The sequence below is a fragment of the Xenopus tropicalis genome, chromosome 2 (assembly GCF_000004195.4).
Source record: "Xenopus tropicalis strain Nigerian chromosome 2, UCB_Xtro_10.0, whole genome shotgun sequence".
NCBI lineage: Eukaryota > Metazoa > Chordata > Amphibia > Anura > Pipidae > Xenopus > Xenopus tropicalis.
This window is the reverse complement of record NC_030678.2, coordinates 142,440,701-142,552,634: the sequence shown is the minus strand read 5'-3', so window position 1 is coordinate 142,552,634 and position 111,934 is coordinate 142,440,701. Positions and strand designations below refer to the sequence as shown.

Below are 111,934 nucleotides of genomic sequence, written 5' to 3'. Positions count from 1 at the left end.
AAATGGATTGTTCACCTTCAATGTCCAAATCCAATGTCCAATCCTATTAAACCACCGGCAATTCTCTCAGCATGTCAGAAAATCCATTTTCCATAAAAAAAACTTTTATATACCTGCTAAATCAGCCCTTCTCCTGTGTCTCTGATCAGTTTTCTAAAGGCATGGGAGTGGCCTATTTTGAACCTGACACACTGAGAACTTCCTATATGCTTACATCATCCAGGCTTGGCCCTCACTTTTTCCCTATTAGACCAGTTCATTGGTTGCTTGTGCACACTAATCAGTTGCATAAATTGAAAGCCCATTGGTTAATTTCTCCCTTGCAATGGCACAGGCAAACAGACTGAGCATATCACATACTGTTATGTTAGATTTGCAGCGCTCTGTCACAGGCACAGGAAGCAGCGTCAGACTGACAGGAGACACAGCCAATAGGAGTTAAAGGAAAACGACACCCCTAAGCAATGTAGATTTCTATAAAAATATATTGAATAAACAAGCTCAAATGTAAAGCCCTGCTTCACCTAAATCAGTGGCTCTCAACCTTCCTAATGCCGCCACCCTTTAATACAGTTCCTCATGTTGTGGTGACCCCCAACCATAAAATTATTCATAAGACCATCGGAAATATGTGTTTTCCCTATGGTCTTAGGCGACCCCTGTGAAAGGGTCGTTCGACCCCCAGTTTGAGAACCGCTGCTCTAAATAAACATTTTCATAAAAATATACTTTTTATTAGTATGTGCTATTGGGTAATCCTAAATAGAAAATTTCCATTTTAAGAACATACATGCTAGGCCCCATCAGCCAATTAATGGACAGAGTTCTGCCTTTTGCTCCCACACTACTTCCTGTTACAGTTAGAGCTACATCACTTCCTGTCAGCTGATCTCTGAGGGAGCACACAGCCCATCACTAAATGGTGGCTCAAGGGAAAGGATGTAAAAGGGCAATATTTACTGATATATATATTACAGTTTGGTAAGATTCTTTAATGAATATCTCTTCAGCTGCACATTTTATTAACTATATATAAGGCAAAGATTGTCCTATTAATGTGAACTGTTAGATTAGTGAATGTTGTACAAAGGCAAACAACCCCTATAATTGCCTAATTCTAAAACTAAAAAAGGGATGTCCACATATGTTTGGCCATATAGTGTACATTGCGTAATGTTTATACCCAGTGATAACCAAATGCATTTTATATGAATTAATTCTGCATAAATATTGTTTCCCCTTGTTTGGCCTCCCTTACAGATTGGCAGAAGCAGCCTTATCTCCCCAATGTATTTATTCCTCCTATGCAGATGTGCTGCTTCACCTCTCAGACAACAGCATACACTGTAAGATCCGCTCGTTTGGCGAGGTCACCAAGCAAATGGATCTTCTCCCATATGGCCAACTACGAGTGGGCAATATCAGGCTAATTTGATCAAATTAAAGTAGACAAAGGTGCTGTCAATGAGCCAATGCGGTCCCTGATCCAACAGAAAAATCATATCCGCCTGATCGAGATCTGCCCAATTTCAGGCCAGATGTTGTTCGGGGAGGCCTGTCGGTTGGGCCCATACACAGGCAGGTAAGCTGCCGAATTGGTCTAAAGCTGCTAAAATCTGCCTGTGAATGGCTACAGGCTCTGTCCTATAAAATTATTTGGATGAACTGGATATTTTGTGACACATCTCAATTGCTAAAAACATGGATATATACTATAAAGACTCTAAATTTATACTGTTTTGTAAGAAACCCTGTCTCTCATGGCACATATAGAACCACAAAATACTGCCAAAATAGCTAAGATCAAGCGCACTGTAAACAATAAGGCAAGGGCTCAAGTGCTTCCAGATCAATGCCTGAGACTTCCAAGAACAGCGTGTGTTATATTCTAACAACCAATACTTCATTTCTCAGCTCTCTGCCGCAGAATATTCTATAAAAGAACAGTGCCTTTATAGCACCATGGATCATATATCCTATGTGGCCCTTCCTGTCCCTATGTTTAAATGCAATAAACTTAGTGTCTTCTGGGCCCTATGTCTTAAGGTGACCGTATACATGCTATAAATATAATCTAACCATATTTACAAGCTTTCAGTCCTTTCATAAAAATGAATGTTGTCTACACTGTTTCATCGCATAATCAAATTTCTTTGGGCCAACATATAGACCAGACAGTTGTTGAGCAGCACAGGCATGTTGGTCCTAACAATGTATTTTACAAACCAACAACCAATCATTGGCTTGTGGTGGTGTTACAGTTTTATCTGGCCCAGTATTAGCCACAAACTAGTTGACTAAAAGTATTTACCATGTATACCTTGAAAACTGTTCCATGCTTAGACATATTTTTTAGCTAAATAGCATAAGCTATTTCCCAGGTAAGCGCAGAATTACAGTTAATCATGCGACCACCACACATCCCAAAAGAGCTACTTACGCTCTTATCTATGGTCTTCAGGTACAATTTACAATTAAAGAAATGGGTTCATAGACATAGTCTGTAGGTAAGTTCATAGGATGTACAGTATGCTCTTTAAATAACGATGAGATCAGTTTATTTACATAAAATCTGGCTCTGTCTCTCCAACCATGGTACAATATACAGAAGGTTATAGTTCATATTAGGCAGATAGCTAATATATCCTTCTATGAGACAGGTATAACAGCTCTATAAAAAATTATTTATTATCTGTTGCACAATCCATGATGCCAAAGACCAAAGGTATCCAATTATAGTGCCAGAAAAACTACAACCCATAGCCTAATTGATTTTTAGATTCTGTTACAATTTATGGGCTTTTAGGGAATTATATTTTTATTGTGTCTTTGTGTTTTATTTGTTCAATCATTTTTTTTTTTTTTTTTTTTTAAATTATTACATTTTGTGTGAATGTTAGAACTGGTGTGATGTGCAGAAGTAGCAATGTTACTGCATTTATGAATAGTTCACCAGAAAGCAGTCGGGGATCTCTAACCTGCAGCCTTAAATATGGAAACTTGGAAACTACAGGGTACAGCTTTGCCCGCTGACCTTGTTCAAGAATAGCTGGTGAGCCCTGGGTGAAATCAAATATAAAAGCTCTGTGCAACGCTAAAGAGGTGTACATGGCGAGGGCAGGAAAAAGTTATTGAATCAATGGGGATATTTATTATTTTTTTTATTTAACATAAGAACTTGTTTCTTAGATCATCCAATTAATTGATGCTGTGACATGTCACATTATGTCACATGTCTGTTCACCTGATAATTTTTTGGGGGGAGGGGTCCAACCAGCCACCAGCCAATTGCAAAGCTGCACTCAGACTGGAATTTATAATATTGTACAAAATATATTTAAATGTTGGTGGGCTACTATAAACAGAGTGCCTTTGGCTTGTTCTCTTCCCAACACATAGAGGAATGCACAAAGCTGCCACATTCTTGCCACATTCCCTGAGTAGATGTTCATTTGAAGATGTATTACTGTTTGTTACCTTTTAGTGGATAAATGTTGTCATTTCATCTCTCCCACTTATGCGTCATTGATCAAGTTGTTCATCTCTGACTGACAGCTATGCAGTTTAATGCCATCTGGAAAAATTGTGACATCTTTCTTTCTACACAATGTCATTTAATAAACAGAATGAAAAAACTGTGATCCTTGTGCTGTTCTGCTTCCGACTTCGGTGCAATAAAAAAATATTTCATGTAGAAATACTGGTAGCTCTTTCCCTTTACCCTCATCCACCTCCTTTATTTTACCAGGCAGTCTGTTTTGTGGATGAGTGTGTTAACCCTTAATTAAACCCAAATATATCAACTGACTTGTCATTATCTAATCTACTAATTTACTCTTAAACCCAGTGATGCTTTGTCTAAATTAATTTTCAATAAGGTATTTCTGAATATCATCTCTCAATAGTACTGGTACCATTACCAAAAACTGCATTTTTTGCAACAATTTTCTATTAAAATGTAGATTTTTCTACAATGCAAGAGATACGTAATAAACTATGGTGGACAATAGAGATGGAAAAACTTACAGCATTTCTTAACAACAACCTCCACAAATTTGAAAAAGTATGGAAGCTATGGTTATTTAGACAAGGAATAGTACATATTCTTTAATGAATATATATATATATATATATATATATATACAACATAGGGTCACCTGTACCTCAAAATATATTGTTTACTTTATCAAATGCCCCTGCGGCCTTTTTTATGTTGGTAAAACCATCACAACATTCCGGGATCGTATGGCGAATAATCGTTCCGCAATCCGGACTGCACTCTCCAATGATAAGGCTGACACCCCAGTTGCAGCGCATTTCCTTGCTCATAAACATTCTCTGGCTAGCATGAGATGCATGATCATTGATCATATTCCTCCTCCTGTCCGCGGTGGTAACCATGAGAAATTGTTACTACAAAGAGAACTAAAATGGATGCACAAATTGAATACTGTGAGTCCCTACGGCCTCAATGAACTTGTTTCATATTCTGCCTTTTACTTGAAATGACCGTTTGATATTGCTACATACTATATATGTTATGCTACTATGATCTCTCTGTTATATCCTGTGACCTCATTGCAACATTTGTTGATACATAGTTGACATTTGCCTTTTGGCCACTTTTCTCTTCTGAGATTGTTTTCTGTTTTTATCTGTATTTTCTGATTTTTGCAGTTTTCCCCTCATGTGTCACCCGCATCCCGGTATCTAGGACTATAGGCTACTCCTATGTGTAAGAATGATCTATGTAAGACTGGTCTATATAAGAAGGCCCTTATTTGTTTAACTCCTCGTTGACATTACACCATGTTTGCTCCCCTGGTCATTTAATGCCTTTCACCCATAACTAGATTATTTTCCCCTTTGTCTCTCCCTCCTTCTTGTCCCCTTGCTTTTCCTCCTTTTTCCCTTCTCTCCTGTATTTCTTTTTTTTCTCTCGCCTATTTTTCTCCACTCACGGTGCCTATCAACTGTCCCACCACTAAGAACCATCTTTCCTACAGCGATATGACAGATCTACATGCCTTATTTATTTCTACACACGGTGTAATAGTGTGCTAAGTACTGCTTACAGGACCCATAACATATGGGGTCTCTTTGTGCGTATGGGTGCACCATCTGTGACAACCTGTGTATGAATTACATATGACACTGTTTTTTCATGAACACTTTATTTTTGATGCCCTATACAACACACACGGTGCAATAGTGTGTGTAATACTGTCCAATGGACCTTAACAATAGAGGTTCCTCGTGACGTATGATCGCACCATCCGTGCGTTACAACCTGGGCTTGATTCTGCCATAATATTTCTTTGAGAAATTTTCCCTCCTTTAGTACTTGCATCCAAGATACATTGAGAATGACATGATACCTTTTAATCTCCCTACTCTGGCACACGAGTAACCCCGCTGCCTTTTACATCATTGGTCTGTCTCCTATAGTATCGAGCCCTTCGCCACCTGACAGCACCTGCAAATGAGAGTCGCGTCTTTAAGGTTCTTGGCGATGGCCGAGTACTACTGATCGGCTTTCCACGCTAACATATGCACTAATCGGTGCCGTTGCTGTTGCTCTGTATGTAGCGCAGAGTCCCCTCCCACAGCCATACCATCGCACCGCCGTCCTTCCTTTCTCATTACCTCACTCTGTCCTTTCTACTTTGTTTCTCCTCGGTTACTATTTTCCATCTTTCTCTTTGACTACTTTTCTTCCCATTGCCTCTTCTATTCCCCTTGTCCTAGCTTTACTACAAATAAGCAGACCGATTCCTCATAAGGCACACCATATAATGCATTATTTGACAGCCACGTCAGTCATGTCAGACAACACATGCAACACATGACAGTCACGTCAGTTACTTACTCATTTTCAGCAACTCCTCAATGCATTTTTGCCCTACTGTCCCTTATTATTTCAGCCACATCTGTCATGTCAGGCAATACATGCTGCACAGGACAGTCACGTTAGTTACTCATTTTCAGCAACTCCTTGATGTATATTTGCCCTACTGTCCCCTCATTATTTCTTATTCCTGGGGCCAGTTCGATTTTGTACATTTACAAACTTATAACTTGGTGATGTCTTTGCGACATGTGTGAGTTGCAGTTCAGCACTAGATACATATGCGGGCTTTTTAATACACACCCACTTTTCCTTTCCCCTGACAGTCCTTTTGTTTGTGTTCTATGCCTAATCCATATTATCTTATCATTTTTTTGTTGATTCAGTGTGTTTTGAGAGCGTTTTGTTCACACTGTATGCTAATGTTTTCACACCTATGACATCATTGTTTGGCGCCAAATTCGTTTTTTTCAGTGCACCAGTGTTTGTTTCACATTGTCTTTGAGAAAGGCTGCGGATGCAGCCGAAACGTTAGATGTTGATTTGAATAAAACCTCTACATTTTCTGTAAGACCTGTGAGTGCGGACTCTCTCTACAGCTACTCCATCTATTATATTGGGACTGCACCCAGGCTCCCTTGGACCTGCTTACACGTGAGTGCCTATCTTCTTGCAATATATATATATATATATATATATATATATATATATATATATATATATATATATATATATACACTTTCTCAAGGTCCTAATAAGGACCGAAACGTTGGTTTTAACAATATATTTAAAATAATTTTTTTTGATGAAACATTGAAGGGTGTGCTGGCCACAGATGATTATTTTCTATACAGACATAATTTTGGCTAGCACCCCGCAGAATATTGAGCCTTGGAGTGCGGACACCATTTGGATTGATATATATATATATATATATATATATATATATATATATAAAAGATATGCTGAACCGAGTCTATTCTTTTTTTCCCCCCCTCCCTCCTTTCCTACTCTTTCTTAACACACCTTTTTACCAAGTTATTAAGTTGGCCACTAGGCCATGTAAACATATAATGATAAATCAGCAATAATGAGACAAAAGCTGTTAATTACAATTGATCTTTATTCCTTATGACAACTGAACAAGTACACGTAACATGCGTATTTATGTATATAAAATGGTTAAAAAACAATTAATGCAAAGATAAAAAAATAGATTTTAATAGATTTAGACTTCATTATGTGACATCATTTTAATTGAATCCGGCCCTCCAACATGCTGTATGAGATATAATTGGCCAGCGATATGGAATAAAAGTAAACAGGAAATAAACATAAAAATGCAAAGGAACCAAAACTAAAGAGAACTAAAGTGGACAAGTTTATTAAATGTACTCAATGCATCTCGATAATGGTGGGTCCAGGGGGAAGTTGGTAGGTCATATAATGTTCCAAATAGTATATCAACAGAGTCAGGGTTATTGAAAAAACCTAGAAAGCAATGAGAGATATTTTGGGATTTCAGCACAATTTAGAATGTTAATTAATTTGTCCCCTGTTGTACCAGGCAGATGGCTTAACCTATAGAACAACCCCTTCTATAAAATGTCACTGAACTGCACAATTTAATTTCATTACTTTCATATCCGTTAGACTAGGGTGTTAGCCTGCTACATTATGGGGGTGATTTATCAATGTTTGAGTTTTTTCATGATTTGAGATGATTTGCAGTAAAGCTTGCAAAATTGGAATTATGGTTCAAAAACTCAAATGTCTGATATTTATTAAGTGCAAATAACCTAAAAACTCAAATGTAAAACTTAAGCATCTAAAAGTTTCTGAGTTTATATAGAAGTCAAAGGGGGTTGTCCTGGGAAAATTCCAGATATTCAAGTTTTTTTTATTTGTATGAGTTTTCCATATTAATAAGCAAGTATTCAATTTCTTTTTTATTCGAATTAGAATAATACTAGAATTCTCAAACTCGAAAATTGATAAATAAGACAATATGGGGCTGATTCACTAAAGGTCGTTAACGCTTAACGCATAGTTTTTTTTGCGTTAAAAAGTGCGCGATAAGTACCGATTAATCAAAGTAATTTTGCATGCGTTAATACTCATAGCGCATGCGCAAAAAAACGCATTATCGCAAAGCGTTATTTCTATCACATTGCAGTAATTATCGAATAGAAATAATACTAACGCATGATTCACAAACACATATGAAGTGTTAAACGCGTGAAGTATCGCGGTAATTTGTGCTAATATTAACACCTACTTGGGGTAGGCAGTACTTAAAGAACATTGCGGTTCGTGAGCGTTTGGCAACACAAGATGGAGTTTGCAGTGGGATTGGGAAGAAGAGGATCAAGTATGTGAACGTCCTAGAGTGATGCATCATAGAGTTTTCAGGGAAAGATCAACTCTAGAGGGATTAACAGAGGAGGAAATAGTCAGGCGCTACAGGCTGAATAGAGCAGCAATCTATAGCCTGTATGAGGTACTGGAGCCTTACCTGCAGCCACTGACACGCAGAAGCCATGCTGTTCCTGGCATACTCAAACTTCTGTGCTTCCATCATTTTTTTGCCATGGGAAGTTTTCAGAAGGGATCTATGGGGTAGTGTCACAGCCAACATTTTCATGGTGCCTTGGCCAGGTCCTGGATGCAATATGTATGTATGTATGTATGTATGTATGTATGTATGTATATCTTTATTTTTTTGCCCATTATATCTATTTTCCCACCAATAGAAATGAGTGGAACACTGTCAAAAGTTCTGTGGTGTGAGTGGCATCCCCAATGTGTTAGGTGCCATAGATTGCATCCACGTGGCATTAAATTCCTCCCTAGACAAGGAGCATATTTTTCGGAACAGAAAAAGTTCCCATTCCCTAAACATCCAAGTGGTCTGTGATGCTAGCATGAACATCAGGAGCATTGTGTCCGGATTTCCAGGCTCCTCACACGATGCTTACATCCTCAAGCAGTCCGGACTTTATGCTGATTTTCAAAGTGGACAAATTCCTTGTGGGTGGCTTTTAGGAAAGTATTTGTGTCATGTCTAGCACAAGTTTCCCACATTTGCATTCTGTCTCCCACTGTCAAACCAGGGCCTGCCTGCCATAAGCATGGTTTGCAATTGCAAAAGGGCCCTCTTTTGACAGTGGGAGAGTCAAAGCAGCTACTTGTAGCGTCAGCTATCATTCTCACACTGTCCATCTGTTGCAAGCGGGCCCTCTTTTCACAGTGGGAGATTGGAAGCAGCTTATTTGATTTCAGCAACTTATTCCATCCTATTTTATTTCAGGAGATGCTGGCTACCCTTGTTCTAGGCGGCTAATGACCCCCATACCCAGGCCGCGGTCTGTTATTGAGAGAATGTTTGGGGTTCTAAAAAGCCGCTTCCGCTTCTGGACAAGTCGGGAGGAAATTTGATGTACAGCCCCACTAAAGTCGCACAAATAGTAGTAGCCTGCACTGTACTGCACAATCTAGCTAACTGGCATGCATTACCTGTGTTTGTGGCTTAGGACCTGGATGACCCAATCCATCACATACATAGTTACATAGGGTTGAAAAAAAGACCAGAGTCCATCAAGTTCAACCCATCCAAGTAAACCCAGCACCCACAACCTATACTTACCAATCTACACTCACATACATAAACTATATATAAAACCACTCTATACTAACTGTAGATATCAGTATCACAATAGCCTTGGATATTCTGCTTGTACAAAAACTTATCCAGGACCCTCTTAAAGGCATTAACAGAATCTGCCATTACAACATCACTAGGAAGGGCATTCCCCAACCTCACTGCCCTCACCGTGATAAACCACCTACGCTGCTTCAAATGGAAGCTCCGTTCCTCTAATATAAAGGGGGGTCCTCTGGTGCACTGGTCATTTTTATGGGAAAAAGAACATCCCCCATCTGCCTATAATCCCCTCTAATGTACTTGTACAGAGTAATCATGTCCCCTCGCAAGCGCCTCTTTTCCAGAGAAAACAACCCCAACCTCGACAGTCTCACCTCATAGTTTAAATCTTCCATCCCCTTGACACTGCCTGGAATTAGACAAAAACCCCTAGATCCTTCTCCATTAAGGATACCCCCAACACACTACCATTCAGTAGATAGTTTGCCTTTATATTATTTCTACCAAAGTGCATAACTTTGCACTTGTCCACTTTGAACCTCATTTTCCAGTTTGCTGCCCAGTTTTCCAATTTTGTCAAATCGCTCTGCAAAGTGGCAGCATCCTGCATGGAACTTATAGTTTTGCACCATTTTGTGTCATCAGCAAAAATAGAAACAGTACTGTCTATGCCCACCTCCAGGTCATTAATAAACAAGTTAAAAAGCAAAGGCCCAAGGACTGACCCCTGCGGTACTCCACTAACCACACTGGCCCAATTAGAAAATGTTCCATTTACCACCACTCTTTGTACTCTATCCTTCAGCCAGTTCTCTATCCAATTACAAATATTATGTTCTAGGCCAATATTCCTTAATTTGATCATTAACCTTCTGTGAGGTACTGTATCAAACGCTTTAGCAAAGTCCAAGTAGATGACATCAACTGCCATTCCAGCATCGAGGTTCCTACTCACCTCCTCATAAAAGGCGACTAAATTAGTCTGGCAAGATCTGTTACGCATAAAACCATGCTGGCACAAACTAATAGTAACATGAACTGCAATGTATTCAAGTACCCTATCCCTTATTACCCCTTCCAAAAGTTTTCCTACTACTGATGTCAGACTAACAGGCCTATAGTTTTCGGGCTGAGAATGGGATCTCTTTTTAAATAACGGCACCACATTAGCAATTCGCCAGTCTCTCGGCACCATGCCAAACCTCAACGAATCCTGAAAAATTCTGTGAAGAGGTTTGGCAATCACAGCGCTCAGCTCATTTAATATCCTGGGATGAATCCCATCCGGCCCTGGACCTTTGTTTACCTTTACATGTTCAAGTCTCTTTTGAATTTCCTCCCGAGTGACCCATGCGTCAGTAGCTAAATTACTAGACAGATGAAAAATAAGAGTTCAAAAGTTCAGCTTTTTCCCCGTTCCCATCAACCAACTTACCCCCCCCCCCCCCGTGATAATAAAGTTCCCACCCCTTCTTGCTTCATTTTTTTACTATTCACATAATTAAAAAATAATTTTGGATTCTTTTTACTCCTAGCTGCAATATCCCTTTCCATTTGTATTTTAAAAAGTGTATAACCATTTAAATTCACGGCCCAGTCGCATTTTTCATCCCACCAGGTCTCAGTGATACCAATTAAATCATAATTTTCAATACATGCAATAGCCTGCAGCTCCCCTAATTTACCTGACAAGCTATGCGCATTAGCCAGCATGCAGCGGAGATTACTACTTCTCCCTCTGATGCTTACATTAGCTAACGGAGTGTTAGAGCTAAGGTGAAAATAAGTCTGTTTCCCTTGTAACAACGGAAGCTCCTTATCTGATAAACTATATGCCCCCTCACTCCTCCCCCACAACCCTTTGCTAGTCCCACTGCCCTGTCTACACTAGCTTTCCCATAAAACCACTAACCCTTCTCTCCGCTAGCACAGCGGACCCCCTTCCATTGAGGTGCAATCCATCACAGCTGTATAGATTGTACCCCAAAGAAAAGTCAGCCCAGTGTTCTAGGAACCCAAACCCTTTCTTCCTACACCAAGACTTTAGCTCCCTAAGCTCCCGCTGTCTCCCTAAACTTGCACGTGGCACCGGCAAAATTTCCGAAAAAATAACATTGGAGGACCTTTGCTTAATCTTAGAGCCTAGATCCCTGAATTCACTCTTTAAGGTTCATGCCCAGCCCCTCCCAATAATTTGTCAACCCGATCAACCACATGCCGAACCCTGGCACCAGGAAACAGCAAACTGCTCAGTTGAAGCGATCCGCTTGACAGATCACCCTGTCCACTTTCCTAATGATCGAATCCCCAATAACCACCATCTGTTTAGGCCTAGCTCATACAAAAATTACGTTGTATAAAAGGTATGTGGATGACCTTTTATTTATATGGCAGGGCACTAGATATGATTTTGATATATTTGTGGAATTTTTAAACACTAATGATGATAATTTATGTTTCACTTATAATTTTGGAGAATCTTGTATAGATTATTTAGATTTAAAACTATTTAGTAAAAATAACAAAATATTGAGCAATGATTTCAGAAAGGAGTCTGCAGGAAATTCACTTCTTCGACTCATGTCATCCCAATCACGTTGTTAGGGCAATAGCCTTTGGTCAGTTTCAACGCCTTCATTGAAATTGTAGTACTAATGATGAATTTGTATCTAAATCCATTGGTTTGAGAGATCATTTTGCCTTCCAGAGAGCTTTTAAGCAAAATAGGATTGATTTATAGAGAGATGTTTCTAAAAATAAAAAGGAAGGCACTGAGATAAAGAAAAGTAGGAATCAGGTTGCTAAGCCTGTTTTTGTCACTTCGTATAGTAGGCAGTACCATGAGGTTAAGCGGATAATAAATCACTACCTTCCAGTTTTATATGGTGATAGTGATTTATGGTATTGCAATATGGGTGCAAATAAGTTGCCTGTAGGGCTAAAACTTTGGGCAACATGTTATCACCAAGTGTGATTTCTGAAGTTAAAAAGGGAATATGGTTGGACACATTGGGCACCTACAGTTGTGGTGCAGCATGATGTGTAACTTGTGAATGTATACAGGTATCTCAGATTGTGATGAGTAGTAGTACAGGAAGGACTTCCAGGGTTAGGCAATTTATAAACTGTAATTCACGTTTTGTGGTTTATGTATTAACATGTCTTAAGTGTGAAGTGCAGTATGTGGGCTGTACCACAAGGAAATTAAAATGTAGAATGCGAGAGCATATCAATCAGATTATCTCCGAGAGTACAGCTACAGTGGTATGAAGGCATTTTAAGGAATGCAATGGTGGAGATATGGCATGTTTAAAAATACAGGGCGTTGAGAGATTATTTCCCTCTAACAGGGGAGGTGACACAACGTTTGGCTCCTTCATAGGGAAACATATTGGATATTTCATTTAGACGCTCGGCAGCCAAAGGGTTTGAATTGAAAATTTGATGTAATGTGCTGTGTTTGACCAATAGGTGGTGCTGTTGGGCTCAGTTTCGCTACATTCCCTGAAGTTTTTATGGATAATGTCAATTGTATATATTTTGCAACGTTGTATTTATTATATGTGTATACATTTTGTTTACAAAGTAGCAATAGATGCGTTCCAGTTTGAAATTGTTGTATCTCACTTTATATTTGTAAAACCAATGTTTTTAGGAGATCATGAAAACATCTATAAGGGGTTAATCATTTGCATATGCATTAATTAGAATTTTGATGTCATTTCCCCTTTTGTATTTTAAATAGCTGTTTGTATTCGTTTGAAGTTTGTGCCTATGACTACATATCTTTTGTACGAAACGCGTCAGGACCTTCTTTGTTTTAAGATCTCTACAATAAACACAAGTTTTAGTGGAGTGCGTGCCATTTCTCTTCAAACTAGCTCTGCTCTCCTCCCCACCACTACTAGAGAAACTGGTCTCCCGGCTGTTAGAGAGATCAGCCTCATCTAGAACCGCCAGTCCAGAGTTCACACTCCCATCTTCTTCACACAATCTGGCAAATCTGTTGGGATGCGCAAACCCTGGCGCAGCCTCCCTTTTCCTTTTCCCCACACAATTGCCTAACTGTCACCCAGCTTACTGCCTTATCATCCTTTTGCTGCTCCCCTCCCCCCAAAATATCTGACCCTGCTAGCTCCTGCTCAGTAAGCAAGAGACTTCTCTCAAGATTGTCAATCGAATGCAGTATTGCAACTTGTTCCTCTAGGGCCCTAACACAACAGAACACGACAGAAGTATGCACTTGGGAACTGTTGTTCCACAACCGCATACATGTGGCAGCCTGGCACTGTCAGACCTTCAATGTTGCTGCCACTCATTCTCCCAGTTACAGAAACAGTTAAACAAAAATAGGTGAAAAGACTTGAAATAAATACAAACTTTGTACCTTGTTTTTAACTCCCTTAGTTTATAACTCCTGTGTTTATAACTCCACTTACAGAGCCCCCACTAACTCCTGTGTTTATAACTCCACTTACAGAGCCCCCACTAACTCCTGTGTTTATAACTCCACTTACAGAGCCCCCACTAACTCCTGTGTTTATAACTCCACTTACAGAGCACCCACTAACTCCTGTGTTTATAACTCCACATACAGAGCACCCACTAACTCCTGTGTTTATAACTCCACTTACAGAGCACCCACTAACTCCTGTGTTTATAACTCCACTTACAGAGCCCCCACTAACTCCTGTGTTTATAACTCCACTTACAGAGCCCCCACTAACTCCTGTGTTTATAACTCCACTTACAGAGCCCCCACTAACTCCTGTGTTTATAACTCCACTTACAGAGCCCCCACTAACTCCTGTGTTTATAACTCCACTTACAGAGCCCCCACTAACTCCTGTGTTTATAACTCCACTTACAAAGCCCCCACTAACTCCTGTGTTTATAACTCCACTTACAGAGCCCCCACTAACTCCTGTGTTTATAACTCCACTTACAGAGCCCCCACTAACTCCTGTGTTTATAACTCCACATACAGAGCCCCCACTAACTCATGTGTTTATAACTCCACTTACAGAGCCCCCACTAACTCCTGTGTTTATAACTCCACTTACAGAGCCCCCACTAACTCCTGTGTTTATAACTCCACTTACAGAGCCCCCACTAACTCCTGTGTTTATAACTCCACTTACAGAGCCCCCACTAACTCCTGTGTTTATAACTCCACTTACAGAGCCCCCACTAACTCCTGTGTTTATAACTCCACTTACAGAGCCCCCACTAACTCCTGTGTTTATAACTCCACTTACAGAGCCCCCACTAACTCCTGTGTTTATAACTCCACTTACAGAGCCCCACTAACTCCTGTGTTTATAACTCCACTTACAGAGCCCCCACTAACTCCTGTGTTTATAACTCCACTTACAGGCACCCCACTAACTCCTGTGTTTATAACTCCACTTACAGAGCCCCCACTAACTCCTGTGTTTATAACTCCACTTACAGAGCACCCACTAACTCCTGTGTTTATAACTCCACTTACAGAGCCCCCACTAACTCCTGTGTTTATAACTCCACTTACAGAGCCCCCACTAACTCCTGTGTTTATAACTCCACTTACAGAGCACCCACTAACTCCTGTGTTTATAACTCCACTTACAGAGCCCCCACTAACTCCTGTGTTTATAACTCCACTTACAGAGCCCCCACTAACTCCTGTGTTTATAACTCCACATACAGAGCACCCACTAACTCCTGTGTTTATAACTCCACATACAGAGCACCCACTAACTCCTGTGTTTATAACTCCACATACAGAGCACCCACTAACTCCTGTGTTTATAACTCCACTTACAAAGCCCCCACTAACTCCTGTGTTTATAACTCCACTTACAGAGCCCCCACTAACTCCTGTGTTTATAACTCCACTTACAGAGCCCCCACTAACTCCTGTGTTTATAACTCCACTTACAGGGCCCCCTCTAACTCCTGTGTTTATAACTCCACATACAGAGCACCCACTAACTCCTGTGTTTATAACTCCACTTACAGAGCACCCACTAACTCCTGTGTTTATAACTCCACTTACAGAGCCCCCACTAACTCCTGTGTTTATAACTCCACTTACAGAGCACCCACTAACTCCTGTGTTTATAACTCCACTTACAGAGCACCCACTTACAGAGCACCAACCACCAGAGCAAGCTCCACTGGAGTGCCAGTAGGTCTATTTATACAGTCTGTTTAGGTGAACTAATCAAACCCCACCCACCTCAAACCGAGGGTAATTACAAAGGAATGTAACTTCTGGCAAACCTGCTGTAAGCCTTATAGTTCACCAAACTTTGTAAATTATCACCAAACAGCAAATACTTTTGAAAAAATCAAACCCAACAGTTAAAAAACACAACTATTTTGAATAAAGTTAATAAAAAATACTTATCCCTTTTTTGTTGAAGTGAAAAGCAAGTTGATTCAACCAGCCACCAGCCTGTTAGTAAGCATTATGTCACAGGTCATTTGTTAATTTAATACAAGTAGCAATTATTGATATAATTTAGCAATAAAAATGTAGATTAAACTTTTTATGTTTTGTGAATATGCCTTTGCTCCTTATTGAAACTGGTATATGACCCTGGTTGCAGGCTGCTGGGTGCCCTACTCATATTTTCATGTGACAAGGTCCAATCTAAAAGGTCATTGAAAACAACCCCAACCCTGACAGTCTAACCTCATAGTTTAAATCTCCCATCCCCTTTACCAGTTAAGTTGCAGTCTCTGCACTCTCTCAGCTCATTAATATCCTTCTTAAGGACTGGAGCCCTGCATACTCAAGGTGAGGCCTTACCAGGGACCTATAAAGGGGCAAAATTATGTTTCTTCTTCGTCCCTTCCATGTCAGTACGCATGGGCAGTATTGCCCCCACAGCTAGGAGGTAGGACCTATATACCAAAGCCAATCAAAATTAGCCCTTACCTATAAGACCATGTGACTTCCTCCTCACCACTGTTATTTTTTGTCCTACTGAACAGGAGGTAGGATCTCCCTCCTCACCATTTTGTGATTTCACAGTTTGATTTTTCTTTTGTTTTTGTCATTTTATTTATTTTATTTTTTACCTCTGTGTATACATAGAGGGATGATTCCCAGGTAATGGAGAAGATTTTACCTGATGCCCCAATAAGTAAAGTAATCAAACTTTCACCTATTGGGAAGAAATGCAGGTGTGGGCATACCCATGGTCCTAGCCTTGTGCTAAAATAGCCCCCTGCTCTATTCCCATGTATGCACAGTATGCAAACAGCTGCTTAGTGGGAAAGTATACAGGCGTGGGTATTTCCACATTCCTGCCTGTGATCAATTGAGTCTCCTTTTTCCTATGGTGTTTTGAGCCTTTGAAGACATTTCGGACTAAAGGGCCATGGGTATGGATATGGGCTAGTGATAACTAAGCCTGAATCTGGTGAGTATGAATCTTCAGTCTCCACTGTGTGTTTGAAATGCTCAGTGCACTGAGAAGCCTGCATACTAATGAGCTAATTATGTCCCTCAGCTGAAGGCTGTCTGGGTTCCTGTGGGAGTTGCCATGCTGCTGACTACTCACTGCTATCTGGTAAGGTGTAAGTGCTCCTTTAGGGCACTTTGCTATTGATATCTTTAGTGTTTTTACTGTAAGCCTGAGTCCTCTGTGCAGACACAGCAGGTATGGGTGCAGGTATGGGTGCTCGTATGTGTGCTCATTTACACCAGGTGCTTCCAAGACTGTTCTAGGAGTTGCACTGCTGTAGCAGTATGGTATCTCCTTTTCTTACGGGGAGTCTGCACCTTATAACCAGCCTTTCTCCAGGGTTCTGACTGGAGTTTGCATTTTGCCTACAAGCCAATTTTATCCTGTAAGGTGTTTGTGTGCTTCTAGGCCTCCTTGCTATTGCTGTTTCATATGGTTAGCCTTTCTTGGTGAGTCGAGTCTGCCATGCAAACTCTGCAGGTATTGGGGCTCACTATTACACTGGGTACATCCAGACTGGCTAGGAGTTTTACTGCTGTAGCAGTATGGTATCTCCTTTTCTCGCAGGGAGTCTGAACCTTATAACCAACCTTTCTCCACGGTTCTGACTGGAGTTTGCATTTTGCCTACAAGCCAATTTTATCCTGTAAGGTGTTTGTATGCTTCTAGGCCTCCTTGCTATTGCTGTTTCATATTGTTAGCTTTTCTTTGTGAGTCTACCATGCGGACTCTGCAGGTATGGGAGCTCATTATTACACCAGGTGTGCCCAGACTGGCTGGGAGTTGCACTGTTGTAGCAGTATGGTATCTCCTTTTCTCACAGGGAGTCTGCACCTTGTAACCAGTCTTTCTCCAGGGTTCTGACTGGAGTTTGCCTTTACCTACAAGCCAGTGTTATCTTGTTAGGTGCTTGTATGCTTCTTGGGCTCCTTGTTATTGCTATTTCATATATGTAGAATCTACTGTGCAGACACAGCAGGTATAGCAGCTCTTATTTCATCAGGGGCTTCCTGGTTTAACTGGGGTTTCTGCTGTGGCAGTGGTGTACCTTTTCCTGCTTATTTTATTTCTGCAGGCCCTGGTTGGGTCTTTGGCTTAAAAGGCAGTTTTTTCCTACCAGGTATGAACAGAGTTGTAGTTCAACAACTCCTTTTTCTTTCTGGTGTGTTTACAGGTATATTTCTGTCTGCTAGCATGATAGGAGCCAACATTAGTAAATGTTTGATTGCTCTGTGACTGTCATTTTGCATGACTGCCGGCTTGTGCTATGACCTTTGCTTACGTGCCTGTTGGTCGTTGTCCTGGTTATGGCCTTTGGTCAGCGTGACCGCTGTTCTTGGTCCCTGTTAGCCAGTTTTTTGCTATGTCTCTGGCTTGCATGACTGATGTTCCTTGTTTTGAGCTTTGCCTTGTGTGCCTGTTGACCCTGGCCGTGATTATTGTTTTTGGTTTGCTTGGCCGTTGGTTCTGTCTATGGCCTTTGCCTCACTTGGCTGCAGTTCCTGCTTATGGCCTCCGGCTCATCTGTCTACTGCCTCTGACCCCTGGCATCAGACTTTCTGCTATAGCCTTGACTTGCTTGGCTGCTGGTCCTTTTCATGGACTTTGCCTTGTGTGTCTGTTGGCCCTGATTATGGTCTTTGGCTTGCTTGGCTGTTGGTTCTGTCTATGGCCTTTGCCTAACTTGGCTGCAGTTTCTGCTTATGGCCTCGAGCTCATCTGTCTACTGCCTCTGACCCCTGGCATCAGACTTTCTGCTATAGCCTTGGCTTGCTTGGCTGCTGGTCCTTGTCAAGGACTTTGCCTTGTGTGCCTGTTGGCCCAGATTACGGTCTTTGGCTTGCTTGGCTGTTGGGTCTGTTTATGGCTTTTGTTGCCCTTGGCTGTGGTTCCGGGTTATGGCCTTTGGCTTGCTTTGCTACTGCCTCTCACCCCTGGCAGCAGAATTTTTGCTATAGGCTTGCCTGCTGGTCCTTGTTTTGGACTCTGGCTTGCTTGCCTGCTGGTCCTTGTTGGCTTGAGTGGCCACTGGTCCTTGGTTTGGCCGTTTTCTTTGCTTGGTTGCTGGCCCTGGTTCTGGCCTTGACTCACTTGGCTGCTTCTTCCATTCTGGCTTTTAGCTCACTTGGCCGCTGGTTCTGGTTTGCTTGGCCGTTTTTTCCCAGTTCTGTCCTTTGGCTTGCTCGGCAGTGGGATCTGATTTTGGCCTTTGGCTTGCTTGCCCATTGGTTCCAGTTTTGACCTTTGGCTCGCTTGGACATTAGTTTAGTCTTTGACTTGCTTGTCCATTGGTTCAGACCTTTGGCTCTGGTTTCAGCCTTTTGGCTCTGTTTTGGGCCTTAGTTTGCTTGGCCATTGACTCTGGTTTTGGCCATTGGCTCCAGTTTTGACCTTTTGGCTCACTTACCCATTGGTTTTGGCCTTTGGTGTGACCGTTGGCCCGGTTCTGGTCTTTGGCTTGCTTGGCCATTGGCTCTGATTCTGGCCTTTGGCTTGCTTGGCTCTGGTTCTGGCCTTTGGCTTGCTTGGCCACTTGGCTCTGGTTCTGGCCTTTGGCTTGCTTGGCTCTGGCCTTTGGCTTGCTTGGCTCTGGCCTTTGGCTTGCTTGGCCTTTTGGCTCAGGTTTTGACCTTTGGCTTGATTGGCCTTTTGGCTCTGTTTTTGGCCTTCAGCTTGCTTGGCCATTGGCTCCAGTTTTGGCTTGCTTGCCCATTGGTTTTGGCCTTTGGCTTGCTTGGATGGTGGCTCTGTTTCTGGCCTTTGACTTGCTTGGCCGTTGGCTCTAGTTCTGGCCTTTGGCTTGCTTGGCGTTTGACCAGTTTTGGCCTTTGGTCCTGGTTTGTGGCTCATTTGACCCCGGTTTTAGCCTTGGTTTGCTTGCCAACTTGCCCTGTTTTCTGTCCTTTGGCTCCCAGGGAGACTGGCCCTGGTTAGGAGCTTAGGCTCATAGGATGCTGGCAATTGTTTATGAGGCTGCCAGTTTTGGTGTGCTCCTTGGTGCAGGTGGCTGCTGGCCTTGGCTTAGTCCTTGGCGTATATGGTTGCCAGTCATGCTGTGGTCCTTGGTGCAGGCATGTGGTTGGCTGCCTTTGATATGGTCTTTGGTTCATGTCATGGTGTGCCTTGGCGCTTGTGGCTGTCTACCTTAGCTGCTTTCTTGGGTGGGTGCTTGTTTTTCACCTTGTATTCCACTCCTTACTAGCAGTGGCTAGTTTAGGGAGCGGTTTCTTTGCAGTTACAGTATCTGAACAGTCCATCAGTGGTTGCAGAGTCATGTATTGCAAGCACAGCGCTAGTTTTTGCTATTGCTTGTGTGTTAGCTGTCTTTCACTCTGGGCTCTTGCATGCAGGGATGGCAGCTGGCGTGTTCTCCAGTGCTTTGCTTGACATGTCCACCACTGCTTCTGGCAGGGTGTTGGTTTGTCCGCTGGTTGTTTAGCATGCATAGTATATGGCGCTTCTGACTTTCATGCAGGGTGGCTAGATGGTACATTGAGTATGGGCTGGCTGTGCACCAGTCGTTCCATGCATGTTTTCCAGTTGATTCCAGTCATGTTATACTGGTTAGCTGATCTTCCATCTGCAGGTTGTGTACAGTTCCTAAACCTGGCCCTAACATTGCTGGTTAGGTAGCCTCTCAAGGTTGGTAGCTACAGTGAGTGGTAGGAAGTTGGGTTTCAGCCTGTCATGCTCTGTTACAGGCTGGAGTCCCTAGCTTGTTTGTGCCATAGGGGGGCTTGATGGCTAGTGTGCCCTTTCACTGTTCCTTGCTTCAGATCTGTGCTTGGATTATCTTTGGCTGATCTCTGGGGGTTGTTGAGTTTGACGGCTGTCAACACCAATTTAAGCTGATACCGGTGTGCTTTGGAGCTAGATGCTTGTGTGCCACAATTATTTTTCTAGGGCCCCAGGTTAGTGCTAAGGATTGGGGGCATAGAGACAGCTCTAGTGGATAATGCATCAGAGTTGTGGTTAACTGGTTGGTTGCTGCTGGGCTGGTAACACCAGTGAACTGCCCAGTGTCAGAGTTATGATTGTGACCATTTTCTTCTTGTTGGCAGAGGATCCTCCCGAGCCGGGCTTGGATGTTTATGGCAACCGTAGTGTGGAAATCCCTCTGGTCCCTGAGAGGATTCTTGTAATGGTCCGTTTTTTCTTGTGATGCTTGATTTGTTTTTAGCATCTGTTGATATTATTGTTCCCACCCCTTATATTTTAGGGGCATGGCTTGGTAGATCCCATGCGTACGGACATGGAAGGGACGAAGAAGAAAATGAGAATTTCACTTACCTCTTATCGTAAATTCCATTTCTTCTAGTCCCGACATGTCAGTACGGGGTTTCCCATCCCAATTATTTGCTTCTTGTATTGCTTGGCAAATGTATAACAGTGGTGAGGAGGAAGTCACATGGTCTTATAGGTAAGGGCTAATTTTGATTGGCTTTGGTATATAGGTCCTACCTCCTAGCTGTGGGGGCAATACTGCCCATGCGTACTGACATGTCGGGACTAGAAGAAATGGAATTTACGATAAGAGGTAAGTGAAATTCTCATTTTTCATCCCTTGAGTCAATGCCCTTTGTATGCAAGACAGAACTTTGCCTTAGCAGCCACAGAATAACAACTTGTTATCTACAAAGATATCCAGATCCTTCTCAATTTATGATACCCCCAAAACACTACCATTTAGAATGTAATTTGCAGTACAAGGTACTGTTTTATTATTACAGAGAAAAAAGGCTTATTACAGAGAATTATTTTAATTAATTTGCTCTGCAATAGGAACAAACACCTTTTACTGAATTGCAGGCAATCGGATAAAGCTTCAGTTTACACATTTGTTTTTGTGTGTGTGAGATTGAATTACCTTATGTAATTCTTCCTTACATATATAGAGGGATGTAAGGAATGTTAAGGAAAAATATTCGCAATGTGAAAATGTATGCCTCTGCACAAACAAATTTGCAATACAGCTTTTGCGAATGCAGAAACTGCTTACTGACCACTTCCGACAGTGAAAGGACAGTGTGCAGTTTATGTAATAAAACTTTCAAGCAATGTGCAATAAAATGTGTAATGCAATAACAGTCTAATGGAGAGTATTACATTGTGATATGTGAATTTTAATTCTTATTTGTGCACATTTCTTTCTGTTCAGGACTTTTATAACTGTTTTATTCATCAATGTGACAATGAAAGGGATTGAAATGGTTTCCGTTTCTGTCTGCAAACAATATCTTGTGTAATGACATTGTTCATAGACAATACATACAATTTCACAGAGCATATTATAGTGTGAAAGAACCAAAGGAGACAGTTTCCCAGGTCCATTTAATATCCCATGAATACACATAACCTGAGCTATGTGACTTGTATAAGATTACCAGATCACTTCATAAATTCGAATAGATGGGAGTTTCTGCTCTGTTAATGCAATGAGCACAGCCCTGCTAGCCCTTCTTTGATTTGTAACATGATTTATTAACCTGAGAATAGTACAGTCCCACTCAGCACTTTGATGGTTAAGGTGCACCCATGTTCCACTAGGGAGCGCTAGCCTCCTTTCTCTACTGCAAAAGATTGCAGGTCTCATTTAATACAATTTGCAGTACAAAAATGCATTTGTATCCAAAGGTTATTCAAATTTGTCTGAGCCCCTGGTTAATCCACCTGACTTTCTGTGGGAATATTCGGCATATACTATGCACAGTTGGGTGGAATTTTAAATAGATTTTAAGATAACCTGGATAACATGTATTTTTAGATACCTTTTAGATAACCTGGCTTAATACTCTTAATATCTTGCTAATCACAAGTGTATTACACCCACCCATTATGGAATCTATTTGCCTTCTATTGTTCTAAAAGTCACCACAAACCAGTTATCCTTAATATAATTTATTTACTTAATATGGTTCAGCCACCGGATGGCACTGTGCCACTTAGTCTATGGCAGCACCCATTTATTGGTACAGAAATATTGTTATAACTAAATCCCTGTGCTGAATAACCTTGTGTCATGTTTAACTAAAGAGCTATTGGAAATAAACCTGTTATTATAAATAACTAATTTATAGTTTATCTGTTAAAAACTCTATGCAATTAATATTACAATAGAGTCTGACTTGATTTGAAAAGAAAAAAGGAGGTATGTGCAGTTTCATCTCAGGCCTCTGATCATGATCTGTTTGCTCACCTTTGTCACAGTAGCACCAAATAAAAGTTATTTGCTGAGGCGCCTCACCTTTATTTGGGCAGGTGGAGACTGTATTTCTTTTATGTAAAATGAGGTTCAACTAAAGACAAACATTAATAAGTATAGTTCAGTGATAGGAAACAGTAATTAATGTTTATATTCAGATGTGTGATTGGTTAACTTTAAAGAAATACTGTCATGATTTTTATGATGTACTTTTTATTTCTAAATTACACTGTTTATATAGCAAATGAAGAGTATGGCTAGCCCCATGTGAAAATCCAAAATTATATATTAAAAAATCTGTTTGCTCTTTTAAAAAACGGATTTCTGCTGGAGAAGCTCTATTAACTGATGTGTTTTCCCATGACACTATTCATTTAAAAAATGGTATATAGAGTAATACCACAAGGAAACAGAGAAACACTTACTTGATTTAAAGAGTTAGTTCCCATTGGCAAAACAATTGATGAAAATGAAAAAGTCACTGGGGTATATTTATCAAAGAATAAAGTTACAGTTCGCTACAGTCCGCTAAAGTGAAATTCCTCCACTCTCCATTCATTTCTATGGGATTTAAAAAAGTATTTATCAATAAGTGTTCTGTCCTCACTACGTATTACCCTGGGCAGTTTGTAGTTTGACATACAGCTAAACTCCTCCCTCCATCAATTCACTGAGACAGGTTGGTAGGCTTCAGTTTATTAACAAAGGGGAAGGTGTGAAACTGTGGAAACAGAAAATATGGCAGCATTTAATGTACAGTAAACAAACAGGCACATTTTTGACCACGCCCACTTTTGTGGCCACGCCCCAATTACCACACCCCATTAAAAAAAATACTCCTTTTATATAGATGAAATGGCGGGATCAGACGCAAATGTGCTATACCCTCATACTAAAAGACCTAAGGAAAACAATATAGCAACTCCTGCATTAAAATACAAATATAGAGAGAAGACAGTCGGTTATAAGTGAGTTATAACTATGTACCAGTTTTACCCCCCATACACAGTGCCCCCATAGACAGTAGCCCCCCCCATAGACAGTAGCCCCCCCCATAGACAGTAGCCCCCCCCATAGACAGTAGCCCCCCACACAGTAGCCCCCACACAGTAGCCCCCACACACAGTAGCCCCCCCATACACAGTAGCCCCCCACATTCAGTAGCCCCCCATACAGGCCTTACCCCCACTCGAATGCCTCTCACCCATACCCCCCAACAGTCCCACTTTTCGCGGGACAGTCCTGATTTTTATGGCACATCCCGCTGTCCCGGATAGTTCCATGAATGTCCCGCGGGACATTCATTGAACTATCCAGCACAGCAGGATGCACTGGCTGGAGCCTGACGTTCAGACTTCCCTGGCGGCTTCTCTCCTTATGCGGCTCCTTGTGCGGCGGCCCTTTTATAAGGTTGTGCCCGTGCATAATGACGTCACATGTGCCCAGGGGCGCAACCTTATAAAAGGGCCAGTCGCGCTGTATATGGAGCCGCATAAGGAGAGAAGCCGCCAGGGAAGTCTGAACGTCAGGCTCCAGCCAGTGCATCCCGCTGTGCTGGATAGTTCAATGAATGTCCCGCAATGCGGGACATTCATGGAACTATCCGGGACAGCGGGATGCGCCATAAAAATCAGGACTGTCCCGCGAAAAGTGGGACAGTTGGGGGGTATGGGTGAGAGGCATTCGAGTGGGGGTAAGGCCTAGATGCCTGCGTAAGAACAGATGTGCCATGAGGGGACTGCACATAAACAGTTATAAACCTGAACTAAGGTTTATACAAGGAAAATATCCGCTTGTATTTATAATCTAGGGGCTAGAGATGGATGATACCTACCAACGATGCTTCCACAGGGCTGGATGGGGTAGGATTCATGCAGGATGACAATGGAGCTATTAACACCATACCCCCCAACTGTCCCGCAGTCCCGCTTTTTATGGCGCATCCCGCTGTCTCGGAGAGTTCCATGAATGTCCCCGCTCCTATGGGGGCTACTGTGTATGGGGACACTGTGGGGGGGGGCTACTGTGTATGGGGGGGCTACTGTGTATGGGGGGGCTACTGTGTATGGGGGGGCTACTGTGTATGGGGGGGCTACTGTGTATGGGGGGGCTACTGTGTATGGGGGCACTGTGTATAGGGGCTATTGTGTATGGGGGGGCTACTGTGTATGGGGGCACTGTGTATAGGGGCTATTATGTATGGGGGGGCTGCTTTGTATGGGTGGCTACTGTGTATGGGGTGGCTACTGTGTATGGGGGGGGCTACTGTGTATGGGGGGGGCTACTGTGTATGGGGGGGCAAAACTGGTACATAGTTTTAACTCACTTATAACTGACTGCCTTCTCTCTATATTTGTATTTTAATGTAGGAGTTGCTATATTGTTTTCCTTAGGTCGTTCAGTATGAGGGTATAGCACATTTGCGTCTGATCCCGCCATTTCATCTATATAAAAGGAGTAATTTTTTTTAAAATGGGTGTGGTAATTGGGGCGTGGCCACAAAAGTGGGCGTGGTCAAAATATTGTCCCTCTTTTCATTTTTCAAATGATGGGAGGTATGTAACACTGCTAAGATGGCAGCTATAACAAACCTTTTCCTGTATTACCCATGGTCACATGGTAAAGTAAGGTATGCTGAAAAGGACATTTTTTTAAGCAATTACAACCTATACCTTAAGAAACCACTAGGTGGTGCAATGAAACAGTAAAACAATGCTGGAGGCATAACAATGAGTGAAAGTAAAAGTTCACCCTTAATAAATACCCCTTTAAAAATGCCATAGATATGAACGGAGAGTGGCGGAATTTCACTCTAGTGGACTGTGGCGAGCTCTAACTTCACTCTTTGATAAATATACTCCACTGAGCCCAGATGCCACTTTCGTCATGAAACCCTCACATGGTTGCAGCCACCTCAGGAAGCAAGTCAATCCTCAGTCATCTAAAACATATATAAACAGGATCATAGTGTGTACCATTCAATAATTTATTTAAAAGTATTAAAAATTATTTTCAAATTAAAAGTATTTAAAATTGCACAAAGTGTCTGAAGTACAAAAGCTCATCAAGCAGGTCCAGAGGTATACAGGCAATATGACCCCCAGTGTGTATGAGTGCATCATTCACAAATGAGTTAGACCAGTGGAATATCTCCTCCAAATGCCCAAGCCTAATGGCTACCTATGCGCTTCGTTAGAACTGTGGGCAACTTCATCAGGGTTAAGAGCTTGTTAAAAAATTGGGTATATTAACAACTGGTTAATCTTGAACAATGGCCTGTCATTTATATAGTAGTTATGCTATCTGCACCCTGACTACATAAACAGCAGCATATGACTGCTGACGCCAACACAGACACAACCCCACTTATGGGAAATATATTTGTCTGGGGAAGTCAACTGTGCAGATTTATACATTGCTCTTCAGTGTTACATAGAGCACCTACGTATACCTGACCATGTGTGACGTGCATTTAGAGCACTTATTTAACATTGCAATAAGGTGTGACTCACATAAAGTTCAGGGATCAATTAAAGCAGAATGTGCCAAAATGCCAATCCCTACATGCGCTGTGCATCCAGTTTATTTCCAATGGGTTGCAAATTTTGGCCCATTTTGATGTGCAGTTTGCATTTTGCACCCAACATCCCAGGATCCCAAAATTCCACTTTGCAGCTTTCCCCCTTTCTATACAGGGTCGGACGGGGCTGACAGGGCACTGGCAAAAAAACCTGGTGGGCGGTACCAGCTGGCTTAAGCCTATTCCCTCCACTAACTAGAGGGGCCAGCTCATCATTACCTATCAGAATGCACAGTACTTAGTGGGGGTGGGGAAAGGTGCTATTGTTGCCCTAGACCTGGTAGGGTCTTCAGGGTTCCCACAGTTGGTTGCATCAATAGGTACATCAGACTCATGTCCAGCCAATCAGATTCAACAGTTGCTTTAAACAAGCACTTCAAAAGTGCAGCAAGCCCCATTCTAATAATGCTAGATGCAATATGCTCGTTATATGTGTTAAAATTCAAGAGAAAATAACCACAACCTTTTTCTCATAGCTTAATGATTCCATCCCTTTACCCTTTAGTTTATGTATACCTAAGGTGAGGCCTTACCAGGGGTCTGTTATGTTTTCATTTCTTAAGTTAATGCCCTTTTTTATGCAAGGAATTAGTTTCTTTGCTTTAGTAGCCACTGAATTCCACCGCGTGGATACCCCAACACAGAGCTGTCAACCACCATTATTTGTTCTGGAGTTATCCGATTTTGGTGGTTCTCGCTCAGTCCCTGTCCCCCAGCAGTATTCCTGCAGTGAGCGCATGTGCAGTCACTTCCGGAAGCATGTGTGACATTTGTGACATCACTTCCTTGTGTCTGTAATGTTACATAGTTACATAGGGTTGAAAAATGACCAGAATCCATCACGATCAACCCTTCAAATAGAAAAAATACACCTCCTATCTGCCTATAATCCCCAGAAAACAACCCCAACCTCGACAGTCTAACCTTATAGTTTAACTCTTCCATCCCCATTACCAGTTTAGTTGCAGTCTCTCCAGCTCATTAATATCCTTCTTAAGGACTGGAGCCCAAAACTGCACTGCATACTCAAGGTGAGGCCTTACCAGGGACCTATAAAGAGGCAAAATTTTGTTTTCTTTCCCTGAGTCAATTATATTTTGCATTTTACCAGTGACAAAAATGTTCATGAAACCGTCTCAAAATTTTGTCATGTGAAAAAATACATACATCATAGTCACCATCAATGTCAACCAGTGGGATTTCAGTCCTTCCACTGTTTATATAATGAGGTTCATTGCTCAGTATGTAGTTAGTGGATAGAGCAAGCGCTAGCATGGGCATCCACAAACAGAGGAAAAGGGGGGCACTGTGGAACACATGGCCATATGTATGGCATTTCTATTATGCAGGAGCTTCAGCTACGCAGGAGGTAGAGCAGGGCAAGTAGCATGGGAGCACTAAGAAACAAGAAAAGTTTGTGGTATTCTGCCAGGTAATGCTTTTAATCTATTTTCTGCAGTGATCTTACCGGTATGTCTGGGGTTAATGTGTTTATTGTCCATTTTTTTACAGTGATCTTACATGAATGCTTGACACTGTGCTCATAATCCATTTATGGTGTGATCTTACTGGTATGTATGCAGTTAAAATGTTTATTATCAATTTCAGCAGTGATCTTGCTGGCATGTCCAGGTTAATATGGTCATATCTTTTTGCTGCAGTGATCTTAATGGTATGTCTGAAGTTAATATACTTGTTATCTGTTTTCTACAGTAATCTTACTGGCATGCCTGGTGTTAATGTGTTAATTCTCAGTTTTCTGCAATAATCGTACTGGCATTTTTGGGGTTAAGGTGTTTGTTGTCCATTATCTGCAGTGATCTTACGGGTGTGTCTGGAAATAATGTGTTTATAATCTGTTTATGCAGTGATTTTATTTGCATGTCTGGGTAATTATGGCTATTGTAAATATAATGACAGAGAAGGCCAAAGGTAGTAAATAAAATTTAGCGATGGCCACAGCACTGCAAGGAGGGGCTGCATACAGAGCACAGACCCAGGAGTTTATATGGGGATAAACAAAATATTTAATGGATTTTGAACACAGGCATTTTTTTGCGCATTGGAGAGGCAGGTTTCAGCGCACCTAAACACATCAGCTAATTGTTTCCTGTATATTCTGCCTGGTTGTACTCATGAGCATTTGTGTTCTGTTGCATTTTTTTAGCCACAACCTGAAGAGCTGTCAAGCAACCCCTTGTCATGTAGGAGATAATAATCCAGGTTTTTTAATTCAGCTTTTTTAATTTTTTAATTCTTCTTCATACTAAATGATAACATGAAATAAGGTCTCAAAAAGGCCTGGATCATTATCTCCCTCGTGACATGGGGTTGTTCAACAGCTCTAGACATGCTGCATTTTCTTGCACTTGATGAACGTTCAAAAGAAAATAAAATAAAAGATTGCATTTGGAACTTACAAAAACTCACTTGTTAGTGTTTATAAAAAAAAATAAAAACACAGTATCTGCGTTCCCGGACTCTCTGCTTGCATTTGTAAATGCATAAACAATTGCTTGTGTATAAGAGCCCTAACTATAGTATTGCATTTTTAAAATGAATAACTTAATTGCTAAAGTAAAATGAAAAAATCCCAGACAATATTTGACAAGGCAGAGTGTAAAAAGTCAGGGACACCATGTACTTTGTAATTAAAACGCCTGGTAAATATATATTATATAACACTTGGCACATATTATATTTGCTGTTTCTTCAGGAAACGCCAGTGATATTAAGCTGCATGTTTCAGGTTACACTTGTCTCTCTGCTCTTAGCACAGTAATTTGAACATTACTCTCTGAGTGCAGCATTTGGCAGTATTAGTAATGTGCAGGTCAGAAAAAACTCAACCCCTTCATACCATGTTTTTCTCTCTTACACACTAAAGAAAAATGTCAATTAATCGACTGTCAAGATATTTTGATATGCAATGTTTCACATGTATTGTGTGATACCGTATATACTCGAGTATAAGCCGAGTTTTTCAGCACTAAAAATGTGGACGGAGGTGAGTGCGTGCGCACAGGTACGCATGGACACACGTCCGTCCACGGGGGGAGGGGGGTTGGGTGCGCACAACGAGCCTGTTACATGTTTAGATCAAGAGTCAGCAGGTATGCACGGTCACAAGTGGAGGGTAAAATTAGGTACCTCGGCTTATATTCGGATCGGCTTATACTTGAGTATATATGGTAACCTTTCAAACTTGGCAAATAAAAAATGCGTTACAAAAAAAAAATAAAATTAACCCCTACCTGACCATAACATGCTAAACCTTAACCTGCAACTAACCCATAAAATGTCACCATTGTAGGACCCGCACCAAACCCGTACCTGTGTCTTCCCACTCTTTACTCTGCGCTCATCAAAGGGTTCCCACCTGTCCGGGCTGTCCAGGTCAAAACCTTCTGGCCGGTTTTCCAAATTAGGAAAACCGGACAGGACTTACTGAGATTGACGCGGCGATCTGCCAATCACCACCCAGTGATGTAACTGCCCCACACCATGACATCACAGCCCTGCCCATTCCCGCCCCTATGATGTCACAGCTTGCCCAGCAAAAAAAGCCGGCAGAAGTGGCAACCCTAATTAAAAGACAGGGAAAGTTCAGATGCAAAGGAAGGGTGCACTACCCCAATCTGACCCACACCCAACCAGAACCCACAACGGTCACTTAAATTTCAGTTCCAATCCACCTGACCTGGGGTAAACCCGCCACACATCACTAGTCAGTATACTGATGTGGTAAATAAAATCAGTACAAATATGTGACAGCAGGATGCCCTATACTTTTGTTTTGTATACGTTACTGATCCAAGTGTTAAAAATGTGTCTTTGTCTGTGTAGGCAGCCAATTTGTTCGCTGCAAATCTCAATGCCCAGACCCTAAGCTTTTTAGTGTGCCCAGATTTGGATGAATTTACTGTAAAAAAGAATTTGCATTCTGTTTTCACTTGGTAGCATAAGCAGGTTCAGTATCCCATCTATTGTTGGTATGGTTGTGTCCTGTGTTGCTGGGCTCACTGACATATGTTGCTAGGTTCACTACCTCATATGTTGCCGGAACTACTAAGTTACCATACTCTGGGGCCACTGTGTCATATATTTATTAGACCACCGTGTCATATGTTGTTAGCGCTACTGAGTCTATTATTCCTGGGGCCACTGTGTTATGAAATCCTGGAAACATTGTGTCACAGATATCTAGGGACACCTTGTCATGAACTTCCAGGGCCACTATGTTATGAAATATTGGGGTCACTGTGTTATATACCGAGGGGCCCTTTATGTCATAAAGTGCTGAGGCCACTGTGTTGTGAAACTGCGTGTGTTACTTTATATTTGTGTGTGGCAACAATGTGGCTGCATTCTGTCACTCCACCCTTTTGAGCCCCTTCATTCACTGAGAAGCCAGCATAATTCTCGGATATTAAGGGGAACATGAGAAGTGAACATTTGGGTACAAGCTGAACCTGCCATTTAACTTTATACCCTGTACAGGCATGCTATTTATTTGATAAATAATAAATAGATTCCCTTTCTGAAACCTATCAGTAATATCCCACTGATAAGTCCTGAATCAAATATAAGAATAAATTGCAAAAGTTTTCAGTGGAATAAAAACAACAACATTTATTGGCTCAAATAAATATGAACATAAACAGAACTCATAACAAAAGCATACTATACCAAAACATGACCAGGTGCATCCTAATCTCCTAACGCGTTTCGCACCATGTGGCGCTTCATCAGAGGAGGTGTGGTTTACTTGTGTCACTTCCCTTATATACCCTTAGTGTTTTGATATACAGTGTACAGGGTTACTTAACTAACCCTCTATCAAGCTTTTAGTATATCAGAAAATCTTATTAAACATACATAGCTATGGGTTTTCAGATAACCCTGCATATAGCACATATCATATAATTGTATTAGAATCACACCAAATAATCCAAAATTTACAAAAAACCACAAAACAAAAAACAAAACCAATTAAGTGATAACATCATTACAAAAATAAATCTACATCTAAACATATATAGATGCAGACCTCTTCATAGATAACTACATATTAAAGTGCATAATTGTGCATAGAATTGTGCATAATTGCACATAAAATTAATTTGATAAATATTATTATAAAACACTAATGTTGTCATTGCATCCTGGAGATTTCCTACCATAACTATAGTAGCCATTATAACCCCATTTTAACCTCATACTTCATTTGTTGTAACTAATAAAGTTTAATTTATATGTTATACATACAGGCCTAGAAACCTCCAAGACGCATAAACATCACAAGTGCAAACCAAATACCTAGCAAAATTAATAATACTACCAATAAACATTATAAATGTAATAAATATACAACTGCCCATTGCATTACACTTATGAGTGACAATTATAAATTTTGAACAATTTAACCTATTTTTTACAATATATTCATATTTTCATATTTTTGTTCGGTTCAACATAATAACATTTCCTTTTTACTTTATTTCCAGGGTGATACAAGGAAAGGTTTCAATTCAAATTTTGTATTCATTCCTTTTGGTATCACAGTGTCCAGCATAAATATCCATTTAGATTCCAATCGTAGAAGTTTGGTTACCAAGTTCCCTTCACTTTTTTCATCTATTTTATCTATACCAAACATATTAAATCTCATTTGTTTACCGTTGTGCACATAGTCAAAATGTTTACATAAAGGGTTATCACTATCTTTATTTTTTAAACCTCTCAGATGTTCTCCTAATCTTGTTCTCAGCTGTCTTATAGTTCGTCCTATATAGAGGGAACCACATTCACATTGTAAACAATAAATAACATATTTGGCATGAAATATAGGTATTGATTTTATACTCTTTATCATTACTTTTACTGAAAAAAGTTTTTTTATTACTACTATTTTTACATGATTTGCAATGCTTACAAGGAAAAAAGCCTTTTAGATCGCCTAACCATGATGTCCCTTTAGTCACTTTTTCTTTCGACTTTAATTTATTAGGGGCTACAATTCCTGCTAGTGATGTAGCTTTTCTACTCACTACCCCTGGTTTAATATTTGTCTTTTTCAATATTGGATCAGCTTGCAAGATATTCCAATTACTTTTAATTGCTTTTCCAATCTTTTTGTATTGAACACCAAAGTCTAAAATACATCTGATTTCTTCTCTCTTTTCAGCCTTAGCAGTATTTATTCTTTTACCTTTATAGCTCTTACTATTATCATTATTTCTCAGTTCTTCTACTCTTTGTAATGCCATTTGCAAATCGCATTTTTTATATCCTCTTTCACCAAGCCTCTCACATTCATGCCTTGCCTGTACTTTAAACACATCATAGTTGAACAAGTTCCTGTAAAGTCTCACCAATTGTGCATATGGTATCGACTTTACTGTGTGCTCTGGGTGAAACGAATCTCTTCTTAGGATGGTATTACCTGCTACTGGTTTCCTAAAAAATTTCGTATTAATAAGTCCCTTTTCTAAATAGAAGGTCAAATCCAAAAAATTAATTGTTTGCATATCATATTCCAAAGTGAAATTGATATCATATATATTACTGTTCACATAATGTAGAAAGCCTAACAATTCTTCCACCTTCCCATCCCATACCATGATGACATCATCTATGTAGCGAAACCACCCGACAATGTCATCATGGTATGGATTATCGGCCCCGTAAATGTACTCCTCCTCCCACATTGCCATGAACAATCCAGCATATGAGGGCGCAAATTTGGCCCCCATTGCGGTTCCTACCAATTGCCTATAATACCTGCCATCAAAGGTCATGACGTTGTGGGAGAGAATAAACTCGACCGCATTCAACAAAAATGCTATCTGTTCACCTGATCTCAAATACCTATTCAAATACATGTTGACTGCCTTAAGCCCATCGACATGATTTATGCGAGAATATAGCGCTTGTACATCCAAAGTGACCCAGATATAGCTATCTTTCCATTGTATAGCAGAAATTTTAAGTTAAGCATCCTGACTATCTCGTATGTATGCAGGTGTACATTTTACAATATCATTAAGATAATAATCCACATAAGCACTGAGACCTTCTGTGAGACTACCTATACTGGAGACTATTGGCCTCCCTGGGGGAAAAGTAACACTTTTATGTAATTTAGGCAAGGCATAGATGTGAGCCATAATTGGGTTTTCCCTCCATATATATTCAAATTCTGATTTATTTAGAATTTCCTGACTTTTAGCGTCTAACAACAGCTGCTGCAATTCCCTTTTATATTTATTAAGTGGATTATCCTTCATATATTCATATGTCTTTTGATCGCATAAAATATCCATTACCATTTTTTTATATTGACTTATAAAATAGCATTCCCTGGAGGGATATCTGGTGAAAAGACTGATTCACCTTTTAAGTTACTGTGAGTAATAGTTTCAATTGGATCAGACTCTTCTGCACACTGTGCCAAAAAATTAATAATTTCTACTTCTTCTGTACTAAAAACATCCTGTATTTTATTTACACTATTGTCATCCATAATTATTTCATCAGTCTGTACCATCAATGTATTAGGTTGAACCGAACTTTGCAATTCTTTAATTTTAAAATATCGTTTCAGGGCAATTTTCCTAACAAATTTTTGAAAATCCACATATGTAGGTTGGGCAAAAATTTAAACCTTTTTGCAGTACTTCAATTTCTTCCTTACTTAATTGGTGAGTAGATAAATTTAAAATTTGTTCATTTTGCCATACATTTTTACTCATTTGCTTATCCTGTATTGCTTCGTCAGAGAAAAAATTATTCATAACATTTTTCTTTTTTCTTATTTTTTTAGAACTATTTCCAATGTTACCACCTTTATCATGCTCTAAATCCTCGCATTGTAAAGTATCTTGCTTTATAATACCCAATTCTGTAATAGTATTCTGTATAGTAGGCATAGACTCCTTATATTTAAGCTTTATATTATATACAATATTCTCCTGATCCAATCTCAGTACATTGTCATCAGATAATGTGGAAAAACCACCCATATGCAAGTTCTCATCACTTATTAAAGGGGCAATATCTGAATTTTTCTCCATTATTAACGGGGCACATACAATTTGCACATTACCGCAGATACTCTCCATTAGTGTCAAACCAAAATCAGTTTATAAATTCCCATGTGTTATAATGGCTACTATAGTTATGGTAGGAAATCTCCAGGATGCAATGACAACATTAGTGTTTTATAATAATATTTATCAAATTAATTTTATGTGCAATTATGCACAATTATGCACTTTAATATGTAGTTATCTATGAAGATGTCTGCATCTATATATGTTTAGATGTAGATTTATTTTTGTAATGATGTTATCACTTAATTGGTTTTGTTTTTTGTTTTGTGGTTTTTTGTAAATTTTGGATTATTTGGTGTGATTCTAATACAATTATATGATATGTGCTATATGCAGGGTTATCTGAAAACCCATAGCTATGTATGTTTAATAAGATTTTCTGATATACTAAAAGCTTGATAGAGGGTTAGTTAAGTAACCCTGTACACTGTATATCAAAACACTAAGGGTATATAAGGGAAGTGACACAAGTAAACCACACCTCCTCTGATGAAGCGCCACATGGTGCGAAACGCGTTAGGAGATTAGGATGCACCTGGTCATGTTTTGGTATAGTATGCTTTTGTTATGAGTTCTGTTTATGTTCATATTTATTTGAGCCAATAAATGTTGTTGTTTTTATTCCACTGAAAACTTTTGCAATTTATGCTATTTATTTGGCATAAGATGTAGCACTTATGGGTGCAAGGTGCAGCGTGAGCTCTATACCAATTTCCTGCTCACACCTCTTGTACCTGATGTACTAATTTTAGCCTAACAGGAACAAGGGTGCAGCACACTACTTGCTGGAAGCACAGGGAGGAACAAGAGGTGTAAGTAGAAATTTAACAATCACAGCAGTAACAATAACACACACTTGTGACTCCCATGAGTAAATAAAAGCTTACATGTCTAAGGGTGGCCATACGCTAAGATTTTTCTCTAACAACCAATTTCAGTGCAACAGTCAAATTATCACACATCTAGTGATTTTTTTATCTGACATCAGAAAATCGATCGAGCAGGTTTGAAAATTGTCTTAGTTAACAATGAAATGTGCCCATTGTCCAACTGTTTACAGGACCAAGCAGGTACTTTTCCTGGCTTTAACGAGACGATATCACTTGAAATGGTTATTTTTGTTTATGGGCAAATCATACTTTTAAACGATCATTTCAGGATAAGCTTGGTCCTACGATAACTAAAAGATTTCTTAAAAGACAAGGAAACCCTTTAGTGCAATAATCTAGTTTATGTATGTATGTATGTATGTATGTATGTATATCTTTATTTATAAAGCGCTACTTATGTACGCAGCGCTGTACAGTAGAATACATTAATACAAACAGGGGGTTATTAAGATAATAGATAAATACAAAGTATTACAATAAACACAAATAAATAAAAGATATAGGGGCCGATTCACTAAAGGACAATAACGGTTATCACATGATTTTTTGCGTTAAATATCATGCGATAAATAACTATCGATTCATCAGAGTCAATTTGCATGCGTTAAATAACGCATTGAGGTAATTAACCCATTGAGGTCATTATCGAATAGAAATAATACTAACGCATGATTCCCCAAAGCATAAGAAGCATTAAACGCATAAAATGTGGTGATAATTACCGTGAAATTTAATGCCTCCCAGGAGTAGGAGTTACTATACAAAATTGCAGCTGGTGATTGTCTTTGGTGACAAGATGGACTTTGCAGTCGAATTTTTTCAAGTATGTGATCATCCTAGAGTGATGCATCCTCCAGTTTTCAGAGAAATGGTAATTTTCAGAACAGTAGTTTTCCGAAAGTAATGGTTACGTGCGTAATATCGTGCGCTAATATCGCATGTGTGGAAAATACCGCTTGAAAATCAGTCATCACAAGATAACAAAAGCAAACAATATCGCTTCCTAATTATCGCAAGTATCCTTTTAGTGAATCGAGCGTTAAGTCGCAAAAAATAAGAAGTGATAACATTTTTAACGCATGCTATAAATAGGGCTCGTTTTATCGACCTTTAGTAAATTGGTCCCATAGTTGCAATAAGATAAGAGTCAAAGACACAAGAGGAAGGAGGTCCCTGCCCCGTAGAGGCCATTGGCTTTATGCACAAAATTGTAAAAATTGTAGATTTTTCTATACTGCTTGGTTCTGACAGCCACAAGGGACTACTAGGACCTTTCAGAGAGTCGTATAACTATCCTTCAACATTTCCCCCGCAAAATAATATTTGGGCCCCCTCCCTGCCGTGTCCACTGACTTCCTTTCACTCACATTTGTGCAGATGTGCACTTGGCAGCTGGGTTAAAGGAAAATTTGTGCCAAAGAGCAGACCATGCATCTGGTCTGGGCCCCTCTTTTCCCTGGTCCACCCTGCGAGGTCTGCTGTATGGTAGTTAGACCAATGCATTCAGAACAGGGTTGGGCAGTGCTGGCATAACTATAGCCTAGGCCAGTATGGTATTCAATAAAGAGGAGTGAGTACCAGCCTAGAGTTTCAAAATTCTCTCCCTGTCTTGGTACACTGGCTGCCAGATATAATTTACAAACTTGTGGGCACAAGAGCACTAAGGCTCGTAAGAACACCCGAGTTGCACCTCTTTACACTCCCTAACTTGTGTTTGCAAATTACACACAGGTTTGGGGCGGATAGGAGACGACCTGCCTACCCCTGCCTGTTTCTATTAAAGCTAGCACAGTCTTATTGCAGGCTGCACTAGATTCTATCTAGCAATCCACAAGTTCTTTGCACTCCGAAACAAATCTCTGAGACCTGCGTCTATTCGTACAATGCCCCATGCAGTGGTCAACGTGCAAAAAAGGCTGATTGTGGGTTTTTTGTGTTCTTTGCACAGTGTGTGTGGCATTGTAAATGAGCCCTATAGTGTGCATGTATTTACTATGAGTATAGTGCTTGTCCCAAAATAATAACTCAGTGGTTTCCTTGTCACCTACAGCATGCACATGACAAACCTGGCCTTACTGCCACCAAAATTTTACAGTTATTATTTACGCTACATGATCAGATGTATATCACTGAGAAAGTTTAATTTGCTGTTGTTTTTTTGCTCCAAAAAGAACCCCAAGACTGCACAATCAAATGACTGGAACAACAAATACACTTGTGCAGAATGTGGAGAGCTTCTTCTATAGCAGTCTTGAAAGAATGACCCTTGCTGGAATCAGCACAAGCTGCCCTTGTTCTCTCCTGCAAGGCCAAATACTGATAGAGGACTTCACTGTAGAGTTCCACATGTATGCAGAAACTGGAATGAGGCATCTCTTAACCACCAGTTTGTGTTTTTGTAGGGGCTTAAACTATCCACTCGCTGAAATGAAGACTTTCCCTGTTATAACTTGGAGTAACAGGCAGGGGGAGTTAGCAAGAGCAGTCCTGTGCTTCACTGAGGGTAAGCAGTATGGTGGTTGTACCTTAAAGGAACAGTAACACCAAAAAATGAAAGTGTATAAAAGTAACTAAAATATAATGTGCTGCTGCCCTGCACTGGTAAAAGTTGTGTGTTTACTTCAGAAAGTCTACTATCATTTATATAAATAAGCTGCTATGTAGCCATGGAGGCAGCCATTCAAAGGAGAAAAGGCACAGGCACATAGCAGATAACAGATAAAACACTATTGTATTCTACAGAACTTATCTGTTATCTGCTATGTAACCTGTGCCTTTTCTCCTTTTTTCCCAGCTTAAATGGCTGCCCCCGGGGCTACACAGCAGCTTATTATATCAATTATAGTAGTGTTACTGTAGCAAACACACCAGTTTTACCAGTGCAGGGCAACACTGCATTATATTTTTATTACTTTAAAGCTCTTTCATTTTTTGGTGTTACTGTTGCTTTAAGTGATAACCTGCCAGGGACTTTAGGGAGATTCAAGAGGCTGCACACCTGGTGAGAGCAATACCTCTGGTCTGACAATGGCCGCAACTGAGTCTTTATCTACAGTTCTGCTACAAAGTGGACATATCCTTTCCTTTTAGTTCTCCAGCAATGAAAACATGTTTGTAATGATAAGAAGCAATTGTGCAGAAGTGTGAGCAATATAAGAATCAGAATGGAAAACCTCACTGCTATCTGAAAGGGTCAAATGTAACACGTGTTCCACTAAGAAATAGCAGGGACAAAGCCAAAATAATGCTATATGTATGCATCTCTCAAGATAGAGCACTATTTCATACAATTCTCACCAGGACCCTCACTGTAGTATTGTTGGTAATGGGGGTCAAAACTGATTCATACACACACATACCATTTCTTGAGAATTAATTGGATGCAAGTGCTTATTAAACAACAGCTGTAGCTTTACTGCTGAATAGAATATTCTGGAAAGATTGCATTTCATAGGCTACTGAATCACAGGCTCACATACCCAGCAAGTGCATCACATAAGAACATATTATGAGTTAGGTTAATGTTGCCCACAGGTACCCAGCCCTCAGTATACCAGAAGCCTCATTGACAAATGCAAGTGCAAATACTAAAATAGATGCCATTTGAGATCACATTGGTTTCTTACAGCACAAAATGTTTTTCTCCAGGGATGGTTTCACAGTTACATAGTTAAGTTGGGTTAAAAAAAAGACCAAAGTCCATCAAGTTCAGCGTTTCTAAGCAAACCCCAACGCACACACATAGACCCATAACGACCTGTCTGTACACTCAAATACATAAATATATATACCAACATCAATACTAACTGTAGATTTCAGTATCACAATAGCCTTGGATACTATGCTTGTTCAAGAACTCATCCAAGCCCCTCTTAAAGGAGAAGGAAAGGTAAAAATCACTGTGGGGGGCAACAAAATATTATGTTCCTCCCCCCAGTGACTTTAATTGCTTACCTTTTACCTTGGGCTGGTGCTTCTGTTAGAAGAAAACAGTACCAGCCTGCAGCGAGTGTCTCCTCTTCCTTCTTTCTTCTGTCTTCTGAATCCCGGGCCCAGTGCATGCGCAGTGAAAAAGCCGACTTATTTGTTAAACACCGGTTAAGGTCGCTGGGGTTGCTTGACATTTTGGAACCCACCAGTGACTTAGTCTTGCCTTCTCCTTTAAAGGCACTAATAGAATCTGCCATCACAACATCACTAGGAAGGGCATTCCCCAACCTCACTGCCCTCACCGTGAAAAACCAGCTACACTGTTGCAAATAAAAGTTCCGTTTTTCTAATCTAAAGGGGGGCCTCTGGTGCGCTGCTCGTTTTTATGGTAAAAAAGAACATCCCCTATCTGCCTATAATCCCCTCTAATGTACTTGTACAGAGTAATCATGTCCCCTCGCAAGCGCCTTTTTTCCAGAGAAAACAACCCCAACCCTGACAGTCTAACCTCATAGCTTAACTCTCCCATCCCCATTACCAGTTTAGTTGCAGTCTCTGCAGTCTCTCCAGCTCATTAATATCCTTCTTAAGGAGCCCAAAACTGCACTGCATACTCAAGGTGAAGCCTTACCAGGGACCTATAAAGGGGCAAAATTTTGTTTTCTTTCCTTGAGTCAATGATATTTTGCATTTTACCAGTGACAAAAATGTTCATGAAACCGCGTCAAAATTTTATCATGTGAAAAAATACATACATCATAGTCACCGTCAATGTCAACCAATGGGATTTCAGTCCTTCCACTGTTTATATAAGGAGGTTCATTGCTCAGTATGTAGTTAGTGGATAGAGCAAGCGCTAACATGGGCATCCACAAACAGAGGAAAAGGGGGGCACTGTGGAACACATGGCCATATGTATGGCATTTCTATTATGCAGGAGCTTCAGCTATGCAGGAGGTAGAGCAGGGCAAGTAGCATGGGAGCACTAAGAAAAGTTTGTGGTATTCTGCCAGGTAATGCTTTTAATCTATCTATTTTCTGCAGTGATCTTATCAGCATATCTGGGGTTAATGTGTTTATTGTCCATTTTTTTTACAGTGATCTTACATGAATGTTTGACACTGTGCTCATAATCCATTTCCGGTGTGATCTTACTGGTATGTATGCAGTTAAAATATTTATTATCAATTTCGGCAGTGATCTTGCTGGCATGTCCAGGTTAATATGGTCATATCTTTTTGCTGCAGTGATCTTAATGGTATGTCTGAGGTTAATATACTTGTTATCTGTTTTCTACAGTAATCTTACTGGCATGCCTGGTATGTTAATTCTCAGTTTTCTGCAATAATCGTACTGGCATTTTTGGGGGTTAAGGTGTTTGTTGTCCATTATCTGCAGTGATCTTATGGGTGTGTCTGGAAATAATGTGCTTATAATCTGTTTATGCAGTGATTTTATTTGCATGTCTGGGTAATTATGGCTATTGTATATATAATGACAGAGAAGGCCAAAGGTAGTAAATAAAATTTAGCGATGGCCACAGCACTGCAAGGAGGGGCTGCATACAGAGCACAGACCCAGGACTAAAGTTTATATGGAGATAAAAAACACATTTAATGGATCTTAAACACAGGCATTTTTTTTTTGCGCATTAGAGAGGCAGGATTCAGCGCACCTAAACACATCAGCTAATTGTTTCCTGTATATTCTGCCTGGTTGTACTCATGAGCATTTGTGTTCTGTTGCATTTTTTTAGCCACAACATGAAGAGCTGTCAAGCAACCCCTTGTCATGTAGGAGATAATAATCCAGTTTTTTTCAAGCCAGAATTCTTCTTCATACTAAATGATAACATGAAATAAGGTCTCAAAAAGGCCTGGAGTGGATCATTATCTCCCTCGTGACATGGGGTTGCTTGACAGCTCTAAACATTCTGCATTTTCTTGCACTTGATGAACGTTCAAAAGAAAATAGAATAAAAGATTGCATTTGGAACTCACTTGTTAGTGTTTCAAAAAAATAAAAACACAGTATCTGCTTGCATTTGTAAATGCATAAACAATTGCTTGTGTATAAGAGCCCTAACTATAGTATTGCATTTTCAAAATAAATAACTTAATTGGTAAAGTAAAATGTAAAAATCCCAGACAATATTTGACAAGGCACAGTGTAAAAAGTCAGGGACAACATGTACTTAGTAATTAAAAAGCCTGGTAAATATATATTATATAACACTTGGCACATATTATATTTGCTGTTTCTTCTGGAAATTTCAATTCCAATCCACCTGACCTGGGGTAAACCCGCCACACATCACTAGTCAGTATACTAGTCACTACCTCATATGTTGCTGGAACTACTACGTTACCATACTCTGGGGCCACTGTGTCATATATTTATTAGACCACCGTGTCATATGTTGTTAGCACTACTGAGTCTATTATTCCTGGGACCACTGTTATGAAATCCTGGAACCATTGTGTCACAGATATCTAGGGATATCTAACGCATTGAGGTAATGAACGCAATGAGGTAATAATCGCATAGAAATAATACTAATGCATGATTCACAAACACATAAAAAGCGTTAAACGCATAAAATGTGGGGATAATTACCGTGAAACTTAACGCCTCCCAGGCGTAGGCGTTACTATAAAAAATTGCGTATATGATCATCCTAGAGTGATGCATCCTCCAGTTTTCAGGGAAATGGTAATTTTCAGAACAGCAGTTTTCCGAAAGTAACGGTTACATGCGTAATATCGTGTGCTAATATCGCATGTGCGAAAAATACCACACGCGGTGGAAAATACCGCTTGAAAATTGGTCATCGCAAGATAAATAACGTAAACAATATTGTTTCTTATCGCAAGTATTCTTTTAGTGAATTGAGCGTTAAGTCGCAAAAAATAAGAAGTGATAAAATTTTTAACGCATGCTATAAATAGGGCTCATTTTATCGACCTTTAGTGAATCGGTCCCATAGTTGCAATAAGATAAGAGTCAAAGACACAAGAGGATGAAGGTCCCTGCACCGAAGAGCTTACAATCTATATGGGAGGGGTAACTAACAGACACAAATAGGCAAATATAAGTGCTGTAGGTCACAGTGGGTGACACTACAATATAAGTGCCAGTTCCCAGATCAGGTGCGGTGCGAGTGCTCCTAAAGGTAGTCTATAAGTTTAGTTTATAATTAGTTACCCCTTGCTGAAGTAGATCGCTAGGTTTTCCCCCCAAAAGATCGTTTATATGTCTTGCTGTTTCTGTGATAACTTTTCTCCGTGTAAGCCCTGTCACGGACGCCACCTTTGCCTGCATACGTCATCAATATGGTTGATTTTGCTTTAATGCAAATGCACAAAAATCTCTGCCCGCTGACCATATGCAGCTCTGGAATGTGCAATAAGGCTGCAGGCAAGGCAAGGAAGTAAGTATAGATTTAATAAGCACAAACACTGATCAGCGCACAATAGGAACAATTAGTTTGCGTCTGCCAATCAGTGTCTACTGTCACCATTGCAACCGCAGACATAGCGGGGCCAATGTTTGCGAGCGCTTCTGCTTGCAATAGACAAAGCGCGCTCACAAATGTTATTTTCTGTGCATGTGCCTATTAGTAATGCTATGTAATGCGCATGCTCCTGGTCTTGGATACGGAGTGCTGCATTATGGGATTTTCTTTATGCTTTTTTTTGGAAACAGCGGATTTTAAACTGGTAAATGGATGGAAAGGTGTGTGAATTGGGACCACTACAATGGAGGATGAAGGTGTGCCTTTCCATGGACTTATATTTACTTTTACATTATCTTTGTCCTTTGAAAATCTTAACACGTATGGCCAGCTTAAGGCTCCCTTCTTGTACCTGATTGTGCTTGGTTTGGTACAAAGAATGGAAATGATTATTTCTTAAATCACTAAAGGGCAAAGTAAGTGTAAATCACTGGGGGTCCTAATAAGTTAGACATCTCCATGTTGATGGCTACAGTCCCTGTTCCCTTGGCTTTATGCACAAAATTGTAAAAATTGTAGATTTTCCTTTACTGCTTGGTTCTGACAGCCATAAGGGACTACTAGGACCTTTCCCTGCCGTGTCCACCGACTTCCCTCCACTCACATTTGTGCACTTGGCAGCTGGGTTAAAGGAAAATTTGTGTCAAAGAGCAGACCCTGCGTCTGGGCCCCCTTTTTTCCCTGGCCTATATCCTAGGCCAGTATGGTATTCAATAAAGAGGAGTACCAGCCTAGAGTTTCAAAATTCTCTCCCTGTCTTGGTACAATGGCTGCCAGATATAATTTACAAACTTGTGAGCACAAGAGCACTAAGGCTCGTAAAAACACCGAGTTGCACCTCTTTACACTCCCTAACTTGTGTTTGCAAATTACACACAGGTTTGGAGCTGATAGGAGACTACCTGCCTACCCCTGCCTGTTTCTATTAAAGCTAGCACAGTCTTATTGCAGGTTGCACTAGATTCAAACAGCAATCCACAAGTTCTTTGCACTCCGAAACAAAGCTCAGAGACCTGTGTCTATTTGTACAATGCCCCATGCAGTGGTCAACGTGCAAATGTGTGTGGCATTGTAAATGAGCCCTATAGTGTGCATGTATTCACCATGTGTATAGTGCTTGTCCCAAAATAATAACTCAGTGGTTTCCTCGTCACCTACACTCGGCAGTAGCGCAGTGCCATACCATATAATGATCTCTGAATCCCCCATAGCCACAGTTACTTGCATGTCTGGTAACTTCACCATAATGATAGCAATTCTAGCAATAAAGGCACACCTATATGTTTCTAGAAAAAGCCTTCCCTGACTTTAACTAGGCCTGTGCCCAGGCTCCCAGCAACATTCACCCTATTCCTGAGGTTGAAACCAAAAAGGAAGTGCCACTCCTTTCCCAGCACTATATCAAACTGAGGCAGGAAGTGATCACCCTACCTGCGAGTACGAAACCTGTTATCCAGAAAGTTCTGAATTATGGGAAGGTTATCTCCCATAGATTCCATTTTAATTACACAATTCACATTTGTTAAAAATGATTTCCTTTTTCTATCTAATAATAAAACAGTACCTTGTACTTTATCCTAAATAATAAATCCTTTATGGAGGGAAAACAATCCTGTTGGGTTTATTTAATGTTTAAAGGGCACCAGTCACCCCTATATTGTTTCCCCCACCAGAGGTGTAGGCTAATAGAGACTGCACTCCGGTAGGGGAAACAATAGTTTTTTGTTTTTTTAAAAAAACTCTCTGCGCCAGTGCTGGGCTACCCACACCATTTAAAAAACAAAACATTAGGGCTGATTCACTAAGGTGCATTAAAATGAGTGCTATTTGCGCTAATTTAGACACAATGCTGTTTGCCTTATTTAATTCGAGAAGACTATTTTCGTGCGGTATTTGATGAAACTCGCACTATGTTACAGATTTTTTCAAGCTAATTAAAATCAATGATCTGACATTGCTGGAAAATGCTGCTGTAGGGACCTATAGGGTTAACATTCCCTAAAGCTTTAAACCCTACCTTCCTTATATCATTGTTAATAGGCAGATGCCCATGTATCTATTTTGCTATTTGCACATATTATGTGTTATTGGCCCATAAGGTTTATGACCACTTCCTGCACACTGTAATATAGTGTTCAGCAGGGGGTCGATCTTTCTCTTTGGCCTACATCTGTTGAACAGAGGATGTTCACTGAGCCTGGTTTCAACAAGGCCCCAGTAAAGCTGTTCAACCCCAGAGGCATATTAATGCAGAAGTCGGGGATCAGGGACCCCATGAATGAGGATTATTTAGAGTAGGTCAGTTCTTGTTATAGCACTTTTTAGGAAAGTGAGTCAGATCAGAATTAGCTAGCAAGATTATTTGCGCCAACCAGGAGAGATAGCAGGGAGTATTCACTTTTACACGCTCTGCTGCCTTAGTGAGGGGGACACAGTAGTGACAAGGGTATCAGGCTTAACCTTGTTCTCTCTGATCCAGATCTGCTGTATGGGATCCAGACCAGTACAGGTAGAAACCCTAAGGACTTTACTTCCCAAGCTACTCTCCGCAGTGCTGCATCTTTTACTTTACTTGCTTTGCACTGAACCTGCCAATCCATTTGCTCTATCTGTGCATTGTGAGTATTTTGTGCTTATCCCTGTGGATCAATTATCTTGGACAATAAAATCAGTTCTGTTTGAGTTTGCTGCAAGAACCTTTTGGCATCCTTTATTTCTTATTTTCTTTGCATGTAGCATAAGTGAGTTGTAGTTTCACTACCTCCTCCTTGATCCTTCCACACAATGCAGGCCCATCCTGTGTGTTAGAATCCAGTGTACCCCATGCTATATAGCCATTCTAGCTAGTCACTGTCTTACAGTCAAAAAGGGTTACACTTCATTCAAAAAAGAATGATGGGTGTCTGCCCCTTCTGCCCATCTGCTAAATGACTATTCATTTGTATGAATGAGATTTTTCAAATAATATTCACTTTCTACTCACAGCTGTTTGAGGAAATTTCAGTAAACAGTAAATTACACATAGCAACACGAATGGATGACCAAGAGGTTGCAGCAACTTCATTTCATGCAAGAGAAGACAACAGACAATTCAGAGTGGGCTGATCTTTCTTCAGATAAGAGTGTATTATTTGCTTAAATACCATTTGAATTTATCATCAATAGCATGCACCAGCCCGGGGTAAAAGGTAGGCGATTTAAGTCACTTGGGGGTGCCTAACATTTTGGAACTCCCAAGTGACTTAGACTTTCCTTGTCCTTTAAGCATTTGGAGTGAGAAAAAAAGTTGCATGCTTAAAAAAAGCATGCAGCAGCTGTGAAAAAATGCCTATTGAGTTCAATGCATTTCACAAATTTTAGCAAACTTTTCAGCAGTTTTTATCAAATTTTTCAGTGAAGCGAAACTCATTCACCCATCACTATATGTGGCTATTAAACCAGCTATGGGCCATTGTGTGCACTTCATTCTGACTTATTTAAGGACACCAACCTAGTCATTACATCATATGTGTTCTTAGCATTGATTACTTTAGCTCTCCTTCTTTTTCCCTGTGTTCCTGAACCTTTTGAAACACACTTGTCTGATTCCTTTACTTTGACCTCTCTCTCTGCCTGGATAAACTACCTCACTGCAAATAATTGAGCAGGCATGACTATATTTAGTAACAATAATTATGTGAATGTTAGACAGACTATTTGGAGGATTTTAATGAAGAGGGTAAGCCTTTTGTACTGGTTATCTAAACCCATATATTTGTATATATAATTTGCATGGTAGCAGATTTAAAGGAGAAGGAAAGGCTAATAAAGAGTTAATCTCAAGCTGCAGGCATACTTTCAGTTGGCTCAATAGTGCCCTTAAACCTTCCCATACTTCACCTGTTCAGAAGATCAGAAGCCAAACAGGGAAAAAAAAACGCTGAGCAGGGTAGAGAAGATTCCCATAATGCATCGCTCCTTCCCACACTTGGCGACTTGTTACTGTAGGCGGCGCATGCGCACACAGCAGAAGCGTCTGGTTGCCATGGCAACGCAGCGAATGTGAACTCTGTGACATGCAAGCGGGGGGCAGGTGAAGGGAGCGACGGAGGATTTGTGGCAGGAGCGGGGAGCAGGGGGTTTGTGGCAGGAGCGGGGAGCGGCGGGGAAGGGGTGTGTTTTTTAGTATCTCTCTTCCTTGTATGGCAGATGCGAGTAGCTGCCGAGCTGCGGCTGCGGCGGCGGCAGCGGTGGGGGGGCTGCTGCCAACAAAGGATGATGCTGTGGGGGGCATGCTATGACAGTTGCAAGTAGCTGGTGAGCCGCCAAGCTGCGACAGAAACGGCAGGAGGGGGGGGTGCTGCCGACAAAGGATGATGCTGTGGGGGGAATGCTATGACAGATGCGAGTAGCTGGTGAGCCGCCGAGCTGCGAGCGGCGGCAGCGGGGTGGGGGGGGGTGCTGCCGGGAGAGGATGATCTGTGACATGCTTTGGGGGGGGGGGGTTTGTGGCAGGTGAGCGGTGAACGGAGCGAAGGACACTCTGTGACATGCTGTGAGGTAGGGGACACTCTGTGACATGCTGGACAAGATGGCGGCGCCGTTCACTGAAACAAGTATGTAGGTTTTAGTATGTGTATCTCTGTAAATCTTTCATTAGGCAAGCCAGAAATATAGCGTTTTTACACAGCAATAGTAGTACTATTTAATAGTGTGCTTAATAGATTTTGACTTTCCTTGTCTTTTAAAGGAAACATATAGCATGAGTAAAGTCCCCTATCTTTAAAAAAGCTCCTTTGTTGGAGCTCCCCAAAGAGCCCTGTGGTCCCTGTCTTTGTTTGACATGAGGGGCGTGTAACCATGGCTTGCAGACACCCATTACTGTCATGTAATATACATGTACTTCTGCAAATTCTCTCCCTCTGCTGTAGTCAGGCTAGGATCGATCAATCGATCGCCGCATAGTGGTTGCTTCCCCTGCATCGCCTTTGTTCAAATGACCAGAAGCCAAGTTTTAACAGGTATTTTGTAATAAAGCATTCCAAATACTAAATGGTTTGCAGGATAGGGCAATTATTGGGGCAGGGTAGAATAGAGTTTTTACTTAAAAAAATTTTGTGTTACTTTTCCTTTAACTATTTACATAACAAAATAAATTCTTTATTTTACCCCTTTACAGGTGGTCCTTGGCAGAAGCACAGTAAAAGAGGGATAGCCAATTACAGCCCTGCATTCACACAAGCAATGGCAAGTTTCAGTTCCCTATCAGGTCAGCCTAGCTGCTCATTGGTTCCTATTCTACAGTGTCACCGGCTCCCCTACACAGCCTGGGAAAGGAGGCAGCAGAAAGTGGAACAGATTGGCGAGCTTAATAAGATTTTTTTAGACAAATGTGCAATTATTTTTAAGCAAATTCGTTCTATATTTAGAGAAGGATAATGTACTGGCACATTCTTGTTTTTACCCTATATTTATTGTAAAATAAAAGTTTACTTTCCCTGTTTTACCAATAAATGTTCAGTAAAACACAGGTTATTCAGGACATGGAGTCGTATTTATCTTTCACATAGAGTTTGTCAGTACAGGTATAGGATCCCCTATCCGGAAACCCGTTATCCAGAAAGCTCCGAATTACGGAAAGCCCATCTCCAATATAGACTCCATTTTAATCAAATAATTCAGAATTTTAAAACTGATTTCCTTTTTGTCTGTAGTAATAAAACAGTACCTTGTACTTGATCCCAACTAAGATATAATTACCCCTTATTGGATGGAAAACAATCCTATTGGGTTTAATTAATGTTTTATTCATTCTTTAGTAGACTTAAGGTATGGAGATCCAAATCACGGAAACACCCCTTATCCGGAATACCCTTGGTCCCAAGCATTCTGGATAACAGGTCCTATACCTGTATTAGTTAAAGCTTCTACAAAAATTGCTTTTCATTGCCTCACAACAATGTGGGAATGTTACTCTACAGCAAAAGTAGAGTAATGTATGTTGGACACTTACATATTGCTTAGGAACTACTGACGCCTGGCAATCAATTAGTAAACACGTTCACCAATAACTCTGCGCAAAAAAAATATCAAATCTGCATTATTTATTTGAAAACAAAAAATTAGTTTTTTTTTCTTTAAATGTCTGGTGTTATTTAAGTCAGTATCTATTGATCAATGTATTTGCCTCTATCATCTATCTAGAATACATTTCCTTCCTTCACACACTCCCATTCAAACTTTATCCAACCCCTTTTCTCTATCACACTGGTGTACAGGAAACTCTCCAACACACTCAGATGCTAAATCGAACCCCCATTTCATTACCCCCACAAATCTGATCAGCCTGGGTAGTATTACACGCTGGGTCAGAGATAAGTTGTTCTCTGTCTTGGTAATGTCTGTTCTACAGGGAGTCAGGGACTGCAAGTGCAATGGTACATTCATTACAATGAAGCTCAGCTAAGGAAACAGTGTTTATTTTCTTCTGTAACTGTGACTTCCACTTGCTAAACTTTGTCTATAACTCATAGCTTTCTGCTAGAGATTTTTTGTGTGATGTTCCAAATCTGCCTTGCAATAGCTGGCGTTATTTGCACCAGGGTGCAATTATTTCAGGTGAGTGCATTTTTTGGCACCTATTTAGGTTGCTAGCATAGCAATGTTTCAATGTATTATTAAAGGAGAAGGAAAGGCTAATAAAGAGTTATTAATCTCAAGCTGCAGGCTTACCTTCAGTTGTCTCAATAGTGCCCTTAAGTCTCCCCATACTTCACCTGTTCAGAAGATCAGAAGCTAAACAGGAAAAAAAAAACGCTGAGCAGTGTAGAGAAGATTCCCATAATGCATCGCTCCTTCAAGACTTGGTGACTTGTTGCTGCAGGCGGCGCATGCGCACACAGCAGGAGCGTCCAGTTGCCATGGCGATGCAGTGTCGGAGAACTCTGTGACAAGCAGGTGGGGGGAGCGGGGGGCAGGTGCGGCGAGCGGCGGAGGGTTTGTGGCAGGAGCGGGGGGATTTGTGGAGCTGGGGGGGTTTGTGGCAGGAGCGGGGAGCGGCGGATGCTTTGTGGCAGGAGCGGGGATCGGAGGGGGGGCTGGCTTGTGCTTTTCAGCCCACACAGACACGCTGGACAAGATGGCGGCGCCGTTCACTGAAACAAGTATGTAGGTTTTAGTATGTGTATCTCTGTAAATCTTTCATTAGGCAAGCCAGGAATATAGCGTTTTTACACAGCAATAGTAGTACTATTTAATAGTGTGCTTAATAGGTTTTGACTTTCCTTCTCCTTTAAACTTTATTTTGGCCAATGAATATCAGTCATGTATTATCTTCATATTATATTTGCATAGCAAGGATGTAATAACAGGTGATAACATGTGTTGCGTTTCATTATATTCACTTCTTTGCAGCTTTTTGGATGAAACATGCTGCTTTTTCTTGCGCATGGCGCCCATTTAAAATACAATAGAATAAAAGGTTGCAATTAGAAGTCACAAAATTCATATAAACACAATATATACTTTCAGTACCGCCGCTCCCTATACACAGAGTACGCACTCTGCGTTGGGCACCAACTCCCAGGGGGGCACCCAGACAGTACCGCCGCTCCCTACGCAGAGTGTGCACTCAACATACAAAGTCTTCGCCAGCTCCAGCGGCTCCTTCTCTCTTATGCCGCGGCAACAGGCCCTTTTATAAGGTTGCGCCCGTGCGTAGGAGTTGCTATATTGTTTTCCTTAGGTCGTTCAGTATGAGGGTATAGCACATTTGCGTCTGATCCCGCCATTTCATCTATATAAAAGATAAAAGATTCAATCTTTTTGTCCCTCTTTTCATTTTTCAAATGTTGGGAGGTATGTATGTGGGTCCAGGCCCCATGCCAAAATAAATACATTTCTAGAGGTAGACTAGTAGATGACCTAAAGAGAAAGACATATATTCATAATAAAACCCATTTACAGACTTTTGCTTGTGTTGTGCTGTTATACTACAGGCAGGCAAAAGTAGCAACAGGTGCAAAGTTTGTGCCATCTCGTAACCCGTAGCAACCAATCAGAGGTCGGCTTTCCTTATTTGCTGTCAGTAACTGCTACATGCTGATTGGTTGTCTCGGATTCATATTGTATTACCAATAGTAGTAGTTTAGAAAAACCTCTTCCTTCCTTCGTATCAGCGTTTAACCAAACTAGTAACAACGTACTTTACGTATATTGTTTATGGCTGCCTTGTGAAACACCACCCCTCCCAAAAAAAACGACCAAAAGTATTGCAATAATTTAGTCGTTTCATAATTTAAGGTCACAGTCAAAGTAGGTTTTCTCAGAAAACACAAATACGAAGCACGAAGAGGGTTAGCGTGCGATTGATAAAACCACTGAGCGACATCCAAACCGCGAAGCGATAGGCTGCTGCCGCCTCTCTTTAAAGCGCAAACTCTAGGACCCTGCGGCGCCCTGCCCGGCCTCCCACTAGGATACACCTGTTTGGCTGAGGGATAAGTGTCCCCTTGGCCCCGCCCTCTCTAGGCAGGTAATTTGCGCTTTGGCCCTTTCCTCATCTGCGCTTTGTGAGCGCTGCACCCTCCTTCTCACATCATCAGATCATTTCCTGAATGAGTTCAGTGCGGTTACAGTCTGGAGTAGCAGTGACGGGGTTATAGGCTGCTGGTAAAGGCAAGTGTCACCCTCGCAAGTTCCTCCTTTAGTTTCCTCGCCTGCAGCTCAGTGTCCGAGAGTCACATCCCTCTCTTCATCCATCATTTGGAGCCCCTTGCTTTAGAGAGTGGGCCAGATCAGGAGGAAAGGTAAGATGTGAGCTACCTTTATGCTGGGACTGAGACCTATACACTGTGCAACTGTAACCCTTTGGGGCCTGACTGAAATGCACTCTGTTGCTTTGTGTGACTCAAAAGGAGGTTATTGAGTTGCCATAGAGTGTGCTGTGCCCAGAGAAGAATAAGTTAGTGGCAGTGCAGGAATGGCATGCTGCCTGGCACTGGCATCCTGTATTAGATGAAGCATTTCTAAGTGGTGCCAGCCTTACCAGCATTAAGCTCTCTCTGACTTTTATTTATTCCAGGGACAGGCTGTGATAGTAGAACTGCAGCTCCCATCTTTCTCAATTCCTGACACCCATGGATTATTGGTAGATAGCTGGGACAGATTTGTAGTGCCACAGCAGCTCTTGGAAACCCAGGAAAGTGAAGGTATGCCACAGCAATAAAAGACTCGAATAAAGGGCACGGGCTGACTTATTTATATATGTAGCAGTGTCACTTGTTTAGACAGTTTAAAAAGATGATATTCCAGGCTATTATGTGTGACAGTAGTGCTACTGACATCCTGTTGTGGGTTGTATTGTGACACACACATCAATAGCGGGGCTGGGCATTTTCAGTATGGATAACAGCCATCAGCCAACAAAAGGGACTGTCATCTTGTTTGATTTGTGCAGAGCTGGATTTACTGGTGCTGTTTAGATTTGTAAATGAATGGGAGACACATTGCATTTCTTGGAGGGAGAAGCTGCCCAGCCAGCCCTGCTATTGCCCAATGGCACTCCATTAATTGAGCAGCAAAATATCTGGTTTCACAACCAATGGCAGTTTGGACCTGTACATCATAGACACAACTTGTCACATTCCTACTTTGTCTTTAGGAAACACTACTGATTGAAAACCCATTTAATGCATACATTTCGTACAATGAACTCTTGTAGTTGGCAGTATACCCTTTTCCCCATCCCTTTAGATTGTAAGCCCTTCTGGGCAGTGCTGTATTATGTACATAGCAGCGGAACATGTCTGTGTTTTCAAACTGATTTATAATAATACTTTTAAAAGCTTGAGCTACTCTGTAGGGAGTTTGGATTTCATAACTTCTCACAGCATCTACAAGAATGGAACCTCCATATCCTATGAAGGGAAATTTGCAGAATAGTACGTTTGTGACAGTTGCCTTTAATTTTATTTCTGCTATATAATAAGATGTTATATTGTTAAATATCTTGAAAGAAAGCGGACTAATTTTTATCTAACACAAATCTTGGGTATGGAATGAACATGTTAAAAACAATCACCAACTATGTATTTAGTTCTTCAGATCTTAAGGATCTGCTGCCCAGGAGCAATAACCCATAGCAGGTAGAATTTACTGGTCACCTGTTTAAAAGCAAACATCTTATTGGTTGCTATGGGTTACTGCTGCTGAACAAACTTAGTGCCTTTTATTACATATGGGGTTAAGACTGCAAAAAAACAGTTTCAGTGCCCTGTATGTAACTATTGAAGTGTTTGGCCCTTGAAAGAAATGTCCATATTGTCCTCATGATTGGATACCCTGCAAGCAGCCTCAGTATGATGGTGCCATGTGCCTGTCTGTCATTGACATGTGTTTGTGCCAATACACCACAGCTGCCAGCTTGCCTTAATTTCTCTAATTTCCAGGGACAATTCCTTTTTTTACATTTTGCCCCGGAACATTTTCTTGTTTTTTTTTTTTAACCAATCAAATGCAAGGCTAAAGTTGATGGAAATATTTGCATACCATGTATAGGCATGATGCCTCACACACCCTTTTGATATTTTATTTTGCATAGCCAAAGTAAGTGAAAACTGTAATTAAAGTGCCTCTGACATGCTGTCGCAGTTATATACACCATTTGTCGAAAATATTACAAACACCTGCCTGCTCAATATCATATTTACATATTAATTAATCATTAATATGATGTTGGTCCTTTCTTTCTGCTATAACAGCCTCTACACCTTGTGGGTAGGCTTTCTGTTAGGGCTATGCCACACGGGGCCAGAGCATGCAGTTTGGGGCAGAAATGTGCTGCATGTGCCTACACCTGGGCATATTCAGTACTGTGCAGGTACAGGTATGGGATCCCTTATCCGGAAACCCGTTATCCAGAAAATTCTGAATTACGGAAAGGCCACCTCCAATACACTCCATTATAACTGAATAATTCTAATTTTCTTTTTCTCTGTAATAATAAAACCGTACCTTGTACTTGATCACAACTAAGATATAATTAATCCTTATTGGAGGCAAAACAAGCCTATTGGGTTTATTCAATATTTAAATGATTTTTAGCAGACTTAAGTTATGGAGATCCAAATTATGGAAAGATCCCTTATCCGGAAAACCCCAGGTCCCGAGCATTCTGGATAACAGGTCCCATACATGTACAAATTAAAGACTTTAGAACAGAGGGCTTCAATAAGTATGCCCACTTATATCTGCCCATATTTAATTATTTTTATTTAAAGATTACCACAGAGATTTGACTTTTCGTGCTTAAAAATGAAGCATTAGCCTGATGACACCTAAGGTCAATAATTTAAATTAAACCATTTTGGTGTGCAATACTTATTTTTTCTGGCAGACTAACACTGTAATTGGCCTCATCATGATTACTGGAGAGTATGTAATACTCTAATACTAAGCAGTCACGCTGCCCAGGTTTTTTTTTATATTCATTTTTCAGCTTGCAGTTTCATAACATTTTATTCTATTGTACATATTATGCCATCTGATGCTCACATTCAACATATAAATTATTGTGCTTGATCTGCAGTGTTTCATGGCTTATTTGATATCACATCTCAGGGCCAACTGCCAGAGGCTATTACGTGTTACATACAGTCATGGCCCAAATTGTTGGCACCCCAGAAATTTTTCCAGAAAATCAAGTATTTCTCACAGAAAAGTATTGCAGTAACACATGTTTTGCTATACACATGTTTATTCCCTTTGTGTGTATTGGAACAGAACAAAAAAGGGAGGAAAAAAAGCAAATTGGACATAATGTCACACAAAACTCTAAAAATGGGCTGGACAAAATTACTGGCACCCTTAACTTAATATTTGGTTGCACACCCTTTGAAAAAAATAACTGAAATCAGTCGCTTCCTATAACCATTAATAAGCTTCTTACACCCCTCACCGGGAATTTTGGACCACTCTTCCTTTTCAAACTGCTCCAGGTTTCTTTTATTGAAAGGGCGCCTTTTCCCAACAGCAATTTTAAGATCTCTCCACAGATGTTCAATGGGATTTAGATCTGGACTCATTGCTGGCCACTTCAGAACTCTCCAGCGCTTTGTTGCCATCCATTTCTGGGTGCATTTTGATATACTGTATGTTTGGGGCCATTGTCCTGCTGGAAGACCCAAGATCTCAGACGCAAACCCAGCTTTCTGACACTGAGCTCTACAGTGCGACCCAAAATCCTTTGGTAATCCTCAGATTTCATGATGCCTTGCACACATTCAAGGCACCCAGTGCCAGAGGCAGCAAAACAACCCCAAAACGTAATTGAACCTCCCCCATATTTCACTGTAGGTACTGTGTTCTTTAATTTGTAGGCCTCATTCCATTTTCAGTAAACAGTAGAATGATGTGCCTTACCAAGAAGCTCTATCTTGGTCTCATCTGTCCACAAGACATTTTCCCAGAAGGATTGTGGCTTACTCAAGTACATTTTGGCAAACTGTAGTCTTGCTTTTTTATGTCTCTATGTAAGCAGTGGGGTCCTCCTGAGTCTCCTGCCATAGCGTTTCATTTCATGTAAATGTCGACGGATAGTTCGTGCTGACACTGATGCTCCTTGAGCCTGCAGGACAGCTTGAATTTCTTTGGAACTTGTTTGGGGCTGCTTATACACCATCCTGACTATCCTGCGTTGCAGCCTTTTCATCAATTTTTTTTTTTAAATAAATGCCGGGCATTGCCGGACTAGAATAGATCAATTCAAAACTGTTAGGCTGGTAAATAAGCAATGTGTTCCCAAACATGAATAAACCTTATACTTCTTGCTCATATTCATGTCCATGATCTCTTGGAACAAACTGATGTTTCTTAATAGCATACATCAGTATTCAAAGAAAAAGAAATTTGTATGATTTTGCAATAAGATGAAAAACAAGCCTGGTATGGGTGTATATTGCTCCTGCCTTAAAGCTTACCCGTAAAGGGTCTGTGGCACTCTAATATGTGTATACTTTTTGGATATGTAGTCTAGTCAGCTCATTGTATGCTCCATATATACTATATATATTTTTTTTTTTTGTGCCTATTGCAGCATATACATTCTTACATACTAACAGAAGTTGCAAAGGAACATACTCATTCAAAAATATAAAGTATACATGTAAATAGAGCAAAATTGTAGCCATGGCTGAATAAGCATGCCACAGGGCAGTGCTGTCTAACTGGTGGCCCCCCACTTATCTGGCTTCTGTAATTGCTTACCCTTGTGAAGCTTTAAATGGTATCAGTGCTGAAATTAACTGGCCCCTGCCTTGTTCACACCTCAGATTCAGGATGTAATCCCCTGAATTGTACACACTTTTTAGTCCCTGCATTATTGACCCCATGCATTGTTCACAACTCAGTCTTAGGCTGCAAGCACTCACATTGTTCACTTGTTCACACCTTAGACTGCCTTACTCTGCCTGCCCTATGCTTCCTGTGTGTTTTATACTCTGCCTGCCCTCTGCTGCCTGTGTGTGCCATACTCTGCCTGCCCTATGCTTCCTGTGTGTTTTATACTCTGCCTGCCCTCTGCTGCCTGTGTGTGCCATACTCTGCCTGCCCTATGCTTCCTGTGTGTTTCATACTCTGCCTGCCTTCTGCTGCCTGTGTGTGCCATACTCTGCCTGCCCTATGCTGCCTGTGTGTGCCATACTCTGCCTGCCCTATGCTGCCTGTGGATCAATCTTTTCCAAACCACCATGTAGGCCAGAGTGTTAAAAGTTGAGTGCCACAGGAGGAAAACTTTAGGAAAAAGGGGGGGATAGTAAGGGGCAATGTAATCATTGCATGTCAGTAAACTTGTAATACCAGCCCTAGCCCTGGCCCTTAAAGGAGAAGGAAAGGCTAGTAAAGAGTTAATCTCAAGCTGCAGGCATACCTTCAGTTGTCTCAATAGTGCCCTTAAGTCTCCCCATATTTTACCTGTTCAGAAGAGCAGAAGCCACACAGGAAGAAAAAACGCTGAGCTGTGTAAAGAAAGTTCCCATAATGCCTCACTCCTGCACATACACCCAAACCAAGTGACCATGCTCAGTGAGTAAGACTATGAGTCAGCTTCCTGCTGATTGGCTCAGATACACATTCCTAAGGGGGGAAGTGAGTTCTTAGCATTCTTGAGGGAGTGGGGAGCAGAAGAGGGGAGAGAACAGAGAGCTGCTTGTCTCTGGCACAGGAATTACAGACACAAGAAATCTTTTTTCAGAGAAGTCAGTGCAGCGTTTCTGTGAGTGCTTATGGCTGTATTTACATAGACCTTTCTGATAAAGTTTTTTTTAGTTTTTTACCTTTCTTTCTCCTTTAAAGGAGACAAATAATAAAAAAAATAAGAATGTACCAGTGAATCATACTCCTCTAAATATAGAAGGGTTGTGCTTAAAAAAGTTGTGTTTTGGACTGATTTATTGAGAAATTCCAGCAAAACCCCACAAGTCCATCTATTCCACTTCCTGCTGGCTGAATTCTCTGGATGTTCAGGGGAGCCGGCGGCTCTCAGTACACTGCACTGTAGGATAGGAACCAATCAGCAGCTAGGCTGAGCAAATAGGGAACTGAAGCCTGTCTTTGCTTGTGTGAGTGCAAGGCTGTGATTGGCTAATCCCCTCCTGCTGTGCTTCTGGCAGGGACTATTAGGACACCCCACACTTCATTTGAAACAGGGACAGAGAAGTGATAGGATCTATAGGGAGCTCCAATAGGATAGGATTAATGTTTCGCCCAAAGTGAAACCTGCGCCATATATTATTCATAATTGCCTACAAAATTAGGGATTTTTCTATTTATCTAATATGTCTCCTTTTTTGTTACCTAATAGGCTTATTACAGAAACTGTATGCAATGCACATCCTCAAGGTCAGGTTTTGTGACCTTTGTGCAAGTCTGTGGCAGTGGTGGGGCGGAGCATTTAGGGAACCATAAAAATCTTTCCCCTCTGGAGGCGCTGCATCCTACGGAAGAGCAGTAGGGCCACCAAAAAAAAAAATTCCAGTGAATTAAAATTCATAATTATGACTTTAAAAAGTCAAAATTTTAATTATTAATCTCATAATTATGACTTTTTTAACAGCAGGGTTTGTTAAAAAAACAAAAAAAAACGGACTCTTCCTATCACAAGGTGTCATTGCTACTGCAGTCCTGGGTGCAGTCCTGCTTGCAGCTGTGTTACACAGGACATTACAGTCAGTAAGGTAAAGCAGGGCACTTGGGCTACATTTACTACATACATACTACGCCTCACATTTGCAGAACAACGTGCTTTTAACCTTACAATGACTGACAGAGAAACTGATTTGCAGTTTAATTTTAGACTTGGATTAAGTAACAATGAGATCCTTACCGTTTTAGCACATGGTCATGGTGTTATAATAAGTTACAGAACACTGAAGAGCTATGTAGGAAACTTGGCCTTTATAGGAGAAAGAATTACACAGACATTGCTGATGTAATTAAAATTGAAGGATCAGGACAGATGCAAGGGTATCGGTGGCTACATCTACGTCTGATTCACAGAGGTTTTGTTGTGACCCAAAAAACAGTAAGGCAGATTGTAGCCGCCATTGATCCAGAGGGAGTGTGTTTACGAACTGCTCACTGCTTACGAAGGCGTCAGTACCACAGTCAAGGTCCCAATGCTATTTGGCACGTAGATTCTTATGATAAACTAAAACCATATGGAATTGCAATTAATGGCTGTATGGATGGCTTATGTAATCTGGATGGAAGCTTTTACTACCAACAGTAACCCCAAAGTAATTGCTAATTATTTCATTGATGCTGTCACCCTGAGAGATGGATGTCCAGAGAGAATTTGTGCCGATCATGGCACAGAAAATGGTCATATAGAACAAATGCAGAAATTTCTAAGGAGACCGCAAACTGATAATTATGCTGGTGAAAGAAGTTTTATGCATGGCCGCAGTACAGCTAATCAGCGCATGGAAGGATGGTGGAGTATACTGAGGAAGCAAAATGCTCAGTTCTGGATCAATCTTTTCCAAACCATTCAAAATGACGGTCATTTCTCAGGAAATTTTCTGGACAAAAGTCTCATCCAGTTCTGCTTCTTAAACCTTATACAGGTAAGGCTTATTTTTTTACTGTTGGTTAGGCCAATGTTAAAATGATTTATGACTGTTTTATCCTACACAGAATAGCTATGGGTCTCAAGAGTGCATCTCTTAGTTCTCATTTAATTAGCACTTGTACCCTGGGGAATGCTGCACACTGCCTTTTGGTAGTAAGTGGTGTGAGGAGCAGACAGCAGGGTCAGTTGGTATAGGCCAGTCCAGTCTTCACCAGCTACCAAAAGTATAGCCAGTAAGGAAGAAGCCCTGTTGAGTGTTTAATCCTGCCAATGTGTCTCCTGTCCTGTCTATCTGTCTGTCTAGCTATCTGTCTGTCTTGTATCTAGTCGGTCTGCTATCTATCATCTGTCTGTCTCTGTATCTCTCTCCGTCTGTATGTCTACCTATATACCTGTCAGTGTATTGGTATCATCGTCATCTATTTTTCTATCTATCTATCTATCTATCTATCTATCTATCTATCTATCTGTATGCCTGTCTGTTATCTGTCTTTATATCTGTATATCTATCTTTTATTAGCTATCTGTCTGTCATCTATCTTTCTATCTGTCAATCAATTATCAATCTGTCAATGTGCCATCTATCTGTCTCTCTTGATCACAAAGCAGGACTCGGAAAGAAGATTCCGCATGAATTTGCTTAGATTATCTTGAATCCTATCACATTCAGCACAAACAGGGAGCTGCTCTTTGTTAATCTAGCTCAGTGCTGTCCAACTGGCCGCCCGCGACCCCCCCTCTGTGTGGCCCCCACCTGTCTGGGGCAGCATAGGGCAGGCAGAGTATGGCACACACAAGCAGCATAGGACACACAGTGTGTGCGCCATACTCTGCCTGCCCTATGCTGCCTGTGTGTACCATACTCTGCCCGCCCTATGCTGCCTGTGTGTGCCATACTCTGCCTGCCCTATGCTGCCTGTGAGAGGAGAAGCTGGCAGGGGTTTGTTCTGGAAGTTTGTTGGAAATAGCCATTAAATGGTCCCTAAGGTATGTAATTATGTGCTGGGGGTTGCTGTGCTATCCACAGGGGAGGAGGAGGCATATGGATTTAAGGGTGCGTCTTGATTTGATAATAATAATATATATCATTATATAATTATTTTACATATGAATAATGGTTGATATCCCCGCAGTGAGCACCAAGCATTTGTGTTTTTGCTGCGCAACCACCATTAAAGGAGAAGCAAAGTCATTTTGGCATTTTACTGCCAATAGATTCGCCATATTAGTGCCACCTAGAACACTATATTTATTTAGCAGAAACTATTCCCATACCTGAGTAAACCACTCTAGAAACTTTCTCCCTTTGCTTAAGACAGCAGCTGCCATTTTAAGTAGCTTCCTTCTACAGCTCTAGACTTTATAGTTCAGATCACACATTCCTAAGGGAGGGGGGAGGGAGTTCTTAGCTTTATTGTGGGAGGGGGGAGCAGGAGAGTGCTCCGCAGACTTGGGCACCAGGAATGAAGGATATTTCTAAGAGAGGAAGTCTAACACAGAAGAACATGTTTACACAAAGGAAGATAAGAAATCCTGTTTTTATTTTGATAGAGGACTCAGTGCAGCGTTTCTGTGAGTGTTTATGGCTGTATTTAAATAGACCTTTCTGCTAAAGCTTACTTAGTTTTTCCTTTCCTTCTCCTTTAATGTGGGCATGGTCTTAAAAGTTCTTGAGATAACATGGGTGTGGTTTGAAGTGGGTGTATTTTAAAAAAGGGGAGTGGTCAAAACTCCGGCCCTCAGCACCACAGAAGTTGGACATCACTAACCCAGCTTAATATGCAGTGTATTTTATTCAATTTATATGGCGCTCTTTTTTGTAGCAGAACTTTCATAGCATATGCATATTAATGTCACAGGATGTTATATTTCTATGTTATGTTGCTACTAAGTAACTTGTACTAGTTGGAGTTCATTGATCTGAACTAAATATTAGAATCACCATTAAACTCCATTGCCACATGTGGAAAGTCATAATCTAAGCCACATTATCAGGAGCCACACTCCTCTACATTTTCATGTAATATGTTTTTGTTTGCTTTCTAGCTAGTCAGGGGTATAGTTATTAAGTTTTTTTAAAACGTGGAGTGAAGCATTACCGTGATGTTGCCCGGGCCAACCAATCAGCAATTAGATTTCAAAAGTTAGAAAACCAAAGAAAAGCATCTGATTGGCTGCTGTGAGCAACATCACCAGTAATGTTTTACTCAACTTTTTACACAGCATGATAAATATACCCCTCACTCAGTGTAATTTCACCATCCACATGGGGCCCTCTAACTGATCACTCAGGTTTTTATGGCCAGCCTCTTGTGAGATCAGACTTGCAATATGTCCTCTTTGACCACAAGACTTAGGACAACCTTTGTATCTTCTTCTATATATTTCAGGATGAACTTGATGAAGTTGGACAGACGTGGAACTCCCACACTATCAGACAAAGTAGCCAACAAACGACCTATGCAGGGAGACCTGCACTTCTGTATCTGTTACCTGGTGTGTATGGAGTAGAAGATCAACTTAAACCTGTTGATAGTGCTGAAGTGTATGTAAAGAAGAGTGTCTTCCAAAGGGGCAATATCCTTGTGACAAAACAATTTTTGATTTGTGCTGCCTACTAATGGAAGAAACCGCTTGGGAAGCCCCAGAAGAGCCTTTTTATGCGACTGACCTTTACAGCAAATTGAGAAATGAAATTTTACCTAACATATAAGAGGATAATACAAATATGCATGTTTGAAGCAATATAAAACAGTTCATAACAATCACTAACAATCGTACCAGTATAAGTGTCCAGAGGTTTGGGTCTACTGCTATTAATGTTGAGCATATGAGAAACTATAGATAAAAGATGTGAATGGTTATTAACTGCATTTTAATCACTTCCATTTAGTAGCTAACTTAGGTTTGGATACTAGGAGTTCTCATTCTGTGGTAGATCAAGCACTGGATAACAGCCTGGTTTAAAACAACATTAATTGTTTTAATGTTAACATTTATGAAACACAACTAATACTTGCCTATAGTGTTTTGCTATGATTGTACAGGTATGGGATCCCTTATCCGGAAACCCGTTATCCAGAAAGCTCCGAATTACGGAAAGCCCATCTCCTATAGACTCAATTTTAATGAAATAATTCAGAATTTTAAAACTGATTTCCTTTTTCTCTGTAATAATAAAACAGTACCTTGTACTTGATCCCAACTAAGATATAATTAATCCTTAGTGGATGCAAAACAATCATATTAGGTTTAATTAATGTTTTATTGTTTAGTAGACTTAAGGTATGGAGATCCAAATTATGGAAAGACCCCTTATCCAGAATACCCTTGGTCCCGAGCATTCTGGATAATGGGTCCTATACCTGTAATTAAATTTTTGCTTTATTTTAGCCGCATTCTTACAAAGCTGCATAACAGTAGGAACAAATGTATTCAGAATAGGGCCCAGTGAAAAACTTTAACTTATTTTACCCAGTTTCCTGTGTCCTAATGAAATCAGGCGCTACCTCTGCTATATTTTGCCATCATTGTTTTCTTTCCCTGCCAATTTAATCACAGTTACTACCTGCCCTCTATATAACAGAAACACATGCATCTAACTGGGTCTGAAACTAGAGCATGCTTAGAACTTTTAGTATGGCCATTGTTCTGAATTTTACCATCCCATAGTGAACACTGGACATGAGAACATTGCACTGGATTATAAATCTGTCCCAAGGTGCAGATCACAGTCCTATCTGGCAAGAGGCTGCCTATACTTTATGTCTGACACATGAAGTGCACAAATCTATAGCAACTTACACAGTTGAATGACACGCAATGTAGTGTTTATAATGTAATGCAAGTGCCCACACACTGCCCCCCCCCCCACATAGCTGTACCTAATGAGCACTAGACCTAGGCAGCAATATATTTGTCAGACACACATCAGAGGTCTTTGCAGTAAATTCTGCAGTGGAATAGAAATAACGGTTCCCATTGGAGTTATGTACAGCCTGCAAGGCAGTGTGCACCCCCTCCTGTGCCAAATTCCTATAGTATTCCCAAGGATAGTGTTAGATCATGTGTTTCTTACATGTGAAATAGTGCAAAGAAATAAGTGTGCTGAATTGCTTCTCATATAGTCCATTATTGTGGTGCTTATGACACAGAGGTGGGATTAGCAGCAAAATTACTGTTACATACAATGTAAAGTAATCAGTGGAAAATTTCACTAATTCCAGCACTAGCCTTAATTTTCCATTGTCCTAGGACACTTATAATAGATCACCAGTGAGTTCTGTTGTATTTAAATAGAACTCTACAGTAATTTGTAATGCAATAAACACTTTATGGCAATGGCGCACACTGGTTTTATTGTCTGCAAAGAAACAAAATACCATGTCACAGCCCTTAATGTAAATCACAGTGTATATTACTCACTCCTTGTGAAAATGTCCCCCAGTGCATTTTTGTGTGATTATGTGAAGTGCCACCTGTGGCAATTCACATTCAAAATATTGAATATTAAAAGTATTTCGGTAGCAAATTAATGCCAGCCTTTTAATAAGGGCAGCGAAACATCCAGGCTCTCATGAATGGGAGTGATTTTCACAGTTTTTGGAGGGTTGGATAGTGACTAAGTCATGCTGTTCAAACCCCCTGTATTGCCATTGTTTGATTTACATGAATCAGAAGTATTACATATTATTCTCATTTTGCACTTGAATTTACCTTTCAAAAAAAGAAGACGGCTCATGCCATTTTGTTAACAAAGTTTAATAGCAAAGTTTACAAAATATTTAATAACCAAAGTAACCATTTCTAACTTTGATTCTTTTTATACATTGAATATACAAGCTATATGTTTTATTTATTTTTCCATAAAACATACACCTTGTGCAATAACTATCCCATACAAGATTTATCCTGTCATAGCCCCCATTTGCTCTCCAAGTGACAAATACCTTTGCAAGCAAAATAATCTGGTGAGTTTTTATGCCAAATAACAGATACAACTATACATCCCTCACAAAACAAATATACAGTACAGCAAAAATGTTACAGTAAAGCTAGGCCAAACTTTAAGCATTATTTTAATATGAAACACTCACTCAGTTTATTACTTTGGTATAAATATGTCATTACTAGCTAGGACTGGTAGGTCTACAAGTGTAAATCTGATTGAAGACTCCTGATATGAAATTAAGGAAAAACAATTCCTATACCAAGGACTGAATCCTTAGCCAAATGAGCCAATGTAAAACAAGTTAAAATAAAAAAACCTGCCTGTATTTTGCTGGCTTCAGATGCAAATTGTTAATATCCCTTCTTTTCTGGAGTGCATAGTATGTTGTGTGGCATTTTCAATACTGTTCTTTTTTGCCCAATAGCGTGACACCTAAAGCATCAGCCTGTCACAGAGCGTTTAAGTTTGGCCATTAACATTTCAGTTGCTTTTGATAGTTTAAGTGCCATGACATTTTGTGCGTTCTAACCATTTTTAGAGTTATGTAGCTATGACAGAATACCCTTTTAATAGCTTCCCAAATGTGTAAGGATGGCATCCTCTTTACATCCAGGGTCTTTCACCCTGGCTTCCACTGTGAATGTTCCTATTCACAATGACTGCCTGGGTGAAAGAAAGTGGATGTGATGAAGCCAAAGATGATCACAAGAGCATTACATGGGAGGGACCTCATAATTTATCTGTGGGAAGCATTGCATTTGAGTGAATGGGGCCTTGTAGGGGTTATCACTTTAGAAATAAGGATTTGGTTTAAGTTCTCCTTCATTAGAAAAACTATACAGATACATTTGCTTAAAGTAAAGTTAAATTAAATGAATGTAAAGTTGATGAGAGGGCTATTCTTAGCACTTTTGCAACTAACTTTCGATTTCTTTTAATTCCAAGATAGATTAAGGAGAATGGGTACGGTTATGATAGGATTTATTTACAACAGCTCCACCTGCTGGTCAGTTTCTGACATTGACATAGTTGAGGAAGTTGTCAGGAGAAAGAAAGAAAGGGTTGATGTTGTTCTGGTTCGGAAAAACATTAGAAACCTCAGATAATTTCTCAAGTCTTTCCTAAGCAGAAGAACACCAGATCAGCCCTCTCTTTCTCCTGATAACTTCAACTATGTCAAGGTGGCACCATTGTAACAAAATTATTATTATTACCTATATCCCTTAAGATCTTGTAAAAAAATGCAAAAGTTCTTAAAACAGTACTCAAATTTAAATTCACTTATTTTAAAGGTTTAAATATTTATAAAATATATTCAAAATTAAAGGGTAAATATCACAAAAATGTAATATAAAAGCTTTACTCAGCTTATCCTTGATGTAACCATTGGGTGTATGTACAACACTATTAAGCTTCCTGTGCTTCAATTTTACTTTACTACAGACAAAATAAAACAGGCTCAGTGTAACACAAACGCATGCACCGGTGAATTAATAAATTAGCCAGATCTTTTGGTAACAGAATCTGAAACATATGTGGAAGGTTCTTTTGCCCAAAAGACTTTTGAAGAGGTGCAAGAACAGCGGAGTTATAGCTCAGATATCAGAATATAGGCCTCATTTGCATCAGATATCATAATAAATAGTGACGAAGCGATTACATTTGCCCCAATAATAGGGAATGTAGATTTGAATGATACGCTTTTGAGGCTAGATTCTAGCCCCATTAATTCCCCTGGTGATGAAAATGTTTACGTCTTAAAAATACACCATGCTAATTGTAAGAATAATATGATCAATACACTATGGAAGAGCACTGGGGCCATCAAAAAAAAACAAAAAACTGTTGAATTATGACTTTTAAAATCATAATTCTGAGTTTTTAGTTGGATGTTTTTTCTGTTTGTACAAAGCCTGCTGTTAAAACTCAAAAGTTTGACTTTGTAAAGTCATAATTATGCGTTTAAAAGTTATGATTATGAAATTAATTCATAATTCTACAGATTTTTTTTTTGGTGGCCCTAGTGCTCTTCCCTATTTTGTGACCCTGATATCCTGACTAAAAATGTAAGGTGAATACTTATTGATAACACAGAGGAATTTTATGAACGTTGCACTCTAGGCTCTCTATTAAAAGTACCCTTTATTAGACACGACTTTACAGCTGAAACATGGAAGGCCATTGGTAGAATATATGTGAAAGATTACCAAGAATGTGGTTATCTGCCTTGTAAACTTGCACTTTCATTCACCGAGGAGGTTTTATTTAATCATGTGTACAGTAATGTAACTGAAGATTTTTTTTCACTATATAAACACGTTGATGTTGTAGATAACTACAAGTATTGCAGAGAAATCTCTGCTAAAGGTGGCCATACATGGGCCGATTGTAGCTGCCGATATCGGTCCCTTGTAAAAAAGAAGCAAAAAGATAGCATTTGCATAAATCTTGTACAAATTCTTTAATAGCAAGAGCAATTGAAAAAATTAAAAATACATGCTTAGATTGTAAAGGCAGGGACCTCCTTCTCTTAAACACAGGGGGCTATTTAAGATTGCCTAAGCTTTTCACCTTGAGCATTCTTTAAGGAAACTTATAAAAATCATGTGGGGTTTCTTTGTTCTAAATACCTGTTCAGGTGAAATTACAAGAACTGCCAATGGAATTTTACCCCAAAACCCTGAATGAGTTAGGAAACTCATGTAGAGCCAAAAAGCTTGAGAAATATTAAATAGGCCTCTGTGTCTCTGTATGCTTATGATTATTATAATGCTTGTCCTCCTAGTGTGGAATAAATGATAATGCATGGAACTGAAATTGCAATAAAATCTCTAAAAGATCAATAAAATCATTAAAACAAAAAAATGGCAAAATGTGAGCAGTACTAACACAGGTTAAGAAAACCTTTTATGACAAAAAAAAAGCACATGCTACAGCGTGTGTACACTTGTCAAAATGTGTGCTCTGTGCATTTATGTTCATACATGTGCAGTGAGTATGCAAACCAAACCAGAACTGAAGATAGTAAAATGTATGAGCTGTGGCAGTTATAAGTTTAAAGGTACCTCATTCTTGGGGCATTTAGGAGAGATGGCCTTCATAATCTCTGGACAAACGCAAGTACGGTAAGAATTTGCATACCAGATCCAAAACTATGAAATACTGATCCCCCCCCCCCCGGGGTAATAATGTCCAAATGCCCACATGCTAACTTCTTATTGCCTTAAAACTTCTTGATGATAAAATTCAATAACTATACAAAAAAATAGAGACCAAATGAATTGTTAATAAGAATTGCCTATTGTGTAACATGCTAAAAGCTAACTTGAAGGTGACTATAGACACTGAAAAAAATTCTGGCAGAGTATGTTAATATAACATGCTTTAGTCACAACTGAGACAAAACAAGACAAAAACACTAGACCCAACCAGGGTTTACTGATTAATATGTTGTGTTCAGGAGGCAGAAGGAATGCTTCATCAGACAAAGCTGAGATGAGAATCTGCAAGCCAGTAGCTGGAGCAGGAATAAGGACAAATTACAATAGCTGGGCAGTGTAATTCTGTTGAAGATGATTTCACAGAACAATGTAAAGAATTTTTTACAGCCAACAGGATTGGCAACAAAATCTAGGTCTACTGCGATATACACAAAAATGAAACAATATTATGGTAAGGGCTTTATAGTACCTTATCCTGGCAAATGATAAAACTTGTAATGAACACTGAGCAAGCACATACTTACACCACTTGCTTTAAAAATATTTTTATGTATCCTGTCACACCAGAACTCCATTAATGTTGAACTATAATATCCCTTAGACTAGTCTATCCCCCCGACTCCTTTCTTATTCTTTCTATACCCTTACTATATGTGGCATGGTGCACTTTAAGGAAACAAAGGTAAAATCACTGGGGGTGGCAAGTTTTAGGCACCAATATGATATTAGTAATTTACCTGCTGCCCTAGGTTGGTACTCTTAAGGTGGCCATACACTAAGATCTGCTCATTTGGCAAGGTCACCAAGCAAGTGGATCTTCACCCAATATGCCCAGTTATGGGTGGGCGATGCCAGGCTAAATCGATTTTTGGCCCTAGGGCCAAACAATCGAATTAAAACATCGGGCATCGGGGAAAAATCAAACCTGCCCAATCAAGAGCTGCCTAATTTCCGGCCAGATGTCAGTCAGGGCCATCGGTGGTGCCCATACACTGGCAGATAAGCTGCCGAATCAGTCTAAAGGACATCCACCATTGGGCTTGGGAAAGCATATGTGCAGTACTGAAGCCTGAGCGAGATTTCTATACTTAGGGGAGATTTATAAAGACACGAAAGCTCCGAGCGTATTTTTGTTGATTTTTTTGCAATTGCATGACTTTTTTTGTACGCTTGCGCGAAAAATTCAGAAAGGTTCTGCCGCTGTTTACAATCGTTCGGTACGAAATTTTTGTGACTTTCGGATCGCCAATACGTTATCGTGACTAATCTGATTTTTTCGTAACCATTTTTGTGATATTTGTGATCTTCAGAAATTATCGTATCCAATCCGAATTTTTCCCATTCGGGATTCGAACTAGTGTTTTAATGAATCGGCCCCTAAGTAAGCGCCCTCTTAAAATTGCGAATTTTGAAGAGGAGTTCCAACCTAATTATTATATATGATAAAATCATATATGATCAGCAAACAATTGCAACAAATAGGTGTTTAATTTTAACAGGTGACCCAAAGATATTTCCTGCACATTAGTAGCTATTGGCAAGTAGACAGGAGGAAAACTTTGCACTCAGATTGTATGAATAAACAATTTATCATTAAAATGCTTCTCTTCCTCTATATAAGAAAATGTTCAGAACAGTTACTTATGCACGCACTTACACCTATCTATACTTATAAAGAACATTAGCTCTGGGTTTGTGTGAGTTAATCCTAGTTTTACTTAGAATAAAATGAGTTATAGTGGACTGGTTATAATACAAATGCCACACTGGGCTGTTTGTTGGCCTGTATATAAGCGCAGGCCGACAAACAACCCTTTTCTCCCACACCCCTGCTCCCCTGTGTCTGCACCCAGAGAAACTGGATCAACCTGGTGCAAATATATATACAGGCCGAGAAACAGCCCAGTGTGGAACTAACCTTATGAGGGCATGATAGGTAAATGTTATAGACCAAGATGGGTCAGGCTAAAGAATTTAACTGTTACGTAGTTGATGAAATGTGAGAGCTTTGGGACTTGACATGGGCTTTATGGGAAGAGGAGATGGAAGGGGTTAAAGAGAATAAATTCACCCCCTACATGAGCTCAGTAAGTTGGGGGGTATGTCGAAAAAGGGGCAGAAATTCTGACTGACCTGTAAGATATAGATATACATGTATAATTGCTACAACGAGTGATGGAGTGAATTTAAATTAAAAATGCTTTGTTAATTTTTAAATGTTAATTTACTGGCCATTAATTTGTGTAAATAGCTGTGTATAATATAATATGCATTTATTATATGTGTGTTTGTGCGTGTAAAAAATGGAAACTTTGCACCAGGATTAGCTTTGGTTAACAAACTGAGGCCTACTTTGTTTGAAGCATATGCCTCAGCTGTGCTGGAAGTATGTTGTAAATGTACCTGAAAACAACTAATTATTGAAAGCCAGTGCATAAAAAAGTCTGTGTATTAAAAAGTTTGTTTTTATATAGAACATTGCAATAGCTTATATAAAGTAAAGTTGTGTGTGTACAGCGCTGCGTACACAAGTAGCGCTTTATAAATAAAGATATACAAAGATACATACATGAAGCACTTACCTATTTATAGAGTACATGCTGACCACCTGGGGGGGCAGCATAGAGCAGTTTACAGGCTATAAAAAGCAGCAGACTGGTTTATTTGGGAGACTTTGTAAGAGGCAGGTCTAGAGATCTAGGATTGTGTTGTAGGGTTACTGTTGACCCCCACCTTTGCTGGTAAAAGTGTGTATGGCACCTTGAAAATACATTAGGGTTGATTCACTAAAGGTCGGTAAAACGTGCGTTATTTATAGCATGCGTAAAAAATTTTAGCGCGTCTAATTTTTCGCGAATTAACGCACGATTCACTAAAAGCATACTTGCGTTAATTTACACGCGAAGCTGATTGCGATATTTTAGTCAGGAAGACTATTTTCGTGTGGTATTTGAAGGAACGCGCACTAATCAATGCACCGCGTAATAGTCGCCGTGTGCGAAAAAACGCACTCCAAGTTAGCCATACACGCCATTACTTTCAGAAAATTACTGTACTGAAAATGACCATTTCCCTGCAAACTGGAGGCTGCATCACTCTAGGGCCAACACAGACTTGAATAAATCCCACTGCAAAGTCCATATTTTATTGCCAATAGCTCATGAACTGTACTTTTCCATAATTACCGCCTGCCCCAAGTAGGTGTTAATTTTCGCACAGACAAATGCGATATTTAGCGCGTCTAAGTGTTTGTGAATCATGCGTTAGTGTTATTTCGGCACGCAAATTAATGCATGCGGTAGCGTGAAATTTAGCTTAGCGAATCGTGCATTTTTTCCCGCGTCAATTTTAACGCAAAAAAGCATGCGATAAAACTTATCAACCTTTAGTGAATCAATCCTATTGTGTTTTTCCTGCATTTACAAAATTTTCACTGAAGGTCTGTCTGGCTACTGAACACGCATGGGCCCAGTGACACACACACACAGAAATCAGTTCTCTGCGTGTGTCACTGGGCCCATGCGTGTTCAGTAGCCAGCCAGATTGATAGGAAGCATGATACTTTGTGTAATAGTACAGGGAAAATATCCCTCCCTTGTGTGATGTGAGCTCAGTCAGTTGGTGGGAATATAGAAAAGGGCCAGAAGCACTTCCTGACCTGCCAGATATAAATATACATATATTTTTTACACAAACATACCTGATTATGCAGATTGAAGGACAACATGATAACTTCAACAAGCTATTTCCAAATATACCTTATACTGAGAGAGCAACGCAACCTCTCCTTCACGTTGTATAAGTTTAAAGTAATGAATTCTGAGACCTGAAGTCTATCTGCTTCCCATAGTTTGTGTTGCACATATTCTCTGTAGAGCAGAGGAACCTTAAAGTCCCAGAATCTATCACTTCACAATGGAACAGGATAAGGATTGAGTTGCATGTTCAGTAGGTTTTAGTCCTGGGACCTCCCTCTGTAAAGAGGTGTACAACAGGCTTGTGCTCTAGTTAGGAGAGTATGGTTAAAGGTCGCTCTAGGAGTGACAGGCAAGATATTTAGATGGGCAGAGATCGCCCCAACAGGAGTAAGAGGGGTTAAGACCCCCCAGCACTCATGGCTGGAGTTCAGGGCATGTAGTGGCTAGTTAGGTGACCATAAGGGGAGAATCCTAATCAAGGGTACTTAGGCAAGAGTACCGGGGTGAGTCTTTGTGGAGGGTGAGCCTGGTGTGAGTACCGGGGGAACCTTAAGAGAGGGTCTTCTGACGAGAGTACCGGGGGAACTCCTAGATAGGATCACTTGGCAGGAGTACCGCAGGTAGCCCTTTGAGAGAGGTTCTCTATGACGTAAAGGAGAAGGTAACCTGATGTGTTCATGTAATGTACCCTGGAAGTCCTGCCTGCTCTCAATAAAGCAAGTTCATCTGTTTCATCATCATAACCGGTGTCTTGGCTATTCATATACAGAGGATCCTCAACTGCCTGGTAAGCAGCTACCCCAGGGAGGGGCAAGGTACCGGGAGTTGCAGGGAGTCCCTGTCCAAGGAGGACATTACAGAGTTTCCCAGGGAGGGGAGTTATAGTTTTATCTATACCTACCCTGGGTGGAGGCACGCCATTCAGTAATATTGTACCTGTTCCCCTATACTAAGCGGGGACTCAGGGCTCCTGTAGCGCTAAAAGTAAGCCATGGGATGGCACAAGTAGCAGCACCGTCCTAAAGTGGGCTACATATTCATTTATAGAATTTCAGAAAATTTTTTTGCAATGCAATTTTTCTGCATAAACTCAACATTGCCAAATTGTAAGGAACCTGTCATTAATTCTAGTCATTTACCTGATACCCAGGCTAGCACTCCTCTTCTTACAAAAAAGGAACAGCCTGGGGTACTGCTTGCTGAGTACCACACCACCATCTGTTTATAATCTCCAAGGTATGCACATGAGCCAATTCTAGGAGGACATATGAGTAATGAAATCTTGGAAATAGTTCTGTATTGTATAAATAAATTTAAAGCAACTGGACTTGTGTGGTAATCATTGAAGACGTTTCACTACTCATCCGAGCAGCTTCTTCAGTTCAACTGACTGGTATGGGAAGTCCTCAGCATATATACTCTTCCACTAATCCAATCACAATGGCACTTTGTAACTCTTCAGAAGGTGGCATCTGAAACTCACAGAGGTGTGAATGCTGTGGAGCTACTTTGAAAGGATTACCAAAGTATCATGCAACTCTTCAAACAGGTGTTACTTGTTAGAGTTGCATTAATGGATGTGTCAAGTTCAGTGGGTTATGCCTGGGAGATCAGAGAAGGTGGTAGTGTGGCAATCACAATAATTGTTGTTGTTAGTGACTAGAACCTCTGTGATTTTAACTTTCCTTTTCCGTTAGTGCTTCTCAGTGTGACACACATATACCCATATATTAGCTATGATACACAGGCCAAAGCCTCAGTACCTGGCTAGAAGTGATTGTGCAAAGGCTAGAGTTCCTTCTTCACTACTGCTTGACACCAAGAGCTAGCCTGTGTCTGGCTTTCCCCACGGCAGTACCGACTACTGAAACTGCAGGAGGGAAGGGACTTTCTGTCTGTGGTAAAAGAACGCCACCCATTAGTCAAGCGTATTACTAAAGCTACACATGCTGATTGGATGTCTGGATCAGATGACTAGAAAGCTTTGGGAGAGGCTTTTAAAGCTACAGCAACAGAAACCCACACAAATCTTTAATAAAACTATATTTGAAACTTGCCTTGACTTTGAATCCGCTCCGACTGTGTATTACACCGGCAGCAGTGATGCATCTACCATCAGCTTTTTTGTACAAAAAAATGTGCACCCCCTCGTATGCAGTGCAATAGCTATGGCAAACATTACATTGCCATCTAAAATGCAACGCCATTTATATGCACACTGTTACATGTATATGTCCATTGCTATTTGCCATTTCAGCATTTCATCAACAGCTTGTAAGTAATCAATTTTTTACCAGAAATTTCTAGGACAAGCTTATACTAAGCAATAAATAACAATCCGGTATTTACTAGTGCTACATATATATATGCCAAGTATACAAGTCTCTATACTATGATGCCACAGGCATATGTGTTATCTCACATTGCCTGCCTGTATGTAAAAATGCAGAGACCCAATAACCCAGGTATTCCAGTATGGCGACAACAGAAATAGCTAATAAGCACATTAAAACCAGACACGATGGCACCTCTTTTGGATCTAGTGTTAAGGCCACTACCTTAGCAACTTTACACTTACAATATGTGGCAGTGGGTTTTTTATGTTTTAAAGACAGTAAAGTGATTAAAATGCTGAGAGTTGTACTAGAAAGGGCACATTACAAGATACATCACGCAGCAGCACAGAGAGACACCAACACATAGGGGGAGATTTATTAAGACACGAACGCTCCGAGAGTATTTATGCCTTTTTTTTAGGCTTGCGCAACTTTTTTGTACGCCCACGCAAAAAATTCGGAAAGGCTCTGCCACTGTTACAATTGGGTCGCCAATACGATATTATCATGACTAATACGATTTTTTTGTAAGCATTTTCGTGATATTTGCGATCTTCAGAAATTATCGTATCCAATCCGAATTTTTCAAATTCGGGATTCAAACTTGTGTTTTAATGAATCGACCCCATAGATTCAAAACTACTTAGGTTACACTTGGTAAATAGTGTATGTTACCCTGCTGCTCTTCTTACCTTTATGCTGGTGATCTTTAGCTTCACAGTACCAAACATCTATGTGATCTCAGCTGCAAGCAGGACTGCACCCAGGACTGCACCCAGGACTGCAAGAGCAATGACACCTTGTGGTAGGAAGAGTTCGTTTTTTTTTTTTTTAAAACAAACCCTGCTGTTAAAAGTCATAATTATGACTTTTTAATGTCATAATTATGAGATTAAAAGTCAGAATTTCGACTTTCTAAAGTCATAATTATGAGTTTAAAAGTCATAATTATGACCTTTAAAAGTCATAATTCACCAGATCTTTTTTTTGGTGGCCCTACTGCTCTTCCGTAGCATCCCTACCTAGTTACCAGCTGTAAAGATCCTGCAAAATGAGGCATTGCAGAACTAGACTTTTATGATTTATTATTCTTACTTTTGATCATCATGTTAGTTTGTAGTCCAATTTTATATTTAGTGTGTTCTCCAAGCTTTGGGCCACTTTGCCTTGCTAATGTTGTCAGTGCAGCAGTGTGCACAGATATCAAGGCAGTGTTGTGATCTGAATACAGGCACTGTTGGGTCTATGTGATCTGGTAAGATTTTCCCAACAGAGAAACTTGACCTACGAATCTCATTTTTGATCAGGTTACAGGAATTCTATTATATGGTTTAACTTTGTTACTGGAAAGATAAACTTTATTGCATTCAGCAGGCCTGGGTGTCCAGCTAAACCCATTAAATCAAGCAATGATACAACGAGCAATGATGCAAATCAGAAGATATTGTGTAAAGGGCACCTTTAGTACAGCATGTTATGAAGCTGGTTCTCCCTTTATTCTATGCTTGTCTTGTCTCTGGGCAAGGGTCGCTGACTCCAGAAGCAGGCAGTGGTTTCAATGATGCACTGGAAGACAAATAGGAGTGAGTGTGGATATTATATTGTCATAAGGAATTATTATAGCAGTCTGTAATTTATGATTGCAAAGCTTACTAGACAAATAGCAAGCTGCAAGAACAGAACGTTTCCTTGCACTTAATTAAATGAGCCCTTTATGAAAAACAAATATTAACTTTTTTTAATATAACTTTCAGATGATGAATTTTTAAATTTAATATTTACCTAATTTCAATTTTAGGCCATACTTAGTCTAGGATATAGCATAAGATTTGAATTGCAGCCTAGAAGAGCAATGGAAGAGGACCAAAAATAAAAGATAAATAACCTTTAAATATTTATTAATATAAAAATCCTGTCTCCAAGTGAATGTCCCTCTTGGGTGCTAGCCATATAGTTAATAAAAAAAAACCAAAAACTGAAGACAGATTGCTAAATGAATTAGAATATCATTGTTTGGATCATACTAAAAGTTTGTTTGAGCATATCAGGGGAGCCACAATACCTACATTTTTGTTTCCTTCTGTATTTGTCTAATGAAAATAGGTAATGTGTATTAAATATATTTTTTGTTTGACTCCATTTGCAGTTTTAGACTTGCCTAAGCACTAGCTGGCTGTCCCAAAGCCACTTTATTACTATCCATCGCCCTACTGTAGTGTTCTAATTCGCTAACAAGAAGGCAGAATTAAACTTGGCCTAGCAGTCAGTTTGGCATGGCATAACATAACTGGGGCATATCTCCATAGCTAGGATCCCCCTAAGCTACAGAGAGCTTTGCAAATACAGGTATCCTCCCATGTTCTAAGCATAACTCAGCAGAAAAATTTGAGTTCACAGTGACCCTTTAATGCAGTGAGACAGTTTGTACCCAAATATCACATTTTAGCTCTCTGAAGGGTATTTGAATTTTAAAACAAATCTTGGAGAAGACTGGAAACTGATATAAAAAGTCAGAATATCTGCTTCGTTCCCTACAGTGTTCTCTGAAAAGAGTACCAGGCTTTCACAAAACTCTGAAGTGGAAATAGACACCATCCATTAATAATGCGTTTCCTGGCACTGCGCGAAGGGAAGGGAAGCACTTGGCCCTATCCACAGGCACTAGAGAATCCACTCTTTGTCTCCCTAAACCTGGAGGTCAGCCCCTTTATTGGTACAAGATGCTGCACTGGATGGGGATCAGCCAAACAAACCGCTTGCTGTGGGCAAGTTAACCTTTTTATCTTTCAAGGACAACAATGTTGGAGATAAGATTGTCTTGGGACTGGTAACACACAATGTTCCCTAAACAGAAGTATGAATAGAGGAGGCTAAAGTCAGGCATAATAACACAATGTGACCTGCCAAAATCCTTATTCTCTGTGTGAATCTTATCCTTTTGCTCTACCAAATAATGTGACAGGTAGGACTAATCCATCCTGTTATCCCACTACATATTTATTAGATCAGATCTAAAGTATCTAAATAAAATGAAACCAAAGCATTAGTTTGCAACTTGCAGCAGGGCTGAAAGCTGCCCAAAACTGAGATATAGCACCACAATATCTAACATACCATTTCAAAATCGAGACACCTATTGTACAGTGTTCGATTGTATTCTCTTAAAGGAACAGTAACACTAAAAAATAAAAATGTTTTAAAATAATTAAAATATAATGTACTGTTGCCCTGCACTGGTAAAAGTTGCGTGTTTGCTTCAGAAAGACTACTATAGTTTATATTAATAAGTTGCTGTGTAGCCATAGGGGCAGCCATTTAAATTAAAAAAAGGAGAAAAGGCACAGGTTACATAAGAAGATACCAGATAAACTGTGTAGAATACAATGGGAATCTGCTACTTATCTGTTATCTGCTTAGTAACCTGTGCCTTTTCTCCTTTTTTCAATTTAAATGGCTGCCCCCATGGCTACACAGCAGGGTATTTATATAAACTGCAGTAGTGTTTATGAAGAAAACACACAACTTTTACCAGTGCAGAGCAATAGTATATAAAATATTAATTATTTTTGTACACTTTAATTTTTTGGTGTTACTGTTCCTTTAACATCTGAGTAGGTTACAGATAATATATTATTTTCATGTTTACTTAGTACTGTGTATTAAGTGGGAACTGTCTTACTGATCCAACTTCAGCCAACAATAGAGAAATAATTGCCTTTATGACTACTAGTGATGAGACTGACATTTCAGACCATATGTAATACCTGTGCAAAGTCAAGAAACATCACAGTACATGAATCTAAAAATGTAAATATGCAGTCCAGTCGGCTGTGGTAAGGGAACAGTGAATGAATTCTCACTTATAAACAGTTTGATGTACTAAACAGTGTGTCCATTTAGACTACTATTATCTGCCAAATCGTTATCTTCATAACAGTCAGACTGTTGGTTAAACTTATTTTTTCATGTATAGGGGTGGTCAGATTGAGCTCCATATAGACAGATATTTGTCCGAAGATTCTGGTAATGCTCATTAGGCTGATGTCCCACAGTGTTAGTCACCCGCAAGAAATCCCTGCTATCGTGGACAAAATGCGTTTCCACCGGCACACACAGGAAAGGCGGAAGGCCTTTGCATCACTTCGGTTTTCCAAAGTCATGTGAAGTTTCCTCCTGCAGCCAACTTTGCGTGACTTCGGAAAATCAAAGGCCTTTCCACCAGTGACTCCTATTGTTGCCAGCGGAAAGGCATTTCAGAGCGGTTAGTCGCCTTAATGTGGTCGTTTCCTGAGAGGTCTCTATAGGCCCTATTAATGATAGTTGGCTTAGGAGGTCAAATAATTGGATTTGGCCCTGCATGTGAGTGGCCAAATTGCATAAAAATCAATTTGTTTTATGATCTGCCCAAACGAGTAATTGTCTTTAAAATAAGTATTTTTACTTTTGTTTGGTAAACTTAGCCCCTGTCTTTCTTCTTTATGAGCTGGCATAGCATTGGCACTCACAGGAATAGCATAGGCACTCACAGGAATAGCATAGGCACTCACAGGAATAGCATAGGCACTCACAGGAATAGCATAGGCACTCACAGGAATAGCATAGGCACTCACAGGAATAGCATAGGCACTCACAGGAATAGCATAGGCACTCAAAGGAATACACATAATTTTTTCCCTTCTTTTCCATCCTGCGCATTTCTATATTTTGCTTTCCCAAGTGTGCTGTACTGTTCTCTTTCTGTTGTGTTAAAATACACAAAAAGCTGGACACTGATGGGTGGGAATCGTCAAACAAATCCTTTTATTTTAAAAATCGTATTGGCATGGAAACTGCTAGGTGAAAGAGTTTCCATTCAAAAGCTATAGATTAAGTTACCAGTAGAATCTTTTTGTCTCCGGTCTCAATGAGTGCTTAACTGCTCATTTACTATATTGGGACGATTTGCTGTGACATTGGCCATTACTTTCTGGTGTGTACAATGTGTATTTCTGCTGTTGTGTTGCACAATGTTGCTCACAATCTCTAAATTACTCTAAAACTCATTCAGGGGCACAGGGGCACATTCATGAAAACAAGCGTTCGAATCCCGAATGGGACAAATTCGGATTGGATACGAAAATTTCTGAAGATCGCAAATATCACAGAAATGCTTATGAAAGAATCGTATTAGTCACGATAATATCGTATTTGTGATCCGAAAGTCACAAAATTTTCATACCGAATGATTGTAAACAGCGGGAAAACCTTTCCAATTTTTTTGTGCAAGCGTACGAAAAAGTCGCACAAGCATACAAAAAAGTCATGCGGGCGTCGAAAAAGTCGCGCAAGACACGAAATATACGTCAAAAATACACTCTGAGCGTTCGTGTCTTTATAAATCTGCCCCATAGATACACAATGCAAAAATGTAATTATATGTGGATTTTTTTTTTTTTCTCCCCAAATGTAGAAGAAAAGTGAATGTGATTGTTTCAGTGGCAGAGAAGAGGCTATATTTGGTACGAACTACATGGCAGGACAGTCTTTAAATTATTGTATTCATTCAGGCCATCTCCAACAACTGGAATGGCTGCTATTTCTTCTTTCACTTTTCTTAGCTGCACGATCCACAAAGTGAACAGTATCCATGGTACATCCATTGTATGTGGATATTGGTCAAGATTGTTGGGCAGTCATGGAAGCATCAGAAAATTGTGCAAAAATGTATGATCTCCTTAAGAGCACCTTGGGTCTTGGTAGGGTGGCTACCTGTCTGGTTTTGAGCCAGATACCATATTTTTTAAGGGCCTTTCCGGTTCAAAACTTTCTGCCTGTTTTTCGAACCAGAAAACAAAAAACCACCCAGTCACGTCTAAGTGGCACGATAACCCTACATCTGTGACACAATTGCACCCGGCCCAATTACCCAAGTTTAGTTTACACCAAAGGTGGCAACCCTAGGCCCTGGGCTCATGTTCATCCTTCCATAAATATTTTTGGTCAGAATTAATTGAGTGGGCCTGGAGAATGTAGACAAGGTGGGGCACAGTGCTGATAAAATAACCCTGTCCACTATTCTCTGCCAGTAACTAATTAAAAGAATAAATGCTTATTAATTGTTACTGACGGCTCCCATGATTTATGGTCTATGGGTTGCCTACCTGTCTTCTAAGTTGGGTTTATTAAGAGAGCTGAGGCTTATTGGGAGAGCATCAGGTTTGATGGTAGAACTTGTATAAAGTTAGGATCCTGTGTATAATAGGGATGTATAATCATGAAAAAGGGTTTTGTGTCCTTCACAAACAACTTGCACCCTACACACAGTGCATATCTGCTGATACAGACTCTATGGCACTTACAGTTTGTTAATTCCACCTAAGTCTTGTGTAACATGTGAGCTGTTGTTCGTAATTTATTTGCTGTATGCATACATACATATATATAAATAAAGATAAATCTTACACCTGCAAGCGCAATACACCACAGCTTTTCATACTTCTTAAAACAGAGGAGAACTGAAGCTTAACTAAAGAAGTAGGGCATAAATGTGCTCTGTGTTGCTGTCACTTAATAAGTTTAGGGAGCGATATATTGCATTTATGGATTATAAATGTCACAATACAAGGCTTGTGAGTAAATAATTTAGATTATTAGTTTACGGCAGCTCTGAAACCAGTGCAATTAGAATCAGAATTCAACAAGCAACCCTGTAGCATCAGCTTATAGGACAGGCCAGCCTCATTTTGTTCTTGACAATTTGCAACATCCCCTAAGCTTAGCTTCTCAACAGCTGCCCAGAGCCCACTGAGCATGTGAGTGTCACTGACACTCCTAACAACATCCAAGATGGGGAGCTCCTGTGACAATGTTAAAGGCCTGAATATTACTACTATAGCAATGCTGAACATCTAGGCTGGTACAAAAAGATTAGTATACAAAAAATTGTACTCCATTTGTAGCCTAAATTTTGTTGTGAGTTAAAGAATGTTGTGCTGGTTTCTGTTTTCAATTGTAGATGTGAATATAGAAGAGGTAGGTTCGAAAGCATATGTAGGGGATCAGAAAACTCTGTCCCCTGTTTCTCAGTCTGTGACATCATCCAGCCTAGCTACAGACTGGGGAGGAACCCGATTGGCTGGATGCCCCAGTGCACGTCTGGGAAGAGGTGTGCTTAAGTTTGGAGCCAAAAATCAAGGGGCAGGCCCAGAGTTGATAAAGGGAGCCCCTGTTGTTTTTGCCAGTTGTTGGAAGAGAGATACAGAGTGAGCAGCCAGTACCACTTGCTGTGAGGTCAGACTGAAAAGAGAAGAGTCTGCAGGGCTGCCAGTGGTTATAAAGTCCTCTGTGGAATCTCTGTGTGTGTCCCCTGGTGAGAGCAGCCACCTTTTCCAAGGGGAAGGTACTCTGGGGCAGGTAGCGCTACCTGGGGGGACTTAAGAGCTCTTGGGGAAGGGACTGAACTGATTTAAGGTTTGGGGTCTATCCGGATCCAAGCTGGGACTGGGCACCTACAGAGACTGTGCCAGGAGTGGATAGACTGCACAAGTTCCTTCGGTTATCCCTAAGCTGTTTTACAATCTATTTCAACAGTTATATAAAGTTTGATATTGCTGCAAAACTGTGTGTGATTATTCCTAGTGGAAAGTCCCTTGAGGTGTGCTCCTCAGTGTCCACTAGGTGGAGGCACTGCGCTAAAATCCCAGTTCCCAGTATCTTATAATTCAAAGAGAACGAAAATCTCCTGTACTAAAGCCTATATACAGCCCAAATTAAGTGAGTGTGCCAAGAAAGGGTTACACATATTTAATCTGTTTTGCATTTTGTAATCTTTGTGCTGGGAAATGCCAGAGGGTATTACTGAAGCCATTTTGCCCTTGTTATCCAAGCTCTAGAGAGACACACCCAATGTGACAGTTACAATTTGCTGGCAACAACCTGTTTGGAATTCATTTGTAAATGATGGGCTGCAAATACAACTTTGTTTTTTTCCTCATTTCTAGGTCTGCGTGACTCTTAAATTATTGTGACTTATAACTTTATAACGATGAGGTTATTTCGAAGGAACTATGGACCCCTCAAGCTGGCTATGGTGGGCATGGTTTACGTGATATTTGTGTTCATTATGCACAAAGATGCTGGGAATGGAGCAAAAGATGACCCCTGGATAAAAAACATAGTTGTAAGAAAAGATCAAATGCTTGACATGATGAGGGGGGCCATGAACAACTTAAATGATTTTATTCCAGATCTCCAAATTATGGCCCCTGTACAAGAAGAAGGGCCTGTAGAAGAAAAGAAGTCATGCCTGCCTGAATATTACACCCCAGCAGAACTTAAACCATTTATGGAGAGACCTCCACAGGACCCAAATAGCCCTGGTGCTGATGGAAAGGAATTTAAAAAGGACACCTGGACTGAGGAGGAGACTAAAGAAAAAGAAAAAGGATTTGACAAGCATCACTTTAATGCATTTGCCAGTGATAGGATTTCCCTTCACAGAGCGTTGGGCCCTGACACCAGACCTCCAGTGTAAGAATCATTATAATTATCTCTTTTCACATAAATAAGGCAAAACCGGGAAAATACTATCTGAAAACTACAGCATGCACAATGAGTGCAATGTCAGGATGCACATCTTAGCCCTGGCCTTTGCACTGTAAGGCTGATGTCCCACGGAGTGGTTGAGTCGCCTGTGATAGATCTCTGCTATTGTGGGTGACTAACCGCTACGAAAAGGCTTTCCGCCAGCAACGATAGGAGTCACATGAAATTTCCTCCTGCAGGTAACTTCGCACAACTTTGGAAAAAGAAGAGATGTGAAGAGCTTTCCACCGGCGACTCCTATTGTGGCCGACGGAAAGCCATTTTGGTGCAGTTTGTCGCCCGCGATAGAGATCTATTGCAGGTGGCTCAACCGCTCCCTGGATTCTTGCTCTAAGGGCAGTGGCACATGGGGAGATTAGTCACCCATGATAAATCTTCACTATTGCCGGCGACTAATCACCCCTACATGCCATCCCAACTGTAAGAATGTAAATCGCCTTGTGAGGCAACTTCGGACGACCAAAGCTATGCGTGTACCATCCAACTGGCGATTTAGATTCTTGCCAGTGAGATGGCATGTCGCCCGCAATAGTGAAAATCTAGACATAGATCATAAGTAACCAAACATATAAAGTGTTGCAAACAAGTAACAATCTTATTAGTTCATAAGGCTGAAAAGAAGCAAGGCAACAGCGTTCAGTATAAGTAAACTAATACCAAATAGGCAGCATAAAGCTCTGGATCGTTGGGTGAACAAACCCAGAAGTGTTCCCACATAAGACTGCAATTCCACATCGCCGCCCAAGCGCCTGACTGGTGCAGCGTCTGAGTACTCTGTCTCTATATTTGGTTTATTTGACCAGCACCCAGGCAATTAACTACATTTTTAGGGTTGTGCTCCTCTTTCTTTCTCTCTTTCTCTCTCCATTTTTGGCTGCAATTACAGTTGCAAGTCTTTTGGGCTAAGTCTATACAGGTATGGGACCTTTTATCCAGAATGTTCTGGATAATTTGTCTCTCAGTACTTTACGTCAACTAAAAAAACATTTAAACATAAATTAATCTAATAGAATAGTTTTACTTCAAGTAAGGATTAATTATATCTTAGTTGGGATCAAATACACGGTACTATTTTGTTATTACAGAGAAAAGTGGAATCGTTTGAATTATTTGATTAAAATGGAATCAATAGAAGATGGCCTTCCCGTAATTCAGAGCTTTCTGGATAACGGGTTTCCGGAAAACTGATCCTATACCTGTACCAGCTTTGCATTTCTAAATCCTGTAGTCTTCACTTTTTCATCTTGGCAGTATTGCTTTACTTCTGTCATGTTGGACTGGAAACATTTGCGAAAAAGTAGTCTTCAAGTCTGCCACGCATTTGCATTGGGATTGGTGGTTTTAACTCAACCATTCTAAGATATTCAGGTTCTTAAACTGCTTCAGTGCAGGTTTGGCTGTGTATTCAGGGTCTTTTACACACTGTTTGACACAAAGTAAAGGACTTCCTTGAGCTACACCCCAAAATGCATTTTGTTCCCACAGGGACTCCTTGTGTGTCAGTAATGGGGTGTCCATGTGCCTTTTATGTGATGGTTGCCCACTGGGGTCACAGTTAGATAAAAATCTTTGCACCCTATACTGGAAGCACAAAGATATGTAGTAGGAAAAAAGAGTTTCAGTCTTATGGTGCCTCCAAACCACATATTTAGGTGACACAAAATGGGAGGGGATTCTGAGAATGGACACTTTCCATTCACAGACTGAAGGAACCATCTAGTTACCCACATTCTCTTGACAACAATAGAGAAGACTACATTTGAGCTATGTACTCTGTATGTCTAAAGTTTCATGATGTAATAACAACTGCCCAATCTACAGAAGAACCTCAACCAATACTACAGAGCACAGAAACTGAAGTCAGTGTAAGTAATACAGAAACTAAAAAGGCAGAAAATGAAACCTCTACAACTTCAGTCACAAAGTCCTCAAGAAGCAATAAGGGCATCCCAGCTAAACCTTTGACCTATATGGTTCGCACAGCACCACAGCCTGAACCAGCATCATGGGAGGAAATGCAAAAGTTGCCTAACTCTGAGAAGCAAATGTGGATTAAAGCAGCCAATGAAGAAATGGCATCTCTCAACCAGCTCCAAACTTGGAAACTTACTGAGTTACCTCAAGGTTAACATGCAATTGGATGTAAATGGGTTTTTAAGGCTAAATGTGATTCCGAAGGTAACATCCATAGATACAAGGCAAGACTGGTTGCAAAGGGATTCTCACAGAAATATGGAGAAGATTATGATGCTACTTTTGCTCCTGTTGCCAAGCAAAGTACTTTTAGAACTTTAATGGCTATTGCAGTTTTGAGAAATATGATTGTGAGACATCATGACATCAAAACAGCCTTTCTTAATGGTGACATAGTAGAGGAACTGTACATGACACAACCAGAAGGTTATGTGAAAGATGGAGAAGAACATCTTGTTTGTAAATTGAGTAAATCACTCTATGGGCTGAAGCAATCAGCGAGGACATGGAATGCAAAAACGAATAAAGTCAGTTAGATGAAGGCTTCACAAGAAGTAAAGCTGATCCATGCCTATACTGCAAACACACAGGTGAGGAGTAGATGTACTTACTACTCTGTGTTGATGATTTGATAATTGTTCACAAAGAGTATACGGAAATTGCAAAGCTAAATTCAACTCTCAACAAGCACTTTGAAACCAAAGACCTAGGAGATGTGACCGACTACCTAGGAATACAGATACAAAGAGAGGAAGATGGAAGCTTTGTACTAAATCAAAGTGCCAAAATTGGTGTTATCCTTAATCAGTTTGGCATGGCAGAATGCAATGGTGTGAGCACCCCAATGGACACAGCCTACTTAAAGTTAGAAGGAGAAGAAGATCTTCTGCCAAAAAATACAGACAAGCAGTGGGGGCACTCTTGTACATAGCCACCACTACACATCCAGATATAGGTGCTGCTATGTCATTTCTTTGCAGACGTGTAAGTAAACTTTATCAAAGAGATTGGAATGCAATTAAAAGAGTCATGCAATACCTCAAACAAACTAAAGACTTGAGTTTAAAGATATCAGCAAGTGGAGTCCTAGAACTCACAGGATATGTGGACTCAGACTGGGCAGGTGACCCCAGTACTCGCAAATCTACAAGTGGCTACTTGTTCAAGTTGGGTAACAGCCCGGTATCCTGGTCTAGCAAAAAGCAAATCTCTGTGGCATTGTCTTCAACAGAAGCAGAATACATTTCAGCAGCTCATGCAAGTCAAGAAGTCATTTGGTTGCGTCAACTATTAGAAGATATTGGTGAGCCGATATCCCAGCCAACAGTTTTATATGAGGACAACCAAGGATGTATAAAGCTTGCAAACAGTGAAAAGATCAATGCCAGAACCAAGAACATTGATGTTAAACATCACTACCTGTGTGATCTACTGGAACAAAATTACATTAAGCTTGTATACTGTGAGACTGACAATATGATAGCGGATGCTATGACAAAGCCACTACCACAATCTAAATTTGAGAAGCTCAGAACAAGAATGGGACTAATGTGAGAGGTATTTGTTGAGTGGGGGTGTTACACTAGTGTTTGTACACTATTAGTTAGCAACAAAAACCTTCTCTCTAATATACTGTGTTATACTGTTATGTTCTGCCAGTAGGTGTCAGTATACATACTGTTTTTATGAACCTATGCATTCTGGGAAGAGTCTCCAGGATGTGATGTTATGTTCCTGTTTCCTTCTTGTTGTAAGGTGAATAAGGTATAAGCCATGTTCGCAGCATCAACCTGATTGGTAAGAGTCCTGACTGTTACTGCTACTCCAGATTACCCAGATACTCTGCTAACATGGATGCATTTGTCACACAATTAAGAGAATTAGCTCAAAGCTGCTCTTTTACAGATGTGGATGATGAAATTACAACACAAGTTATTGTATCGTGCACTTCTTCCAAAATATCTGGGGGATGCCTTCTCAGCTACCACACGGCTTTAGGTCTTGAAATTACCCACATAGTTCACACTGTTGATAACCAGACAGACTCAGAAGTACAAACTTTGATTGATAGATATTCTAATCTTTTCAGTGGACTGGGAAAACTAGCAAATTTTCAAGTACATTTGCACATTGATGAAACTGTTCGTCCAGTTGCACAAGTACACAGACAAATCCCTTTCCATTTAAGAAAACAAATAGAGGAGGAACTCCAGTCCCTGGAAGAGCAAGATATCATTGAAACAGTTTTTGGTTCTACCCCATAGGTGTCTCCTATAGTGGCTATACCCAAACCAAAAGACCCAAGAAAGGTCCGACTCTGTGTAGATATGCGCCTCCCTAATGTGGCTATACAAAGAGAACAACACATCTCTCCAACTGTCAATGACATAATTCACCTACTAAATGGAGCAATTTTCTAAACTGGATCTCAACAAAGGATATCACCAACTGGAACTCAGTCCTGAATCTAGGTATATAACTACATTCTCAACACATGTTGGCCTACGAAGATACAAACGGCTAAGCTTTGGTGTTTGTTCTGCAGCAGAAATCTTCCAAGAGGCCATAAAAGGAGTGATTCAACACATCCCAAATGCTCTTAATTACAGTGATGATATACTGATTTTTGGGAAAACACAGGCTGAGCATAACTCTGCCTTGCAGGCAGTACTCGAGAGCTTATCAACTCAAGGACTTACACTCAATAAGGCAAAATGTGAATTCAACAAGGCAGGGATGCAACCTGAGCCAAAAAAGGTACAGGCAATAAAACTATCCTCCACTCCACAAGATGCTAATGAAGTTCGTTCATTTCTTGGAATGGCCAGTTACTGTTCCAGATACATTAAAGATTTTTCTACAATCAGTGCACCTTTGAGAGATCTCACCAAACAAGGATGTATTTTTCAGTGGTCACGTGCACGTCAAGAATCATTTGATGCAATTAAGCGAGAACTTAGCTCCACGACCACCATGGCCTACTTTGATCCTTTACTAAGAACTGAGCTAATTGTAAATGCAAGTCCAGTAGGACTAGGAGCGATTCTTGTCCAGTATAAACTGGATAACCCGTCCCCACACATCATTTCATACGCAAGCAGAAGTTTAACAACCACAGAAATGAAATATTCCCAACCGGAGAAAGAAAGTTTGGCTGTTGTCTGGGGATGTGAGCACTTCCACTTGTTTATTTATGGAGCACCATTCCCAATAATTACAGATCATCAGGTGCTGATCACCATCTTTGGAAATCCAAGAGCAAAAATGCCTGCACGCATTGAAAGATGGGGCCTACGCTTACAAGGATATGACTACAAAATAGTTCACAGACCAGGGAAAAAATAACAATCCTGCTGACTATATTTCACTCCATCCAACTGCATCTAAAGACTCTCCTAAGTCCATTGCGGATGAATATATTAACTTCATGGCAGCCCATGCTGTACCAAAGGCACTTACAATGGGCATGTTTGTGGAAGCGACAAAACAAGACAAAACTCTTCTAGCATTAATAAAAATAATTCAAACCAACAAGTGGCATGAAATTCAGAGAGCCAAATTTCCAGATACTAAAGTAGATATTCATGAGCTTAAGTCTTTCTCTACTGTCAAGGGAGAACTCTCCATCACTAAGGACTATCTTATTCTCAGGGGAACTAAACTTGTAGCTCCTAGATGTCTTCGCCAAATCATTGTAAACATTGCTCATGAAGGCCATCTTGGAATTGTTAGCACAAAAAAACTCCTGAGAGAAAAAATCTGGTTTCCCAGCATGGATCAGTATGTTGAGAATACTATAAAACACTGGTCTGCATGCCAGCTGGTAACCAATTCTTCCAGGCCTGAACCATTACAGATGTCTCAGCTGCCATCAAATGTTTGGGATGAAATTGCAATAGATATGTATGGTCCATTACCAAACAGTCAATATATCCTTGTTGTCATGGAAGAATATTCGCCCTATCCAGAAATCTCATTTATTTTGTCAAAGTCAGCTGCTAGTGTATTACCTTCTCTGGACAGTATCTTTTCAGCCTACGGTATACCTCAGGTAGTTAAGACAGATAACAGTCCTCTATTCAATGGACATACATTTCAACAATTTGCTGGATACCTTGGATTCAAACACAGAAAAATAACTCCACTCTGGCCACAGGCCAATGGAATTGTTGAAAGATTCATGTGCACTCTGGGCAAAAGAGTTAAAACTGCTCAGATGGAGCAAATTCCCCTAAGACAGGCACTATACAAGTTTTTGCGTAACTACAGAAACACTATCTTCAACAGACCAGTTCACACTCGCCTTTCAGAGATTACTGCTACAACTACTCAACCAAAAAGAGACTCATACATAAGAAACACAGATTTCAAAAATAAACAAAAAAATGAAACACTATGCAGATCAAAGACGCCATGCTCAACATTCTCCTGCCCAAAAGAATGACACAGTGGTTGTCTTACAAAAGAGACATAACAAAACCTCATCAACATACAACCCCACTCCATACAGGATCACTGCACGAAAAGGAAACATGGTCACAGCCACATGTGATGGACACAGCATGACCCGCAATGCTTCACACTTTAAGGTGGTTCCCTTACCATTGAGCATGCCTCAGACAAACAATGGAACAACAGAGCGTACTCTGCCACCCCAAGAAATCGAGCAGCTGCCTAGAGGAAAAGAGACACCTCTAGGCATCAGTTCCTCACAAAAGGGAGATAGTGGGCCTCAGGAAAATGAGGAGCCATGTCCAATGAGACGATATCCCAGAAGGCCAAGGTGCCCTACATCAAGACTGATTGAAGAGATTTAATCTCTGTTCATAACTTGAGTTATATATATGCAAATCTATATAATTTCTGTGTTACTCCGTGTTGGATACTCTGTTGTGTTAATGTTGAAGTTAATGCAAAAAAAAAAAAAAGGGGGGGGGATGATGTAATGTTTGCAAGTTTCAGTGTACCTTTAAGGTAGAGAGGCCGGCTGGGAAGGTGGGCAGTAACCAGGAAGTGAGAGGTACAGAATGAGGAAGGAGCACAGAAAGGAAATGGAACTGTACAGTGAATAAAGTTGGATCCCCACTGCAGGCTGAATGTGTTCTCCTTATTGTAAGCATACACAGAGAGATTCAGACATAACACTGGGGGGCTGCTTTTCAATAAAACCAAGGAGCAAAAGAAGTGCCTAAATCAATTTCATTTCAAGTTGGGAAGCCACCCCCTTTCAGTAACTTTCCTTTCGAAAAATAAAAAAATCTGAAAACTGTAACAGCTGTCTCCATGGCTAGTCAATAGGAAAAATGAAAGGAGCATCATTGTTTCGTTTGAAGGCAGCAGGAAAACCAGAGCTCTCATGTGGAACATTTCCCCTGTTTGAAGTAGAACGGAGGTATGTGGCCTGTAAAAGAACCATTCACCCTGGTGTTGAAAGGCTAGAAATGAGCTTTTTACAATGCAGCCGAGTCCAAAAGGTCCTTCGCCTCCATATTTCTAATGAATTCATGATTCAGACCGTGCATTTGGCAAACACCATGTCTCATAATGTGCATAACAGTAGGCAATAGCATTCTTGGCAGAAATTTAGGCTATAATGCATTATAGGGTCAGCTTGTTTTAAATATGATTTAATCAGCTGGCTGACACCATGTGCTTTCAGTCAGTCACAGGGAAAGCTAATGAACTTCTTCCTTTTTTTCCATTTCACAGGTGCATTGAGCAGAAGTTCAAGCGCTGCCCTTCATTGCCCACAACCAGCGTTATAATTGTCTTTCACAATGAGGCTTGGTCAACTCTTCTACGTACAGTGTATAGTGTCTTATACACCTCGCCAGCCATCCTACTGAAGGAGATCATTCTAGTAGATGATGCCAGTGAAGACGGTATGTTCTGTTTCCAGTGGCTAAGTGCTGTTAAAAGAACCAAACTACTTTTGATTTCCTGGTGCTTTAATTAATAACCAATGTAATTCTTTTTCTCAATACTAAATATTTGAATGTGTTGTTATTAATGTTTTCCCCAAATGTGATACTATCAGCTGATGCTTTCTGTTCTCTAGAGCAAGCTAAAGCTAAAGTACTGGCCACCGCCGTGAGGGTGCAAGCAAGCATGTTACTGCTGTCCTTTAATGTAGTTTCATTGTGAATTACAAACGGTTTTGCCATAAGGTTTGTTGTAATAAAATATTCTCTTGCCCAGTTGCCTTTATAGCAAAGCTGAAAATAAACAAATGTAACCCTTTCTTGGCACACTCACTTAATTTGGGCTGTATTTAGGCTATATATATATAGGCTTTTGTACAGGAGATTTTCGTTCTCTTTGAAGTATAAGATACTGGGAATTGGGATATTAGCACAGTGCCTCCACCTAGTGGACACTGAGGAGCACGCCTCAAGGGACTTTCCACTAGGAATAATCACACACAGTTTTGCAGCAATATCAAACTTTATATAACTGTTGAAATAAAATGTAAAACAGCTTTAGGGATAACTGAATTTCCTGTCCTGAGGAATTTGTGCAGTCTATCCACACCTGGCACAATCTCTATAGATATCGTTCTTAATCAAATAGCTGACTCCATTGGGTCTGCTTGGGCCTCTGCAACGAGGCTTGTCTCTAAAGCCTGCAATTTATTTTAGATGATTTAAAGGATTTGGTTTCCAGAATGACATGAATACAAAAGAGTTCATTTCCTATTAATTGTTCTCCAGAGAATGGCATGAACAGAACGGGCCTGATTCACTAAAGTGCGATAAAATTTATTGCACGCTTTTTTGCGTTAAATTAGTCGCGATAATTAGCGCGCGATTCACCATAGTATTATCACGTGCGTTAAGTCGCCATATCGCATGCGTAAATTTTCGTGCGACCGCATGCGCTAGTTTTAACGCATGTGTTAATTTTGGCGCTGAAAAGAATACGATCGCATGATTCACAAACACTTAGGCGCGCTGAATATCGCAATGCGAAAATTAACTCCTACTACAGGCAGGCAAAAATGATAGAAAAGTACAGTAAATGAGTTTTTGGCAATAAAATATGGACAGTGTTTTTTATTCAAGTATGTGTCTTTTTACTAAATTTTACTAAAGTCTTGGCATGTATGGAATTTCGCTACTAATATACAGTACTATAGCGGTAAATATTTAGTCGCCAAAATACACAGTACTATAGCGGTAAATATTTAGTCGCGATAATATACAGTACTGTAGCGGTAAATATTTAGTCGCACAAAATATATTACTAGGTATATTTTGGCGATTTCTTTGTCGCGACTTTGTAATCTCACGGACATTTTGTAGCAATTTTGTAATCTCGTGACATGTGCGACTTGGGGCCATTTTGTGTCATTGAGCCTGCAGTCACACTGAGAGGAGCATCATGCCTGGGGTTTCTGATCTGCTACCAGGGGAGAGGCGCTATATTATCAGCTTTTTCCTGCGTTCAGGATATGACAACCCGCCGCTGGGGCCCTTAGGGCCATCCTGCGCGACCTCCAAGCCGGGCTTCAGAATTGAAGTGGACCTCCGCCTGCTCCAGTGCATATGGTCTGACCTGAAGCGCAGGAATTCCGACCTGATAACTGAAATTGCGGAAGGTAATTATTGTACTTTATTATGCTTTTACAGTATACGTTCAGTAAAAGATTTAGCAAGTAATTTGAACTAAAAGTACAAATGTAAGAAATGTCAGGGATGACGAAAGTAACATAGTAACATAGTAAGTTGGGTTGAAAAAAGACACTGCCCCCCTTCTTTCCTCCCCCAGTTTCCCCCCAGGCCCCGGACTCCCCCCATGCCAAGCGCTGGGCACCAGGTTCTCCTGCACACGAGGGACCATCAGTGCAGGAGGACCTGGCCAACATCAAGGCCGAGCTGGCCCAGCTCCGGGGGGAAATGGACGAATTGAGGAGGGACATCAGAGAACTCAAGGGCAGCAAGCCCTAAGTTTTACTTTCCCTATTTTCTTCCCCTTTAATTGTTCAAATAAAAGTTTTTATTTTTCTACTTTTGAACTGGTAAATGTCTAATTATTTTTCCTTCCTTGATATGGTATTCTATACTTTCATGTAGTTTCCCCTACACTCTTACATTTATCAGTAACAGCATCAATATGCTATATGGGTTAAATTTTTGCAAATATTCTGCCAACAATTTTGTCTTGAGCCCATTTTGCTGAATATTAAAGCTTGCGTTAATTAGTACCTGCCAATCAAATGTTTTGTTGCCAGAATAATTGCAATATTATATTTGTTCCCGTTTAATAAAGTGCCCATAACATATTTGCCATTTATTCTGTGTCTAAAATCTCCCACTTAATTTAAGCCACTTTAGCAAACGGACCCCTAAGTATTTGGTTAAATATTCTTAAATGCCCCCCCCCCATTTTATTATCTCTAGCACTTCTTTTTTTTTCTTACTTATACTTTTTTTTGTTTTTTGGGGGGGGTTTTGCAAATAAACATTTATACAGCACCTGTGCACTCCCAGGGCCAAATGTTGCCAGTTTTATGCTGCCGATTGTTGCGTGCGTAATGTCGCGACAATTAGCGCTTGCGATAAATAGCGTGCATGCGAAAAATACCGCGCACGCTATTTATCGCGACAAAAATATTGCATGAAATACCACGCGTAAAATAGTGCAAGTATGCTTATAGTGAATTATGCGAAAAGTCGCGAAATTTTAGACGCACGTTTTATCGCACTTTAGTGAATCGGCCCCAACATAGCTTGTGGGATTTTCCTCTTTTTTTTTTTCCTTAAAGATGTTATCCTTTCATTAAATGCCCAAATTCTACAGTGGATTGTGCCAAAACTATTGGGTGTTTGTTGCTTGCTTGCTTCCTGAAAAAAAATTGCCTCACCATGAAGTACTTACAATTTATATTGTGTTGGTTAGGAATTAAATGATAACTCATAATGAAGAGGACAGGCACGCTTGTGGGGGAAGTGGGGAGAAATGACTTCATTTGGATTGTTGGTTTGCTAGAAGCTACTTCAACATTACTATTCCTTTCTTAGAAATGTGGTAAAGAACAGTAGCGTAAAAGGAGGTAACTGAGCCCCACAGTAAAATCATTCTAGGGCCCCAATAATCTTTGGGAATAAGACATCTTTCATAAACCTGTATTGAAACTACTTATCAGTCAGTGCCTTAATGGGCTCCTTAAACCTCCTGGGCCCCCAGCAGTCACAGAGGAGTCTGCTTCCTCTATAGTTAGACCATTAGTAAAAGACCATTATTCTGCCCCCTTGGTTATTCACTGTTTATCCAGAAAGTCGCTTTGTTTTGTTAAGTCAGTATTCCAAAGCTACAACAGCTGTAGGGCTGATGTCCCTATGGTGAGATTTAGTCACTTGCGATAGATCTCTATTAATCTTTCTAAAATGCCTTTCCACCGGCAACAGTACCAGTCGCTGGTGGAAAGGCCTACGCATCACTTTGGCTTTCCGAAGTTGTGCATAGTTTCCTCCTGCAGGCAACTTCGCTCAATTTTTGAGAACTGAAGCGATGCGTAGGCCTTTTCACCAACAATTCTTATTGTTGGATAGATTATTGCCCATGGTAGCAGAAATCTACTGCCGGCGGCTAAATCTCCACATGGGACATCATTCCATGTACAACAAATCATATTGCTGCTCTTCAACTTTCATAACCACCAAGTATGTTGAATTGTGGCCATGACACTTCTGCGGTACCTAGCAAGTTGAATCTGCAATGTTAGTGTTACTTGTAGTTATATTATTGTCTTTATATGTGTTGAGATGTCTGTTTATACTGGAGATTTTAAGCTGACGTTGTGTTTCATATATGGTCATTTATGACCTACCTGTATATGATAAGTGTGTACCTGTAATTGATACTTGTGTGGGGCTTCGTAAAACAAAACAAGTATTGGCCAAGCCATCTTCGATTTAACACTATTAGTGTTGATCAGACTAAATTGGATACAGGATCCAGTAAAGACCACATTTAGAGACTTAGGGGGGTCAGTGGTTGACACAGAGATGTGTCTCCTGATCATTTAGTAGCCTGTGTGTAGCAAGGCAAAATTACAAGCGGGGGCTAAATAAGGGGCATGATCAAGGTTGTAATGGAGCAGGTGTAAGGTGGCATGAATGGCAAAAATGGAGAGGCCTCAAAATGGCACACAGCTCAGAATTTACCTACTGATATCATGAACATACAATATGTGACCAATCTCTGTCAACTTTTACTCATGTTAATGGACAACTAAAGCCTCAATATGATTATTATAAATCCTTTTAAAACATATAATTGTAATTACAATAATTGCCTTCATGCCATTTGCAGTTAGCTGGGCCTACTCCCTCTCACTTCTCCCAGCATAGACGTCACCAGGTGAGCATTAGGGATCAGGTTCCCAGCCATGGCATGCAGATTTGGATTACTTCACGCTAATTCACAGTGGTCAAAAGCCAAATAAATCTCATGCCTGTGCAGTAGCTGTAAGCTGGTGAAGGAAGAGGTAGTTATAAGAAGGACTGTGGGAGTATGGTAGCGGTGGCTTTCTGAGCAGAGTTTCATTAAGTTTCCTTATCCTTTAAGACCAATTGTTCTAATTCAGTAATTTAGGTTTCTTTTTGGCTGTAATTTAATAGTCACAGAAAGATTTGTTTGTCTGTGTAAGATTGTGTGAGTCTAAAGTATTAAAGGAGAAGGAAAGGCAAATTCACTTGGGGGTGCCAAAATGTTAGGCACCCCCAAGTGAATTTAATCACTTACCTTCTACCCCGGGCTGGTGCCCCTGTACAGAGAGAACAGCACCAGCCCGGGGTACCTGCAGCGCTTACTTCTTCCTGATCGAGTGAAAAGCCGAACTTTAGCAGAGAAGCCGGCTTTTCACTCTACTGCGCATGCATCTGTCCGGGACAAATTGCTAGCGAGCGAATAGGAAGGAGGAAGAGCTGCGCTACAGGTACCCCGGGCTGGTGCTGTTTTCTCCCAACAGGGGCACCAGCCCGGGGTACAAGGTAAGCGATTTAAGTCACTTGGGGCTGCCTAACATTTTGGCACCCCCAAGTGACTTAGCCTTTCCTTCTCCTTTAAAGACTATAATACTGCTTCATTATTTGTTCCTGCATGCCTTTTATTGTGTTTTATTTATCTTTCTTTGCAGAATATCTGAAGGAAAAGCTTGATGACTATGTAAAGGCATTACAGATTGTGAAAATTGCAAGACAGAAAGAGAGAAAGGGATTAACAACAGCAAGGTTGCTGGGTGCCAGCATTGCCACGGGTGAAGTATTGACCTTCCTGGATGCCCACTGTAAGTAATGAGATATTGTAGGCAGTAGTTTGAGGATCAATAGGATATGTGACACAGGGGAAGATGTTATCTTTCCTACCTGGTGAGCTATCAAGTATCTAGGCAACAAAAAGTCCCCTGTAGTAACATATAAGAGAGTTTTTCAACCATGTACAGGTATTATAGAACTCCGAAGAGAAATTTCTTACACTTAACTCGGTATTTAAGATGTTTCCTAAAAATATCAGAAGGCATGGAATTGTCGTTAGACCCCATTAATGGTCTGTAATGTAATGGCAATCTGAGCAGATTTGAGGGAGTAATATCTTACAAACTGAATGTTATATTCACTGACCATAATAACCTTTTCTCCTTAATTTCACTGGTAACCAGGTGAATGTTTTCATGGTTGGCTGGAACCTTTGTTGTCAAGAATTGCAGAAGATCACACTGCTGTTGTAAGTCCAGACATCCCAATCATAGACCTTAACAGCTTTGAGTTTCACAAACCGGTCCAGTACGGTAAAACACACAACCGAGGAAATTTTGATTGGAGTTTGACGTTTGGCTGGGAAGCAATCCCTGCAGCCGAGAAGGAACGGAGAAAGGATGAAACCTATCCCATCAAGTAAGTAATACTGTTCTAATAATGAGTACAGGTATGGGACCTGTTATCCAGAATGCTCGGGACCCGGGGTTTTCCAGATAAGGGATCTTTCCGTAATTTGTATTTCCATAGCTTAAGTCTGCTAAAAATCATTTAAATATTGAATAAACCCAATGGGATTGTTTTGCCTCCAATAAGGATTAATTATATTTTAGTTGGGATCAAGTACAAGGCGCTATTTTATTATTACAAAAAAAAAGAAAATCATTAGAAATAAGCTTATAATGGAGTCTATGGGAGATGGCCGATGGCCGTTCCGTAATTCATAATTAATTAATAAATTAAACAACCAGATTATAATTACAGTAACCTAGGAGTGAACATTCCAGTGGAAACTCTCCTTGCCACTGTTGCTCATAATAAAAAATGCAAGTACAGGTATGGGACCTGTTATCCAGAATGCTCTGGACCAAGGCTATTCCGGATAAGGGGTCTTTCCGTTATTTGGATCACCATACCTTAAGTCTACTAAAAAATCAATAAAACATTAATTAAACCCAATAGGATTGGTTTGCCTCCAATAGGGATTATTTATATCTTTCTTGGGATCAAGTACAAGTACTGTTTCCGGATAAGGGATCCCATACCTGTATATGCCCCCTTGTTTTCAGACCATTAGTCTAATTGGCTGACAACTGACTCACTTACAGTATCTGCTTAGATGTTATTGGATACATGGCGATGCAGAGATGCATATAGAAGAAATACTCATTTAGTGTCACACACCAATGAATATATATTTCCAGTAAAACAGGAAATTTAAACTGTGCTGACCACAAGCACATATTACATCTTTATTGATTAAACAGAAAATAAATGCTACAAAAGATAAGAGTAAAATAAACTTGACAGGGGAGTGAAACAGCACTTACTGGACATTTTATATCAACCTTTTTTTTGGCTGTAATTGCCTGTTTAGGGCTCTGGCACATGGGGAGATTAGTCGGCCGCGACAAATTTCCCTTTTCATGGGCGACTAATCTCCCCAAATTGCCATCCCACCGGCGAAAATGTAAATCGCCGGTGGGATGACATACGCGGTGCCGCGTTTTCAGCGAAATCGCGGAAGTTGCCCTGAGAGGAAACTTCCGCGATTTCGTTGAAATCGTGGCGCCGCGTATACCATCCCACCGGGCCAAAATATGCAGCAAGTGCTACTTGCAGTTATTAAATGCAGTTATTTGTTTTAAAAACACTTCTTAGAAGGGAAAGTTTAAAGCTGATGTCCTCCCACTGATGAACTAAATAATAATCTGAGTCACTAGACATGTAACTGGGCAGCACCTTCCTATATCTTCCATCTTTTCTAACCCAAAACCAGAAGATTAAAAAAAAATGAAGCAATTAAGATGTGAATTAAAAGGCTCACTGTAATTTGCAGCATATTGGTTACTTTTTTTTTTAATTAATTATTTATTAGATTAAACAAATACAACAACCATTGAGAAACAAGCAAATACATATTGGTTACTAACAATGGTCTCTCACTATCCTAGGACTCCTACATTTGCCGGAGGTCTGTTCTCCATCTCCAAAGCCTACTTTGAACACATTGGCTCCTATGATGAAGAAATGGAAATCTGGGGAGGAGAAAATTTGGAAATGTCTTTTAGGGTAATTTCTTTTTAATTTCTTATTATGGGTGGGGGTGGTTAATGAGTGGTGCACGTTTGTGTGCACCTGTAGGTGTTTGCAGAATTTTGCACATACACACGCATCTGTCACGTTGCTGAGGGCAGAATAAGAAAATGTTTTGAGTTACCCACAATGACTGGTATTTTAGCCGGATTATTTCACAAAGCATAAATAGGGAAGAAACACTTAATGATATTCAATGGCAGCACATAATCTGCACCAAGTTCTTCAGTGTTTCTTTGCCCAAGATTATCCTTTGTATGTGAGTGGATGTTATGTACTGGGCCTGTGACTCAGCTCCTGACTCATGTCTGCACTCTGCTAATGGCACATACCAATATTCTTACAGGTCTGGCAGTGCGGCGGGCAGCTGGAAATCATTCCCTGCTCTGTGGTTGGGCATGTTTTCCGTACAAAGAGTCCCCATACTTTCCCCAAGGGTACCCAGGTGATCTTTAGAAACCTGGTGCGCCTGGCAGAGGTATGGATGGATGACTACAAACTCTTATACTACCAGAGGAATGAGCAGGCTGCAAAAATGGTTAGAGAGGTAAGTGTAAATAGATGCATAGTTTTCTCAACATTGTATGTAATATGTGTATATATGCCTTTAAAATGTATTATAATATTAATATTTTTTTTCCTGTCCCTGCATAGAACCCCTCAAAAAAATTTAATTATTTGATTAAAATGGAGTCTATGGTAGGTGGCCTTTCTGGATAATGGGCTTCCAAATAACGTATCCCATCTTTACATTTTAGTAGGTACTAAGATGGCTGCTTCTACTATGAGAATTTGCTTGATCAAAGAGCTTCATATCCTAATCTGCCATCTAGTGGTAGGAACACAGAAAAGTGCCAAAAAGATTCATGTACAGCGTAAAATGCATATTCCTTCCCTTCCTCAGTGCTGGTATCAGGGCAGACTGGCTGACTGTTCCTTTATAACCAAGCTTTCCAATGTTTTATTGTATTTATTTTGTAGAAATCCTTTGGGGACATTTCTAAAAGACTCAAGCTAAAAGCAGACTTGCAGTGTAAAAACTTTACATGGTACCTTGAAAATATCTATCCTGAAATGTTTGTACCTGACCGGGATCCTACATATTATGGGAAGGTAAGTAATTTGCCCTCATAGTGTCTAAAATAAAGCATAACTTGGCCTGCAGATATTTACATTGTGAACTCTTGTTTACTGTGCCTGGTCCTGTTTGTATTCTGTAACCCTTATTTGTTTAATCATAATGTAATCATGATGTAAGATCCCCATTTGCTATAGAATACTTCAAAGCACTTTGCTGGTGCTGTATAAATGAATGATGATGGTAATGATGATCAGATATAAGAGACTAGCTGCAGTTTGAGGCACACCAGAACACGCCCTTATTTCTACTGAAATAGGTAGCATGCTATATGTGCCAGATGCATCAATAATATCTGATGAGTCTGTAAGCCAAGTGTGTACTGTGCAGAGTTTCTGTATACTTATTGAGCTGACTATACTTACCTATTGATAATTTTTGGTTAGGGAGGGTTAGCTGTCATTATTTGCACTTTTATTAACTGCATATAGATGTGTAATGTTAGATTTAAAGCATCATAACCAATAGAAATGTTGCTTTCGCCTTTTCTTCGTAAGTCCCTAATTCAAACTTCTAGGGGCAGATTTATGAAAATGTGAGTTTAGAGCTTAATACATAAAAACTCACCTACGTTCTATTCATTCTATTGGGATTTTTAGAAGTGCATTTATCAAATGGTGACTTCTAGTTTTCACCCATTGATAAATACACTTCTAAAAATCCCACAAGAATAAATAGGGCATGCGTGAGTTTTTAAGTATTAAGCTCTAAACTCACATTTTGATAAATATTCCCCCTAGTGTAGTACCAAATGATGTAATAATACAGGGGCTTTTTGGACCCTAGTTATGCCCAGAAGTGGCCTAGGGAATGCCGCCTCTCCTTGTCTCTCTGCGCTTAGTATTTGTGCATCATAGGGGGCCACATTGCTAGTGCAAAGTGAGAACTAAGTGTAGGGGATCAGAGAACCCTGTCCCCTGTTTCTCAGTCTGTGATCTCATCCAGCCTAGCTACAGCCTGGGGAGGGATCCGGTTGGCTGGCTGCCCCAGTGCACGTCTGGGAGAGGTGTGCCTAAGCTTTGGAGCCAAAAATCTAGGGGCGGGCCCAGCAGTTTATAAAGGGAGCCCCTGCTGTTGTTTGCCAGAGTTGAAAGAGATACAGTGTGAGCAGCCATATTGTGTGTTAGACTTGAAAGGAAAAAGTCTGCTGGGCTGCCAGGAAGGAATCAGTCCTCTGTGGTATCTCTTGTGTGTGTCCCCTGCTGTGAACAGGTATTGCTCGTTTGCCTGCTACGTGGGAGCAGCCACCTTTATACAGGGAAGGTACTCTGGGGCAGGTAGCGCTACCTGGGGGGACTAAAGAGCTCTTGGGGAAGGGACTGAACTAACCTAAGGGTTGTGGTTTATCCGGATCCAAGTGGGGATTGGGCATCTTTAGAGACTGTCTGTGCCAGCTGTGGATAAACTACATGGGTTCCTCAGAGCAGGAAAATCAGTTATACATAAAGTGTTAACTTCCAACTCCAACAGTTATATAAAGTTTAACATTTCTGCAAAAGCTGTGTGTGATTATTTCCTAGTGGAAATCCCCTAGAGGTGTGTTCCTCAGTGTCCACTAGGTGGAGGCACTGCGCTGTTCCCAGTTCCCAGTATCAATATTCTTTGAAGAACACACATCTCCTGAAAATACAGCCCATATATAAGTGAATGTGCCAAGAAAGGGTTACATTTTGGAGGCACTGCTGAGATTCTATTGGGAAGCTGGGAATGTTGGACGAAAGCATGGCTGCACATGAAACCCCACAAACTGTTCGTCAGTGGTGCAATGCTTTGGGACTTAACCCCCGGAAGGTTGCTGTTGTGGGGCCCATGATGCCAAGAGTAAAGGAAGATTCTATTTATGAAATCCTTGATGGGGAGCCCATATTTTTCCGCCCAAGGGTGGCTGCGTCACGGCGAGATTCTGCCGGGGTTCTGCTGAATGTCCTTATAGACAGCCCCAGAGAGATAGACCGTGAGAGGGTTCCCCCTGATATTGATGCGGGAGATGAAGGGCCATGGAAGGTTGTTCTGCCAGATCTGTCTGATGACGCAGATTATTTAACTACCCATGTTGACACCCTTGTTTCCCAGTTTGCAGTTACAGCACCGGGAGGTGTGCTGCCCAGTAAGAGACTGTTTGATTCGCCAGCTGAACAGAGTCAAGTAAAGCAATGTCCATCCAGTGAGAGCGTGGTCTCCAAGGGGAGTCGGCCTAGCTCGGGAGGCCAGCTGGATACCCCTGATATTGTGAGTGCGCTGGGACTACTGACTGACCAACTGACTCAGCTGGCCTGGAATGGTAATTTTAAAAGACTTAAAATGTTTTCAGGTGCAGATCCGGTACCCTCGGGTGAGGACTCATTTGAGAGTTGGAGAGACTCCACTGTGGTGTCCGTGAGAGATTGGACCGGCCCTGAGGCAACCATGAGAAGGAAGATCCTTGAGAGCCTTCGCTGCCCTGCTGTGGATGTGGTAAAATCCTACCTAGTTAGTCACCCTGATGCTACTTCAGGCGACCTGATAGAAGTCCTAGAGGTGACGTTTGGCCCTGTAGCAAGTACTACAGAGATGCTCCACAACTTCCACTCTACCTTCCAGAAAGAGAAGGAAGCCCTGTCTGCCTATCTGGTGCGGGTGGAGCAAGGCCTGAGATTGCTGGTGAGTCGTGGGGTAATCCAAAGCTCTGAAATGGATTCCCTGAGGATTCGCCAAATGAGGAGAGGGACTTTAAATAGTGACCCTGTTGCCGTGACAATTAGAGCTTACTACCAGGATACACTAACCCCTGGCTATGTTGCTCTGATGGAGAGAGTTCGGCGGGAGGAGGCTGATGCCTATGTGAGGGTGAGGAGGAGTTCCACCCTAGGGCATGCAGAGAAGTCCCCTGCTGATGCAAAGCTGCTGGAGGAAAATAAGAGACTTCGCAAAGAGTTGGAAGCGTTTAAAGCTCAACTGTCTGAGAGAGCCAAAACCCCAACTGAGACGAGGAAACCTCCAACGTGCTACCGGTGTGGCAGGATAGGCCACATACAGCCAAACTGCCCTGTTCCTGATGAGGTTCAGGTCCAGTCTGCTTTGTGTAAAGTACGCCGGCGGCGTAAGAGACTTCCAGGGAAATGTTACAAGTGCCATGTGATGGGTCATCAGGCCCGGAACTGTAAGACTTACAAAGGCCCAACAGTACAGAAGTCCTACTATGAGCCTTCCATATCTGAAAGTGACTCCCCTGAAGGAGATGAGGGGTTGAGTCAAAGGGAGACTGCTGTGGAGGACCCTGTGGAGTGTTGTACTGTTTCTGAGTGTAAGGAGGTAAGGCAAGCGAGGCCGTTGCCGGTTTTTCCAAGGGGAGAATGTAGGGGATCAGAGAACCCTGTCCCCTGTTTCTCAGTCTGTGATCTCATCCAGCCTAGCTACAGCCTGGGGAGGGATCCGGTTGGCTGGCTGCCCCAGTGCACGTCTGGGAGAGGTGTGCCTAAGCTTTGGAGCCAAAAATCTAGGGGCGGGCCCAGCAGTTTATAAAGGGAGCCCCTGCTGTTGTTTGCCAGAGTTGAAAGAGATACAGTGTGAGCAGCCATATTGTGTGTTAGACTTGAAAGGAAAAAGTCTGCTGGGCTGCCAGGAAGGAATCAGTCCTCTGTGGTATCTCTTGTGTGTGTCCCCTGCTGTGAACAGGTATTGCTCATTTGCCTGCTACGTGGGAGCAGCCACCTTTATACAGGGAAGGTACTCTGGGGCAGGTAGCGCTACCTGGGGGGACTAAAGAGCTCTTGGGGAAGGGACTGAACTAACCTAAGGGTTGTGGTTTATCCGGATCCAAGTGGGGATTGGGCATCTATAGAGACTGTCTGTGCCAGCTGTGGATAAACTACATGGGTTCCTCAGAGCAGGAAAATCAGTTATACATAAAGTGTTAACTTCCAACTCCAACAGTTATATAAAGTTTAACATTTCTGCAAAAGCTGTGTGTGATTATTTCCTAGTGGAAATCCCCTAGAGGTGTGTTCCTCAGTGTCCACTAGGTGGAGGCACTGCGCTGTTCCCAGTTCCCAGTATCAATATTCTTTGAAGAACACACATCTCCTGAAAATACAGCCCATATATAAGTGAATGTGCCAAGAAAGGGTTACATAAGCTTCTGCCTTTAGCGTCATGCAAAGTGACCTTCTTTCCCTGCTGGGCTGATGGCAAACATGACATCTTTGCCTCAAGTTGTCTTTTTCCATAGCTACCAATTAAACTGTGTTCAGCCGTTTTTGTCAAATTGTATTTATTTGGCTGCATTTTTCTCTTATGGCTACAGTCATTGTTAATGCTGTGTCACTATGCAGTGGTACAGGTACTCTATAGTGCAGGTTGATCAACTTGGTATCATGTTGCCTGTACTTTTGTGGCTCTATGTCTCTATAGCAAGTAGGATGACCAGACCACTTAAAAATTCAGAGACAAGTCTGATAAGTACTTGTTGTAGGGCTGCATTTAAATTAAATTGCATTCAGTACCTCCCTTGTAGCTGGGTTTTCAAGACATGCCCCTGAATCTGGTAACACTTTCATCAAATGCGATGGTTTGTTCCAAATACAATTTTGGGAGAGAGATGGAAAATACTAATTTCTGAAGGTGTTATAGCTAATTTCCTGCTTTAATTTTTCCTTGTCGGCACAGGCCCCTCAAATACAGTCCTGCAGCACTGTGATTCTGGCTCATTCTTACATATACCAATCTGCAAACTGTCCCTACTCACCAACTGAATACAATACGGATATCAAATGTGGAAGGAAAGTCAGACATGTTTTTTATAAGGTTTCATTTTCCTTACAGGTTAAAAATGAAGGATCACAGAACTGCCTTGATGCAGGGGAGAAGAATCATGGTGGAAAGCCGCTGATAATGAATCTATGCAATGGAATGGGTGGCACTCAGGTACGGAAACAGAATCTGATGATGGGCAGGGCCAGCTAAGAGTAGGTCCAATAAAGCAATATCAAGGTCCCCAACTTGGAAAAATTCTTTAATAAGGTATTTGGAAACTGTGTCTCTTCAGCCTTCATCTGTCAAGGGAGGTTGTGATTGTAGTAAAAACCCTATTGTTTCCTCCAACCAGAGGGCGGCTCTATTAGCCCACACTGCCGGTGAGGGATTCAATTTCATGGTGATAGGTGCACTTTAAAGCCTGTAACTTTACTTTTATGTTCTGCCGTAAAACTAGTGCTGGTATGAGAGCTCTTTGGCACAATATATTTTATTCTCAATTGGATTCATTCTTTTTATAGTTTTTAAATTATTTACCTTCTTCTTTGCAGCTTTCAAATTGGGGTCAATGACCCCAGCAGCCAAAAAACTATTGCTCTGTCAGGCTACAGTTTTAGTTTTATCGTTACTTTTTCTAACTTATTTTTATATTCAGGTCCTCTCCTATTAGTAAACCCAGCCTCTTTGTTAAGCCACTCCCTGGTTGCTAAGGTAACTTGGACCCTAACAACCAAATAACTATTGAAACCCCAAACTGAAGATCTGCTGAACAAAAAAATAATTAAAATAGTAGTGTTCTGGCTATTATGTTAGACATCTGCTCACTCCAGCCTTTATAGATTAGATTGTTGCCTAACTAACTATATTGAAATTTTTTCATTTTGTGCAGTCTGTCTATTTTATCCAGTTTAATTTTTACACTGAACTGTTCCTTTAATGCCCTACACCCCCCCCCCCCCCCCCCCCCCCGGCTTAATTTTGCTTCATTTAGAACAATTGCTAAGCCTATTTATTTAAACAGCTGATCTAATAATTTTTATTAAAAAAAACGTGTATCTGTTGCATTGCAGTACTTTGAATATAGCACGCACAAGGAGCTGCGCCACAACATAGCAAAGCAGCTATGCCTACGTTCCAAATATGTTCCAGGGCCTGTGGAGCTGGGAGAGTGCCAGTACAAGGGAAAAAGGACAACTGTGCCAGGCAATGAAGAATGGGAGTTAACAAAGGTATGGGAATGGTGTAAAAATACTCTTTGCCACCTCCTCTCTAATGCTCATATAGCAATGCTCTGCAAAGTGCAAAATTAGTTTAAGCCCTGCTGTCTCCAGTGGTGTTATTCATTGAGCTATGGCTCTGTAATTAGAATCTAACCATTTTACTTTCTTACCATCCTTAGTTTCTTTTACCTTATCTAGGCAACAGCCTTTTAGAGACCCCTTACTTCTCCAATGTCCTTCACCTTGTAACCAAGTCAAATTCACAGGTTCTAGCCCAGAGTTTCCAACCTTTATTTATTGTCACAACCAGGATCCAATAAAATAATCTTTGTATCTTTAAATGAGATGTGGGGTACAATGTGGCTAACCTGGTTTTACATTTTTTTCTACTTACAGGACCGTTTACTTAAAAATGTGGGTTCCAACATGTGTTTAACAGCACGAGGTGAAAACCCATCAACTGCAGAATGCAACCCTTCAGACATTCACCAACGCTGGGGTTTCAGCTAAATGCTGTGAACAATGGTATCTGGTGGGTACCAACCTACCGCTATGCCTCAAGTGCCTTTTTAATGCACTGGACCTTAGGGAAGGATTGATCAGTGACCAAAGTGACCTATTTTGGATGTTTCATAAAAAGTACAAGAAAAACACTAATTTTGTCCTCCACAAATGTGCTTATTTTCTACAAATGTGCCTTATGCAAGAATTGGAAAGCCAGATAAACCCTAAAACCAGGAAAATCATTTGCACACAAGTTTAGGGCTGCACCAAAATGCTTGTGCCTTGAGATAACTGGGAATCATGGATTTAAATCTGCAATTTCTCTCCTTCATCTGATATTTTTATTTAGAGATTGTGGCTAAATCAACTACAAGTGCGGTCAAGAATGTTTTCCTGCTTTATTCATTGCTATTTCTAGAAATATAGGAACAGTTCCTTTCCTAGAAATAGTCTGGGGTCTTGCCAGCAGAACATTAGAAATCAACTGACATCTTTAGAGTTGGACAACATTTTTTGAAGATCAACTTATAATAATAGATTTCAATATTTTGGAACACTGGACCTCGGACATTTTGAACACAAGAAGACAAACCAGCCCAAACTCTATGGCACTGGTGCTATAAGACTTTGCTTTGGCAAGTCTTAAATTCCGAACCCAACGGAGGCAACTTTGGGCTAAATTAGCTAAAGAAGTGACCTTCAAAGACACGATCCCTTGGGATACATTCAACTTGCTGGGCTGAGTTACACAGTGATAAGCAGCCATTATCTGGCTATTTAGCAGCGCTGGATATTAAATGCACAGTCTGCTTTTACTGATTGTATTTGTTTTTAATTAATATGAAGGGTTTTTTGTTTTTCAAACATCCATAAAAGGCATTATGGAGCACAATACAAGACTAAATCACTGTGACGCATTTAGTATTTATTTGTTCCATTAAAAAAAATCCTACTCCTTATTTTATGTTTACTTTTTAATCAGCATTTTCAGGAAGATTTTGTCGGTTTGTTTTTAATATCAGTGATACACTGCATGGCAGAAAATATGTGGACACCTCCCTGTCTATCATGTTCTTCAAAAACCAAGGTCCTTTCATTTGCTGCTAGAGCCTTTACCCTATTATAGGAAAGTTTGAAACAATGCAGTTGGATACTGATGTGGGGCAATTAAGCCTTCCAGTTCATCCCACAGGTATTTAGTTGGGTTGAGTCAATTTTCACCACTTAAGTTTCTGAAACCTATTCTGTATGAACCTTGTTTTTTTGCACAGGGATAATATGAAACAGTAAAGAGCCTTCCCCAAACTGTTGCTGCCAAGTAGGAAGCACAGAACTGTCAAGAATGTCAATGTATTATGTAGTGGAACCTGTGTCAGAAATGATGGGTGTGGCTTAAATGGATTGTTCACCTTCAATGTCCAAATCTTATTAAACCACCGGCAATTCTCTCAGCATGTCAGAAAATCCATTTTCCATAAGAAAAAAAAATTATATACCTGCTATATCAGCCCTTCTTCTGTGTCTCTGATCAGTTTTCTAAAGGGATGGGAGTGGCCTATTTTGAACCTGACACACTGAGAACTTCCTATATGCTTACATCATCCAGGCTTGGCCCTCACTTTTTCCCTATTGGACCAGTTCATTGGTTGCTTGTGCACACTAATCAGTTGCATAAATTGAAAGCCCATTGGTTAATTTCTCCCTTGCAATGGCACAGGCAAACAGACTGAGCATATCACATACTGTTATGTTAGATTTGCAGCGCTCTGTCACAGGCACAGGAAGCAGCGTCAGACTGACAGGAGACACAGCCAATAGGAGTTAAAGGAAAACGATACCCCTAAGCAATGTAGATCTCTATAAAAATATATTGAATAAACAAGCTCAAATGTAAAGCCCTGCTTCATCTACATAAACATTTTCATAAAAATATACTTTTTAGTAGTATGTGCTATTGGGTAATCCTAAATAGAAAATTGCCATTTTAAGAATTAAGGGCCGCCTCCTGGGATCATAGGATTCACAGTGCACACAAACAAGCCAAGGCACACATACATGCTAGGCCACATCAGCCAATTAATGGACAGAGTTCTGCCTTTTGCTCCCACACTACTTCCTGTTACAGTTAGAGCTGCATTATTTCCTGTCAGCTGATCTCTGAGGGAGCACACAGCCCATCACGAAATGGTGGTTCAGGGGAAGGGATGTAAAAGGGCAATATTTACTGATATATATATATATGTATTCCCATTTGGTGAGATTCTTTAATAGGTCACTTAGATAATTTAAACTGTTGGTTAAGTATTCATTCTGGGGTATAGTTTTCCTTTAAGTGTGCTGCCAATACTATGCGTGACATCATATAAGGAAGTAAAAAAGCAACTGTAGTGTTTATCAGAAGAATCAGCAGAGGGATGATTCTGTAGTGAATATCTCTTCAGCTGCACATTTTTTATTAACTATATATAAGGCAAACATTGTCCTATTACTGTGAACTGTTAGATTAATGAATGTTGTACAAAGGCAAACAACCCCTATAATTGCCTAATTCTAACATATGTTTGGCCATATAGTGTACATTGCGTAATGTTTATACCCAGTGATAACCAAATGCATTTTATATGAATTAATTCTGCATAAAGGTCACAGGTGCTCTATTGTTTCCCCTTGTTTGGCCTCCCTTACAGATTGGCAGAAGCAGCCTTATCTCCCCAATGTATTTATTCCTCCTATGCAGATGTGCTGCTTCACCTCTCAGACAACAGCATACACTGTAAGATCCGCTCGTTTGGCGAGGTCACCAAGCAAATGGATCTTTTCCCATATGGCCAACTACGAGTGGGCAATATCAGGCTAATTTGATCAAATTAAAGCGGGCAAAGGTGCTGTCAATGAGCCAATGCAGTCCCTGATCCAACAGAAAAATCATATCTGCCTGATCGAGATCTGCCCAATTTCAGGCCAGATGTTGTTCGGGGAGTCCTGCCGGTTGGGCCCATACACAGGCAGGTAAGCTGCCGAATTGGTCTAAAGCAGCTAAAATCTGCCTGTGAATGGCTACAGGCTCTGTCCTATAAAATTATTTGGATGAACTGGATATTTTGTGACACATCTCAATTGCTAAAAACATGGATATATACTATAAAGACTCTAAATTTATACTGTTTTGTAAGAAACCCTGTCTCTCATGGCACATGTAGAACCACAAAATACTGCCAAAATAGCTAAGATCAAGCGCACTGTAAACAGTAAGGCAAGGGCTCAAGTGCTTCCAGATCAATGCCTGAGACTTCCAAGAACAGCGTGTGTTATATTCTAACAACCAATACTTCATTTCTCAGCTCTCTGCCGCAGAATATTCTATAAAAGAACAGTGCCTTTATAGCACCATGGATCATATATCCTATGTGGCCATTCCTGTCCTTATGTTTAAATGCAATAAACTTAGTGTCTTCTGGGCCCTATGTCTTAAGGTGACCGTATACATGCTATAAATATAATCTAACCATATTTACAAGCTTTCAGTCCTTTCATAAAAATGAATGTTGTCTACACTGTTTCATCGCATAATCAAATTTCTTTGGGCCAACATATAGACCAGACAGTTGTTGAGCAGCACAGGCATGTTGGTCCTAACAACGTATTTTACAAACCAACAACCAATCATTGGCTTGTGGTGGTGTTACAGTTTTATCTGGCCCAGTATTAGCCACAAACTAGTTGACTAAAAGTATTTACCATGTATACCATAAAAACTGTTCCATGCTTAGACATATTTTTTAGCTAAATAGCATAAGCTATTTCCCAGGTAAGCGCAGAATTACAGTTAATCATGCGACCACCACACATCCCAAAAGAGCTACGCTCTTATCTATGGTCTTCAGGTACAATTTACAACTAGAAAGGGAAGTTTGAGAACAAACTTCATGTTGGGTTGAAAAACATGAAGTCACTGAATGGGCCCACCCACTTTCTCTGACCATGGACCACATTTATATAGTAAAAACCACAGTGCAAAGTTTGGGGACTCTGGTTTTAATAGTGTCTGAATGGCAGCAACTTAAATTTCCCCACTGAAAGTCAACGACATCTGATTGGCGGTTGGTGGCTCCACCCCCTTATTCTAACCTGGAACTGCAGTTACCCAGTGACTAACTCTGCGAAGTTTAGGGGCCCTAGGATTAATAGTTAAAGAACGGCAGCAATTAAAATTTAAACCAATAAATGTCAATAGGTGAATTGTGATTGGTGGTTGGTGGCTTCGCTCACTTTTTCTAACTTTGAGTCGAAGTCACCTAGTGACAAACAGTGGGCACCCTGGCATAAACAGGAGAATGACAGCATTTTAAATTTAAACCTAAAAAATTCAATGGATGAATTCTGATTGGCTGTTAGTGGCCCAAGCTAATTTTCCTATTTTTGAACTGCAGTCCCCCAGTGACCAACTTTGCAAATTTTGGGGACTCAGGCATAAAAATTGTGAGGCGTTTTACACTTCACCATTGAAAGTAAATAGGTGAAATGTTATTGGCTGTTGGTGGCTCCGCCCACATTTTTCTAACTTTAAATGGCAAATACCCAGTGACTAACTCTGGAAACTTTAACAACCCTGGAATTAATATTTAAATAATGGCATCAGTTTAAATATAAACCAATGAAATCTAATGGGTGGAAATGGATTGGCTGTTGGTGGCTCCTCCCACTTGTTTGGGAACCCTGACATAAATAGTGTGAGCAAAGCAACATTTTAAATATAAATCAAAAAAATTCAATAGGTGAATTCTGTTGGTGGCTCCACCCACTTTTTAAAACCTAAAAATGCAGTCCCCTAGTGGCCCTGGTGTTAATACTGTGAGAATGGCAGCAGGTTGAATTTCCCATTTAAAATCAATAGGTAAAATCTGATTGGCTGTTGTTGGCTTCACCCACTTTTTCTAACTCTGAACTGCAGTTACCTGGTGACTAGCTCTGCAAAATTTGGAGACCTTAGTATTAATATTTAAAGAATGGCCACAGTTTAAATTTAAACATATGAAGTCTATAGGTGAAATCTAATTGGTTGTTGTTGGCCCCACCCACTTTTCTAAACTTGGAACATAGTCACCTAGTGACAAACTGTGCAAAGTTTGGGGACCCTGACATTAAACATGTGAGAATGGAAGCAGTAAAAATTTTCCCACTGAAAACAATGAAAGAAATGTGATTGGCTTTTGGCGGCCCCGCCCACTTTTTCTAACCTTGAGTACAAAGTCACGCAGTGACTGACTGTGCAAAGTTTGCGAACTCTGGCATCAAACCAATAAAATTCAATAGGTGAAATCTGATTGGCTGTTGGTGGCCCCGTCCACTTTTTCAAAACTAAAACTGTAGTCCTCTAGTGACCAACTGTGAAAAGTTTGGGGACCCTGGGGTTAATACTGTGAGAATGGCAGCACGTTGAATTTCCCCATTTATAGTGAATAGGACAATCTGATTGGCTGTTGGTGGCTCCACCCACTTACAAAAATACAAAAAACCTTAAATGCGTAGTCACCCAGTGTCTGACTATGCAAAGTTTGTGAACCCTGGCAACAAACCAATAAAAATCAATAGGTGAAATCTGATTGGTTGTTGGTGGCTCCGCCCACTTTTCAAAACTAAAATTGCAGTCCCCTAGTGACCAACTGTGAAAAGTTTGGGGACCCTGGTGTTAATTCTGTGAGAATGGCAGCAGGTTGAATTTCCCCATTGAAAGTCAATAGGTAAACTCTGATTGGCTGTTGGTGGCTCCGCCCACTTTTTCTTACCTTGAACCACAGTTACCTGGTGCCTAACTCTGCAAAGTTTGGGGACCCCGGTGTTATTACTGTGAGAATGGCAGCAGGTTGGATTTCTGCCAAGGCAATAGGTAAAATCTGATTGGCTGTTCACATCTCCGCCCACTTTTGGGCATCCAACAATCATCATATTTTCATTCAGACTGAACCCATGACGGTGTGATTCAAGTTTGGGGAGTGTCGCCTCAAAGCTGTAAGTTTGGCAGCAGTTTCAATTTCCCCATAAAATTCAATGGGTACAATATGATTGGCTGTTGTTGGCCCCTCCTACTTTGCATTTTTTTTTTAAAAAAAACAAAATAAACCTGAATGCATAATCACCCAGTGACTGACTGTGCAAAGTTTGGAAAATCTGGCATCAAACCAATAAAAATCAATAGGTGAAATTTGATTGGCTGTTGGTGGCTCCGCCCACTTTTCAAAACTTAAACTGCAGTCCCCTAGTGACCAAGTGTAAAAAGTTTGGGGATCCCGGCGTTATTACTGTGAGAATGGCAGCAGGTTGAATTTCCGCCAAATCAATAGGTAAAATCTGATTGGCGGTTCACAGCTCCGCCCACTTTTGGGCATCCAATAATCATCCTCTTTTCATTCAGGCTGAGCCCGTGACTATGTGATTCAAGTTTGGGGAGTGTCGCCTCACAGCTGTAAGATTGGCAGCAGTTTCAATTTCCCTATTAAAGTCAATGATTAAAATTTGATTGGCTGTTGTTGGCCCCTCCCACTTTGGGGTCATCCAACAAATGTTGCTGCTTCATTTGGGGTGACCCCATGATTATGTTATTCAAGTTTGGGGGGTGTAGCTTCAAAGCTGTAAGAGTGGCAGCAGTTTGAAAATCTTCCCTGTCAAAGTCAATGGGAAAATTGGGGGGTTCCGAGCGGCA

General features: G+C 40.5%; 2 protein-coding genes and 1 long non-coding RNA gene across 4 annotated transcripts; all 3 read left to right on the top strand.

Moving 5' to 3' along the window:
• Nucleotides 1-28,261: 28,261 nt before the first annotated feature.
• On the top strand, nt 28,262-48,466 carry LOC105946562. The gene is made up of 3 exons (XR_004221170.1): nt 28,262-28,322; nt 40,784-40,842; nt 48,358-48,466. It is a non-coding gene; the product is annotated as an uncharacterized LOC105946562 (long non-coding RNA).
• A 3,143-nt stretch (nt 48,467-51,609) lies between these two features.
• galnt6.1 (polypeptide N-acetylgalactosaminyltransferase 6) lies at nt 51,610-106,147 on the top strand. Of its 2 annotated transcripts, XM_018091706.2 has the most exons (12): nt 51,610-51,985; nt 52,261-52,387; nt 81,490-82,018; nt 89,777-89,949; nt 95,208-95,357; nt 95,730-95,964; nt 97,500-97,617; nt 97,988-98,188; nt 98,623-98,754; nt 103,580-103,681; nt 104,581-104,739; nt 105,127-106,147. In XM_018091706.2, the coding sequence occupies exons 3-12, from the start codon at nt 81,534-81,536 to the stop codon at nt 105,238-105,240; spliced, it is 1,869 nt and encodes a 622-aa protein (XP_017947195.1). In that variant the 5' UTR covers nt 51,610-51,985; nt 52,261-52,387; nt 81,490-81,533; the 3' UTR covers nt 105,241-106,147. The 2 variants fall into 2 exon arrangements, with proteins under 2 accessions (XP_017947195.1, XP_002933739.1); XM_002933693.5 differs by lacking the exon at nt 52,261-52,387.
• LOC105946561 lies at nt 58,246-62,417 on the top strand. The gene is made up of 2 exons (XM_012957836.3): nt 58,246-59,299; nt 61,695-62,417. Exons 1-2 carry the CDS (start codon nt 58,892-58,894, stop codon nt 61,923-61,925), a joined length of 639 nt encoding a protein of 212 aa, XP_012813290.2. The 5' UTR covers nt 58,246-58,891; the 3' UTR covers nt 61,926-62,417.
• Nucleotides 106,148-111,934: the final 5,787 nt, after the last annotated feature.

Bases quoted from the DNA above. Each gene is read 5' to 3' on its own strand.
- LOC105946561 (XM_012957836.3), top strand. From the start codon at position 58,892: ATGGAATTGCAATTAATGGCTGTATGGATGGCTTATGTAATCTGGATG. The intron at 59,300-61,694 runs GTAAGGCTTATT...TATATATTTCAG, and splicing joins GCTTCTTAAACCTTATACAG to GATGAACTTGATGAAGTTGG.
- galnt6.1 (XM_002933693.5), top strand. From the start codon at position 81,534: ATGAGGTTATTTCGAAGGAACTATGGACCCCTCAAGCTGGCTATGGTG. The intron at 89,950-95,207 runs GTATGTTCTGTT...CTTTCTTTGCAG, and splicing joins AGATGATGCCAGTGAAGACG to AATATCTGAAGGAAAAGCTT. The intron at 98,755-103,579 runs GTAAGTAATTTG...TTTTCCTTACAG, and splicing joins ATCCTACATATTATGGGAAG to GTTAAAAATGAAGGATCACA.